The sequence below is a fragment of the Tamandua tetradactyla genome, chromosome 6, assembly GCF_023851605.1.
Source record: "Tamandua tetradactyla isolate mTamTet1 chromosome 6, mTamTet1.pri, whole genome shotgun sequence".
NCBI lineage: Eukaryota > Metazoa > Chordata > Mammalia > Pilosa > Myrmecophagidae > Tamandua > Tamandua tetradactyla.
The window spans coordinates 84,293,323-84,437,501 of record NC_135332.1 but is presented as its reverse complement, the minus strand read 5'-3'; the positions used below and the strand labels follow the sequence as shown (position 1 = coordinate 84,437,501).

Genomic DNA, 144,179 nt, shown 5'->3' with positions numbered 1-144,179 from the left:
GGAAGTGAGGCCTGAGGTTGGGTGAGTTCAGATGTGGCAGATGACTGTCTTCCATGCGTCAGGGATGGCTCTGAGACCCCATCTGCCTGCCACTCCCACACCCCCTCCTGGGACCACTAGGACTCCTTCTGGAATGTTCCCCAGGCCACCCCACCCAGCAGCCTGTCTGTGTCAGAGAAGATGGGGGCTGGCAAGGGCAGAAGGGGCAGGTGGGAGAGGAGGGTGAGTGGAGGAAGCTGCATCCTGCCCCGATGCTGACTAAATCCCACGGAGAGGAGTGTGACTTGTGCAGAACTCTCTGTCTGCCCTTTCAGCTCTATTTGGCGAACTGCACTTGGATGGAGAAATGAAACCACTGACCCTGCTACCATCCACACGGCCTATGTTCCAGAGATGCTGAGAAAATGAGAGGGGAATGACGACCACCACAGTGAGCTGAGTTGCAAGGCTGTATTTCAGAGGCACTTTTTAACAGACTCTCCACCAGGAGGACCTGGGAGCTGCTTCCAGTGCCATCGCAGCAGCAACTGGGGACAAGCCCCAGCTGGTGTGGGCTCCCACCCTGCCTATGGGCAGACCCCCAGAAGTGAGACTGGGAGCTCATCAAGAAACAACACCCTTAATGTGTGTGTGGGGTGGGGTGGGGGTTGCGCCCGCAGAAGCTCACAGCAGGCTCAGGCCGAGCACCGCGGAGGCGAGCACCAAGACAAAGGCCAGCCACGGGTGGCTGCCTCTCCTGTCTTCTGCCCGCCCGACGAAATCTCTGAACACTGTTGCATTCATATTCGGTCCGTGTTCGTTGCATAAGGCGCTGTTGCAGCACATCCCATACAGGAAGGGCATGGGCTTTTCTATTAGAAAGTTCTTGGAATCCTGGGCAGGCACTACAATTATTGAGCAGTACTGTGAACATTGTTTTGAAACATAGTAGAAACGTGGATAAAACCCTAATAGAAAGGAGAGAGAGAGAGAGAGAGAGAGAGAGAGGAATCATAAGAAGTTAACCCCAATCAAATTTAACCCTCATTCCACTGTGTCCCCTTGGAGAATCCCACACTCACAAAGGGCAGCCAGGGCCGAGTTAGGAGCCAGCGACCCAGAGGTGGTGGTCAGGCCTCGGTGCCCCCAAGCTGCTTCGTGGGCCCTGGTGGCTTGTGTGCAGGGTGGGGCAGGGGGCCCAGGGCCTGGCCTGGCCATGCAGACACACACAGAGACACAGAGTCGTTAGGCAGCCAGAAAGTTCTCTGCAGAGCAGGAGATGCCCAGCCGGCCTGGGCCTCGGCTCTTAGGGCACTGCTCCCCAGTGCTGGGTGTCCAGCCTTTGAGAGTGTGGCTGCGTACCTGGGGTGAGACCCTTGTGGTAGTGTTTACCCTTATCTTGGACCTGTTTGTGTAAATCATTTTTGCACATTAAATTATGAAGTCCACATTGACTAAATTGAGACTTCCTTATTGCCCAGCATTCCACAAGCTTCCTGGAACCTAGAAGGCCCCAGAAATGACTGACAGATTGAACCTGAATTCTCAAGCCCTGAAAACAGCAGGATGCACCTAACGCTATGAATCTGCAGATGGAGGCACCCCCTTTTGTAAGTGTGTGCTCTGCAGTGGTTTAAGAACGTGCCCCTGGCCACGTACCTCTCTTGTCAGGTATTCAGACACCATTCTCAGTGGGGGATCTAACATCTTTAAAGCTTAAATTCTCAGGGAAAAACAAATGAAAATGAATCTCCACTCTTCTGACTGCACCCCAGCATTTCGTTCATTGCTCCCCCCCCCGCCCCCACCATGGACATGGCCCAGTCTGGCCTCACGGGAGTCAGGAACCAACAGTCTCCTGCTGTCACACCTACAACTTCAGGAAAAGGCCATCCTGCCTCAGTTATTCTCAGGGAGGGCAAATGGGAGGGCACACTGGAGGGGTCCCGCGGAGTGGCCTGCAGGGCCCCGGGTAGGACAGGAGGCACTTACTTACGGCAGCGATGGTGCAATGTCGTTCTCTGTCTTGACACTCGGCTGGGGCAGTGCATCGAAATCCATTCTCTTCCTCACAGACATGACAACGCAGTCGTGCCCCTGAAATGAGGAAGAGAAACAGAGAGGAAGTGACAGTTCTCCACTGCGGACAGGTGAGCATGTCCCCTTCCCTGTTCCTCCCTTCCCCTTCCCCTTCCCTCCCCCACTCACTCCCCAGCACATGCACCTGCCCTCTGAGAAAGAGTACAGGCCTGCACATAGAAACAGGCACATGCAAACACACACTGACACAGCCACACACCTCCCACCCCCCCAACCCACATGTGCACTTGGACACATACACACAGGCATATACATGAACACACCTACCCACATACACTGACACACTCACACTCATACAAAGACCCACAAGTACAGACACACACCTATACTGCACATGGACACAGCCTTACACACTCATACCTACAACAGTACACAGACACACCCACACTTACCACACAGCAGATACACCCATGGGACACACAGACTCCTATGCACATATACAACTCCTACACAATCACAGACACACGTTCTCACACATAGATACACATAAGCACAGACCCACAAATACACACAAACAGGCATATCCTCAGACGCATGCGTACACCGACACACACACCAGGACATATCCCCATCCACATGCAACCCTGCTACTGCAGGTTCAGCCTCCCCAGGAAGGGAGAAAGCAGGTGTTTGGCATCTGCTCCAATAGGTGCTTGTCCCGCTAGGTTCCCAGACCCCTGAGCCTCTGCAGCAGCTGGCTCCACGTGTCTCATCCTCTCAGAGCCCTGCATACCCGCCTCTTAGCCGTTCCGGAATCCTTTGCAGGGAATCCGCTGGGTCTGTGTTCGAGTGGTACTGACTTTGCCTGTTCCTGGACAGAGTCCTGGAGGGCTGGCCAGCCAGGCTTACAGCCTCTACAGGTTGAGGATCCCACCAGGGGACAGCAGGCGGCAGGGGACAAATCCAGCTTCAGGCCACCCCCCTCTGCCCTTGGCAGGAAGCCCCAAATCAAGAAGCTCCCCCATTAGGCATCCTGACACCCTGCTCACTGCTTCCTGAGCCCATGGGCACCCTAGATCTGCCAGGGCCACTGGAACGGGTAGCTACAGGGCACGCAGGCAGTCTGCGCTGAGCTCACCTGGGACCTTGCGAATGCCATTCACCCCCGGGAGGCTGAGAGCCTGGCTCACCTTGTCTTTCAGATATGGAGACATTGGTCTCCCCCAGCGGCAGGCCGACGGCCAGGAGCAAGGCGAGGAGGAGCATACTGGCCAGTGGGTGCTGGACCTGGACGAAGGTGGGGCCACGCAGTCAGTCTGGCAGATCTCCATGGCTCCAGGACTGATCCCAGTCCCACCTCAAGGCCCCTTTCCACCCTGAGAGTTCCCACAATGGGTATGCTCCCCCACCAGCGGCGGTGTTGAGTTGGTGCTGGGGACATTTCACCATTACTAAGTTCTCCTCCCCATCCTGCCATCAACACCTTCTCCTCTCCAGAGCTCAGCTCTCCTGCTGTGCCCTCTCTCCACCCACCCTTCCACTCTACTCTGAACTTTGTTCAGACCAGCATCCACTCCCTGAACAAAGGTGCTGGCTACCTTCTCCTCCAGCCGCCCCATAAACTGGTCAGCCAGAGTCTCCTCTGAAGGCCCCCCAGGCAGCCCCCACTGTGCAGAGCTACTGGTCTGCCCACCTTCCACCCAGGGCCCCCTCTCCTGCCCCCCTCCAGCCCCCTGCACCAGGCCATCCTCTCCACCAACCCCCCCCCTTCCCCCACCAGCTTGACCACCTTCAGCCATTTCTGCACCCATCTCAGGGGCTACAGACACAGAAAGTATCACCCACAAGAAGGGGTCAGTGACCCCGGCTGAGGAAGCAGGAGAGAAACTGCAGTCCCGGGTCGGGGGCGCTGTCTGCAAACCGAGTCCCGGGAGGGGTGGGGGACCGGGGCCAGGGGGTTTGCAGAGGTGGGCCCTGGAAAGGCCAGGCCCCCTGGAACCCGGGCCTGCCCGCGGTCGCCGCGCCCACCAGAGCACCGCACCCTGCTGCGCGGCCCCTGCCCGGCCTGCCAGCCCTCATGGCCTGGGGTGGCCGCACGGTGCCCAGCTCACGGCCCCTGGCCCGGCGAGTCCTGGAGGCCCAAGCTGAAGCCAGGCGACCCGAGTCCGGAGGTTCGTCCCCGCGGGAGCGGCGGAGCCCGGTGAGGCACCGGGGGGGGGGGGGGGGGGGGGGGGGGGGGGGAGGGCCGGGGCACCTCAGCTGTGCGGGGAGAGGCGGGCCCGTAGACGCGCCCTCAAAGCGTGCTCGGCGTTGGGCGGGACGCACCCCGGGGCAGCCGCGGACGCCGACCCCCACCCCCCTGCGCCCCCTGCACCCCAGGGCAGCCGCGGACGCGAACCCTCACCCCCCTGCGCCCCCTGACCGACCTCGGGCCGGGGCTGGGCAAAGCCGGTGTTTCGGTCCACGCGCCTGGGCAGGCCTCTCCCTTCACGGCTGCGCGCGCTCTGGGCTCCTTCTAGAATGTTCTGAGCCGGCGTCAGCAGCTAGTGGCCTCCCTGCTGTCTGGCCAGCTGGGGGCGGGCGAGGGCTGAGGGGGGCGGGGGCTGCGACGAGAGGCGACAGCCATGGGCCTAGGGGCGCAGGCCCCCGCCCGTGTGTCCCCTGCTGCCCCTCCCCTCGACTGCCCGCCGTGGAGGGGTGGTCTCCGCTGCAGCCCCCCGCGTGGCACTGCAGCTCCCGGCGCTCACCAGCCCTAGAGCACCTCACTCCCCCCCCCGCCCCCCCCCCCCCGGCCTGGGCCGCCCCCTTTTCTGGGCACCGTGTGGGCGAAAGACTCTGACTGCTGCAGCCCGACTGCCCCCCCCCCCCCTCCCAGCAGCCGAGGCGCCGCGAGCCTTGCGGGTCCCCAGCCCAACCCGGAGCAGCCGGGGTGTGGGGTGTGGGGTGCACGGGGACCCGAAGGGCTGGAAGGTCGGGGGTACCTGCACGTGGGAGACCACTGTTCTCCGCTGCCGGTGTGTCCTCTTGTAGGTTTTGTTGGTCGACGCAAGCTTATCTGAATGAATCTCATTTCTCCTCTTTCGTATCCCACCAGCGCATACCATATCCGCCACTCTCCATCTGGAGAGACTCCTCCCCAGGAGCACATGGAGAGCTGCTTCCTCCTGCAACGCCTCCTTCTTTAAGTTTTTTTTTTTTTTTAATTGTGATGACCTGTACACAACACAAAACCTCCCATTTTAGCCGCTTATGTGTGGTTAAATTGATCATTAATTTCACAATATTGTGCCGCTGTCATCATTGTCCATCCCCAAAATGTCTTTGTCACTGCAAACAAAAACTGCACCATTTCTTCCCCTTCCCTCAATCCCCCCCCCCCAGGTTACCTGGAATCTATTTTCTGTCTCTGTAAATTAGCTTAGTCTACTTATTTCATATCATTGAGATCATACAAATTTGTATTTTTGTGCCTGGCTTATTTGGTTCTGCATAATTTCAAGGTTGCAGCATGTGTCAGAACCTCATCCCTTTTTAGGGTTGAATAATATGCTGTTGCTTATATAAAGCATATTTTATTTATCTTTTCTCCTACTGATGGACACTTGGGCTACTCCCACATTTTGGCCATTGCAGATGATGCTGAGATAAACATTGGTGTACAAATAAATATCTGTTCAAGTCTTTGTTTTCGATTCCTTTGGGTATATAACTAGGAGTGGAATTTCTGGGTCATATGGTAATTCTATAGTTAACTTTCTGAGGAACCACCAAACTGTCCCCCACAGCAGCAGCACTATTTGACATTCCCACCAGTAGTGAAAGAATGTCCCTATTTCTCCACATCCTCTTCAACACTTATTTTCCATTTTTAAAATAATAACCATTCTAGTGGATGGGAGGTGGTATCTCATTGTGGTGTTGATTTGCATTTCCCCAGTGACCAACGATGTTAAATATATTTTCATGTATTTATTCATTTGTCTATCTGTCTTGGAAAAATGTCTCTTCTTATTTTTTAAATTGGGTTGTCATTTTGTTTTTGAGTTGTAGCAGTTCTTTATTCTGGATTTTAAACCCTTGTCAGATACATGATTTGCAACTATTTATCCCCATTCTTAGGTTTTCTTTTCACGTTCTTGATGTCTTTTGATGCACAAAAATGTTTACTCTTCACAAAGCCCACTTTATCAAGTTTTTTCTTTTCTTGCTTGTGCTTTTGATTTTATATCTAAGAAGCCTACTGATAATGCCTAATCTGGGCCCTGAAGATCCCCCATTTTCTTCTAAGAATTTTATGGTTTGAGCGCTTATATTTACGTCACTGATCCATTTTGAGTTACTTTTTGTATATGATGCGAGGTAGGGGTCCATTTTCATTATTTTGCATGTGGATATGCAGTTTTCCTAGTACCAACTGTTGAAAAGATTATTTTTTTCCCAAGAATGGATTTGGCTGCCTTGTCAAAAATCAGTTGTCCATAGATGTGTGGATTGATTTCTGAGCTCCCAATTTTGTTTTATTGATCTATTGTCTATCCATATTCCAGTATCACACTGTTTGATTCTTGCAACTCTGTAGTCAGTTTTAAAATCAGGAAATGTGAATCCTCCAACTTTGTTCTTTTTCAAGATGGTTTGGCCCTCTCAGGCCCTTTGCCATTCCATATGCATTTGATTCATGGCTTTTCCATTCCTGCAAAAAACAGGCTGCTGTGGGAATAAGTTAAGCCTTTAAATTGCTTTGCATAGTATTGACATCTTAACAATATTAAGTCGTCCGATTCATGAACACAGGATGTCTTTCCATTTATTTAGGTCTTTAAGAAATGTTTTTTAAAGCAATTTCGTTGAGATAAACTAACATACCATACAATCCATCTCAAATGTACAATCACTATCTTCTGGTATATTCACAGAGTTGTGTGTACCTCACCACAATCAATTCTAGAACATTTTCACACTGAAGAGGGTTTATTATGTTCTACAGACCCATGTTTCATCCTCTGACTTTCCTTCTCGTGGCATACATGGCCCTAAGATCTCCCTTTCGACCATAATTGCACTCTCATATCATTGCCGTGATTTGCATTCACTATAGTGTTCTTCCATCAAATGATCCATTTCCAAACATTTATATTCAACTTTATTACATATTCAGCACAAATTAAACTTCAGCTCCCCATCCTCTGCCCTCAGTCCATCTCCCTGTGACCTAAGTTTTAGATAGTAACACATGAGTTTACTAGTCATATTTAGTTCATATTAGTGATGTCATACAATATTTGTCCTTTTGTGTCCGCTTCTGACTTATTTCACACAACAGAATGTCCTCAAGTTTCATCCATGCGGTCGCATGCATCACGATTTAATTTCTTATGGCTGCATAATATTCTATCATATGAATAGACCACATTTGGTTTATGCATTCATCAGTTGATGGGGCACCTGTGTTGCTTCCATCTTTTGGCAGTTGTAAATAATGCTGCTAGGAACACTGGTGTGCAAATGTCTGTTTGCGTCACTTCTTTCAGTGCTTCTGGGTATGTATCTAGTCGTGGGATTGCCAGATCATATGATAGTTCTGTACTTAACTTCCTGAGGACCTGCCAAACTGTCTCCTACAGCCACTGCACCAGTCTTTTATTCCACCAACAGTGAATAAGTGTTTCTCCACATCCTCTCCAACTCTTGCAGTTTTCTGTTTTTTAATAGTGGCCATTCTAGAGGGTATGAAATGATATTTCATTGTATTTTGATTTGCATTTCCCTAATAACTAGTGATATTGAACTTTTTTCATGTGCTTTTTAGCCATTTGTATATCCTCTTTGGAAAAATGTCTATTTCTGTCTTTTGCCCATTTTAAAAATTGGGTTCTTTGTCTTTTTATCATTGATTTGTAGGATCTCTTTATATATCCTGGATATTAAACTTGATTGGATATGTGCTTTCCAAATATTTAATCCTGTTGAGTAGGCTGCTTTTTCACCCTCTTGACAAAGTCATTGGAAGCACCAAAGTATTCAGTTTTGAGGAAGTCCCATTTATCTGTTTTTTCTTTCTGTGCTTGTGCTTTGGGTTTAAGGTCTAAGAAATCACTTCCTACTACAAGATCTTGAAGATTCTTCCCTACATTTTCTTCTAAGAATTTTATGGTTTTGCCTTTTGTATTTAGGTCTTTGATCCATTTTGAGTTAATTTTTATATAAGGTGTAAGATAAGGGTCCTCCTTTCATTCTTTTGGAAATGGATATCCAGTTCTCCCAGCACTATTTGTTGAAAAGACTGCTCTGTCCCAGTTGAATGGACCTTGTCAAAAATCAGTTGACGGTATCTGAGGGTCTATTCCTGAACTCTCAATTCAATTCTATTGGTCAATATGTGTATCTTTATGCCAATACAATGCTGTTTTGACCACTTAGCTTTTTTTTTTTTTAACTTTTTTATTGTATAATATAACATATAAACAAAGCAAAGAAATATAAAAGCAATAGTTTTCACAGCTCTCCTCAACACGAAGTTATAAGACAGATCCCAGAATTTGTCATGGACCACCATACAATCTTCTCAGATTTTTCCTTCTAGCTACTTCAGAATATAGGAGGCTAGAAGGCTTAAATATATATATTTTTATCACTACAATAAACTTTTTATATTTTTTTTGAAAAATAACATATATTCAAAAAAGCAATACATTTCAAAGCACAGCACAACAATTAGTTGTAGAACATATTTGATTGTTGATATGGGTTATAGTTGCACAATTTTAGGTTTTTACTTCTAACTGCTCTAAGATACTGGAGACTAAAAGAGATATCAATGAAATGCTTCAGCAATCATATTCATTTGTTAAATCATATCTTCTCTGTATAAGTCCACCCTCACCTTTGATCTTTCTATTCTTTTTATGGGTATTTGAACTATGGCTATTTTAACTTCTTTTATGTTGGAAGGGTCTTTCACTAATATGGGGTATGGAGAGGGAACTATTTGATATTCTGGAGAGGCTGGGCCCTTTAGGTTTCAGGACTTACCTATTCCAGGGACCCATCTGGAGGCTGTAGGTTTCTGGAAGGTTATACTAGTGCATGGAACCCTTGTGGAATTTTATATATTGCCCTAGGTGTTCTTTAGAATTGGCTGGAATGGTTCTGGCTGGGGTTTGGGAGGTTATGATAGGTAGCAATGTCTAACTGAAGCTTGCAAAAGAGAAATCTCCAGAGTAGCCTCTCGACTCTATTTGAACTCTCTCAGCCACTGATACTTAGTTAGTTACACTTCCTTTCCCCCTTTTGGTGACCACTTAGTTTTGTAATATGTTTTAAAATAATGAGTCCTCCAACCTCATTTTTCTTTTTTCTCAATGTTTTTGGCCATTCGAGCCTGTAATCCTTCCAAATAAATTTGGTAATTGTTTTCCAATTCTGCAGAGTAGGCTATTGGAAACATGATTGGGATTGCTTTGAATCTGTGGATCAATAATATTATTATTAGCCTTCCAATCCATGAACATGGAATGTCCTTCTATTTATTTAGGTCCTTGATTTTTTTAGCAATGTTGTATAGTTTTCTGAATGTAAGTCCTTTACATCCTTGGTTAATTTTATTCCTAGATATTTGATTCTTTTTGTTGCTATTGTAAGTAGAATTTAATTCCTGATTTCCTCTTCAGATTACTAATTAGTAGTGAATAGAAACCCTGCTGATTTTTGCATGTTGAACTTATTATCCTGCCATTTTGCTAAACTTATTTACTAGGTATAGTAGCTTTGTTGGTAGATTTTGGGGGGGACTTTTTAGGTATAGGATCATACTATCTGCAGATAGTGAAAAATTTACTTCTTCCTTTCTGATTTGGATGACTTTTATTTTTTTTTCTAGCCTAATTGCTCTGCTAGAACTTCTAGTACAATGTTGAATATCAGTGGTGACAGTGGGCATCCTTGTCTTGTTCCTGATCTCAGCAGGAAAGCTTCCAGTCTTTTACCATTGAGTACAAGGTTAGTTTTTCATATATGCCCTTTATCATATTGAGAAAGTTTCCTTCTATTCTTATCCTTTGAAGTGTTTTTGTCAAAAAAGGATGCTGGATTTTGTCGGATGCCTTTTCTGTATCAATCAAAATGGTCATGTGATTTTTCCCTGTCAATTTGTTAATGTGGTGTACTACATTAATTATTTTCGTTGAACCACCCTTGCATACCTGGTTTAATAAAACCCATTTATCATGGTATATAATTCTTTTAATGTGAAATTGGATTTGATATGCAAATCCAATTTTGTTTTGCATCTGTATTCATTAGAGAGATTGCTCTGTAGTTTTCTTTTCCAGTAGTATCATTATCCGGTTTTGGTATTGGGATGATGTTGGCTTCATAGAATGAGTTAGGTAGTATTCCCTCCTCTCCAACTTTTTGGAAGTGTTTGAACTGGATTGGTATTAATTCTTCTTGGAATTATTTGTAGACTTCACCTGTGAAGCCATCTGGTCTTTACTTGTGATTGGTTTGTTGGAACCTTTTATTTCTTCTCAAGTCAATGTAGGTTGTTCCTGCATCTAGGAAATTGTCCATTTCATCTAAGGTGTCTAATTTGTTGGTGCACAGTTCATAGAATCATCTTATGATCTTTAAAATTTCTTTGTGGCCCTTGGTAATGATGCTCTCTCATTTCTGATTTTATTTATTTTCATCTACTCTTTGTCTTTGTCAATCTAGCTAAAAGTTCATCAGTTTTATTGATCTTTTCAAGGAATCAACTTTTGGTTTTATTGATTCTCTGTATTGTTTTATTGTTCTCAATTTCATTCATTTCCCCTCTAATCTCTATTATTTTCTTTTCTTCTGCTTGCTTTGAGATTAGTTTGCTGTTCTTTTTCTAGTTTATCCAGGTATTGCTAGTTCTTCAATTTTATCTGTCTTCTTTTTATTGTAGGTATTTAGGGCTATAAATTTCCCTTTCTGCATTGCCTTCCCTGCATCACATAAGTTTTGACATGTTCTGTACTTGTGTTCCTTCATCTAGAGATATTTACTGATTTTTCTGACTGTTTGAGTGTGCTTTTTAACCCCCATATATTTGTGAATTTTCCAGTTCTCCTGCTGTTATTGATTTCCAATATATTCAGTTATGATCAGAGAAAGTTATTTGTACAATTTCAATTTTTTATGTATTTTAAGGCCTGTTTCATGCCCCAGTATGTGGTCTATCTTGGAGAATGTTCCAGAAGCACTTGAGAAGACTGTATATCCTGGTTTTGGGGTGAAATGTTCTATATATGTCTTTTCTATGTGTGTCTAGTTCATCTATTATAGTTTTTAGGTTCTCTGTTTCCTTTTTCTCCATTTAGATGCTCTATCTATTGAAGAGAGTGGTGTATTGTTATCACCCCCTATTATTGTAGAGATATATTATTCCCTTCATTTTCGTTAGTGTTTGCCTCATGTACTTTGGGGCACTTTGATTAGGTGCATATATATTTATAATTGTTATTTATTCTTGGTGGTTTGCTCCTTTTATTAATATATAATTTCCTTCTTTGTTTCCTATAAAAGCTTTGCACTTAAAGTCTATTTTGTCTGAAATTAGTATAACTAACCAAGCTTTTTTTGTTGTTTTTTTACTGATTGTGTAGACTATCTTCTTCCATCCTTTCACTTTCAACGTATTTGTATCTTTGGGCCTTAAAATGAATCTCTTGTAAACAGCATAAGTGGATCATATACATATATATATTTACCCATTCTGCCAATCTGTGTCTTTTTATTGGGTTCTTAATCCATTAACATTCAATGTTATTACTGTAAAAGTGGTACTTCAATTATTTTATTCTTTGGCTTTTATTTGTCAGATCTATTTTTTTCTCCTTTTTGTTCTTTTAGTTACCCTTATCGATAATCTTCATTTCTAGACTCTCTTCCAACCTTGCTCTCCTTTCTTTTCTTTTCAGCTAGCAGAACTCTCTTTAGTGTTTCTTTTAGGACAGGACTTTTGTTAAGAAACTCTCTCAACTTTTGTTTATCTGTGAATATTTTATACTCTCCATCATTTATGATGGACAGCTTTTCTGGATAAAGAATTCTTGGTTGGAAGCTTTTCTCTTTCAGGATATGAAATATATTACACCACTGCCTCACCTCAATAATTCCTTCTTAGTCTTAGTCAGCTTCCCTTATATGTGGTGAACCACTTTTCTTTTGCTGCTGTCAGAATTCTCTTTCTCTTTGCCATTTGAAAGTCTGATTAATATGTGTTTTGGGGTGGGTGCATTCAGCTTTATGTTTGGAGTATACTAGACTTCTTGGATTTATGTATTTATGTCTTCTATAAGGATTTGGAATTTTCAGCCATTATTTCCTCAAATATTATTCCTGGCCCCTTTCCCTTCCCTTCTCCTTCTGGGACACCTATGATGTGTGTTTGTGCTCTTCGTGCTGCCAATCATTCCCTCAGACCCTGCTCAATCTTTTTCATTTTTTTCTCCATTTGTTTCTTTGTTCAAATTCAGATGCCCTGTCTTCTGGCTCACTTATCCTTTCTTCTACCTCTTCACATCTGCTGTTGTGTGTCTCTAGTATATGTTTAATATCATCTACAGTGTCGTTCATTCCCACAGATCAGTTATTTTTCTATATATTCTTTAAAATTCTCCTTTATGCTCATCCAGTATCTCCTTTATCTATTTATCTCTTTTGCCATCTCGTTAAATTTGTTTAGGACATTTGCTTGGATATCTTTAATCAGTTGTTCCAAATTCTATGTCTCCTCTGACTTTTAAATGTGTTCCTTTGACTGGACCATATCTGCTTGCATTTATTATGCTTTGTGATTTTTTGCTGATATCTGATTATCTTGATGGATTTATTCTGAGGGTTGGTTTCTCTCCCTTGTCTAGGATTTTGTTGATGATTGAGTTTGTTTTTGACAGTTGGTTTGTCAGTATTTCTCAGCCAAAACAAGGACAAGTTCCCAAGCAGGGAGTGTAGATCAGATCCAGTGGGCCCTGGGAGAAGGGTCTGGAAGGACTCCAAAAAGCCCCCTTTTTTCACTGCGCTTTCTGGCCTGCCAAACAGATGGCACTCTGGTTACCTATTTTCCTCAGCTTTTTGCCAAAATCACCTCTGAAGCAGTTGAAACAGTGGTACCTGTTTTTGTCTGGCTGGAAGGGGCTGAAGCTGCAGGGATCCTGTGTTCTCATCTTACCGGCAATCACTGGCTCGGTGTGGAAGTGTCCCCCTCTGTTCTTAGGGTGGAGGACTCCCACAGCATTACAGTTCATAGTTGCCTGAAGGCAAGGATGGGGCCACCTGCTTTTGCTTCTATCAAGGGTGGTGAATGTACCCCAGGAGCTGTGGATGGAGGTACTCACAGTCTCTGACCACTGTTTCTCAGTCTCTTTGTCTCACACTCCCTTGGGTATCGTATTGATCTCCCTTGGCCCCAAGATTACCAAACCATTGCCTGGACAGTTTCTTCCTGGCCACTCCCTGCTTTAGGGGAGAGAAGTAGTTTCTGCCACTCCCTCCCTAATCCTCCATTTTCCATGCCCCTCCTTGGGGCCCTTTTGTATTAGCACTCCTCAGCGGCTTGTGTCCTGCCCTGGGTCTTGGTGGACTTGGGTCTCTGTCTGGATATGGATGGGAATCTAACTCACTGCTGTGAGTGGCTCTATAGTCTGTGTCCCCTGTGGGAGGTGGGAGGGGTTCCGGCTGCTGCCTCTGGGCACTTCCCGAGCTCTGTGAGACTGACTGAGGGGGAGGGAAGAGGATCAGTGGGTCCAGGATAGAAGTTTCCTACCTGATACTTTTCTCTTTTTCCAGTTCAGCCTTTGTGGGATCCTTCTCCAGTCTCTACTTTCCTCCAGAGTTCTGAACAAGTGAGATTTGTTCTTTTCTTCACTGAAGCTCCGGGGAGGTTTTTTCAGGGGATGTCTCACATTGCCATGTTAATAACATCGCTTACTTGCTTGCTTTTGATGCAGCAAAACCACTCAGGCTAACAGTTGCCTGAAGATCTGAAGGTATGGAATTGTGGAAAAAAAGAACTTCTCAGAGCAAGAAAAGCAGTTGGCCTAGCAGTCAGGCAAGAATCCAAGATGCTTCTTGCCCATTTTTATTTTTTAAATTGGGTTATTAGTTGTTGGTTAGGAGCTTTACTATATTCTTGCCTAAACCCTTAGATAAAGATATGTGATTTTAAACTATGTTCTCTCATTCTGTTCATTCTCTTTCACTTTATGGAAAGACTTGGATGCACAAAATATTTTACTTTTGATCAACTTACTGTTTTAATTTGTTGCTTGAGCTTTTGGTGTGTTACTACAAAATCCATTTCCAAAGCCAAGGTTATGAAGATTTACCCCTATATTTTCTTCTAATTCTTATAGTTTTGGCTCTTACATTTAGGTCTTTGATCCATTTTTAGTAAATTTCTGTACATGGTGTAATTTAAGATCCAATTTCATTCATTGGAATATGGGTACACAGTTGTCCCAGTCCTTTTTAGTCATGAGACAATTCTTCACTATTCCCCATTGAATGGCCTGGTACTCCTGTTGAAAATCAATCAACAATCAATATATGAGCTTATGCTGGACAATCAATTCTATTCATTGGTCTATTAGTCCCTGCTTATGTCAATACCACACTGTAGAATAACTGGTTTTGTAGTAAGTATTGAAATTGGGATGTGTGAGTCCTCTAAATGTGTTCTTCTTATTCAAGATAGCTAAGGTTATTCAGGGTCCTTGCAATTTCCTATGACTTTAGGATTGTTTGTTCCATTTCTAAAAAATAAATGTTATTTGAACATTTATAGAGACTGCATTGAATCTGTAGCTATTGCCTTGGGGACTATTGCCTTATATCAAAGCTGTTGGTCCAGGAATACAGGACGTGTTTCCATTTATTTGGATCTTTTTAAATTTCTTTCAATACTGTTTTGAGGTTTCCAGCATACAAGTCTTGCACATCCTTGGTTAAATTTACTCCCAGGTATTGTTCTTATTCATGCTATTGTAAATAGAAGTGTTTTCTTCATTTCCTTTTTGGCTTGTTTATTGCTTGAGTATAGAAATACAAGTGGTTTTGTTGCTCTTGTATCCTGTAACTCTGCTGAATTCATTTGTTAGTTCTAATCACTTTCTTTGGGATTATTCATGATTTTCTCCATATAAAATCATGTTATCTGTGAATAGAGATAGTTTTACTTCTTTCTTTTCAAGTTAGATGTCTTTTATTTATTTTTCTTGCCTCATTGCTCTGGCTAAAACTTCTGGTACAGTGTTCAAATAGCAATAGTGAAGGCAGCCACTGTATTTTATTCTTGACCTTAGACGGAACACTTTCAGTCTTTCACCACTGAGTATGATGTTAAGTGTGGATTTCTCGCAATGCCCTTTGTCATGTTGTAGAAGTACTCTTCTGATCTTAATTTGTTAGAAGTTTTTTAATCATCGAAGGATGTGGGTTTTGCCAAGTGCTTTTTATATGTCTTGATATGATCCTGTTTTTCTCTCCTTTACTCTGTCATTGTGTTTCATTACATTAGTTGATTTTCATATGTTGAAAAACACTTGCAATCCTGGGATGAATCCCATGTAGTCATGGTGCATAATCTTAATACATTGCTGGGTTTGGTTTGGTAGCATTTTGTGGAGCATTTTTGTACCTAGATTCATATGGAATATTGCTTTTTGTAGTTTTCTTGTGATGTCTTTGGTGTGAGATTAATGCTGGCCTCATGCGATGAATTATGACGTATTCTCTGTTCTTACAGTTTTTGAAAGGTGGAGAAGGATGATAATTTTTCTTTAAACATTGGTAGAAATCACCAGTAGAATTTCAGTCATGAGATTTCCTTTCTTTTTTTTTTTTTTTTTAACTGTTCATTCCATTTCTTTACTTGCTATGGGTTTGTTCATATTTCCACTTCATGTTCAGTCAGTTTTTACAGTTGATGTGTTTCTAGGAATTTGTCCATTTCTTCAAGGTTATTTACTTGGTGTACAACTATTCATAGTATTATCTTATAATCCTTTTTGTTTATGCAGGGGTGATAGTAATGTCCCTGCTTTCATTCCTGATTTCTGTAATTGAGTCTACTTTACTTTTTTCATCATCTGTCTAGTTAAAGGTTTGCCAATTTTGTTCATCTTTCAAAGAAACAATTATGATTCTGTTGATTCTCTCTATTGTTTTTCTATTCTCTGTTTCGTTTATAGCTGCTTAATCTTTATTTCTTCCTTTCTACTAGCTTTGGTTTTAGTTTGTTCTTTTTCTATATCCTTAAGATGTATAGTTAGGTTATTGATTTGCGATCTTTCTCCTTCTCTTTTTTATTAGAGAAGTTGCAGGCTTTAGATACAGAATATACAGAGTTCTCATATAACTACCTATTATTAATACCTTGTATTAGTTTTTGAGTAATTGGTGAAAAATTTTATTACAATTGTAATATTAATTATAGACCATAGTTTACAACAGGGTTCACTGTTTGTGTTGCACAGACATAGGTAATTTTTAAATGTTTATTTTGCCATGTATATATATTATTATCCTTATAATATATATGTGCAACTTAAAATTTTCCCTACTAGCCAAATTCAAACATATAATTCAGTATTGTTAATTACATTCATAATGTGTGATATCACCATCACAATTCATTATCAAAACGTTTCCAGGGGTGACATCATCAACTTGGCAATGAAAGACAACTCCTGGAAAAGTCTCCCCAGAAACAACTAATAAAAGGACAAATCCCATTTGCTTGAACTCTTGAGGATGATAAAGACTGGAAAAGGACTCCACAAATGCTGAATTGAAATAAAAGAAAAAATATACCATAAAAAGTATGGACCCTTCTCCCTTACCCAGTGTCACAGCTCAAGAGGCCCTCAGAGGGAGTGTGGCCTGGGTCCCTTCTGCTGCGGACACATGCCACAGAGACACTAACAGCAGTGAGTTAGAAACCCACACATACCCAGGCCCAGGGACCCAAGGCCTCGGAGATCCAGGGCAGAGCACAGGTACTGGTGAGCATATGCGTACAAAAAATCCCCCGGGAAATGAGGGGAACCATGGTAGAATGTTTGGCAAGAAGTGCACACACCCAAACTGGCCTCTGATTGCTGGGCCACCTAAATGAGAAAAAAAATGGGGCCTTTGAACACTGACCCCATATGGCTCCCTGGAGCAAGATACTCTAAAGGAGAAATTACTGGGGACAGAAAATCCAAATGAAAGAAAAAGGGAAAACTGAACTGCTGTAAGACAGTGTGGTCCCAAGTTTTAAAAGTATAATGAAAAGGGGGCACTGAGTAACGGAGAGCAGTTAAACAAATCATAGGAGCTGGGGAGAGAATTCTACACTAAAGCAAACAGAAAACATCAGGATTCCCTTAGAAAGAACAAAGCAAAACAATCCTTCCCCTGGAGGTGAAATAATTGCATACAAAAAGGCAAGCTTAAAAGTTGTATCACATGTCCAGGGCAAGATGCAGATTCAAAAAGACCTGAGAAAATCTTAACAGTTAAACACAGACTGCTCTAAAGTTTCAGTGTAAGCTAGATAAGTGTCAAAGAAGCACTTTAACATATGAAAAATATCTGCAAAAAAAATCCCAAGCAAGAGAGAAAAACTGGCCTTTAGAATTAGTACATTAAAACAATGAGATGTCCAAAGAGCAGCAAAAAATTACAATCCATACTCAGAAACAGGAAGATATGGGTCAACAAAGGGAAAAAATTAAAACCTCAGGGGAGACACACTTTGGAACAACTAATCAAAGAAGTTCAAACAAATCTCTTAAATCAATTTAAGGAGATGAAGTTTCCTTCAAGGAAATAAACAAGGATAGAAATAAACATGGCTATAAAGCTAAAGGATATTAAGAAGACAATGTGTGAGCAAAAAGAAGAATTAGAAAGCATAAAAAGAAACAGCAGAAATTTGGATGAAAAGCACAATAGTGGAAATCTAGTATACTTAGAGGCATGCCATAGCAGATTTGAACAGGAAGAAGAAAGAATAATTAAACTAGAAGAAAACACAATTGAAATCATACAGTCAGGAGAAAAGCATAGAAAAAAATTAGGATGAAGTGTTCCAACATATGTAACATGGGAGTACCAAAAGGAGAATAGAAGGGAAAAGAAGCAGAAAGAATATGTGAGGAAATAATAGCTGAAAATTCCCCAACTCTTATGAAGAACATAAATATACAAGTCCAATAAGCTCAACATACTCCAAACAGGATAAACCTGAATAGATTAATTCCAAGACACATACCAATCAGAATGTCAAATGCCAAAGACAGACAGAGTTCTGAAAGCAGCAGGAAAAAAGCAATTCATCACATACAAGCAAACCTCAATAAGACTGAGTTCTGATTTCTCATTGGAAACCATGGAAGCAAGAAGGCAGAGGTATGGTGTGATTTACATCCTGAAAGAGAAAAAGTGCCAGTCAAAAATCCTTTATCTGGATAAACTGTCCTTCAGAAATGGGGAATAGTTTAAAATATTCACAGATAAAGAGGAATTGAGAGAGTTCATATCAAAAGACCTGCCCTACAAGAATTGTTTAAGGGAATTTTTCAGGTTGAAAGGAAAAGACAGGAAAGGGTGGCTTGGAGCAGTCTGAAGAAGTGAGGTTCTTCAGTAAAGGTAACTAAATGGGTAAATGCAAACCCATTTTCTGTACTGTATTCTCAATATATAACTGTGCTCTTTAATTCCTCTTAGAGAATACAATTGAAGAAGAAATAGTCATATTTCATGATAATAGCATACAAAATATAAAGAGGTGATGTAGAACAAAAACAACAAAAAGAAGAGAAATGGCGGGATATGAGGGCAGAGAACATGTATGCTATTGAAGTTAAGTTGGTATATTTCATATTACTAGTTGGGCTGATTTGAAAGGATCTATGCACCCTAGAAAAGCCATAATTTAATCGTAAGAAATCCTGTGGGAGCAACCATTTCTCTCAATCCCTATTCAGTACTATAGGTTGGAAACTTGATTGGGTTTTCCCCATGGTGATGGGGCTCAATCAATGTGGGTATCAAACTTGATTAGATTAAGATGTGTCTCCACCTGTGTGGGTCTTGATTAGTTTACTGGGATCCTATAAAAGAGGAAACATTTTGGAGAAAGTTGGAGATCCTGAGAGAGCAGAGAATGACATAGCCACAAGAATCAGAGAGTCCACCAGCCAGTGACTTTTGAAGCTGAAGAAGGAAAATGCCTCCCGAGGAGTTTCATGGAGCAGGAGGCCTGGAGAGGAAGCTAGCAGATGATGGTGTGCTCGCCATGTGCCTTTCCACTTGAGAGAGAAACCCTGAACTTCATCAGCCTTCTTGAATCAAGGTATCCTTCCCTGGATGCCTGAGATTGAACATTTTTATAGACTTGCTTTAATTGGGACATTTTCATGGCCTTAGAACTATAAACTTGTAACTTAGGAAATTCCCCTTTTTAAAAGCCATTCTGTTTCTGGTATCTTGCATTCCAGCAGCTAGCAAACCGGAACACTAGGTTATAGACTTAGATTGTGTAATAAAACCCCCAGGGTAACCACAAAAAGTATTTTAAAAATGTATACAGAAAGAGAAATGAGAAAGAGATCACTCAGAAACATCACAAAATCTCAAATCAAGAGAAAAGGAGGATGCAATAAAGGATATGTGAGACAAAAAAAAAAGAAGATAAAAAGCATAGAAAACAATTGACAAAATGGCTGACATAAGTACTTTCTTTACAATAATAACACTGAATTTTAATGGATTAAATTCCCAAATGAAAAGACACAGATTGGAAGAATGGATAGAAAAGCACTATCCAACTATATGTCATTTATAAGAGACTCATCTTAGACCCAAAGACACAAATAGGTTGAAAGTGAAAGGATGGAAAAAGATAACCCATGCAATTAGCAGCAAAAGTAAGCTGGCTTAGCTATACCAAACAATATTGCACAAAAAAATAGACTGTAAGTCAAAAGCTGTTACAAGAAACAAATAAGGACACCATATATTAACTAAAAAGTCAATCCATCAAGTAGAAAAAAAACTCATAAACATTTATGTAGCAACCCACAGTGTCCAAAATATAGAAGACAAACACTGGCAAAACTGAAGGGAGAAAAATCATGCATAAAATATAGACTTCTCACAAATCACCCTATTATTAACCCCTGGCATTTGTGTGGTATATTTGTCACAATTCATGAAAGAACATTTTTCTAATTATACTATTAACTATTGTCCACTGTTTACTGTGTTGTACAGTCCTGTGTTTGTTTTTATTTTGTTACTATTTTATGTATTTATCTGTTCTAATTGGTGTTCTAATTGGCTCAGTGTGCTTTTTCCCCTCAATTTTAGTGAGATGTATTTCCACACCACACAAATCATCAAAGTATACAATCACAGGCTTACAGTATTGTCACACAGTTGTGCCTACATCCCCATGATCAATTTTAGAACATTTTCGTTACTCCAGAACATGAATAAGAATAAAAAATAAAACCCAAATCCTCCCATACCTTGTCCTCACCCCCCCATAGTTGACCCATGGTATTGAGTAGTAAATCTGTTGTGTTGATGAAAGAATATTAAACTATTGCTATTAACTACAGTCCATAGTTTGTAGTAGCTATGTTTTCCCCATATTTTCCTCTATTATTACTTTTACACTTGTAGTTGCTCATGCGAGAACTTTATTTATGTATATGACTTTAAACAACCACCTTCAATCAAATTCACCTACAATGCGTCACTATTACTTATAATCCAATAACAAGCTACCAACACCTCTATCCATTCCCAAACATTTAAGCTCAACCTCATCAATAATTCGGTATATATTAGGTAACCACTACTCCTTCGCTAGCTTCCGTCTATCTCATAATACCCTATATTCTGCAGTTTAAGGCCCTGAGGTTACATGTTCTAGTTAGTTAATATTAGTGAATCATACAATATCTGTCCTTTTGTGTTTGGCTTATTTCTCTTATGTCCTCAAGGCTTAGCCACTATCAAATGCTTCAGAACCTCGTTCCTTCTGACCACTGCATAACATTCCATTGTATGTACATGCCACATTTTGTTTATCCACTCATCTATTGATGGACTCTTGGATTGTTTCCATCTTTTGGCAGTCATGAATAATGCCGCTAGGGTCATCAGTGTGCAAATGTTTGTTCATGTCCCTGCTTTCAGCTCTTCTGGTAGTGGAATTGCTGGGTCATAGGGCAACTCAATATTTATTTTTCTGAGGAACCAGCAAACTGTCTTCCACAGTGGCTATACCATTTTACACCCCCACTAGGAGTGAATAAGTGTTCCTATTTCTCCATATCCTCCCCAATATTTGTAGTTTCCTGTTTGTTTAAAAGTGGCCATTCTTATAGGTGTGAAATGATATCTCATTATGGTTTTGATTTGCATTTCCCTAATAATTAATGAAGATGAGTATCTTTTCATGTGCTTTTCAGCCATTTGTGTTTCCTCCTTGGAGAAATGTCTAGTCACGTCTTTTGCCCATTATACAATTGGGTTGTTTGTCCTTTAATTGTTGAGCTGTAGGATTTCTTTATATATTCTGGATATCGAACCCTCATCAGATATGTCAAATACTCTTTCCCATTGAATTTGCTGCCTCTTCACCTTTTTGACAAAGTCTTTTGATGTATTCTATCTTGAGGAGTTCCCATTTATCTATTTGTTTCTTTCTTTTCCTATTTTTTGGGTATAAGGTCTAAGAAGCTACCTCCTATCACCAAGCCTTGAAAATGTTTCCCTATACTTTCTTCTAGGAGTTTTATAGTACTGGCTCTTATATTTAGGTTTGTGGTCCACTTTGAGTTAATTTTTTAATAGGGTGTGAGGCAGGGGCCCTCATTTATTCTTTTGGATATGGATACCCAGTTGTCCCAGCCCCATTCATTGAAGAGTCTATTCTGTCCTATTTTAGTAGATTTGGGAGCCTTTTCAAAAATCAATTGACCATAGATCTGAGGGTCTGTTTATGAACTCTCCATTTGAATACAGTTCCATTGATCAATATGCCTATCTTTGTGCCATGCTATTCTGACATGGTATTGTCAAACACCGTGGCTTTATGATATGCTTTAAAATCAGGAAGTGTAAGTTCTTCTACTTTGTTCATATATTTAGGATGATTTGGGCTATTTGAGGCCCCTTTCCCTTCGAAATAAATTTAATAACTTTTCCAACTCTGCAAATAGGTTGTTGAAATTTTTATAGGGATTGAATTGAATCTACATCAATTTGGGTAGAATTGATATTGTAACAATGGTTAGCCTGACTATGCATGAACATGAAATGTCTTTCCACCTATTTAGGTCTTTGATTTCTTTTATCAATGTTTTATAGTTTTCTGTGTATAGGTCCTTTACATCCTGGGTTAAGTTTATTCCAAGATACTTGATTCTTTTAGCTGTTATTGTGAATGTTTTTTTTTTTAATTGCCTCCTCAGTTAGGTCTTTACTAGTGTATAGAAACACTATTATTGCTGTGCATTAATCTTGTATCCTGCCTCTTTGTTGAATTTGTTTATTAGCTCAAGTAGCTTTGTTATATATTTCTTGGGATTTTCCAAATATGGGATTATGTCATCTGCAAATAATAAGAGTTTTACTTCTTCTTTTCTGATTTGGATTGTTTATTTTTTTTTCTTGCCAAACTACTCTAGGTAGAACTTCTCGCACAATGTTGAATCACAGTGGTGGCAGAGGGCATCCTTGTCTTGTTCCCAGGCTTAGGGAAAATTTTCAGTCTCTCATCATTGATATGATGCTAGTTATGGATTTTCATATATGCCCTTTATTATATTGAGGAAGTTTCATCCTATTCCTGCCTTTTGGGCTGTTTTATCAAGAAAGGATGCTGAATTTTGTCAAATGCCTTTTCTGCTTTAACTGAAATGATCATGTGATTTTTCCTTCTTCAATTTGTTAATGTCTTGATTGATTTTTTTATGCTTTACCACCATTGCATATCTGGAATAAACCCCACTTGGTTGTGGCATAGAATTCATTTAATGTGTCGCTGGATTTGATTTGCAAGTATTTTGTTAGAATTTAAAAATCTATATTTATTAACAAGATTGGGCTGTAGTTTTCCTTTCTTATAGTATTCTTGATCAGGTTTTGGTATTAGAGTGATGTTTGCTTCATAGAATGAGTAGCTAGTGCTCTCTTTTCTTCGATTTTTTGGAAGAGTGCGAGTAAGGATGGTATTAGTTCTCCTTGGAACGTTCGGTAAAACTCCCCTGTGAAGCCATCTGGCCCTGAACTTTTTTTTGGCGCGAAGTTTATCATGACAGATGGAATCTCTTTAACTGTGATTGGTTTGTCAAAGTCTTCTAGTTCTTCACAAATTGGTGTAGGTTGTTTATGTGTTTCTAGAAATTGTCCATTTTACCAAAGTTATCTAGTTTGTTGGCATACATTCATAGTATCCTCTTATGATGTTTTTATTTCTTTGGGGTCCATGGTAATGTCTCCCCTCTCATTTCTGATTTTATTTATTTTCATCTTCTCTTTTTAGCTTTGTCAGACTAGCAAAGGGTTTGTTAATCTTGTTGATCTTCTTAAAGAACCAACTTTTGGTTTCATTGATTCTATTGTTTTTTTCCCCCTATTTCATTTATTTCTGCTTCAATCATTATGATTCTTTTCTTCTATGTGCTTTAGGGTTAGTTTTCCACTTTTTCTCTAGTTTCTTCCATTGTTCAGTGAAGTCTTTGGTTTCAGTTCTTTTTTGGCTTTTTAATGCAGGCATTTAGAGCTATAAATTTTCCTCTCAGTACAACCTTCACTGTTTTCAACCATCTTATTCCTTGGTTTTCATTTGCAAGATCTATTTCTCTTTCTCTCTTTTTATCCTTTAAGTTACCCTTACTAATATCTTCAATTATGTGCCCTCCTCCAGACCTCTCTCTCCTGCTTTTTTTTCCAGAAGACAGAACTCCCTCTTGTATTTCTTGAAGAGCAGGTCTCTTGTTTGTCTGTTTTTTTAACATTTTTATTTAAGAAAACAAACACTACATTTAGAACCACCAAACATCTTGGTTAGCTTAACCATAGGCATATTTAAATAAAATATCCAAATAACCATTGTAAAACCTGCGCTTGCACAGCAAGTTACATAAGCCAGTTTAATATTAAGGCAACAAGGAAAAAGTCTATAAATTCAGGTAGCAGAGTTTCTTAAATTCTACATATTAAACACTAATTTAAATACCGTTTGATCAGCTATCAAGACTGTGAATGTTCTCAAAATATCAAGTAGAAAGTTATTACAAATATATACATTGCTATAGTAATGACCTATGCTACTAAACAATGTTCCTGATTTCAGGAAAATATAAAGTTACAAATGTTTTTACAATTAACATATGAAAATCTTTACCACCTAAAATGGATATCTTAGTTTATCCATAGGCATATTTAAATAAAATATCTAAATAATCATTGTAAAGCCTGTTTGTACAATATGTTTCATAAACCAGTTTAAAATTAAAGTAAGGAAGGAAAAAAAATCTATATATACAGATGAGAGAAATAGGGGAAATGGCTTCTTCTCAGGAGACAAAATGGCTCAGATCTGCTTGCCCAACCTCCCCACAGTCCTGTTTACTAAACCTCCCACATCCTGGTTCCTTGTTTGACTTCCGTTAAACACAATTAAGATTCACGCCCACAAGGAGGCTGTAACTGTAACCTCAGACCTTCAAGGGAGGGTCATGTCTCCTCCTAATTGGATTAGCTTTCATACTCAAACTGTAAACCCACAATTCCCAGCCAATGAGGGACGGTGAGCAGGGAGAGGAGGCAATTGCATCAGGGGACCTATATAATCTTTGCCACTGTGCAGAGCTGGTGTACTCACCCTTTTTCATGGGAAAGAAATAAAACAATGTCCGTCTCTGATTTAACCTCCTGTCTTCAGAAGTCTTCTTTTAGGTAGGCGACTGTCATCCCACTTAAAAATATCAGAGTTTCTTAGATTCAAAATATTAAGTACTATCTTAAATACCATTTGATTAGCTATCAAAATGTATATGTATATGTTTTCAAAATATCAACTTGAAAGTTATTAAAGCATCAGCTTTACTATAATAGTGAGCTATGTTACTGAACATTTTCAATTTTTTTATTTCAGAAATTTATCTAATATTATTATTGCTACCAGTAGTTTTATTTTTACAATTTTTTGTTGTAAAATATAGCATATATATATACAAAGCAAATAAAGAGAAAAAGCAATAATTTTCAAAGCACACTTCAATAAGCAGCCACAGAACAGGTCCCAGAGTTTGTCATGGTGAGCATTCCTTCATCTCAGATTTTCTCTTCCAGCTGCTCCCAAAGGAGGCTTTACCAGAGTCACACAAGTGAAATCCTACAGTATCTAACCTTTTTTATCTGACTTATTTCTCTCAGCGTTATGTCCTCAAGGTTCATCCATGCTTTCATATATTTCAAGGCATCATTTTGTCTAAATGCTGCATAATATTCCATTGTATGATCACCACATTTTGTTTATCCACTTGTCTGTTGATGGGCACCTGGATTGTTCCCATCTCTTGGCACTTGTGAATAATGCCACTATAAACATTGGTGTGCAAATGTCTGTTCGTGTCACTGCCCTCAACTTTTCTGGGTATATAACAAGTATTGGTATTGCTGAATACCAATAAATTACTGAATACCAAAATATTGCTGAATATAGGGCAACTCAATATTGAGTTTTCTGAGGAGCTGCCAAACTGACTTCCACAGAAGCTGTACCAGTGTACATTCCCAACAGCAGTGAATAAGTGTTCCAATTTCTCCACATCCTCGCCAACATTTATAGCTTCCTGTTTTTTTTAATAGCAGTCATTATTACAAGTGTTAGATGATATCTCATTGTTATCCTAATTTGCATTTCCCTTATAACCAATGAAAGTGAGCCTCTCTCCATGAGCTTTTTAGCCATTTGTATTTGCTCTTCAGAAAAGTTCTTATTCATATCCTCTGCCCATTTTATAATTGGGTTTTTGTTCTTTTGTTATTGAGCTGTATAATTTCGTTATGTCTACAAGATGTCAAGTCTTTATCCAATATGTGGTTTCCACATATTTTCTCCTGTTGAGTTGGATGCCTCTTCACCTTTTTAACAAAGTCCTTTGAGTTACAGAAGCTCTTGATCTAAGGAGTTCCCATTTGCCTATTTTTATCTTTTGTAGCTTGTGTTTTAGGTGTAAAGTTTAAGAAGCTACCTCCTATTTGTAGATCTTGAAGATATTTACCTACATTTTTGTCTAGAAGTTTTATGATACTGGCTGTTATGTTTAGGTCTTTAATCCATTTTGAATTATTTTTGTATAGTGTATAAAGTAGGGGTCCTCTTTCATTCTTTTGGCTGCTGAAATCCAGTTCTCCCATGCCCATTTATTGAAAAGACTATTCTGTCCCAATTCAGTAGATTTGGGGGCTTTATCAAAGATCAACTGTCCATAAATTTGGTGCTCTATCTCTGCATGCTCAATATAATTCCACTGGCCAATTCTACTATCTTTGTGCCAGTACTATTCTGTTTTGACCACTGTGGCGTTATAGTAAGTTTTGAAGTCAGGAAGTGATAGTCTTCCCACTTCCCACTTCTTTTTCAGGATATTTTTAGCTGTTCAGGGTCTCTTTCCCTTCCATATAAATTTGATAACTAGCTTTTCCAAGTCTTCAAAGTAAGTTGTTGGGATTTTGATTGCAATTGCACTGAATTTGTAGATCAGTTTGGGTAGAATTGACATTTTAATGACATTCAACCTCCTTATCCATAAGCATGGAATGTCTGTCCAGCTATTAAGGTCATTTTTTATTCTTTTAGAAATGTTTTGTAATTTTCTGTATAGAAGTCCTTGAAATCCATGGTTAGGCTTATTTCTAGATACCTGATTCTTCTGGTTGCAATTTTGAATAGAATTTTTTCCTTCATTGTCACCCCAGATAGGTCATTGCTTATGTATAGAAACATTATTGATTTTTGTACATTAATCTTGTATCCTGCCACTTTGCTGAATTTGTCTATTAACTCAAGTAGCTTTGCTGTAGTTTCTCAGGGTTTTCTAAGTATATGATCGTATCATCTGCAATGAAAATTTTACATCTTCCTTTCCTATTTGGATGCCTTTTATTTATTTCTCCTGTCTAATAGCTCCAGTTAGGACCTCTAATACAGTGTTGAATAGTAGTGGTGACAATGGGTGTCCTTGTCTCACTCCTGACCTTAAGGGGAATGCTTTCAATTTCTCTAAGTATGATGCTGGCAATGGGTTTTTCATAAATGCCGTTTATAATATTGAGAAAGCTTCCTCCCATTCCTAACTTTTTAACTTTATCAAAAAAGGATGCTGGATTTTGTTGAATGTTTTTTCAGCCTCAGTCAATATGGTCATGTAATTTTTTCCCTTTAGATTTGTTAATGTGCTTTATTACAGTGATTGATTTTCTTATGTTGAACCACCCTTGCATTCCTCATATGAATCCCACTTTGCCATGATAAATAATTTTTTTAATGTAGCATTGGATTTGATTTGCTAGTATTTTGTTAAGAATTTTCACGTCTGTGTTCATTAGGGAAATTGGTCTATAGTTTTCTTCTCGTGTATCATCTTTATTTGATTTTGGCATTAAAGTGATGGTAGTTTCATACAGTGAGGTAGCATTCCTTTTTCCTCAGCTTTTTTTTGCAAGCGTTTGAGCAGGATTGGCACTAGTTTTTTGTTTTGTTTTGTTTTTTAATGTTTGATAAAATTCTCCTGTGAAGCCACCTGTTCTAGGCTTTTCTTTTCTTTTTTTTTTTTAAACTTTAACAGATGAGGAGTTGCATCTTATGACTGAGCAAGGAAAGTGCTTATTTGTTTGTTTTTGTTTTTGTTTTGCAGTTGTTTTTTTTATTTTTTTATTTTTTTTATTAATTAACGGAAAAGAAAAGAAATTAACCCAACATTTAGAAATCATACCATTCTACATATGCAATCAGTAATTCTTAACATCATCACATAGATGCATGATCATCATTTTAGTACATTTGCATCGGTTTAGAAGAACTAGCGACACACCAGACAAAGATATAGAATGTTAATATAGAGAAAAGAAATAAAAGTAATAATAATAGTAAAAAAAAAAACAAATAAATACAAAAACAAACAAACAAACAAAACCTTTAGCTCAGATGCAGCTTCATTTAGTGTTTTAACATGATTACTTTACAATTAGGTATTATTGTGCTGTCCATTTTTGAGTTTTTGTATCTAGTCCTGTTGCACAGTCTGTATCTCTTCAGCTCCAATTACCCATTATCTTAGCCTGTTTCTACCTCCTGCTGGACTCTGTTACCAATGACATATTCCAAGTTTATTCTCGAATGTCCGTTCACATCAGTGGAACCATACAGTATTTGTCCTTTAGTTTTTGGCTGGACTCACTCAGTATAATGTTCTCTAAGTCCATCCATGTTATTACATGCTTCATAAGTTTATCCTGTCTTAAAGCTGCATAATATTCCATCGTATGTATATACCACAGTTTGTTTAGCCACTCTTCTGTTGATGGAGATTTTGGCTGTTTCCATCTCTTTGCAATTGTAAATAACGCTGCTATAAACATTGGTGTGCAAATGTCCGTTTGTGTCTTTGCCCTTAAGTCCTTTGAGTAGATACCCAGCAATGGTATTTCTGGGTCATATGGCAATTCTATATTCAGCTTTTTGAGGAACCGCCAAACTGCCTTCCACAGTGGTTGCACCATTTGACATTCCCACCAACAGTGGATAAGTGTGCCTCTTTCTCCGCATCCTCTCCAGCACTTGTCATTTTCTGTTTTGTTGATAATGGCTATTCTGGTGGGTGTGAGATGATATCTCATTGTGGTTTTGATTTGCATTTCTCTAATGGCCAGGGACATTGAGCATCTCTTCATGTGCCTTTTGGCCATTTGTATTTCCTCTTCTGGTAGGTGTCTGTTCAAGTCTTTTTCCCATTTTGTAATTGGGTTGGCTGTCTTTTTGTTGTTGAGTTGAACAATCTCTTTATAAATTCTGGATACTAGACCTTTATCTGATATGTCATTTCCAAATATTATCTCCCATTGTGTAGGCTGTCTTTCTACTTTCTTGATGAAGTTCTTTGATGCACAAAAGTGTTTAATTTTGAGGAGCTCCCATTTATTTATTTCCTTCTTCAGTGCTCTTGCTTTAGGTTTAAGGTCCATAAAACTGCCTCCAATTGTAAGTTTCGTAAGATATCTCCCTACATTTTCCTCTAACTGTTTTATGGTCTTAGACCTAATGTTTAGATTTTTGATCCATTTTGAGTTAACTTTTGTATAGGGTGTGAGATATGGGTCTTCTTTCATTCTTTTGCATATGGATATCCAGTTCTCTAGGCACCCTAGGCTTTTCTTTTGTAGAAGGATTTTGAATGACTGATTGAATCTCTTTACTTGTAATTGGTTTGTTGAGATCTTCTGTTTCTTCTGGAGTCAGTATAGGTAATTTGTGTTCTTCTGGAAATTTGTCTACTTCATACTAGTTGCCTAGTATGTGTTGTCAGTTGTTCATAATATTCTCTTATGATTTAAAAAATTTCTTCATGATCGTGGTAATGACCATCCTCTCATTTCTGATTTTGTTTATTTGTGACCTTTCTCTTTTTTCTTCATTAGTCTAGCTAAGGCACCATTGATTTTATTGATTTTGTCAAACAACTTTTAGCTTTGTTGGTTCTTTTTATTGTTGTATTGGTCTCCAGGTTGTTTATTTCTGCTTTAATCTTTATGATTTATTCTTTTATTAGCTTTCGGGTTAGTTTGCTGTTTTTTCCCTAAATTCTGTAAGTGAGCAGTTAAATCCTCAAGTTTTGCTCATTCTTGCTTTTTAATATAGGCATTGAGTCCAATAAATTTCCCTCTCAGCACTGCTTTGCTGTATCTCATAAGTTTTGATATGTTGTATTCTCATTATCATTCATCTCCAAATATTTACCAACTCCTGTAGCAATTTATTTCCTAACCCATTGATTGCTTAAGAGTGTATTGTTTAATCTTCATATATTTGTGAAATCTCTGGTTCTTTGGGGATTATTAATTTCTAATGTTATTCCATTGTGATCAGAGAAAGTGCTCTGGGTAATTTCAATCTTATTAAATATATAAAGACTCACTTTGTGCCTCAGCATATGATCTATACTAGAGAACATTCCATGTGCACTGGAGAAGAATATATCTTGGTTCTTTGGGTTGTAATGATCTATATATGTCTATTAGATCTAATTCATTTATCCCATTGTTTAGTTTCTGTTTCCTTGTTGATCCTCTATCTGGTTGTACTGTCCATAGTGGCGAGTGGTGTGTCAAAGTCTCCCACTATTACTGTTGATGTGTCTATACCTCCCTTTGGTTTTTCCAATGTGTGCCTCATACTTTGGAGCTCCTTGATTGGGAGCATACACATTTAGGATTGCTATTTCTTCTTGGTGAATTGTCCCTTTTATTAATATGTAGTGTGTCCTTCTTTGTATCTTCTGACATCTTTATGTTTAAAGTCTATTTAGTCTGATATTAGTATTTCTACTCATGCTTTCTTTTGGTTACAGCTTGCATAGAAAGTATTTTTCCATCCTTTCACTTTCAATCTAACTGTATCCTTGCATCTAAGATGTGTCTCTTGTAAACAGCATATAGCTGGATATGTTTTTTAAATCCATTCTGCTAGTCTATTCTTCTAATTGGTAAGCTTAGTCCATTAATGTTCAAAGTAATTACTGTAAATCAGTCTTTGACTTTACCACCTTTTTATTTGTCAGATCTTTATATTATTTTCCATCTTGCTCTCTTTTCCTTTAAATTGCCATTACTCATAGTCTTCAGTTTTGTGCCCTCCTTCAGACCTCCCTCTCCTGTCCTCTTTTTCAGGTGACAGGATGGCCTTTACTACTTCTTGTAGGGCAAGTCTCTTGTTGATTAGTTCTCGCAATCTTTCTTAGTCTTAAAAGATTTTAGTCTCTCCCTCAGTTTTGATGGATAACTTCTGGATAAGAATTATTGGCTGGAAACCTTTCTCCTTCAGGATCTTAAATATGTTAAACCACTGCCTTCTTGCTTCCATCGTGTCTGTTGAGTAGTCTGAAGTCAGCCCTATGTGTTTTCCCTTCTATGTAGTAGATTGCTTTTCTTGTGCTACTTTCAGGAGCTTCTGTTTTCTTCCACGCCTGACAATTTGATTAGTATGTGTCTCGGTGTAGTCCTGTTCAACTTTGTTCTATTTGGAGTTCATTGGGCCTCTTTGATTTGCATATTTATGCCTTTTACAAGGATTGGGAAGCTTTCCCCGATTAAATCTTTCACTAACTTCTCAACCCTTTACTCTTCTCTCCTCTGGGACACCAACGACTCTATTATCTGTGCACCTCTTATCTTCATTTCCCTAAGATCCAGTTACATTTTTTCCACCTTTCTTGCCATTTGTTCTTTTGCATTCTAGTTCAGTTGTTCTAACATCTAGCTTACTTATTCTTCCTTCTCCTTCTTCAAATCTGCTATCATGTTTCTCTAGTATATTTCTAGCATGGTTTACTGTATCTTTCATTTCTGTGAGATCTGCCATTTTCCTATTTAACTTTCTGAATTCTTCTTTATGCTCTTCTGTTGTCTTCCTGATATCCTTTCTAACTATCCTTGAGTAGTCATTCCATATTCTGTGTCCCTTCTGGAATTCTGATTTCATCACTTGGCTGGGCCATTTGTAGTCGGATCTTCACTTGCTTTGTGATTTTATGTTGTTTTCTGGACATTTGACTATCTTTATATGGTTATTTTGCAAGTTGATTTTCTTTACTCTTCCAAAGTTTTATATTTACTTGGTTTTCGCTGAAGGTTTCCTTTTTCACTTGGTTTGTTGGTTATTCTCTGCCAAGTCAAGGCCCAGACCTCTTGTAGGGGATACAATTGAATTTGAGGGGCTACTAGAAGCTAGGCTGGATGCATGGGTACTTTAGTGGCAGGATGACTGCCCACTACACAGAGACCCAGGCTCGATACCCAGGCCATGCACCCCTAAATAAATAAATAAATAATAACATAAAATAAGGATATAATAAAAATATGAAGCACTGTAAGACGAACAACAACAAAACACACCTCAACAGTGGTAGACCCCAGAATCAAAAGGAGACATCCCTCCCAAGATATACTGGCAGTGAAGTCAGACTGGTGCCCACCAAAGAGAGAGAAAATTTAAGAGAAAGAAATAATAAAAATAAATGAAATGGGATACTAGAAAATAATGTGAAATAAATAGAAAATCATGAATAAAAATAAAAATATATGAAATATCTATAAAAATAAAATAATGAAGAACAATTATGCTACTAATAAAAATGTATAGGAAGAATATATTTTTTTAAATGGGAAAAAGGAAAAACAGAATATTAAGAAAAAATAAATTAAAAATAAAGAATAACAGACTCAGGAGATTGTCCTGGAGGTTATTCTTATGCATTAAGTAGATATCATCTTGTTATTCAAGATGTAAAAGAGAGGCTGGAGGGAACTGCCTGAAAATGTAGAGCTGTGTTCCAGTAGCCATGTTTCTTGATGATGATTGTATAATGATATAGCTTTCACAGTGTGACTGTGTGATTGTGAAAACCTTGTGTCTGATGCTCCTTTTATCTACCTTGTCAACAGATGAGTAGAACATATGGAATAAAAATAAATAATAGTGGGGAACAAATGTTAAAGTAAATTTAGTTTGAAATGCTAGTGATCAATGAAAGGGAGGGTTAAAGGGTATGTATGGTATGTGTAATTTTCTTTTTCTGTTTTCATTTTATTTCTTTTTCTGAATAGATGCAAATGTTCCAAGAAATGCTCATGGTAATGAATATGCAACTATGTGATGATATTGTGAATTACTGATTATATATGTAGAACAGAATGATCAAAATAGGAATTTTGCATTTATTTGGGGTTTTTTGGTATTAAAAAAATAAAATTAAAAATTTAAGAAAAGAAAGAATAAAAACTTAGGCAGATAGAGTTAGCCTCCCTGCATTTACACCTTCTGGCCAGCAGGTGGCGTGTCTGAGCCTCCTTCTCCCTCAGCCCCGCCCCTCCCGGCCACAGCACTTGAGGATGGTGCGCTGGGCTGGAGGTTTGGGAGCGGAGTGCTGCTCCAGGCACGGCGGTACAGGGTTCTGCTGGTGGGACCAGGGAGCCGACCAGTGCCTGGGGGTCAGCTGACCCTCAGCACTGGTCTGCTTCCGCCCTCCCACCGTGGTGGATGACTGGGTCTGCCTCCAGCCACGTGCTTGACCAAATTGATGTATCTTGAGTTAAGGTCTCTTTCACCAGATGCCTTAGTTTTGGATGTTTTATGACCTTTGAACTATAAACTTGTAACTTAATAAAGTCCCTTCATAAAAGTCTACTCATTCCTGGTATATTGCATCCAGCAGCATTTATAAACCAAAACAGATTTTGGTACCAGGGAAGTTGGGTGCTGCAGTTTGCAAATACTAAACATGTTAGACTGGCTTTTTAAGTGGAGAAGAGGAAGATTCTGGAAGAGCTGTAAGGCACTTGATAGAGAAGGCCTAGAATGCTTTGAAGAGACTGTTGTTAGAAATGTGGACTCTAAAGATACCTCTGATGCGGCTTTAGACAGAAATGATGAATGTACTGTTGCAAACTGGAAGAAAGGTGATCCTTGTTTTAAAGTGGCAGAGAATTTGGCCAAATAGTGTCCTGGTTTTACATGGAAAGTAGAATTTAGAAGTTGTGAGCCATGGTCCTTAGCTGAAGAGATTTCCAAACTAAATGTGGGAAATGCAGTCTGACTTCTCCTTGCTGCTTATAGTAAAATGCAACAGGAAAGAGATAAGCTGAGAGCTGAACTCTTGGGTACAAAGAAACCAGAAATTGATAGTCTGGAAAATTCTGTGCTTCCAGAAAGAGAGACCCCAGAGAATAGTGCCCCATGTGAGGATTTAACCACACGTGGAACCAGTTGGCCATTTCAGAAGGAAACAGGATTGGGGATGGAGTTACCCAGAAAGGATTTGTGGAAAGTCCTATTGTCTGGTGGGTATAATCCTAGTATTCCGCATATAAAACCAATAAGAGTTTTGTGGGACTTGTATAAACAGAACCACTGCCAGTCTGGACTAAAAGGGACAGAAAAGGGGCAAAGTGAAGGAAAAATAACTTCAAAGGCAGAGCCATGGAAGCTAAGGTCTGAAGCCAAGATACCTCGGGCTAGGAGAGTGGACCCACCCATGCACTTGGAGAGGGTGAGTTTGCCCTGAAGGCAGAGGGTGGGCCTTCCACCTTGATGTTCAGGAAGAGGTTTGGTGCCCCAGGCCTCAGAGAGGATAGACACATAAACTGGGGATTGGGGGCGGCCTTGTTGCTGCCCGTGTTTTCTGAGGAAGTTGAGCATATTCCTCAGAGATGGCAGAGAGCCGGGGTGATGCCCTGATGCTTGGACAGTGTGGAGTTGAGAAAAAGGCAATCTCTCCAATGTCCCCCAATGTTGCGCCCTCACCCCAGCATTTGGAGAGAACAGGGCCACTGCATAGACCTTTGAAAAGGGTGGGACCACTGTTTTTTTATGCCACAAGGATGAAAGAATCTTAGACTTTGAAATCTAATGGAGTTTCCCTTGCAGTTTTTGGAACTGTTTGGGTCCAGTGATTCCAGTGTTCCTTCTAATCTCCCCCTATGGAAATGGGATCATGTGCTGGTGTGAAAGGATGGATGGACCCTAGAAAAGCCATGTTTTAATCCTAATCCCATTTTGCGAAGGCAGACATTTCTTCTAATCCCTATTCAGTACTGTATGCTTGAAACTGTAATTAGATCATCCCCCCAGAGATGTGATTTAATCAAGAGTGGTTGTTAACTGGACTAGCAAAGAGGCGTGTCTCTACCCATTTGGGTGGGTCTTGATTAGTTTCTGGAATCCTATAAAAGAGGAAACATTTTGGAGAATGAGAGAGATTCTCGGAGAGCAGAATGACGTAGCCACAAGAAGCAGAGCCCATCAGCCAGCATCCTTTGGAAATGAAGAAAGAAAACACCTCCCGGGGAGCTTCATGAAACAGGAAGCCAGGAGAAGAAGCTAGCAGATGATGCCGTGTTCACCATGTGCCCTTCCAGATGAGAGAGAAACCCTAGCCCTGTTCGCCATGTGCCTTCTCACTTGAAAGAGAGACCCTGAACTTCATCAGCCTTCTTGAACCAAGGTATCTTTGCCTTAGATTGGATATTTCTATAGACTTGTTTTAATTGGGACATTTTCTTGGCCTTAGAACTGTAAACTAGCAACTTATTAAATTCCCCTTTTAAAAAGCCATTCCGTTTCTGGTATATTGCATTCTAGCAGCTAGCAAACTAGTACAGATCATTTATCCAGTGACTGTTCCTCCTTTGAATATTGGCAGCAGAAAACTTGTTCTGAGTTTTACAGGTCCAGAGCCAGAGAAGAAGTTTTTCCTTAGGACAGATCATGGCTGTAGCTGACCTTGATGAGATTTTGTACTGCTTTTATCTGTGTATTGTATTTGTATTGTTACTGAAATGGTTGAAGGTTTTGTGATAGTGTAATGGAATACATATTTTGTATATGGAAAGGACATGTCCTTTTGGGATCCAGAGGGAGAATGTGCCAGTTTGAAAATGTTGTGTGCTCCAGAAAAGCCATTTTCTTAAATCCTGAATCAATAATTTTTTTTTTTTTTGCATGGGCAGGCCCCGGGAATTGAACCCGGGTCTCTGGCATGGCAAGTGAGAATTCTGCCATTGAGCCACTGTCCTGATTCACTATCTTTTTAAAAAAAATTTTATTAATAAAACCAATTAACATACAAAATGAACATTCTTAATGTATGAATATTCCATCCTTGGTGTGCAATTAATGGCTCACAATATCATCACATAGTTGTATATTCAACAAATGACCATTTCTCAGAACATTTACATCACTCCAGAAAAAGAAATAAAAAGAAAAAAACTCATACATACCATACCCCTTGCCCCTCCCTCTCATTGACCACTAGTATTTCCCTCTACTCAATTTATTTTAACATTTGTTCCGCCATTATTTATTTATTTTTAATCCATATGCTTTTTTGGGGGGGGAGTGCATGGTCCGGGAATTGAACCCGGGTCTCCCACATGAAAAGTGGGCATTCTAACCATTGAACTACCTGTGTACTCTCATAGTCCATATGTTTTACTCATCTGTCCACACCTAGATAAAAGGAGCATCAGACACAAGGTTTTCACAATCACACAATCACACTGCGAAAGCTATATCATTGTACAATCATCTTTAGGAGACATGGCTACTGGAACACAGCTCTACATTTTCAGGCAGTTCCCTCCATGTAGAGAGCCGCTTTCCGGGTTTGGCCTAGTGGACACGCTGCAGCCTGCTCTAGAGTTCCCCCCGCCCATCGAGTGAGCTAAGATGGCGCTCACATCCTGCTTTTGCAAATGACGCACACGCCCACCAACCCTATCTTCCAATCACCTCTGTATACGTGGCACTAACCTATTGGGTTTGGGCACAGTATATAAGAGGTTACCCGGACGGGGTGGGCGGAGACGACCCACAGGGAGCCGTGCCTGACGGCCGCATAGAGGTTGCTCCCCCGCGGGGCATCTTGTCCCGCGCGGAACCTGTAACAGAGAATGCAAGCTTAACTCCAGTAAAGGTCTGTGCTTACAACTGCTACGTGTCTTGGATCTGTGTTTCTCACCAGCGCGGATTTGTCTGCGTCTGTCTCTCCTCATTGTCTCACCCGCCGGCCGGGGACCAGAGGCTGAGCGAGAAGTCGCGGACAAGTGGTGGCCCGTACGGGGACCCTTCTGCTGCCTTTCCCCGAGCTGGTGAGGACGCGCATCCTGAGTTCGCGGCGGACTTTCCACGCCTGATCACCGTGGGAAGGTGAGTGCTTCTTATTACGTGAGAGTTAAGGGCTGTGGGCGTTCAGGTAGCCCCAGTGACTCGGGAGAGCTCCCCGAGTGGTTAAGGTACAGTGCCGACTGCAAGCATGGGGCAGTCAGGAAGTTCACCTTTATTACCCCCTTTAAAAACCCTTTTGAAGCAGCGGGGCATCTCAGTTAAGAAGAGTTCCCTCCTGCGGTTCCTTGACGATGTTGTTACCTTTGCCCTTTGGTTCGCCCATTCCGGTAGCCTCAGTCTGCCCTCTTGGTTAAAACTTGGTAATGACATAGAACGGGCGCGCCGGACGGGCCTTTGTATGGACCCGATCCTGGTCCCTATCTGGGAAACCGTCCGTGCTTGCCCTGAGGCAGAGTCTACTTCAGGCTTCAGTCCGTCTACTGCCCTGCTACAGGCACGGCATGCGCTCCAAGAAACTCAGTCAGCTTCGTCTGCGGATGGCTCCTGTAAGGGCAAGCCGCCGGAGTCAAACGCCAGTTCAGACAGCTCTGACTCGGAGTCAGATAGTAATGAGACCGAGGGTGCAGACGCGCCTCCGCTGATCGATTGGGGGAGGCCCCCTGTCTCACCCACGCAGCCTTCCGCTCCGCCAGCGCCTGCTGCAGGGGCGCGGTGGCTTCCGGTGAATGGTTTTGGTGATCTCGCCAAAAACCCTCACCACGGGCTCCCTCTGGTGGCCGAATTAGGTAATTACAGTGGCTGTTCTCCAACTTCTAAGCGCTTGTTAAAAAGAATGGGATATGTCCCCGGCAAAGGCTTAGGAGCCTCATTGCACGGGCGCGCAAGGCCTATACAAGCTGTCTCCAATTCTGACAGACGAGGCCTGGGTTTTTCCTAGGGGCCACTGAGGGGAGATTCCCACCCACACCTATAAAACTAAAATGGAAGACCAGTACCCCGGTGTGGGTGCCTCAGTGGCCATTATCACAGGAAAAACTCTCAGCATTACACACTCTAGTGTCAGATCAGTTAAAAAAGGGCCACATCATTCCCTCTACATCACCTTGGAACACACCCGTATTCGTCATAAAAAAGAAATCAGGCAGATGGAGATTGTTACATGATTTAAGAACCATCAATAACTGTATGGAGCCTTTAGGACCTGTTCAAATGGGGTTACCCCTCCTCTCAGCTTTGCCAGAACACTGGCCCATTATCATCCTAGATCTTAAGGATTGCTTCTTTTCCATCCCACTTCACCCTGAAGATACTCCAAAATTTGCTTTTATTGTGCCCTCTCTTAACCAAGAGGAGCCCTGTCAACGCTTCGAGTGGACGGTCCTGCCCCAGGGCATGACTAATAGTCCTACCATGTGCCAGCTGTATGTTGCTACAAAGCTAGCTAGCACTCGGCAGCAGTTCCCCCAAGTGAAAATCATCCATTATATGGATGACATTCTCTTAGCCCATAAAGACACAGATCTTCTTAAAACAGCTTTATCACATTTAGTCCTTAGTCTTAGAGAAGCCAACCTGGAAGTGGCCCCTGAAAAAATCCAGATGACAGAAATTACCACCTTCCTGGGGGCAAAAATCATGCCTCAGCATGTTTCCCCCCAAAAAGTGTCTCTCAGAGTAGATGACATACATACCCTTAATGATCTGCAAAAGCTTATGGGAGATATCAATTGGGTTCGTCCGTACTTAAAGATCACCAATGCCAAATTAACACCTTTGTTTGATTTGCTAAAAGGAGATTCAGACCTACACTCTCCCCGGTGTCTCACCCCAGAGGCGAGGCAAGCACTACGTCAGGTAGAACAGGCGCTCAGTAGTGCTGCTTTAAAAAGAATAGACCCCCAAAAGCCATTCGAAGCCTGCTTACTGCCAACAAAACTACAGCCCACGGCAGTGCTATGGCAACAGGGACCATTACTCTGGGTCCACCCTGGAATTTCCCCTAAGAAAAGTTTAGAGCATTTTCCTACAGCAATTGCAGAGTTGGCATTGGAGGCCATCAAGAAGGCCATACAGCATTTTGGCCAACAGCCTAAGTACCTCAGAGTACCTTACTCTTCTCAGCAACTTGAGATACTTACTGGATGTATAGATCAGTGGGCCATCCTCCGATGTACCTTTTCGGGAGAAATTGATAACCAATACCCAAAAGATCCCCTCTTACAATTCGTCACCCGTCACCCAGTAATCTTTCCTAAGGTAACTTCATCTAAGCCACTAGTGAACGCCCTCACCGTGTACACGGACGGTTCCAGCTCCGGTTCAGGAGCATATTGCGTAGAAGGAGGTTCTCCTAAAACTGTGTTCTTCCAACCACAGAGACCTCAATGGGTAGAATTACAGGTCATTATTACAGTCCTGAAAGAAATTACCGATCCCCTAAATATTATATCTGATTCGATTTATGTCGTAAATTCTGTAAATATTTTAGAGACGGTGGGCATTATAAAATATTCCTCCTCAGTAAGACCATTCTTTATCAAACTTCAAGAGACAATATGTGCCAGACAACATCCTTTCTACATAACTCACATTAGAGCGCACACAGGCCTGCCAGGCCCCATGGCACAGGGAAATCACGTAGTGGATGTGGCCACTCGACAGCCACATATCTTCCCTGCGCTGACACCGTGTCAACAGGCCCAAGAGTTTCATACTAAATTTCATGTCAATGCAAGCACCTTAGTCAGACAGTTTCACATACCGCGTGCAGCTGCCAGAGATATAGTCAGAGCCTGCAATAATTGTGCAGAACAGAGGGTAGTCCCTTCAGTTGGAGTTAACCCTAAAGGTCTCATCCCGGGAGACATTTGGCAAATGGATGTCACCCATCACTCAGAGTATGGTAAAGTTAAATACCTGCATGTGTCAGTGGATACTTGTTCTCAAGTTTTATTTGCCTCTGCCGAATCAGGAGAAAGAGTCCACCAAGTAATTGCACACTGCCTTGCCGCTTGGGCAGCTTGGGGTAAGCCGAAAATATTAAAAACAGATAACGGACCTGCTTACACCAGCAAAGCCTTCCAAAGATTTTGTGCAAATATGGAAGTGCAATTAAAACATGGTATCCCTTACAACCCTCAAGGGCAAGGAATCATTGAAAGAGCACACAGGTCTCTTAAAGACTTGCTCAAAAAACAGAAAGGGGGAATAGGCCACGGCCTGTCCCCGAAGGCTCAACTGTCTATAGCCTTGTTTACGTACAATTTTTTAAATGAAAATTCACTAGGAATGACACCTGCTCTTCAGCACACCACTCCGAGTCCTCCACATAGAGGTCTAGTCCGTTGGAAGGATGTCCTGTCAGGACAATGGCAAGGCCCTGACCCAGTGCTCAGCTGGGCCAGAGGCTCTGTTTGTGTTTTTCCCCAGGAGCCAGGACGTCAACCAGTGTGGGTTCCGGAAAGACTGGTGAGAACCGTGACATCGCCCGAGGAGGCCACGGAGCTGTTGCCTAAAAAACCAACAAGCCTTCAACCTGAACCATCAGATCAGGCCTCCAACTCTGCTGATGACGGCGGCGACTGACGAGATAGCAACGAAAGCGCCGGTCACCCTTCGATTGTTTAGAAGGGGGACCAGTTTTAATAACCCCCGTTGCCTTCGACCTTTCCAAACTGGGCGAGACTGTACAAAGTCTGTGGAACCGAGTCACCTCATGGTTCTCTTGGCCCAATTTGACTACTTGGATTCTCGTGGCAGTGGGACTATTAGTGGGCTTAGTCACTGTTAAATGTTTGTTAGAACGCTTGTTCCAGACACAGCAGCAACTACGTGTTTCTACCATGTTAGCTATGTCTTCCCAGTCAAATGTGGGTGTGCGTCCCTCCTCGATAGATAGCCCGTCTGAATCACCTGGGGCAAAGCTCTTGTCAGCAAGGTTTGTTGCAGGCTCCCTGGCCACTACCCGTGTTTAGCTAGGCACCAGAGGCTGTTAATTTTGCGCGCCTAGCCGCCTCGACGGTGGAGCTGCGGCCGCAGTCCTGGCCAGACTGGGCTTGGCTCTAGCCATTGCACCGAGGCCTCCGCAGCGTTTCCTATGCCCTGGCTGTCGCTCTCATAATCCCCGCTTGACCCAGTTGCGAGGCGAAGCACTGCAGGGAGAGTCACGTGGTATCCAGTTCACGGACTCTCCGGTCTCTATATGAGGTGAGCATTCTGGTCGGTGCCAGAGGCTCCGTCGTGTGATGACGCGAGCCTAGTCCAGACTCCCCAAAGCACCAAACTATGTTGTGAGCCACTCAGGCCCACGGGAGCACCATCATCAATAGAGACACTGGGTACAAGAATACGGTCTACGGACCATGCCTCTTATAAAAACAAAAAGGGGGAGATGTAGAGAGCCGCTTTCCGGGTTTGGCCTAGTGGACACGCTGCAGCCTGCTCTAGAGTTCCCCCCGCCCATCGAGTGAGCTAAGATGGCGCTCACATCCTGCTTTTGCAAATGACGCACACGCCCACCAACCCTATCTTCCAATCACCTCTGTATACGTGGCACTAACCTATTGGGTTTGGGCACAGTATATAAGAGGTTACCCGGACGGGGTGGGCGGAGACGACCCACAGGGAGCCGTGCCTGACGGCCGCATAGAGGTTGCTCCCCCGCGGGGCATCTTGTCCCGCGCGGAACCTGTAACAGAGAATGCAAGCTTAACTCCAGTAAAGGTCTGTGCTTACAACTGCTACGTGTCTTGGATCTGTGTTTCTCACCAGCGCGGATTTGTCTGCGTCTGTCTCTCCTCATTGTCTCACCCGCCGGCCGGGGACCAGAGGCTGAGCGAGAAGTCGCGGACACCTCCAGCCTCTCTAATACACCTTAAACTAAAAAGAGGTTATCTATATGTGTAAGAATAACCTCCAGGATAACTTCTCGACTCTATTTGAAATCTCTCAGCCACAGACACTTCATTTTGCCTCATTTCTCGCTTCCTCCTTTTAGCCAAGAAGGTTTTCTCAGTCCCTTGATGCTGAGTCCCAGCTCATTTTAGGATTTCTGTCCCACACTGCCAGGAAGGTCCACACCCTTGGGAGTCATGTCCTACATAGAGAGGGGGAGGGCAGTGAGTTTGCTTTTTGTGTTGGCTGGAGAGAGAGGCCATATCTGAGCAATAAAAGAGGTTCTCTGGGGGTGGATCTTAGGCCTAATTTTAAGTAGACTTAGCCTGTCCTTTATGGGGCTAAGTTACATATGAACAACCCCCAAGATTGAGGGTTTGGCCTATTGATTTTGTTGTCCTCACTGCTTGTGAGAATATCAGGCCTTCTCCAAATGGGGATTCTCTTTCTCACCATTCCCCCAAGGGGACTTTGCAAATACTTTTTTATTCACTGTTCAAATCACTCTGGGATTTATCGAGGCATCACTCTGGACAAACCTACAAAATCTCATGCCCCACTCAAGGTTCCATGTACTATGGTGTTCAATTAAGCTGTCCATATAAGTTATATTAGGAGATGCAGCAGTCAAAATAAAAATTTTGTACCAAATATGCATTTTTTTGCTTTAGTCTCACACATAATTTAAAGTTTTAAAATATGAATTATCATCTATTTTTAACACCCTGCAATTTTGACATTCCTTTGTTCTTCCTCATGCAAAAACATTTAAAAACTTGTACATTTAGTTATGCTACTAGAATAGCATAAAGAAGAATCTGAAAGAATAAATTTAACATAGCAGATCTTACAGAAATGAAAGATACTGTAAATCAAATTTAATTTTTTTAATCAAATTTAAATTTTATTTTTAATTTTTGTGTGTCAAACATCACACACAACAGCAGACTTGAAGAAGCAGAAGAAAGAATAAGTGAACTAGAGGACAGAACAACTGAATTTTAACACACAAAAGAACAAATGGTGAGAAAGATGGAAACTTTTGAATTGGATCTCAGAGAGGTGACTGACAACACAAAGTGCACAAATATAAGACTAATTGGTGTCCCAGAAGGAGAAGAGAAGAGTAAAGGGCTAGGAAGATGTTTTGGTTTGTCAATGCTGCTGGAATGTAATATAACAGAAATTGAACAGATTTTAAAAATGGAATTTATTAAGTTACAAGTTTACAGTTCTAAGGCCATAAAAATGTCCAAACTAAGGCATCTAGGGAAAGATACCTTGACTCAAGAAAGGTTGATCTGGTAAAGCAGCTTCCCTGGGAGTATTTTCTCTCTACATCTCCAAAGTTCTCTGTCTTGTGTAAAGATCTCTGTCTGTGTAAAGATCTCTGTCTGTGTGTAGCTTTTTCCAAATGGTTTCCTCTTAAAGAACTCTAAACTAAAGTGACCCATCTTGAATGGGTGGAGACACATCTCCATGGAAACCACCTAATCAAAAGGTTATTCTCTTTAGCCACCTCACTGAAGTTATTTAGAAGATTTGTGTGAATATCTTTGATTAGTTGTTCCAAATTCTTTGTCTCTTCTGGCTCTTTAATTTGGTCATTTGGCTTGGCCGTGTCTTCTTGCTACTTCATGTGCTTTGTGAGATTTTACTGGTTTCTTGGAATTTGATTATCCTAATAAGGTTATTTTGAAAATTGATTTCCCTCAGTTGTCTAAGATTTCACATTTGTTTGGGTTTGCATTAAATGATTCCTTTGGCACTTGGTTTGTCAGTCATTCCAGCCAAACCAGGGTGGGGACACACCAGACATACCCCCTTTTCAGAAGTCTGTAGGGGCTGGGTAGAAAAGCAGTTTGCCAGTCTACACTTTCCCTGTCTTTCCAGCAGATGGCGCTCCTGGGCCACCTCTTCCCGCCTCTCCCAGACTGCAGGAGCTACTGGGCTGGACCCGACCAGGCCACAGTCCAGTCAGGGCTGCAGATCTCCGTGTGCACTGAAGTCGCCAACCCCGGGGTTGGGGTGGGCTCTGTGCACCTTGGCTGAAACCCCGCCAGTGGACACTGCATCTAGTGATACCTAGGCCCCTGTGTGGAAAGACTAGGGCTGCAGGGCTGAGAGGTTCAGCTTCCCCAGCCAGCAGCTGGCCCCAGAGTGCTCAGCCTTCTGCCAACCAGCAAGACCTGGGCTTGTTTTAGGGGTCATCCATGTTTCTCACCCAAAAGAGGGTTGGGTTCCTGAGCAGGGGAAGTAGACCAGCTCCGATGGGCCTGGGGACCGGGCCTGGGGAGGCTGTGAAAGGCCCTGCAGTTTCCATGCACTTTCCAGCCCGCCCAGCAGATGGTGCTGTTCAGTGACGGACTCGTCCTCAGAGCTGAGTTCTGTCCTGGAGCCCCGGCTGCGTCTGACCAGGCGAGGCTGAAACTGGGGGTTCCTGTGCCCTCCCTTCACCAGCCAAAATCTGACTCAATGTGTCCCCCACTTTACTTAGGGCAGAGGACTGCCCCAGCCGCCCCAGTCTGCAGCTGTTCCAGGCAAGGTTGGGCCTCCCACTGGTGTTTCCTCAGAGGTGGAGAGTGGGCGCTGGGACCCAGGGCTGGAAACAGTCTCTGTCCACGTTTTTTCACTCTCCATCCCTCACTGCCCTGGGATGAAATGTCCTCCCTGTCCCCTGGGTCCCCAAACAGTTGATTTGGGTGTTCTCTGCCCGGCTTCTGCTGCTTTTAGGGAGTCTTCTGAGGTTCCCTCCCTGACCCTCCGTTTCGGAAGCTCTTCCTTGCTGCCCGTTTGTATTCCACCCTCCCCCACTGCTGAAGTCCTGCCGTGGTCCCTGTGGGCTCGGGTCTCTGGGTCTGGATATCGGGGGCATCTGTCTCACTGCTGCGAGAGAGTTTATAGCTGTGTCCCTGGTTGGAGGTGGGAGGGGTCCCGGCTGCTGCCTCTGGGCACTTCTTGAGGGGTGTGGGACCGAGTTGGGGGGAGGGGGAGGGCCAGAAGATTCCTACTTGATATTTTTTTTTCTTCCATCAATTCAGCATTTGTGGGCTCCTTCTCCAGTATACTTGCTCCAGTCCTGAACAAATGAGAATAGTCCTTTTTTGTTGTTGTTGGCTCTTTGGGGACAGGTTTTCAGTAGCTGTTTATAGCCATTTGATTTTTTTTTAATTTTATTTTCATAACATACATACAGCCTAAAATTTCCCTTTAACCATGTTCATACACATATTTAATGCTGTTAATTAAGTTCACAATATTGTGCTCCCACCATCACCATCCATTCTCAAAACATGAGAATCAACCCAAATAGAAACCCTGAACAATTTGAGCATTAACTCCCCATTTCTTCCCCCTACTCCAGCCCATGTGAAATTCTAATTATTAATTATAATTAATTGTAATTATTAATTATCAGTGAGATCATACAGTATTTGTCCTTGGTGTCTGGCTTATTTCACCCAACGTGATGTCTTCACATTCATTCGTGCTGTTGCATGTATCAGGGCTTCATTCCTTTTTACAACTGAATATTCCGTTGCTTGTGTGTATGTATCACCTTTTGTTGAGCCATTCATTGGTTGATGAGCTCTTGGGTTGCCTTCATCTTTAAGCCATTGTGAATAATGCCTCTATGAATGTCAGCATGCAAATATCTGTTCAAGTTCTTGCTTTCAATTCTTTGGGACAAATACCTAGAAATGGGATTTCTGGGTCGTATAGTGATTTTATACTTAACTTTCTGAGGAACCATTAAACTGTCCTCCACACTGGCGTCACTATTTTATATTGCCACCAACAGTGAACAAGTGTTCCCAGTTTTCCAATGCTCTCCAACATTTGTTATTTTTCATTTTTTTAAAATAGTAGCCATTCTAGTGAGTATGAAATGGTATCTCATTATGGTTTTGATTTACATTTCCCTAATGGCCAGTGATGTTGAGCATCTTTTTGTGATATTTTTGACCATTTGTATATCGCCTATGAAAAAATTTCTATTCAACTCTTTTACCCGTGTTTAAATGGAGTTGTTTGTCTTTTTGTTGTTGAGTTGTAGGATTTCCTTATATATCCTGGATATTAAACCCTTATCAGATATGTGGTTTACAAACAGTCTCTCATTTTGTAGATTGTCTTTTTACCTTTTTAAATGATGTGTTTTGATGGGTTAAGGTTTTTAATTTTGATGAGGTACGAATTATCAATTTTTTTTCATTGCTCGAGCTTTTTGTGTAAAGTCTAAGAAACCACTAGCTAGCACAAAGTTTTGAAGATGCTTCTCTACATTTTATTCTAGGAGTTTTGTAATTCTAAATATGAGCCTTTGTCCTATTTTGTGTTAATTTTCATATACAGTGGAGGTAAGGTATCAACCTTCATTCTTTTGCATATGGATATTTAGTTTTCCCAGCACCTCTGGTTCCCAATTTGAATGGACTTGACATCCTATTGAAACCTGCTGGCCATAGATGTGGGGTATACTTCTGAATTCTTAATTAAATTCCATTGGCTTATATGTCTGTCCTTGTGCCAGTACTATTTTGATTCTTTTGGCTTTGTAAAAAGCCTTGAAATGGATTCATTCTCCTTTGTCAAGTTGTTTTTGGCTCTTCGGGGCTTCTTATCCTCCCATATAAATTTGGTGGCTGGCTTTGCCATATCTGCCAAGAAGGTTGTTGGAATTTTGATTGGGATTACATTTAATTTGTAAATTGCTTTGCATAGACTTGACATCTTAACAATACTTAGTCTTCCAATCCATGAACATGGAACATCCTTACATTTATTTAGATATTCTTTGATTTCTTTTGGCAGCTTATTGTAGTTTTCAATGCATGTCCTTTACACCCTTGGTTAATTTATTCCTAGATATTTGATTCTTTTAGTTGCAATTGTAAATGGATTTTTTTCTTGACTTACTCTTTAGACTGCTCATTACTAGTGTATAGAAACACTACTGATTTTTGATTTTTGATCCTTTACCCTGCCATTTTACTGAATTATTATATTAGCTCTAGTAGCTTTGCTGTGAATTTTACCGAATTTCCTATGTAGAGGATCCATGTCATCTGCACATAGGGAAAGTTTATTTCTTCCTTTTCATTTTGGATGCCTTTTCTTTCTCCTTCTTCTTTTTTTTTTTCTGATTTACTCTGGCTAGAACTTCCAGTACTTCATTTAATAACAGTGGTGAAAGTGGTCATCCACAAGATTGGATCAGGATGAAAACATGGCTTTTCTAGGGCACATAATCCTTTCAAACTGGCACAGTTACTTTTACCAGATGTCATTATTTCTTTGTTTTGATCCCCTATTTAGTACCCTTTCCTTTCAGCCTGAGGAACTCTCTTAACCATTGCTTATAGGTAGGTCTATTGGTGATAAACGCCCTCAGATTTTGTTTTTCTGGGTATGTCTCAATCTCTCCCTCGTTTTTGAAAGATTCTCTTTCCAGATGTAAAACTCTTGGTTGGTAATTATTTTCTTTCTGTACTTGAAATATTTTGCCCCACTGCTTTCTTGCTTCCGTGGTTTCTGATGAGAAATTGGCACTTAATCATATTGAGATGCGCTTGCATAGAACATGTTGCTTTTCTTTTGCAGCCTTCAGAACTCTCTCCTTGTCTTGGCATTTGACAGTTTGACTCCTATGTGTCTGGATATGGTTGTCTCTGAGTTTATCTGGTTTGGGATTCACTGCTGTTTTAGTTTCCTATGCTGCTAAAACAAATGCCATGCAAAGGAATGACTTAAACAATGGGGACTTAATGAGTCAGTTTTGAGGCAAGGAAAAAGTCTAATTCAAGGTGTCATCAAAACTATCTTTCTCCCCAAAGACTAGCATTCTGGGGCTGGCTGCTGGTAATCCTTGGTCCTTAGCTTTTTCATCACATGGTGATGCACACAGTGGTCTCCCCTGGCCTCCCCCTTCCCTGCTGGGCTCCACTGATTTCAGGTTCTTGCTCCTGTCTTTGTGGCGTTCTCTCTGTCTGAATTTCATTCTGCCTTAAAGGACTCCAGTAATAGCACAGAGACCCATCCTGACTGAGGCGGGCCACCCTTAACTTCCTCAAACGGTCCTACGTACGGTGGTTCACGCCCACAGGAAGGGATGGAGTTTAAGAACGTGTTCTTCGGGGTCACACAGAGCTCCAAACCACCACACTGGCCTTCCTGAGTGTGGATATTCATGCCTTCCATTACATTCATGAAGTATTCTGCCATCAGTTCTATGAATATTCCTTCTGTCCCTGTCTGTTTCTTCTCCTGCTGGCACTCCTCTAGTGTGTGGTGGTTGATGGCGCCCCACATGTCTCTGAGGCTTTGTTTGCCTTTTAAAAATGATTTCTTCTTTCTACTTCTCAACCTGAATCATTTCAATCGTCATGTCTTTGAGATTATTGAGTCTTTCTTCTGCCAGCTTCAATCTTCTGTTGAACCCCCCTAGGGAATTTTTCAGTTTAGATACTGAATAATTCTGTTTTGTTCCTTTAAAATGTATCTATGTATTGAGATTCTCCTGTTGTTCATCATTGTTTTCCTGCTATCCTTTAGTTCTTTCTCCACGTTTTTTTAAATCTCATTGAACATAATGAGGGTCATTTTTCAGTATATCCCAAGTCTCTTCCTTGATGGTTTCTGAGTTTTTATCTTGTTCCTTTTATGGGACATCATTTCCTGTTTCTTTGCTTGACTTGCAATCTTTTCGTTCACACGATACATTTTTTAATTTAATGTGCTAACTCTGTAATTTGGTCTGTGCTGATTTGAAAGGATGTATGTCCCCCTAGAAAAGCCATGTTTTAATCTAAATCCCATTTCATAAAGGTAGAATAATCCCTATTCAATACTGTATGTTTGAATCTGTAATCAGATCATCTCCCTGGAGATGTAATCCAATCAAGAGTAGTTGTTAAACTGGATTAGGTGGAGACATGTCTCCACCCATTAGGGTGGGTCTTGATTAGTTACTGGAGTCCTGTAAAAGAGGAAACATTTTGGAGAATGAAGGAGATTTAGAGAGAGCAGAAAATGCTGCAGCACCATGAAGCAGAGAGTCCATCAGCCAGTGGTTTGGAGATTGAGAAGAAAAACAACTGCCAGGGAGCCTCGTGAAACAGGAAGCCAGGAGAGAAAGCTAGCAGATGATGCCGTGCTCACCATGTGCCCTTCCAGCTGAGAGAGAAACTGTGACTGTCTTAGCCACGTGCTTTCTCGGATGAGAGACCCTGAACTTCATCAGCCTTCTTGAACAAAGGTATCTTTCCCTGGATACCTTTGATTGGATATTTCTATAGACTTGCTTTCATTGGGACATTTTCTCAGCCTTAGAACTGTGAACTAGCAACTTATTAAATTTCCCTTTTTAAAAGCCAGTCTGTTTCTGATATATTGCATTCCAGCAGCTAGCAAACTAGTACATGGTCCCTCTGCTCTCTTTTCCTTAAATTTGTATCCAGCTAGTAATTTTACAGAGATTTTCTTGAGTGCCTGGAGCCAACAAAAACAAACAACACAAAAAGCACCATTTACATCTTTGAAAATTGGCTCTGCCTTGGCTGGTGGTCTCCTGGAGGTTAACCTTTCTATCAAGTAGATCAACTGATGGTGGATTTGAAGAGCAGAGTCCTTTCTGTCTTTTCTATGTGGAGCCTCCTTTTTCTGGGTGTGTGCTCGCTGGTGATCTTAGCAATTTCCCTGTTTATAGGAATTTGGATGCCCTCTATTTCCTATGAGACATACTTTTACCCCCTCCTGGGTGCTCCACTGTGTGACTTAATGGAAGTAATCCTTTGCCCCAGGTCATTTTGATTTAGTTGTTTCTTACATTGTTTTAGCTTTCTGAAAGCACTTCTGCCTGCAGGACAAGTTCTGGGAGGGGGAGCCCCAGACAAGTTTCCAAGTGCAGTCATTCAGGCTTCCACCTGTAAGCAGGCATCCAGTAGGTGCATAGGGGTTACACTGTGCCCTCCTAATAGGGCCAGGGACCCACAGTGGGAGTGCAGGCTGTCTCCATACTGCACTGGGAAGAGGTTGGAGGAGGGGCCACAAAGGGCACCGTGGATGTCATCTATCACTTTACAAGCTGTGTTTTCTTGAGTCAGCACTTGCCTCATTACTACAACCCTTTAACTGTTTTCCAGAGTTTTGAGAAAGTTGACTCTGTCAGTTTCTGCTAGTTGTTCTAAGATTCTATGGGAGAATGACACTCTGGAGTTTCTCTCACTGTCATCTTGGTCAATGGAATCTTCTTTTTGAGTGTGCATTTGCAGCTATGAATTTCCATGTGAGACCTGCTTTCATTGCATCCCATAAGTTTTTCTATGTTGTGTTTTGATTTTTATTCATCTCAAATTATTTTCTAATTTCCTTCAGTGTTCTATTTTGCTAGCTGCCGGAATGCAATATACCAGAAACAGAAGGACTTTTAAAAAGGGGAATTTAATAAGGCTGAGAATATGTCCCAATTAAAACAAGTCTATAAAAATGTCCGGATTAAGGAACCAACAAGAGGTTATCTTCACTCAAGAAAGGCCAGTGAAGTTCAGGGTTTCTCTCTCAACTGGAAAGGCACATGGTGAACATGGTGATATCTTCCAGCTTTCTCTCCAGGCCTCTTGCTTTGTGAAGCAACCCCAGGGGCCGTTCTCCTTCTTCATCTCCAAAGGTCGCTTGCTGGTGAACTCTGTAGTTCTCCTGTCTCAGCTGCACTCATCATTCTCAAGTTTTCTCCAAAATGCTTCTTCTTTTAAAGGATTCCAGTAAAGTAATCAAGACCTACCTGGAATGGGTGGAGTCAAATATCCCTGTATTCAAAAGTTAATGCCCACAATTGGGTGAGTCACATCTCTGGGAGATAAATTAATCAGGTTTCCAACCTGTAGTACTAAATAGGGATTAGAAGAAAACATTCCTCCCACAAGATTTATTAGGATTAAAACATGGCTTTTCTAGGGTACATAAATCCTTTCAAACCAGCACATTCATGATATTTTTTGACCCATAGTTGTTGAAGAGTGCCTTGTTTAGTTTTCACACATTTGTGAATTTTATGAGATATCCTTGTGTTATTACTTTCTATCTTCTTTCTGTGATATCAATCTTTTAAAATTTACTGAGACTTGTTTTATGTTCTAGCATTTGTGGTCCACAGAGTGTTCCATGTACTCTTGATAAGAATGCGTATTCTGTACTCCTTGGGTGATGTGTGTTATATATGTCAGTTGTCTGGTTGATTTATAGTGGTTTTCAAGTCTCCTATTTCCCTTTCAATCTTTTGTCTAGTTATTCTATTCAATATTGAAAGTAGGATGTGGAAGTCTTTAAATATGATAGTTGAAATGCCTTTTTTTACTTTCAATAATGTTATTTTTATTTCATAAACTTGGGGCTCTGTTTTTAAGTGCATATGTGCTTATAATTGTTATATTTAATTGATGTGTTGGGGTCTTTTGTTATTATATAACACCCTTTTTTGTCTTTTGTTACATTTCTGTTGAAATCTTTTTTTCCTTGACTAGGATGTGCTTTACCATCCTCCTGTGTATTTGGTCATTTTTGTTGATCACTGACCTTCTGCGTGTTTTGTTGAGATGACTTGCAACATCTAGTTCTCTTCCTCCTCAAAAGAAATAAAACAACCTGCCTTCCTTCCCAGGGTGAACGGTTTCTTTATGTCCCAGTGGAAGTTGCTGGGAGGCCAGAAGCTGCTGCTCCTGAGAAGGTTGAAACGAAGGTGATCATCCTTGCTGGGTCCTTTGGGATTTGCCAAGCCAAGAAATACCTACACACATTAAAAAAAAAAAAAAAAAGAAAACCGACCAAAGGTGCAATAGCCTTTTACTTTCTGGTGGATGCTGGTGAAAGGCTGGAAGCCATTGTTGCCCAGACAGCTGAAACAGAAGCTAGTGTCTATGCTGGTCCCCTCAGAAGCCCCCATATTCACCTGACCTCCAGCTCCAATCTTTGGCTGCTCTGGCCCCAGACATCTGCTTTCACAATCTGGACCGTATCTCTACAGCTGCAGCACTGCTGTGGGATTAGGAATGGGTGCTGTTCCTTTGTGTTCACCCTTGCTTACAAAAGCTGGATTCTTGACAGCCTCTCCCTTCCTTTGACATTCCCATGGCTGTCCTAATGGCCAATCTGGTGCCAGGGTTACCACCTCGTTAATACGGTGTCTTTTGTTTCTAGCTTATTCATTTTCCTGGTGGAGGGAGCACTCCATAAAAACTTCCTTTTCAATCATTTTGCATCCTCTGTCCTTATCTCCTTTAATTTGGAATAGCTCCTCGGACTTTCTCTGTTCTTCATGACATTGATGATTTTGAAAAATAGACTGGTTATTTTGTAAGCTATTTCACAGCTGAGTTTTATTTCCTATTTCCTCATCATTAGATTTAGATTGTGTCCTTTAGCCAGAATGTTACAGGAGAGGCAATGTGTGCTTCCAATCACATCATACAGGAGGGCTGTGATGTCCCATTACTGGTGATGCTAACTTTGATCAATTTGTTAAGATGAAGCCTACCAGGTTTCTCCACCATAAAGTTGTATTTTTACTTTTATAATTGGTAAGTATCTTGAGACCATGCAAATATTCTGCTATTCAGCAAACTCCTGTCCGTTAATTTTAGCATTCATTGATGACTCTTGTTGAAATCAGTTACTACCATGTGTATTAATTTTCCATTGCTGTGTAACACACAATTACAAACTTAGAGGCTTAGTACGAGGCCCTTCTGTTAGCATCCAGTGCTGAGGGTCTGGAGACCAGCAAAGCTGGGATGGGTTCTCTGTGCCAGGCCTCACAAGGCAGAAATCAAGGTGCAGCCTCACCCTAGTCTCAGTTCTGTCTCAGGAAGCTCTGGAAGCACACTGGTTGTGGGCAGAGCTCACCTCCTGTTGTTTGTAGGACTGAGGTCACTGTTTGCTTGCAGTTGTCAGAGGTGGCCTACTGCAGGTGGCCCTCAGATCCCACCCCTGTGACTTTCTCACATCAAAGCTTACTCATCCATTACCAGTTCAGCAGCATTTCTCTAACTTCTTCCATATTCAACCTCTGACCCTCTTTTATTGTTGTCTTGTGTTTCTATGTATGTTGTATGGTGGGGTCACATTTTGTTATTTTTCCATGTGAGTATCCCATTATTGCAGCACCATTTGTTAAATTTTTATTTGGTTTTTTATTTGTTTGTTTTGCTTATTTGTTTTTTGGGGACATGCATGGACCAGGAATCACACCCAGGTCTCTCACATGGTACGTGAGAATTCTACCACCAAACCACCCTCGCACCCCCTAGATATTCTTTTTATGCTTGCCATGAGGATTAAAATTAACATCCTAGATTTAGAATAATCTAGTTTGAATCGATACCTACTTATATTCAATAACCTATAAATACTGCTTCTGTATGGCTCCATTTCCCCACTATATGTCCTTTTACAAATTGCACCTTTATGCATTCTGTGCATAACATAGGTTTATAATGATCTTAATGCATGTAGGAAATAAAAAGTAGAGTTAGAATCCCAAAATACAATAATGCTGGCTATTGTGCTTGAACACCAGAAATATTTTTAAGTTTCCTTTTTTTTGGTTCAGCATTCACTTGCTTTCTATGAATCTTGACTATTTCCCAGAGTTCTGACAAAAATTGGTTCCGACAGTTTCTCCTTGTTTTCCAGTGTTTCTGTGGAGGGACAGGAAGAGTTCCCTAGTCCATCATTTTGGTGACATCGTCCTAGACCCTCTTTTAAAAGGTTTATCTGATGAGGTCTGGACTACTCAGGATATTCCGTTTTGTTTATGTTAAAGTCAACTGGTTGGGGCCTTAATTATATCTGTGAAACCACTTAAGTTTTGCTATGCAAGGAATCTGATCACAGGAGTGATATTTCATCATAGCCACAAATTCCACCCACATTCAAGCGGAAGGGATCATACGGGTCATGTCTACCAGTGGGTGCTGTCTCCCCAGTGGATACGGATCCTGGGCAGGGATCTTAGAATTCTAACTTCCACATCCAGGTGACAAAAGACCATGAAGGCCTTATGGTCTCTGTGCAACTACTCAGCTCTGCAAATTGTAGCACAAAAGTGGCCATAGAAAATGAATAGCATGGCTATTTTCCAATAAAATTGTATTTACCAAGACAGCAGGTAGGTTTTGGCCACTGGGGTGTGGTTTGCAAGCCTGTTTTCTAGAGATTTCCAAGTGTACTATCATGCCATCTGCAAACAGAAACTCTGCTAAATTTTTAGATGTTGAATGATTTTTCTCTTGCCTATTAGCACTGGCTAACACTTTCAGTAAAATGTTAACTAGTAGTAGAAATAGAGGAGATTTTGCATTTTTCTTGATTATAGTGGAAATCCCTCTAATATTTCCACAATAAGTGTAATGTTAGTTTTAAGATGGGTATATGACATATATACATATAGATACACGTATCTATATAGATTAAAAATATGTATCATATTAGAAAGGTATACATCTATTTCTGTTGCCCAGGGAGTGTTTTGTTTGTAAAGATCAGCAATCTGTGTTGAATTTCATCAAATGCCTTTTTGTCACTTGTGAACACAATCACATAAGCCTATTAATATAGTATATTATATAATAGATTCCCAATTGTTGAACCAATTTCTTTCCTGGAAAGAATTCCATGTGTATTAATTTTTAGATGAGATGTTAAATTGTGTTCACAAATATTTTTATGAGTTTTCCATCAAATCCCCAAGTTATATTTGTCTGTAACTTTCTCCTTTTTCTTCTGCTATCTTTATGAGATTGTATTATTTCATTAAAATATTCAGCAAATTTTCCTTCATTTTCAATTCATGGAGCATTGGAATTACCTGGCCTTTAAACATTTGGTAGAATCCCCTTGTGGAATAAAATGGGCTTGGTGCTTTTTGTTTAGCTGCTGTCCATAGAATGTGGTTTATAATAGATTGATAATACATTATGGAGTTTACTGATAGTTTCTCTAGAAGATGAATGCTCCATGTTTGGTTTAGAAGTTGTATTCAATATTACTATGGTGTAAAGTTCAATATATGTATGATCTACTTGATTATGATATTTAGTTCTTTACCCTTCCTAATTTTTGGTCCACATCATCTGTCTTAGAAGGAAAGTGGTGTATTCAAGTCTGCTTTTTATTATTGTGGTTCTCTCTGTATCTCATGTCTTATGTACTTTTTACCTCAGCTATTGTATTATTTTTGTGCATAAATATTCATATCTGTAATATCTTTATTATGAATACTTTTTAGCAATAAAAAGTGTTCTTCATCTACATTTCATGTATTTTAGTTCATATTCTGCTTGGTTCGGTACCAGGATTTTCCAGCCCCACCTTCTTATTGTTTCTCTTCACCTGGAATAACTTTGTTCCTGCTTTTATTTTAGGCTTTCAGTGTCATTGTGCTCAAGGTGTGTTCTTTGCACGCTTTATGTACATAGATCTTGCAGGCGAGGCCACCTGAGTCTTTTTCTCTAATAGGTAAATTAAGCCATTCAATTTGGTGGCGCGGAGCCTGCAACAGGCTGTCGAAATGAGCTGCAGCCAGCCAGCCGCCGTTAGCCCTAAGTGAGGCTCTCAAGCACACCAGCTAGAAAGTCCCTTGCACATGCGCGGTATAAATATCAAGAAGTCAGTATCAACACATCTGCAGCTAGCCCCAATTACGGTTATCGTTTCTAACTTGCCTGGTGATTGGTCCACGATGCCTTCGCCGAACGTTTCCACATCCTGCTATGTATAAAACCTGCAGTGCTTTGTCCCAACTTGCAACAGCGCCCACCAAGCTTTGTGCCCTGCTGTGCTGCACAATAAAATGATTTGAGCCTGACCTCTGGTGTCACGTCCGGTTTCAGAAGCCACTTGGCTGAAGGCCAGGGGTGCAACATCTTTCCTGGCACCCAAACAGGAACTTGACTGAACTGGTAACAATCTCCGACACCGGATCAGATGCCCCTGGTTCCATGTCTTCTTCATGGGATCCGCCAGACCCTCGGATTGCTGGCACCTGTCTGCCTGTTGAGTGGACCCGAGTCGACTCGGGCCGGTTAGACAATGGAGACACACAGGGATCGTCGGGCCTTTGCCTTCTCGAACCATTCCTGTGAGGACCACCAGCCTCAGCCATCTGTCCGATTGTGGATCTACCTGACTGGGTGAGTAGATCCATTTTGGGGGATGCCCTAGGATCTCTCCTGGACCCTCCAAATTAAACCGCGTTGGGTCCTCTGTTAAACTGTTTTGCCTATATAAAAACTGTTTTGTAATTAACCTGTGTCTAAAATGGGAAATAGCCGGTCCTCTCCAGGAGAGGGGGAACCCATTGAACCCCTGGAACGTGTGTTACAAAACTGGTCAAAAGTAGGAAAGGGAAGGTCTAAGAAAAAATGATTAAAGACTTACTGTAATATGGCCAAAATATGATATTGCTGGTCTGCCAAAATGGTCGCCAAAAGGGTCTTTTGATATGTTTGCTAAATGCCTAGATAATGTGGCTAGATGAGACCGGTAAGGTTGAGGGAGAATCTTACTGTATGGTTTTCAGGAATGCCTCCTGTGGCTTCTAGTTCAATTCCCTCCCATGCAGCCCTCCTGAGTCTTTGTTAGAATCTCAGGCCCCATGCTAAAAACTGCTATCCCTTGATGGTGCCAGTTGCTCAACCCTCAGCTCCCTTGGAGACTTCCAGTTCCCCACCACATTACCTGTCGGCTCCAACCTCCAAACACCCCAGTCCGGGCCCAACTGGACTATACCCCTTAGTCCCTGTAACCAGGGTAATTCCTTCTGCCAGGATGGAGGGGCTCCAGCCTCGGTTCAGCTATATTCGCATCAGGCCTGGGGACCGTCAGAGGTAGGCACGCTAGCCAAATTGAAGGAGAAGCTCTACCCAGCCCCGACTGGTGGTAGAAACTATCTGAACTCTCATCACCATTCATAAGTCAACCTGAGAGGATCTAACAGCCTTGGCTAGTCTGGTATTTTCGGAACTAGAAATCTCCCAGACTGTTTCAAATACCCTCCAACTAGTGAGCTCCCAAACCAACATTGCCCTCTATGGGCCAGTAGATGACCAACTGGAGGTCAGTCCGGACTGGGACTTTAATCACTCCCATCCTGGCCATCCAAACCTCTGAACTGGGAAATCCTCAGGGTGCATGACCTAAGAGCAGTCAACGTCTGGACAGGAGATCTTCCACAGCTGGTTCCAGAACACTACGCTCTGCTGAGCATCCCGAGCCCCCAACTTCACTACTGCACGGTGTTAGATCTGAAGGATGCCTTTTTCTGCATTCCAGTGGACCCTGATAGCCATCCCATCTTCACATTCAGCTACTTCTCTCATCCTTACCACCCTCTCTGAGCCACCTGGGCCAGATTGCCCCAGGGATTCAAAAACTCTTGTGTTTTGTTCGGCCAAGCTCTGGCTGCCAATCTCTGAGGATGGGACTGTCCACTGGAACTCAAACTTCTCCAGTATGCAGAGGATCTGCTCCTGGCTTCTCCTACCACTTCTGCCTGTGCTCAGTCCACCATCTCTCTGCTAAATGTCTATGTGAATGAGGATACCAGGTGTCCCAGAAAAAAGGCTCAAATTGCTCAGACCAAAGTCCAATTCCTTGGGCACAAACTTGACCAAGGAAAATGCCTAGTAGCCCCCGAACAGGTAAAGGCCGCCTGCATCATTCCTATCCCATCCATAACAAAAGAACCCAAGTCCTTTCTTGGCCTAACCAGCTATTGTTGGCTCTGGATCTGGGACTGTGGAACTCTGGTCAAGCCCCATTACAACATCCTAACTGAGGCAGAAAGCCTCCGATGGCCAACGCTACTGGCCCCCACTGAAGTTGCTCGTTGGGTTTACCAGCGTAAGGAACATTTCTCCTCAGCTCTGGCTCTATATTTGCCGGACCCATTACAACCATTTCTACTCTTTGTGGTGGAAGGAGGAGGGCTGGTGCAAGGAATCCTCTGTCAAGACTCATCCTATAGCCCCAAGGTAATTGCTTACTTCAGTAAACAACTGGACTCCACTGCCAATGGATGGCTGTACTGCCTACAGGCCATCGCTTCAGCTGCCCTGCTTGTCTGGGGAGCTCAAAAATTCACCTTTGGAGAACCTCTAACCATTCTGTTCCCCCCATGCAGTTTGGACTATTATTGAAACTCAAGGACCTACCTGGATGACCAGCAGTTGTCTCCTCAGATGTCAAGCCATTCTCCTTGAACACCCTGAGGTTATTCTACAAGTCTCCGGCCGACTAAACCCTGCCACCCTCTTGCCTCTAGATCCAGAAACTCTCAGTCATGTCTGTACCCACAGCATTGACCTGCAAACCAAGCCTCGAGAAGGTGTTTCTGAACACCCCACTCCTAATCCTAATCTTCAGCTAATCACTGATGGCTCCAGTTTTGCTGAAAATGCCACCAATACACCAGATGGCCAGTTGTTAATGACTCACTAAAACCTATGGCCAGTGGTGCCTTCTGCCCGAATGCTTCTGCCCAAAGGGCAGAACTTGCTGGTCATCCAGGCCCTACATCTAGAATAAGGACCTCCGAATAAACCTGTACACCAAAAGCGAGTATGTCTGGGGAGTCCTGCATGCCTTTGCCCAGTTATGGAAAGAAAAGGGACTGCTTGATCAATGACCATCTTGAATTAAACATGCCGAGGCCATGTCTCACCTCCTCACTGCAGTTCTCCTGCTTGAAATCGGACTTTTTCATCTCTCTGGCCACCAAAAAGTTGATACCCCGGAGTCCAGAGGCAACAATGCAGCCGATCACACAGCACTGGCTGCCACCAAACTTCGAAGGGCCTTAGCCTATCCTATCGTCTCTGAATACTCAGCTGAAGATTTAAAGCAGGCGGCTTATGAAGGTTTCAAAGTGACAGACTCACGGCTAATCCACCCTAACATCAAACATTCTTGGATTCCCAAACTCCTTCTCTGGGCTCTCTGTTCCTGAATGCACAATTTACACCACCTGGGAGAAGAAAAACTCCTACAAATGTGGCTCCACTACTTTGGGTCATTGGTACTGGTACAAACCATTCTGCAGCAATTTGTTGCCCACTGTACAGTCTGCCAAAGAACCAACCCGCTGGCCTGACTAGATCCCTGAGAAGCCAGAAAGCACCTGCTCAACCCATCCCTACACTCAGGTCAGCAATGGCAAGCAGACGTCACCAAACTGCCTCATGCTCTCAGCTACCACTACCACCTGGTATTTGTCTGCCACTTTTCTGGCTGGCCTGAAGCATTCCCCTGCCAAACTGCAAAAGCCCACGAGGTATGCCTCCATCTGCTAGAAGACATCTGCCCCACATGGGGACTTCCCGAGCACCTAAACTCTGACCGAGGACCCCACTTTTCTGCCTCCATCATTCAGCAAACTGCCAAGGCCCTGCACATCAACTGGAAGCTACACTCTCTCTACCACCAACAGGCCAGCACCAGGGTTGAAGAATGAACCAGACTCTAAAAACCCTCCTATCAAAAAACCTATCAGTTTCAGGCGTCAAATGTCCCAAAGCGCTGGGCCTAGCCCTGACGGCAGCCTACCTATCCCACAAAGGCAAACTCAAGTGCTCCCCTTTTGAGCAAGTGTTCAGCAGACCTTGTCCTTTCTGTAATCACCTGAGGGGGAGGAAATAATAGTAGGTGATAAACTTCTACCTAAATATATACAGTCTCTTTCCTGTGTACTGTCTGTAGTCCATTCTGCCTTCTTAAAGGAAAAACCCTTCAGCCTTAACGGCCCAGTCCCCTCTCTCCAGCCTGGTGATCGGGGCGTCATCAGAAAATGGGACAAACATCCACTGCAGCCCTAGTGGTCGGAACCCCACCAAGTCCTGCTAACTGCAGACTCTGCCATCAAGGTAGTCAGACACAGCTCCTGGCTTCACCACTCCAAAGTCAAAAAGGTTCCGAGCCTGAGCATAGGTTGGCCCAGCCCTTGGAAACCAATGCCACCAACAGCCTCCAGTTCCTGCTTTGTCAAGAAAACCCGACTCAAAAACCCAAGCCATCCTGTCACCAACGTGAATCTGTGGTACTGATCCACTTAGAGGCTTTGCTTGAGATCATAACCAATGAAACCTCCGTTGCCCTCAACTTGCTAGCCAAACAAAATATTCAGCTGTGTACTGCTATTTACCAGAACCGCCTCATCTTAGATGATCTGTTAGCTGAAGAAGGCAGCGTCTGTGGCAGATTTAACCTAAGCAACTGCTGCCTACAAATTGATGACCAGGGCACAGCCATGGAAAAAATCACCGCCCTAATGAAAAAGCTTGCCCACGTTCCTGTCCAAACCTGGAAAGAGTCCTGAACTTAGATGATAGCTCCCTGGGTCCTATGTTCTCCTCCAAATGGTAGAAACCTGTTGACCTCATTTGCCTTGTGCACCTTCACTGCCCTATCAGTGCGACCCTGCCTCATTTGCTTTTGGCAACTCATTATGCACACTGTAGAAGGGATGCACATTGACCCTTGTTGATTCCACTTCACGTCAAGTTATGGTATTATGTACAGGACCAGCCAAGCCATTCGCATACATGTCCTTGCTAATGGCTACCCGAGCAAAATATAAGCTGCCTATGCCTCATGAGCGGGTGCTGTGGAGCCTGCAACAGGCTATCAAAACGAGCCATAGTCAGCTGGCAGTCATTAACACTAAGTGAGGCAGTCAGGTACACCAGCTGGAAAGTCCTTCCCACATGCACTATATAAAGGTCAATAAAGCAGTAACAACATGTGTGCAGCTAGCCCCAATTATGGTTATCATTTCTAACTTGTCTTAGGATTGGTCCAGATGCTTTAAGTGAACACTTCCGCTATGTATAAACCCTGTAGCTCCTTTGTCCCAACTTGCAAGGGCACCTGCAAAGCTGTGTGCCTGCTGTGCAGCACAATAAAATGATTCAACCTCTGGTGTGTCACGTCCTGTTTCAGAAGCCACTCGGCTGAAGGCTGTGCCTCAGCACCAGGGATGCAACAGCGATAGGACTGATATCTTTGGTTTTAGCTCTCTCATAGAAACCTTCCATGTTACGATATTATGTATATTATGTCAGTTGTGTAACTGGAGCTCTGCTGACACCAGAGTCAGCTGAGCCCCATTTCAGGTTTGGGACTTATTGGGAAGAATTCAGGAACAAAAATAGGTTAATAATTGTAAGCAGTGAAACTTATTAAAGGGGGCTAAAATACACGTTAAAGAAATTAACACAGACATGCTCAAGGTAGAGCTGTGCCTCAGGTGGAGTGGGTTAGGTTGTCAGATAGGGAGGTCTTTTCAGTGACTTTCCATCTTGACCTTCAAACACCAGGTGTCTTCTTTGTTCCAGGAGAAGATAGTTATCGGTGCTTGTGGAGTTCTGTCATGCAGTCAACATTTGTTTCTGGGCAGATGTTTGACAAGCCTATGACCCTATGCTTTCTGCCATTAACTAAGAGCTTGCTTTGGGCCCATGATTTTACAAGCTTTTATGGTTTGGGGAGGTTTCAGGGCTTTAGGGAAAACTTTTGTTCCAAGGAGTATGCAGCTGTGCGTGAACTCTTTTGGAGGCGGTGGAAGATCAAGGACTTCAGCCTTGATGATGCCTTCTAGCCTGCCTCAGTTGGATACTACTTCATGGGATATGTTGTCCTTGCTCCTTTTTAAAATTCCTCTTGGTATTTATGAAAGGTTTAATTTTTTTCTTAATTTTCACCTCACACTTATATCTTTTAAAATGACATTCTTTCCCTGAGTTTCCCCACTGAACCTTTTACTCCCTGATTTTTTCAGTCTTTAATAGTATACTTTCAATGCCTTTTAATTGCCTACTTTAACATAAGATATTATGTTTTCTTTTTATTACCCTCCTGTTTTTTTCCTCATTATTTCTGTCTCATCAGAACGGATAATGGAAAACTTTCTATTTCAGCCATGATATATAAAGATCTTGGAAGTCATCATTGCCTGCTTTACAACAACAACAAAAAAGACTGACAGGCCAAAACCCAACAACTTTTCTTGGACCCATCAGAAAGTGGAGGTCACAGGGTAAACTCTGAAATCCAGTGGATGAGTGCATCCAGAGAGACAGAGCAGAGATCCCCTCGCCTGGAGCAGAAACTTCTGTAGCCACACACTGGCTGGAACAAGGAAGTGGTAACTGAAATGAAGTGGTTGAGGCAGGAATGGACTAAGATGAGAGAAACTCCTAGGGGAGTTCAGAGTCCTAGAGGGCTCCCTACTTTTTCATGGAATTTCCTTCCAAGCACACCCACAGTTTCTCACAGGATGAGCAGCCAAGTAAAATATCCTTCTCTTGTGTGCCTCGGGGTGGGGGTGGGGGTGGGGGCAAGAAGAGTAGCCATTGTGAAATAAGCCCAGATCCTCCTCCATAACAAAATAGTATTGTCTATGAGACAGGACTATATTAGAACATTTATCCCAGTTGGAGAAAGGGAATTCCTTCCATTACAACTATGCAGCTTTCCTGTCTCAGTTAAGTAGCGTGAAACACAAAAAAATCAACAGTGGTTAGGCTTCAAGGGAATAGGCCCCTTAATCAATTTGCAGACTTGAGACAGTTTACAGACCCAGAGCCCCGTGAATGACGGTGAGGCCAGGTCCCTTTGGGGGAGAGCCCTGTTACACTGTCACAAATTTATACTATTAATCTTCCTCCAAGCCTTTCCCAAGGAGACTGACAGCCTTTTACCAGGGTAACTGTGCATTGGGGAAAAGGAAATGATCAGATATTTTGGGGGTTGTTAGACACTGGTTCAGAAGTGACATTAATTCCAGGGGACCCAAAACGTCACTCTGGTCCACCAGTCAGAGTGGGGACTTATGGAGGCCAGGTGATCAATGGAGTTTTAGGTCAGGTCCATCTCACAGTGAGTCCAGTGGGCCTCCAGACCCATTCTGTAGTTATTTTCCCAGTTCCAGAATGTATACTTGATATAGACTTACTGAGCAACTGGCAGAATGCCCACATTGACTAACTCGTGCAGTGAGGGCTATTATGGTGGGAAAGGTCAAGCGGAAGCCACTAGAACTGACCCCTCCCTAGCAAAATAGTAAATCAGAAGCAATACTGGATTCCTGGAGAGATTATAGAGATTACTGCCACTCTTAAGGACTTGAAGGATGCACCACCACATCTGCATTCAACTCTCCTATTTGGCCTGTCCAGAAAACAGATGGGTCTTGGAGGATGACAGTGGATTATCGTAAGCTCAACCAGGTGGTAACTCCAATTGCAGCTGCTGTTCCAGATGTGGTATCATTTACTGAGAAAATCAATACATCCCCTGGTACCTGATATGCTTTTTTCTCAATAGCTGTTAGTAAGGACCGCCAGAAACAGTTTGCTTTCAGCTGGCAAGGTCAGCAATATACTTTCACTGTCCTACCTCAGGGATATATCAACTCTCCAGCCCTATGTCATCATTTTGTCTGCAGGGACCTTGATCTTTTCTCCCTCCCACAAGACATCACACTGGTCCATTATATTGATGATATAATGTTGATTGGACCTAGTGAGCAAGAAGTAGAAACTTCTCTAGACTTACTGGTAAGGCATTTGCATGTCAGAGGATGGGAGATGAATCCAACAAAAATACAGGGGCCTTCTACCTCAGTGAAATTTCTAGGGGTCCAGTGGTATGGGGCATGTCGAGATATCCCTTCTAAGGTGAAGAATAAGTTGCTGCATCTGGCCCCTCCTATGACCAAAAAAGAGGCACAATGCCTAGTTGGTTTCTTTGGATTTTGGTAACAACATGTTACTCATTTGGGTGTGCTACTCCAGCCCATTTATTCAGTGACCAGAAAAGCTGCTAATTTTTAGTGGGGACCTGAACAAGAGGAGGCTCTGTGACAGGTCCAGGCTGCTGTACAAGGTGCTTTGCCACTTGGGCCGTATGATCCAGCAGATCCAATGGTGCTGGAAGTGTCAGTGGCAAATAGAGATGCTGTCTGGAGCCTTTGGCAGGCCCCTATAGGAGAATCACAACGCGGACCCTTAGGATTTTGGAACAAAGCCTTACCATGTGCTGTAGATAACTCCTTTTGAGAAACAGCTTTTGGCCTGCTACTGGGCCTTAGTAGAGACTGAATGCTTAACCATGGGCCACCAAGTTACCATGAGACCTGAGTTGCCTATCAAGAGCTGAGTATTGTCTGACCCACCAAGCCATAAAGTTGGGCATGCACAGCAGCACTCTATTGTAAAATGGAAATGGTATGGATGAGATAGGGCCAGAGCAGGTCCTGAAGGCACAAGTAAGTTACATGAAGAAGTGGCCCAAATGCCTATGATCTCCACTCCTGCCACAGTACCTTCTCTTTCCTAGACCAGAGTGATGGCCTTTTGGGGAATTCCTTACAGTGAATTGGCTGAGGAAGAGAAAACTCGGGCCTGGTTTACAGATGGTTCAGCGCGATATCCAGGTACCATATGAAAGTGGACAGCTGCAGCACTTCAACCCCTTTCTGGGGTGTCCTTGAAGGACAGTGGTGAGGGGAAATCCTCCCAGTGGGCAGAACTTTGAGCAGTGCACCTGGTTGTTCATTTTGCTTGGGAGGAAAACTGCCAGAGATGCATTTGTATACTGAATCATGGGCTGTTGCTAATGGTTTGGCTGGATGGTCAAGGACTTGAAAAGACCATAATTGGAAAATTGGTGACAAAGAGGTCTATGGAAGAACTATGTGGATAGACTTTTCTGAGTGGGCTAAAAACATGAACATATACACACCAGAGTGTGCCTTCAGCAGAGGTAGGTTTAATAATCAAGTGGATAAGATGACCTATTCTGTGGATACCAGTCAGCCTCTTTCCCCAGCAACTCCTGTCATTGTCCAATGGGCTCATGAACAACGTGGTCATGTTGGTAGGGATGAAGGTTATGTATGGGCTCAGCAACATGGACTTCCACTCACCAAAGCTGACTTGGCTACAACCACTGCTGAGTGCCCAATCTGCCAGCAGCAGAGACCCACACTCAGCCCCCGATATGGCACCACTCCCTGAGGTGACCAGCCAGCTACATGGTGGCAGGTTGATTACATTGGACCACTCTCTTCATGGAAGGGGCAGTGATTTGTTTTAACTGGAATAGACACATACTACAGATATGGATTTGCTTTCCCTGCACACAATGCTTCTGCCAAAACTACCATCCGTGGGCTTACAGAATGCCTTTTCCATCGTCATGGTATTCCACATAGCATTGCTTCTGATCAAGGAATACACTTCACAGCAAATGAAGTGCGGGAATGGGCACATGCTCACGGAATTCTCTGGTTTTACCATGTTCTTCATCATCCAGAAGCAGCTGGATTGATAGAACGGTGGAATGGCCTTTTGAAAACTCAATTATGGTGCCAACTAGGTGGCAATACCTTGAAGGGCTGGGGTAATGTTCTCCAGGAAGCTGTATATGCTCTGAATCAGCGTCCGCTGTAAAGTGCTGTTTCTCCCATAGCCAGGATCCATGGGTCCAGGAAGCAAGGGGTGGAAATGGGTATGGTACCACCCCTAGTGATCCACTAGGAAAATTTTTGCTTCCTGTCCCTACGACCCTAAGCTCTGCTGGTCTACAAGTTTTAGTTCCAAAAGGAGGAGTGCTTCCACCAGGAGAAACAGCAATGATTCCATTAAACTGGAATCTAAAACTGCCACTTTGGTCTACTCATGCCCCTGGATCAACAAGCCAAGAAGGGGATCACATTATTGTCTGGGTGATTGACCCTGACTATCAGGGGGAAATAGGACTGCAACTACACAATGGAGGTAAAGAACAGTTTTCTTGGAATATAGGAGATTCCCTAGGGCATCTTTTAATACTACCATGCCCTGTGATTAAAATCAATGGAAAACTGCAACAGCCCAATCCAGGCAGGACTACCAATAGGTCTAAAACTTCAGGAATGAAGGTTTGGGTCACCCCACCAAGCAAAGAACCATGGCCAGCTGAAGTGCTTACTGACAGTAAAGGGAACATGGAATGGGTAGTGGAAGAAGGTAGTGATAAATATGAACTACGACCACATGATCAGTTACAGAAATGAGGAATGCAACGCTGTTTTGTTCCTGCTATACTATTTAAGTTGTAAGATATCAAGTTTAAGGATGAATATTACCCAAGGACTTGCACCCTATTCTGGAGAGAGTTAATGTGTTTCCAGTTATATGCAGGACAGTTGAGTATTGTTAGATGAAAGAAAAAAGGTGTGTTGTAATGTTTTTTATTTAGAAATTAGCTATGGTTAAGGTGATGTGTATGGCTGCCACGTTGACAAGGGTGGACTGTCATGGTCAGGCTCATGTGTCAACTTGGCCAAGTGGTGGTACCTGTTTGTCTGGTTGGGCAAGTGCTGGCCTGTCTGTTGCAATGAGGACATTTCATAGAATTAAATCATGATCACGTCAGCTGCATCCACAGCTGATTCCATTTGTAATCAGCCAAGGGGAGTGTCTTCTGCAATGAGTGATGCTCAATCTAATCACTGGAAGCCTTTTAAGGAGGATTCAGAAGAGACAGCCTCTCTTCCCTGCTTCGACTGGCGAACCTCTCCTGTGAAGTTAGTCAAGAACCTCCATCGTAATCATCAGCCTTCACAGCCTTCCCTGCAGATTTTGGACTCTGCATTCCCATGGTCACATGAGACACATGTGTAAATTTTATATTTGCAAGTGTTCCCTGTTGATTTTGTTTCTTTAGAGAACCCTAACTAATACAACATGCAATGTCTTTATACTAAAGTGGCAGGGTTTTGCTGGCATTCTTGGAAGATAAACATTTAACCCAGGATCTCTAAAGATACTAAAACCACAAAGTTATCAATCTGAGTCAGCAGGATGGCTTAGAAGAGCAGAGTCCTCCATAGGTGCCAGAGGTTGTGCAGAGTACTCATGACAATTTCCCCAAACAATGATTTTATTTACTTTTCTCTTAAAATAAACTATAGATGGGCAACTTTCCAAGGCAGGGGGGCTGGGGATCATTGTCTCTGGTTCACAAGATAGCAACAGAGAATGAACTTTCTCTGGGGATGGGGGAAGATTACCAGACCCTACAAGGGCAGGTTCTCATGTCAGTGTATTGCTGACTATGATAGAGGCAAAAGTCAGGAAAAATGCTGCCTCTCCACGCACAGTTCCTTCTTGTAGCTCCTCTTCAATTGGAGAATCAAGTATGATGTCTCTCTCAATATTAGTAGGTCCTCCAGCATTGCAACGCATGCCTGAACAACAGCGAACAAAATAGAAAGCATTTGGTTCAGGGGCTTGTTTTGGTGTTGGAGGTGGCTGTTCAGCTTGATATACAAACGTGCAGTTGAATGTGCAATTCTTGTAAATGAGTAGTTCACGAGAGTTCAAACCTATAAAAGATTTAGAGATGAAAATCATTGATTTCTGGGTTTCTGCTTGTAAATATCAAAGCACCTAAACCTCATATTCAAGCATACCTAGTTCCATGCTCACATTTTACATCCCCAAATGTTATAAAGTCACCTAGAATTCTTTCCTGAGAGTAAATGTCGAAGCCCAGTAGAGGGTGTGATTGCTCCAAGAACAAGTTATTGCAGAGAGTTTTCTATCCATGCTGCCATCCTTATCTCCTTATCTTCAAGGGGGAAGGGGTTCTGCTTAACATACACTGGACACATTTTCATGAAGTATACAAATGCATGTAACCAGCAACCAGCTCAAGGAACAGAATAGGATGAAAGCCCCCCAATATTCATTTCCTTCCTCTTCAGATATTGTTAGGCCCGGAGAGCAGGACCCCTTCCCCCAGAATGTAATCTACCCCTCGCAAATTACTTCCGAAAGCCTTTCTAACCTGTGCCAGCCCAGTGTTTCCTTCACCCTCCATCACCCTCTTGTGATAACCTCCCATCACTCATCCTCCATTCTGGCAAATTCATTCTTGTGTAAACTCCCCTTAAATACTGTCCTCCCTCTGACATTTAAAACCCTGCATGCCTAAGGCAGCATTTAAATTTTAAACTTTGCCAATAGAAAGCTGCCAACTACTAACTTAGCCCCCTATTTCTGAAAACTAGCCAATAGAGACCTGCCTAACCCTTGTCCCCCAACTCCCTAACCCTAAGCCTTAAAAATTCTATCCCCTGCCACCTAGGGGCAGCCATTTCTCTCTCTCTCATGAAACGCTGCCCAGGTAGCTCTGTTTCTCCCTGAAATAAAGCCTTTGCCTGAACACCTTTGTCCTGCCTCGTTCCTGGTGAGTTTGCTGCTTGCTTTTCAGATATAGCACATAGCAAAAGGTAACAACTGTGTGGATTTTTAAGGTCATGAATTAATTTTACCATTAATCATCTATTAAGTATGATTTTACTTTTTTGCTCTACTTTGTATTTTTGATACACACTCAAATGTTTACATATTGTTATAAATTATTTATTCTCATAGTTGTACACTATTCCATTGATGAATATAGTACAATTTATTGTTGATGAAGATTAGGATTGCTTCTGGCTTTTATCAGCTACAAATAGTGCTTCTATGAATGTTGTACTTTTCCTGAGGTGAGTTTTTAAATTAGCTATATGCCTAGGATCTAAATGCTGAGTGACTGACATCCATCAGTTCAGCTTTAGGCACATGTAGCAAGTCAATTTTCTAAACTGGTTGTACCTCTTTATACTCACAATCTTTATGTATAAGGTTCTAAATGTTTTGCAATTTGGCCAACAGGTAGTATTTTCTTCATTCCATGATTAGCATTCTTTGTTGTGGTATCATATTATGGTTTTAAATTGCATTTTTCCTAAGAAAAATTACATTGAACAACACTTCATATTTGTATTAGCTTTTTGGAAGTCCTTTTCTGACACATGCCTTCAAGATGTGTGACCACTGTTGTACAAGGTGATTTGCTTGATTTCATTGATTTGTAGGAAGAATTTCATTTTATGTTCAGAATACGGGTCCTTAGCAGATATAGGTTTGAAAGATTTCTGCCGCATCTGTGGCTTATCTGTGTCACCTTAGAATCAGAAATTGTCAATTTTAATGTAATCCACTGTAACCTTTTATTTCTTTTCTGAATAGCATGATTTTGTTAAATTTTAAAAAATCTTTCTTTAACCAAAGGACAAAGACATTTCTGTCTACATTTTCCTCTGAAAACATTACTGGTTTAGTACATAAATTCAGATTCACAAACAAGTTGATACAATGTCCTATGTAGTGTAGTATAATCATTTTGCATGACATTCTAACATATATACCAATAGTTAATGCAACAAGCGTTTTCCCACTGCGCTGCAGGGTTTTTGTTAGAAACCAAGTAACTGGATATAAGTGATTCTTTCTGAACTCTTCTATTCACTTCTTGTTCTCTCCTGATACCAACACCACGCTCTCACTTGAAACTATTGTAAATGGCCTGAAGACTTCACAGCACAGGTTCTCCAGCTCTTGCATATTCTTTCCTAAGATTGCCTTGGCTCACCCTGGGCCTTTATATTCCATAAACATTTGGAACCAACTTGTCAATATACATACACATATGGGACACACACATGCATACTGCTAAGATTCTGACGGGAATGTTTTGAATCATTCATTAATGTCACAAGAACAGATGTCTCTAGTGCATCTCACATTCCATAAGAATAGTGGAATCCTTCCATTTGTCTAGTGTTTAATTTCAATGCCAGTTTTCCATTGTCAGTGTTGTAAACTTTCACAGGTTTAGATTTATTCTCAGCTATTAATCATTGTAGTGCTTTTAAAATGGCATTGTTTTGTAAATTTCACTTTCAGTTTTTTGTTGTTGCTGATGCATACATATACAATTGACTTTCTCTTTTACCACTGATTTTTTTGGTGGGTAGGGGGAGGGTGCATGATCTGGGAATCAAACCCGGGTCTTCCACATGGAAGGGGAGCATTCTGCCACTGAACTACCCATGCACCTCCATTAATTTTGCATACTGATCTTCTATGCAGGACCCTTACTAAATTCACTTATTAATTCTGAATGTTTGTTAATCTTTAGTGAATAGTGGCTGTTAGTTTTTTCCCTTCCAAATACATGCATTTGACATCTCCCTCATGTTTTATCTAAGACCTGCTAGCCACGGTACCCCAAGGACTGTGGCCACCAGGGCCAAAACACTACAGACTGCTGTAAACATTGATGTGCAAATGTCCTGTTTGGAGAAAGCATGGCCTTGAGGATGCTTTAATTTTGAAATTTCTAGCCTCTGAGACCCTGAAACAACAGATGTTGTTGTTTCAGTCAACCCATTGTGTCATTTTTATTCATAGCAGTCCTGGCAAGAAAAAAAGACAGGTGGTATTAACATCTTAACAATATCACATCTCTGAATCCATGAACAGGAGATTTCCCTCCATTTATTTAGGTCTTCTTTCATTTCTTTCAGCAATATTTTGTATTTTTTGGTTTATAGATCTTTAACCTCTTTAGTTAAAATTACTCCTGGAAAATGACAAGTGCTGGAGAGAATATGGAGAAAGAGGCACACATCCACTGCTGATAGGAATGTAAAATGATTCAACCACTCTGGAAGGCAGTTTGGTGGTTCCCCAGGAAGCTAAGTAAAGAACTGCCATATGATTCAGTAATACCATTGCTAGGTATCTATTCAGAGGACATGAAGGCAAGGACACAAATGGACATTTGCATATCAATGTTTATAGCAGTATTATTTATGATTGCCAAGAGATGGAAACAGCCCAAATGTCCATCAACAGATGACTGGCTAAACAAGCAGTGGTATATACATGCAATGGAATATTACACAGCTGTAAGACAGAATAAAGTCATGAGACATGTAACAATGTGGATGGACCTTGAGGACATTATGCTGGGTGACATTAGCCAGAAACAAAAGGACAAATACTGTATGGTCTCACTGATATGAACTAACATTAATGAATGAAATTAAAAAATGTTTTTACATGAAGAACAAAGGAATGTCAATACTGCAGGATGTTGAAAACAGATGGTCATTCATATTTTAAAACTTCAACTTCTGCATGAGACTAAAACAAGAAATGTTTATTTGGTACAGAATTTATATTTTGACTTGTGCATTTCCTAATTTAACTTATATGGACAATTTAATTGAACACCATAAATACATGGAACGTTGACTAGGGCATGAGATTTTGTAAGTTTGTCCAGGTTAGAGTGATGCCCTGATAAATCCCAGAGTGATTTGAACAGTGAATAAAGAAGTATTTGTAAGGTCCCCTTGGGGGAATGGGGAGAAAGAGGGAAAATTCAACTTCCCCATTGGGAGAATTCCTGATATTCTCACAAGGAGTGCGGACAACCAAATCAATAGGCCGAGCCCTCGATCTTGGGGTTTGTTCTTATGAAGCTTATCCCCACAAAGGATAGGCCAAGCTTACTTAAAATTAGGCCTAAGAGTCACCCTCAGAGAACCTCTTTTGTTGCTCAGAGGTGGCTGGTAGGTCTCAGAAAGAAAATTGTAAGAGCAAAAGAAACTCTAGATGCAGAGCTCCCTCGGCCCCTTCCTCAACATCCTTGGCCAGTCCAAGGATCCAGATATAAACCTATTAGAAGCTCCCATCCAATCAGGAAACAACACACCACCTAGTGGGGAGCCTCCCCTCCTGGTATCACTGTCCCTTTGAAACATGGCTCCCAGAACAAGGAGCCCAGGCCATTTTCTCTTTTTTCTTGCTGGCTCCCCAGGCAGGAGCCAATTTCAGACTCCTACCTGCTTTCTCCCCTTCGCTCTCCCACCTACTTCCTCCCTGCTTTATCCTTTCAATAAATCTGTTAATCTTTGACTCACTATCTTGTGTGGAATCCTTAACGACTCTGTGCCTGACATTTGGTGCCAAAACCTGGGGATGGAGATTAGACCGAGATTTGAGCTTTCCAGCCTCTCAGGGCTATGGGAACAGCCTCCCAGTCACTTGGTTCCCTGAACCGCATGACTGCTATGATTTCCATGTGATTGAGTTCACAGGCTCAGACCATCTTAACACAACACCAGCTCACATCCATGGCAATCAAACACAACTAATTCAGCCCTAGGTAAGTGACGTCTTTCTGCCCAGATCCTCCCCTTGAGAGTTTTGTGTCCCATGGATGGCCACTCCATGGTGTTTTGGCCTGCTTTAACACGGCACCCCAGCCAGCTCCCAAAGTGTTTTTATTGCCCTGAAAAATCTGAGTGCTAAGTCAAAACCCTCCAACTCAAGGGTGTTTTCCTATGCAGCAATTCAAGCTTGGGGTGTGCCCTGAGTGAAAGACTGCACGCACTTCCCTGGTCCTCAATGACAAACCAGGGATGCCTGCTTTGTTGTTGTGACAGAATCATGGACAGAACCATAACCTCCAAGGGAGGTGGTAACCATAAGCCTCCAAGGGAGCAATAACTCATAAGCCTCCCACAAGCAAACCTCTGTAAGCCTTCCCCAATACCCTTTAAAACAACAAAAACACTGGCTGGAAAACTGTACTTTTAATTGGCAAATCTTCACTGAACTTAAAAATTTTATGCTGCATAATGGTAAATGGTCTGAAATTCCCTATACCCTAGCCCTCTGGGCCCTTAAATCCCACCCTTCTCTGTGTCACTTTGTTATGTCAGACCAAAATACTCCTTCTCCACAAAAAGCTTTCTCCCCTGCAGAGGCTATTAACCCCCTCAACAATTCTCTTTAACCCCGAGAAGTCTTTCATAAAACACCTTCTAAGCCTTCTACCCCGCCCCCTATGGAGATGTATCTCAGTCACTTCCCCTTCTTCAATCCTGCTAACCATCCCCCTGAAGAAGCCTAACAAATTATTGGCTAATTATTAAATTAATGTGATAAGTATTTTATGTCTATTAATTGTTAATGTATTCAGTGTGTGTTCTATACAGGATTTGAAGCCCTGACCTAAATTTGTCTGTTAACTATACTCCTAAAAGATAAGTAATCTAGCAATAATTAATATTTAATAAAGTTAAGTAAACTTGTTTTAATGCTAGCCGGTGCGTTACCTGGATATAGTGAAAATTAATGTCTGTTTTAAGCCATTAATGCCTATTTATTTGCTAGTGAGTTCAGTCTAATTATTAATTGGTTTGTTCCTGTGTTTGTGTTAATCAAATATTCATAACTGGTTACTAATTACAAAAATTCATTTAAAGGGAAAACTTTAAACTGCATATAAAATTATAAACAATTTGGTTATAAGTCTATAAAAGATTTTATTTCTGCAACATAATCTGGCCTCACTATGATTTAAAATAAAAATACTACTATTATAGTTACAGTGAAAAATATTACAGTTAAGAGCGTTCTGCAAAAAGTAAAAATGGAATAAAATAACATTTACTCTTTTATTTGTTCCTTTCAAGAATATTTCTTTTTAAAGTAATTTTATATTTATGTCTGTATGCATTTTCAATATATAGTCTCATACCTCTGGATAATAAAAGCAAATTAATAATAAAATAAAATAAAAAATTCTTGGTTCCATGGCCCTTACCTAAAACTTTCAAACCCAAGAGGCCTGGTGTCTTTCTGTCTGTGCAACCAATTAAAAAGTTTTCCTAAATTTAAAGTTGGAACAAATTTAATAAGCTCAGTATAGTTCCCAAAACTTAATAGTCAATATGCTTTAAAAATTCTTCATAATTTTAAATATTATAAAAATAATAAGAGGAATTAAATAATAAATCTTTAAATTAAACAAATGTAGTTTTGTTCTGTTTAAATGTGTTCTTAAGTTTAAATCAGCTTACTAATAAATAAACTAGTGTTGTGGGTATATTCTCAGAATTCCTCTTGGAGTAACCTAACAGATGGCATGGACTGCGCAGTGTGCCTGGTAATGATAAAACTTGTATAAAATATAATAAAATTTAAAATATGCCAATACTTCAAGGCATTGCATTTTAATATTTCAAGTGTACATTAACTAAAGCATTTTAAATATTTGGCATTGTTCTTACAAATTTAATTTTAATGGTAATTGTATGTGGTGAAATATTTTCTTAAAGTAGCTTGAGTGTGCAGAATATAAAGGATGTGTTTTTATTCAAAGAAAAAATAGAGAAGTTTTGTCCTAGGATAAAATGAATGGTTGTTGCAGAGTAAGGAGAATGTAGGACAAAGCCTGAATGGCTGTAGTCAGTTGCAGAAGGTTGGTGGAAAAGAAGGCTATGGTCAGGGCCAAGGAAGATTTAATGGGTCCATATGCTGATACAAGACTAACATTTAGTTTTTTCTCTTTTAAACTAACAGTTTTCTTGGACTGTTGGCCTGTTTTAATAAAAAGTTATAAAAGTCTTTTCTAAGTAATCAGTATAAAAAGCAGAGAGTCTGTGTCTTATCAAAATTTATCAAAAATTTTTCTTGTACTTTATGTTAACTTTATCATGTCCTTGGCTGTGTAAAGAAATGAATCATCTCATTGTTTACAAAGGCTCAAGGGTGGGTCACGATGGCTTAGCAGGCCGAGTTCTTTTCTACCATGCCATAGACCCAGGTTCGATTCTTGGTGCCTGACCATGCATAAAATAAAAATAAATAAATACATAAAAAGTTTATTAAAAAGGCTGTTTTTTTCCTCAGCTTTAGTTAAGGTAAAAAACCAAATATTGTTTCAAATCTAATAGCTTTTAACCTTTTGCTTTCTAAAAGTCAAAATCTAAAAAGTATCTTTTTATTCCAAACAATTGCACACAATTTATTGTTTAATTTTATAAAAATAAAATATTAAAAATCAAATTAATTTAATAGGTTTTAGGTTGCATAAAAATGTTTTAAAAATGTTATAGAAATTAAGACATTTTCTAATCTTCTGTCAGTAATTAATCTTTTTACATAATATTAAACAACAGTATAATAATTTGTTTAACCAAATCTTCTCAGTTTTGCTTACAAAAATAAAATAACAAAACAGCATCAAAAACACCCTGTAGCCCAGTGAATCAATAATTTCCTTCTCCAAAAACAAAAGGCAATAATCAACTAGCAAAATTAAAAGCAGTGCCAACACTGGTGCACAAAAAGGAAGAGAATATCATCTATTCACTAATTCATGGGCAATAAGTTAACTATTTAAATGCCTATCTGAAAACAGAATAATTTAAAAAGACATAAAACTGAATTATTAAAAAAGTTATAAAAAATAAACACGGGAAATTGTTCCAATATACTAATGTATCTGTTACTGCTATTAAAAAATATACAGGTTCAAAAGTTTTATAAATTTACTATCAAATTTATTTCTAATTTTATACAGTCTAAATAAATAATAACTATAAGTAAAATAAATATAGAAAGTAACCCACAGCTAATATCATCCTCAATGGGGAAAAATTGAAAACTTTCCCCCTAAGATCAGGAACAAGACAAGGATGTCCACTATCACCACTATTATACAACATTGTGTTGGAGGTTCTAGCCAGAACAATTAGACAAGAAAAAGAAATACAAGGCATCAAAATTGGAAAGGAAGAAGTAAAACTATCACTGTTTGCAGACAATATGATACTATACGTCGAAAACCCAGAAAAATCCACAACAAAACTACTAGAGCTAATAAATGAGTACAGCAAAGTAGCAGGTTACAAGATCAACATTCAAAAATCTGTATCATTTCTATACACTAGTAATGAACAAGCTGAGGGGGAAATCAAGAAACGAATCCCATTTACAATCGCAACTAAAAGAATAAAATACCTAGGAATAAATTTAACCAAAGAGACAAAAAACCTATATAAAGAAAACTACAAAAAACTGTTAAAAGAAATCACAGAAGACCTAAATAGATGGAAGGGCATACCGTGTTCATGGATTGGAAGACTAAATATAGTTAAGATGTCAATCCTACCTAAATTGATCTACAGATTCAATGCAATACCAATCAAAATCCCAACAACTTATTTTTCAGAATTAGAAAAACCAATAAGCAAATTTATCTGGAAGGGCAGGGTGCCCCGAATTGCTAAAAACATCTTGAGGGAAAAAAACGAAGATGGAGGTCTCGTGCTGCCAGACTTTAAGGCATATTATGACGCCACAGTGGTCAAAACAGCATGGTATTGGCATAAAGATAGATATATCGACCAATGGAATCGAATAGAGTGCTCAGATATAGACCCTCTCATCTACGGACATTTGATCTTTGATAAGGCAGTCAAGCCAACTCACCTTGGACAGAATAGTCTCTTCAATAAATGGTGCCTAAAGAATTGGATATCCATATGCAAAAGAATGAAAGAAGACCCATATCTCACACCCTATACAAAAGTTAACTCAAAATGGATCAAAGATCTAAAGATTAGGTCTAAGACCATAAAACAGTTAGAGGAAAATGTAGGGAGATATCTTATGAAACTTACAATTGGAGGCGGTTTTATGGACCTTAACCTAAAGCAAGAGCACTGAAGAAGGAAATAAATAAATGGGAGCTCCTCAAAATTAAACACTTTTGTGTATCAAAGAACTTCATCAAGAAAGTAGAAAGACAGCCTACACAATGGGAGATAATATTTGGAAATGACATATCAGATAAAGGTCTAGTATCCAGAATTTATAAAGAGATTGTTCAACTCAACAACAAAAAGACAGCCAACCCAATTACAAAATGGGAAAAAGACTTGAACAGACACCTACCAGAAGAGGAAATACAAATGGCCAAAAGGCACATGAAGAGATGCTCAATGTCCCTGGCCATTAGAGAAATGCAAATCAAAACCACAATGAGATATCATCTCACACCCACCAGAATAGCCATTATCAACAAAACAGAAAATGACAAGTGCTGGAGAGGATGCGGAGAAAGAGGCACACTTATCCACTGTTGGTGGGAATGTCAAATGGTGCAACCACTGTGGAAGGCAGTTTGGCGGTTCCTCAAAAAGCTGAATATAGAATTGCCATACGACCCAGAAATACCATTGCTGGGTATCTACTCAAAGGACTTAAGGGCAAAGACACAAACGGACATTTGCACACCAATGTTTATAGCAGCGTTATTTACAATTGCAAAGAGATGGAAACAGCCAAAATCTCCATCAACAGAAGAATGGCTAAACAAACTGTTGTATATACATACGATGGAATATTATGCAGCTTTAAGACAGGATAAACTTATTAAGCATGTAATAACATGGATGGACGTAGAGAACATTATGCTGAGTGAGTCCAGCCAAAAACTAAAGGACAAATACTGTATGGTCCCACTGATGTGAACGGACATTCGAGAATAAACTTGGAATATGTCATTGGTAACAGAGTCCAGCAGGAGTTAGAAACAGGGTAAGATAATGGGTAATTGGAGCTGAAGGGACACAGACTGTGCAACAGGACTAGATACAAAAACTCAAAAATGGACAGCACAATAATACCTAATTGTAAAGTAATCATGTTAAAACACTGAATGAAGCTGCATCTGAGCTATAGGTTTTTTGTTTGTTTGTTTGTTTGTTTGTTTTTTACTATTATTATTACTTTTATTTCTTTTCTCTATATTAACATTCTATATCTTTTTCTGTTGTGTTGCTAGTCCTTCTAAACCGATGCAAATGTACTAAGAAACGATGATCATGCATCTATGTGATGATGTTAAGAATTACTGATTGCATATGTAGAATGGTATGATTTCTAAATGTTGGGTTAATTTCTTTTTTTCCGTTAATTAATTTAAAAAAATAAATAATAAATAAATAAATATAGAAAGTAATAAAAAAATTGAAAAAATAAAAATAAATTGTTTGTTATAATCATTGTAAACTACAAGCCCTAAATAAATAAAAGAGGTAAATTTTATTTTTTATAGTATAAGTTCTAAATAATTGTAAAAAATTAAATTAAAAAGTTTATAAAAAAATTTATCTGTCATAATCAATGCTAACCACAATTTAATAGGTCTGTTTATCATATATTTCAGAAAAAAGGAAAACTTTTGTGTTAAACTGAATATTCATACAAACTAAAGTTAAGTTTTCTTTCTGTTCTGTTAGCATAAATTGTTAGTATGCTCTTAAATGTAAAATATTTTAAAAAAGCAATTTTTCTTAATCATCCAAATACTATGTCTAAAATATTTTACATCAGAGTAATATCCTTAGTAATGTTTATGTTGGCATTATCCTTTATTTCAAAAGACAAGTCTTCTCACTGTTGGGAAAAACTGTTACAAATAATTTGTTCTTTCACCTTTTATAAGTAAGGTGCTAAAATACATCAATCTATTGCATAAAAAATGTTTGGGAAGTATTACAACATTTAAAGGGATTCTCTATATTGTTAATAATTAAATTTAAATAAAATATTCATATATTTGAATATTGTATAAATTCCTAAAAATTTAACAGTATTCTCACTTTGGTATTATATCCTGTACTAATCTATATAATGTTAAGCAATAGTATAATGTTGTTAGTCATAGTTTTAATTATTCTAAAAAGGCTACAAATAAAAAAAACAGCCAAATTGTCAGTTGCACTCCTCTGTTCTAATACAGCTAGTGGAGCACAGCAGGGCCTCTGCTATAATTTATTAACATGAAACAGATGTCTAGTAATTTGTTTCTAAAAATAACTTCATTATAAAGATTAAAGCTTATATTATAAACTTTGTTATCTTTAAATTATAAGGTGCTTTTCCTCTTTATATAGCCTAATAGCTCCCTGAAACTTTGTGTCTCTATAACACCTAAAACTCAAATTTAATTCTGCAGCTCTAAAAATTAACAAAATCCACACAGCAATAGTTAAAAAACTACAACAAATCAAACTCCAATTGAAATGTAATCAAACTGATCTAGTTAAAACTAAAGTAAATAAAAATACAAGGTAAAAAAATAACATTATCTGTATTTTAAAGCATTAACTTTTGTATAAAATAAAAGAAAAATGTTTATTTTCTCCAAAATTTACACTAATTTAATTAGTCTAGTTAGTTAAACAAACTAATTCAGCTTTATTTAATATAAATCCTAAAACAAGAAACAAAATCTTAATGTTGTGTACATGTTAATATTATGCAATAATGCATTTCAGAGTACTTTGGGCAAAAAATTTTTTAAATGTTTGCAAAGTCTCCTGAAGAACTAGGGAAGCTAAAAGTATTAAGCTTCCCCACCTGGAAAATTCCTAACATTTTTCTTAAGCAAAAGGGGCTCCCAATTTAACAACCCAAGGCCTCAATTTTGAGGCTTGCCTGTATTAAAATTATTTTTATTATAGTAAACTGCATCTACTTAAAATTAGTGCTTGAGAGTCATCTCCAGAAAATCTCTCTGTTGCTCAAATGTGGTCTCTCTCTAAGCCAAAATCTAAGCTTCCCCCAACGTAGGACATAATTTCCAAGGCTGTAAGCCTGGCACTGGCAGCATAAAGCAACCACTGGCTGGGGCATCTCAGGACACAACTGGCCCTGACACTGTGAGACAAGAATAAACCTGGCCCTGACATGGATGAGCTAACCAAAAGGGGGAAAAATAGTTTCAATGGTGGAGAAATTTCAAATAGAGTTGAGAGATTATTCTGGAAGTTACTCTTATGGAAGCTTCAGCCAAATATTACAAACTACCACAATATGGCAACCCCCAACCAAAAGTGTTCCTAAAACCTATCCTATACACTATAAAACTTACTTATTAAATTTATTTTTCAAAAACTTAAAACCTCCAGATTGTTCCAATGCCAAAAAAACCCTCTGAAACCTAAAGATGCTAAACTCTCCAAAATAACAACTAGTTACATCTTTCATCTCTTTACCTTTCTCTCAAATTTTCTTTCATTCTTCTCCATCCCTTTACAAGCTACTCTGCTCCCCCTCATTGGACCCTTAATTATCCTCCTATTAATTTTCCTCCTAGACCCCTGCCTCTTAAAATATCTGTCTAGTTTATTCACAGGTTAATAGCAGCTGTAATCAACCAGCAAAATGCTGAAAACCTACTTCTGCTACAGTTCCTTTCGCAGCAAAAACATCACTATCAGTCAGTTCCAACAGAGACTACCCAAAAAAACACAACTACACCCTGCTTGGCTCAAAGCAATTTTTCCCCCAACTACACCCTTTTGTCCACAGGAAGTAGCCAATGAAAGGACACAATGCACCTATTCCTTAAAACATTGCTCCGAGCTAAGCTAAGGCACTAACCCAACACCAGCTTCATTCAAAAAAAAAAAAAAGAAAAAAAGCAAGAATGTTAGGTCTCAGAAAGAAAATTCTAAGAGCAAAAGGAACTCTTGATGCAGAGCACCCCTCAGCCTCCTCCTCAGAGTCCTTGGCAGGTCCAAGCATCCAGATTATCAATCTGTTACAAGCCCCCATTCAATCAGGAAACAACACACCACCTAGTGGGCAGCCTCCCCTTCTGGTGTCACTGTCCCTTTAAACACAGCTCCCAGAACAAGATGCCCAAGCCATTTTTTCTTTCTTCCTGTTGGCTCTCCAGGTGGGAGCCAATTTCAGGCTCTTACATGCTTTCTCCCTTTCACTCTCCCACCTGCTTCCTTCCTGCTTTATCCCTTCCATAAATCTGTTAATCTTTGATTTGCTGTCTTGTGTGGAATCTTTAATGACCCTGTCCCTGACAGTGGCCTCTCTCTCTCTCATCCAACATGGCATGTGAACTCACTGCCCTCCCCCTCTCTACATGGGACATGACCCCCAGGGGTGTAAACCTCCCTGGCAATGTGGGACAGAAATCCTAGATTGAGCTGGGACTCAGCATCAAGGGATGCAGAAAACCTTCTCTACTGAAAGGGGGAAGAGAGAAATGAGGCAAAATTAAGTGTCAGTGGCTGAGAAATTTCAAACAGAGTCAAGAGGTTATCCTGGAAGTTATTCGTATGCATTACATAGATATCCCTTTTCAGTTTATGGTGTATTTGAGTGGCTAAAGCAAAGTACCTGGAACTGTAGAGATGTTCTCCAGTGGCCTTGTTTCTTGAAGATAATTGTATAAAGATATAACATTAAAATGTGACTATGTGATTGTGAAACCCTTGTGTCTGATGTTCCCTTTATCTAGGGTATGGACAGATGCATAAAAAATATGAATATAAATAAACAAATAATGGGGGAACAAAGGTTAAAATACATTGGGTAGATGGAAATACTAGTGGTCAATGAGAGGGAGGGGTAAGGGGTATGATATGAATGAGCATTTTCTTTTTTCTTTTTCTTTCTTTTTCTGGAGTGATGCAAATGTTCTAAAAAATGATCATGGTGATGAATATACTACTATGTGATGATCTTGTGAACCAGTGATTGTACACCATGTATGGAATGTTTGTAGGTTAAGAATGTTTGTAGTTTGTATGTTGTTTTGTCAAAAAAATATTTTAAAATATAATTTAAAAATTTTTAAATATTAAAAAATTACTCCTGAATTTTTGGTCTTTTAAAAGCTGTGATGGTCAGGTTCATGTTCAACTTAGCCAAGTGATGGTGCCCAGTTGTCTGGTCAGGCGAGCGCTCATCTCTCTGTTGCTGTAAGGACATTTCATGGACTTAAATCATGACCATGTTGGCTGCATCCACAGCTGACTGCTCAGCTAAGGGGAATGTCTTCTGCAATGAGCAAAGCTTTCAAGGACGGTTCAAAAGAGACAATCACTCTTCTTGCTTCAGCCAGCCAGCCTCTCTTGAGAGTTCATTGAGGACCTTCATTGGAGCTGCCAGCTCGCGGCTGGCCCTGCAGATCTTAGATGTTACATCCCCACAGTTGCATGAGACACTTTTATAAATTTTATATTTACAGATATCTCCTGCTGCTCCTGTTTCTCTAGCGAACCCTAGTGTATATGGATGCCTCCGTAAACAGAACTGTTTTCTTGATTTCCCTTTCAGATTGTTCATTGTAGAGAAACACAACTGAATTTTCCATGGTGATAATGTACCCTGCCACTGAACAGACATCACTGATTAATTCTAAGACATTTCCTGTGGAGTCTTTGGGATTTTCTATATACAGGATCATGTCAACTGTGACTATAGTAGATGAACCTCTATGCAGAAATTGGATAACAAGAGTGCATGGGTCCGCTGACTTTCTTTGTAAATAAAATTTTGGTGGACCAAATCCCTACTCTATGTTTACTTCTTGTCCAAGATAGCTTTTGACATACAATATCAAAGTTAAGTCATATCTGGACTTCACAGAAAAGTTTGCCAACAACCGCTGTATAGCTGTAAATAGTTTTGTCTGATTGCCTTAGTATCCTACAGCTATGAGAAGTGTGTTGACTCCTATTATGATTGTGGCTTTGACTACATTTCCTAAGTCCTGTCAATTTTTGTCTTGATAGATAATCATCCTATGTACTTGGTGTCTAGGGTTTAGATTTTTAACATTATTTTTACACATAGTGGTTTTACCCCTTTATTAGCATAAAATGTTGTCCTTCATATCTGTAATGATTGTGCTTTAATGTCTACTTTCCCTGACTATGGCCATAAGAGCTTGTCTTTGCATTATTCAAACAGCATAGAATTTTCCATACATTATTGTCAAGATGTCTGTGTTCTTCTTTTAAGACATATCTCTAGGAAAAAGCATATATAATTTGTTTATCCTACTGTAAAGTCCTAGGCTCCTCTTGTTGTCCTTTTTTATATTAATGTTATTAATGCTATACTAATCTTTTTTCACTTCTTTTTAATTAATCATTATATTTTGATATTTTGAGAGCATTGTGTATGGAAATATATTTGTGAAAAATAATACAGAGAGATCCTATATATCCTTAATCCAGTTTCTCCTGATGGTAACATCTCACAAAACTGTAGTAAATAGCACAACCACGATACTGAAAACTGAAAACAATGAAAACGATACTAAAACTGAAAACAATGAAAATTCACAATTGGTCACCACATGTTTCCCTCCAATTACTACCCTCACCTCTTTCACACCCTTTGCACCCTCCCTGACCCACAGCATAACTACTTTATTCTCCATTTCTATAAGCTCATCATTTGTGGAATGCTATAAATATGGAATCACATAGTATGTAACCTTTTGGGATTGGCTTTTTTCATTCAGCATAATTTCAAGGAACTTCCTGCAAGTTGTTAAGTGTATCAGCAATGTTTTCCTTTTTTATTGATGAGTAGAATTTCATTGTATGGAGGCTATGGTATTTAACCTTTCACTTACTGAGGGCATCTGTGTTGAGACCAGTATTGGGGTATTACAAATAGAGCTGCTATAAATATCCATAAAAAGGTTTTTGCATGAACATATATTTTCTTCCCCTTGGGAAAAATATTCAAATATGCAAATTCAGGGTTGGAGGGTAGTTGGATGTATAGTTTTACAAGAAATGGCCACTTGGTTTTCCAAAGTGTCTCAACCATCCCATTCCCAGCAGCATGGATAAGTGATCCAGGTTCTCTGCATCTTGCCAAATTTGATATTGTCACCACGCTTTTATTTTAGCCACTTGAGTATGTGTGTGGTGGTATCTCACTGTGCTTTTAATTTTCATTTCCCTAATGGCTACTGTTGGGGATTGAGTCTTATCCCCCCAAAAAGGGCATGTTTGCATCCCAACCACTAGTTGTGTGGATATGAACCTATTTGTAAATAGGACCTTTGAAGATCTTGAAGGTGGGCCTTAGCAAATATGGCTGAACATCTTATAAGCAAAGGAAATTTGAATCAGAAGAGGAAACCACAGGGAGCAGCCAAAAGGTGGAAGTCTATAGAACCCAGAAGAGAAAGTAGAAGATAATGCCAGGTGCAATGCCATGTGATGAAAAAGTCAGGAACCCAAGGACCACATGCACCCAGCCCCAGAGCACCACAGTCTTTGGGAAGAAAGCACTGCCTTACTGACACTGATTTTGGACTTCTAACCTGAAAGCTATGAGCCAATAAACTCTCCTTGTTTAGGCAACCCATTGTATAGTTGTTGTTTTAGCAGCTGGGAAACTAAGATAGCTACAAATGCTGAAAAATTTTCATATGCTTATAGGCCATCTGTATGTCCTCTTCAGTGAAATTTCTCTTCATATCCTTTATCCATTTTCTACAGTGATTAGGTGATACTGTGTTTACTGTGGAAATGGGAGTTTTTTTGCATTTGATGTATTAGTCCTTTGTCAGATGTGTGGTTTTCTTCTAATTTCTCACAGTATCTAACATGCTTTTTTTGTCCTTTTAACAGACTCTTTTTTTGTTGTTGTTGGGCTGATATATATTTGGGGGTCCCACCTCCCCATCTCACCCACACACCACCAGGGTGAACAGGAGGAGGAGAAGGAAGGGCAGGGCCCACAGCAAAGTTTCATAATCTTGAAGGCATGGGGTAGTGGGGAAGAGGAGGAAGAGGAAAGGAAGGAGAAAAAAAAAAAGGAAAAAATACAAATCCTATAATACATACAACAGGGTGGGGATGGTATGGGAATGGGACAGACATGAAGCTGAGGCATGGGGAGCTCCGCTGGGGGGTGGGGGGCAGCAGAATCCCCCAACATTCCTTTTTCTCTTTGATGCTGTTTCCATAGTTGCCAGGCTGAGAAGCCCTCTCAGAAGATGGGGCCAGGAGAAGAGGGCCAGGGCCTCAGTTGGCCCCCCAGCTGTAGCTGTTGTAGGCAGACTTGTTGGTCTGGGGCTTCTGCGGGATGGAGCTGGTCTGGCTACGTTGCCCGCTGCCCGTCTGCTCCTCCTGCTGGCGCTGGCAACAGAGAATCATCTGCAAATATGGTAGCTGGCCATTCTGCTGCAGGTGATGGTGAAGGATCTGGGAGTGTGGCTGCTGATGGGGGGTCAGAATGTGCATAAAGGGGGCAGGTGGGTAGGCAGCAGCTGTGGCCGGGTTGATGGGCCCCCCACTTCCTAGGGCTGAAGGCAAGTTGAAGGAGGCAGCAGGAGTACCGGAATGAAAACCTTGTTTCTCAAAGGACTGCTGGGTTTTGGAGTACACAGAACCCGAGATATCTGGCACGCCCGTGTTACATGGATACACCAGTGTTGTATCCATGAGACCCATATTCACCTGGCTGTTGGAAAGGGGTGGCCGATGCATTCACACTGATATTCACACCATGCTGCTTGGAAGAGGTAGGAGCCACAGGGAACACAACAGGCCCATACTGGAAGGTGCTAGGGAGGCCCGGGACCCCTGTGTAGTATGGCAGGCTGGTGTAACTGTAGCCAAGAGGCAGCACCGGGTTCAGGAATGTCTGCTGCGTGGTGTGGTGAGTCTGCGTCTGATTCTGTTGGGGTTGGGCCAAGGTTGTGGCCGGGGCTGGGGAAGAGGCATCCCCACGGCCAAACTTTGTGAGGTCACCAGAGTAAGGGTTGCTGGCCAGGCTACCATCCCTCCCAGTCAGCGGAGTAGTAGGTGTGGGGAATGGGATGCTGTAGTAATCCAAAGGAAATCTTGTCTGAAGCATCTGCAAGTCATCATAACCATATACCTGTGGCGGGTAGGCATGTAACAGCCCTGGAGCCATAATATACGGATTAGGCAACAATGGCGGGACCCCAGGAGGGAGGTTGGGAGGAGCTTTTCCTGAAGTCGTAGCAACTGAGCTTCGAGTCGAGGCTGTGACGGTGGAGTTGCTGCCTAGGCTAAGTCCCAGGCTACTGCCACTATTGAGACTGGAGGAGACATTGACCACTGGGGGAGGTGCAGAGACTGTGCTAGATGAGGTGGAGAAAGTGCTGGAGGAGGAATGGAGATTCGCCTCACTCTCCACGCTTGTGTGCAAAAGAGTAGATGTTGAAGTGCGCCCAGAAGATGTTGACGATGAAAGGGTATTCTGCTGAGTAGATAACGTGCTGCTGTGTGGTGTGGTGGTAGTATTTGGAATCTCCTCACTATGGCTCAAGCCACCCAAGGAGGATGAGTGCTGATTGGTTGTTGTCAGTAAAGAAGCTGCAGATACTGTTTCATTGAGAGGGGGGATGCTAGAAGTGGAAGGTGAGTCAGATTTCACTGCAGAGCCCGTAGCACCTTCAACAGATTGTGTGGTCTGTAACGGCGTGGCCTGCACAGAACCAAAGCCATTCTTTGCCTGAGTCAGGTCCTTTTGGGGTGACGAAGAGATGGAACTGGGGTACCGCCGAGTCTATGTGGATCTCTGTTCATACAGTGGACCCTGAGCACTATTTTGGGAGGTATAGGTTGTTGACTGAATTGGGCCACTCTGATAACCGGACTCCTGACTCTGGTTAGATGAAATTGTGGATGAAGATTCACTGGCCGTGCTGGTATACAGGCTACTTGGAGCCTGGCTTGAAGAGGCGCTCGTGGTGGGGGTGGACTCATAATCAGAAAGGACAGGCTCTGACCCAAACTGCAATGCCCCAAACTGCAGATTTAGCCCTGAGATATCTGCTGAGCCAGGCATCTCCACAGCCAAAGCAGGAATCTTTGAAGTCAAGGAAGTTTTTTTCTTCTGTTGTTTCAGTTTTTGCTGAGCCGGCTGGAGGACTGGTTGTCTGAAGATCCAGGAGACATCTGTGGAGCCGAGGTGGATTTGCTTGGAAGAGGAGAAGAGGGGGGTGGAGGGGCAGCTGTGAGTGTCGCCACTGCAGGTGGCTTCTCCTGAAGGAATACCTCCATCATGGTGGAAGATGGGGTAAAAGCTTGGCGTTTTGTAAAGGAGCTGTGTGCCGTTGAATCATTTGGGTTCTTCAAATCATACTGCACCAGCGATGGGGATTGTGTGGTCGAACCCATGTCCCAAGAGGAGGCAGTGGTGCTTCCAGATTGAGAATGCTGAGCTGCCAACTGAGCCAGGGCCTGAGCAGTCTTGAATTGCTCCAAGAACTGGGAACCTGTGGTGCTGCTGCCTTTAGCTTCACCAACATCACCAAATCCTTTCCCTAACATGCTCACCATACTGTGATGAGAAAACGTGTTCCCTGAAGCAGGCTGTGATATGGCACTCTGCTTCGAGTTACTGAACACCAGAGGCTGGGCAAGAGAAGGAGCCTGAGATGGATCCAGGTTAGATGAATCATTCTCAATCGAAGATGGTGTCTTTCCCAACAGAACAGCAAGGTCAATTCTCTGACCAGCGGTGAATGTCACATTCTCTGCAGGCAGAGGCACTGAAGACACATTAGAGGCAGTGAAGATCTTGGTCTCAGAAAGATCTTCGTTCCAATCTTCAGTTCCCCACTCCTCTGTTGCAGTCCTCCATGCACCAGGAGCAGTCTCAAATTTTCGGGGATAATTTGACCCCTCAACCCCAATGAAATCAAGTCTTGTCCCATCATCTGGTTCAAAGTGGCCAGTGTTGTTCCACGTATTGCCGCTACTACTGCCATAGTTATCATCAGTATTGGTTGGCTCTGCATAATCAGCTGGGTTAAAAGTTCCCATTCCTTGAGCAGAAAACCTTCCTCCCCTCCTACCAGAGCCACCTCTGCCTCGGCCACGGCCCCTTCTTCCTCTTTCTGTGCCTCTTCCAGAAGGCCCTCCACTCTTGGTGCCATCTAATCCATTTTCTTGTCCCCGAAACTCTCGTCCACGGCTGGCACCTCTCCCCCGTCTTGGTGGACCACCACGTCGCCGACTATAGTCTCTGTCCCGGTCTCGATTTTCTTTGCCTTCCTCGTTGGGTTCCATCTGACCACCATCCTTCTGTCCTGAGACTCCCTTCTTCTTCCCGACCATCTCCCAGGAATGCGTGTCTGGGTTTCCTTCCAGCAGTACATTGATGGCTCTGTTGACATCTCCATTGCAATCATGTAAAGCAATCACACACTCATCCTGGTTCTTGCCGGTGATATCAATCAATTGTTTTACCTTCTCCTCAAAGTCAGCATCATTATGGTCCGAAATCATCTGCACAAGTCGAATTTGTTCTGCAGTGGCCTGTGGCCGCTGCTTGTGCTGTGTCTGGTTTTGGTTTTGAGGTTGTTCCCAGTTTCCCCGGGCTCAGTTAGTGCCCACTGATGTCATCATTTACAGTATATACAAATAACAGTATTTACAAGGTAGAATACTCAGTCTCCTCCACACTGACCTTAACAGAATCTTTTATAGGGCAAATGTTTTCATTCCGATAAGGTACAATTTATCAATTCTTCCTCTTAGGCTTAGGTGTCAAGCCTAAGAACTCTTTGCTTAGATTTAGATACTGGAGATTTCTCCTGTTTTCCCCCCCAAATATTTCAGTTACATATAAACCTGTGTAACATTTTTAGTTAATTGTTGTATAAGGTTACAGGTTTAGAGCTAGGTCATTTTTCTGATTATGGATATCCAGATGACATAGTACCATTTATTCAAAAGGTTATCCTTTCCCCATTGAATTGTTTGTGTACTTTTGTCAGAAAGCAATTGGGCATATCATGAGTTTAGATAAGCATTTCATTTTCTTTGCAGTGACTGCACATATTATTGTCTTTCTGTAAGTTCATTATTAGTGTATATAGAAATGTCATTGATGTCACTGTGTTGTAAGTATCTTGAGAAGAGTAGCTTCTTCTACATTATCCCCTAATGCAGTAACATGTATCTTCTGAAGAGAAACAGTAAGGAGAGGTGACACACAGAGAGGACAAGGGGATATGAATATGGAGGAAGAGATTGGAGTGATGTGGCTACAAGCCAATAAAACACCAAGAATTGCAGGCTGTCTTACTCGGTGAGGTGGCATTGACAGATACCACACAATGGTTTAAGCCACAATGGGCTTGGTTAAACAATGCAAATGTATTGGCTCATGGTTCTAGGGATACAGGAATTTCCATGTCAGGATATTGGCAAGGCTCACTTTCTCCCAAGCCTGTAGACATGGATGCTGGCTTCCAGCTGTCCTTGGGGTTCCCTGACCTGCATCTCAACCCTGGACACATGGTGATACCATATACTTTTTGACTTTTATGACTTCTGAGTTCCCCTTAGAAGGCCTCCAGTAATATGGATTAGGTCCTACACTCATTCAGTTGGGCCACACCATAACTAAAAATAACACCTTAAAGAGATCCTATTTACCAGGGGTCATGTCCATACAATGAGGAATAAGATTAAGAACATCTGTTTGTTGGGATACAAAATCCACCCTACCACAACAGCAGTCATCAGAAGCTACAAGAGAAGCTGAGAATGGATTTTGCTCTAGTGTCTCCACAGGAGCGCTGTCCAACCTATAATTTAAGTTTTGATTTCTAAACTGTGAAAGAACAAATTTCTGTTGTTTTAAAACAGTGTTTGGCAGTTTGTTATGGCAGCCCTAGGGAATTAATACACTGTATTAGGAAATTTACATTTTGTTAATTATTGATTATGTTGGAACTTAAGGCTGATATTTTATTATTTGTTTTCTTTGTTTCTTGTTCCTCCATTTCCCTTTTGCTACCTCCTGTGGGTTATGTGAATACTCTTGAGGATTCCATTTTGACTTATTTAGAGTATTTTTCAGTAAATCTTTTTTCTATAGTTTTCTTATTGTATATACACGAGTAATTTGCACAAGTCTGCTGCTTCACTTTGGGTGAAATATAGAAACCTTGCTTCCATTTAGGACCCTTTAGTCTCCCCATGTTTTAAATGTTATTTTCATAAGTATTTGCTCTACATATATATTGAGCACCACCTCACAAGATATTAAAACTTTTGTTTCAACCATCACATATATATGATTTGAGAATCTTATTTCAAGTAAGACGGTCTGTTCTATTTATACCTATTTTTACCCCATTTTGATGGCTTTCTTTCATTCCTGAAGTTTCAAGTCTTCTTCAATTGCTATTTTTTTCCTGTTGAGAGAATTTCTATTAGCTATATTTTTAAGAGCAAGTTTATAAGGCACAAATTCTTTAGTTTTCCTTCTGAGAATGTCTTGACTTTTCCTTTATTCCTTAAAGTAAGTTTCGCTGGATATAGTATTCATGGTTTGACAGTTCTTGTCTCTTAGTACCTGAAAAATGTATTGTTTTTGTCTGTCTTCATTGGTTGAGGAAGAGAAATTCCCTGTCATTCAAATTGTTTTCCTCAATTAGATAATACATTGCTTTATCAAGATGTATTTTTTCCCTTTAGTTTTCAAAAGTATAATTATAATGTGTCTTGGCTTGTTATTTGTTCAAGTTAATTCTATTCGGGGTTTCCTCAACTCCTTGAAACTGTTGGTGTTTGACTTCCAAAAGTTTGAGAAATTTTCAACTTTTATTTCCTTGAGTACTATTTGGTTCCCTCCCCAGAACCACTTGATATGAACGTTAGCTACTTGTTACTGTACCAGAGGTCCCTGAAATCCTTTTCTGATTTTCCTTTTGAAATCAGTCCATTTTATCAACTTTTTTTAAGTTAGGAAATTCAAGTTGGATCTTCATTTTCACTGTTTTTATCTTCTCTCATCACCACTCTACTATTAAATCCTTCTAGTGAGTTTATATTTTGGTTATTGTTTCTTTCAGTTCCATAATTTCCATTTGATTATTTTTTTTAATAATTTGCATTTATTTACTATGATTTTCTATTTAAAAATTATTTCAAGAAAATTTCTAATTGCTTATAGAAACATTTCTGATGGCTAAATCAAAGTACTTATCAGATGACTCTAATGTATGATTCAACTTGGTCTTAACTTTTGTCACTCAGATTGTGATTTTTCTGGGTACTCCTACAATGACTGTCTTATCGTACCCTGGACATTTTAGATACTATATATTTCAGACTCTGGATCCTATGTCATCCTTTTTTTTTTTTTTTAACTAGTAGTCACCTTGTTAAGGTATAGCATGAGGGAGAGGTGTGTATGCATGCCCAGCTTCTTTATGTTTCACAATGATACTACTCTGCAAAAACTGAGACACGATTCACACTAGGACACAGAAGCTTACTTAGCTGCAGATTCCCTCTATACCCCTCTGGTAATTCCCTCTGACTCACAAAGCCTTCTTGTCTTTGAGCAAATGTGTAAGATTAGCTATAAGACCAGCTTTCTAATGAGCTCTATTCATGCAAGGGAAAGGAAGGTGGAGAGAAGGGTGCCAACTAGCTCCACGTTCTACTACCTCATTCTATCTTATTTTGATGATGGGCAGAGTAAAAACTTGGTCTCTGATTTTTAAACCCTTTCTATAGAGGTCTTTTCACTTACCATCCTGCACATCCCCAGAAATCAACACATTTCTTGAAGCAGAAATATATAAAGTTTTTTTCTTATTGTGAAAATAACATATATGCAAAAAAGCAATACATTTCAAAGCACACCAAAACAATTAGCTGTAGAACACATTTCAGAGTTTGCTATGGATTACAATTCCACAAATTTAGGTTTTTACTTCTAGCTGCTCCAAGACTAAAAGAAATATCAACATAATGATTCAGTAATCATACTCATTTGTTAAATCCTCTCTTCTCTGTTATAACTCCACCTTCTCCTGTGATCTTCTTCCCCATCTTTAGGGGTATTTGGGCTATGTATACAAGGGTTTTGGGACTCTCAAGTTTCTGCTGAAGGCTCTTAAGGTTTCATAGTCCCTGTGTTCATGAGAGTTCATTTAGAAAAACTGAGCCCCTACAGCTTATGGGAATAAGATATTCAATACAGGAATTCTGACTTATGGGAACATGGACGGAGCTGAGGAAATGACAGTCTCTAACAAGGGATTCTGAAAATCAGAAAAATAGTCCAGAACCATGTCCACTAGGAGGAGTACCTAGGTGTAAATGTGAAACTTTTCAGGAAACAACCAAAGGTCCATAAACACAACAGGTAAAATGGAAGGGAGTAATCAGAGGAATTTTTACTCAGGCCCTTAAGGTGAGCAACTTATAATCCAACACTGAACACAGGCTGACTAATGAATGTGTAACCCAAATCACACAAGTAGGGCTCATGGGGACTCAAGTACAGGCCATCTCTCTGCAGGCTGGGGGCCATGGGAGAGGAACAGTTTTTCAGAGGTTGAAAGGCCACTAAGTATGATGCAAGACTATCTTAGAAGCTCAGGCTCTGTTCTGACTCTGCACTGAACTTTGCATCCTTGTGTGGTCAGGCATTGCCTCTGAGGAGTTCATGGTGCCCTCCCAGCTCTAGGCCCTCTGCGAAGGACCAGAAATCAATGACCTACTACCCCCAGTGGCAGGGAAGTGTTGCAGGTATTGAGGTCTAGCTATATTCCCACCCAGAAAAGATATCTCAGGAGACAGGTAGAGCTGACTTCCCCAGTGTGTAGTTGCTGGTTCTATACACATGCTGCCCTATGACTAGGCTGTGCCTATTACTTGGGAACTCGCTTCCAGGATAGGCAAACCACATGGGAGGGGCACTGGGGCTGTGTGCAGAGAGGAAACCAGGTTGGCTCTGACACCTCAAACTGCTCAGCTAGGATCACTAATTCTCAAGTGTAAGAAAGATGTAATGGTACTTACGAATAGCGATTGTCATACAGCGCCTAGTTTCATACGGACATACGTAAGTTTCGGGGCAACTGAACTCGTTGATGTAAGAACAGCTATGGCATATCAAACTGAATGTCCCTGAGAAAAGAGATATGGGGAGCAGATGTCATTTCCAACATGTACTTTCCACTGATTCTGCCCTCCTCCCATGACTGGCTCCTCCTCCAAGCCTCCCAGGACTTCTTTAAATCCCATACAGCAGAGCCCTCTGTGGTGGTCTGTGTCAGGACAGAACTAGCTTCCAGGTTAGAAGTCAGTTATACCAAGTACCTTTCCCTGTTCTCAGTGACAGTGCTTGAGGGAATATTCCTGATCAGCCTGGACCAGGTGAACGGTGCTTTAAAGACTGGGCTCATGACTCCAGAGAAGGCCAGACTTCTCCTAAGAGTCCTGTGCCCTCCTGGATTTCTCTGGACTCAGGCCACCCCTGCCTGCCTCAGGTGGAGAAGTGCATCATGTAGAGACTGCCCCAAAGGTCCTCTTGTCTGATGCCCCTTTGGGGAAGCCCCCTTTTCTCCTGACACTCTCTTGGCTCATGATGCCTTTGCTTGGCAGCACTCTTCCAATAGACCTGATACCCTAACTACACTGAAAATGGAGACCAAAATAGGCTAAGGTGACTCATATTTCACTCTGCTCCTCCAATTACCACAGGTAATTAGCTGAATTTCTATGCTCTCAAAGAAAGTGAGAGTGGCTGATACTTACAACCAGGAGGACGTTGTGTTCCCACCAGGGGAAACCCCATAGCCAGTAGCAAGGCAAAGAGGATCATCATTTCCTAAAGAAGCTTGGACCTATGGGTAAGAAGATGAAGGCATGAGTGACATCATGTCTCCTTGGTGCCCAGCTTCATCACCTTCCAGGCACCAACTACCATATGAAACATGGCTGTGAGCGCCTCTGGCTCAGGAAATGCAGTCAGGTAGGTACTTAACCACATACAAAGTCTATTCCATAATTAAGCCATCATTTTGAATGAAGCCATCATTACTTTTCTTAATAAACGAATGTCTACAAGTTGTGACAATCTAGAGCTGCCTTCAGATGGTAGCACACCCAATGGCCCTGCATCCCCAGAGATTTATTTGTGTCTACTGCTTGACTCCAGACCTAACAATCAACTTAGGAAAAGTCTATGAAAACTGTCCACAGGTTTTTCCACACTCCTAACTTGGGGTTGGGCATACAGTAGGACAATAAAGGCAGAAGATGCTAGAAGCCAAATTTGAAAGCTGTCTTGCAATGTTCCTAGTGAAGGAAGTCTTCTACAGGGCTTGGACATTATTTAACCATGAGATATTGTATAAGAGGAAGTTGTAGGGAAAACTCCAACCAGAGGCATGTATTAACAGTTTGCTCTTGGGAATGCTTTTTCAACCTCTGCAGTTAGTCTTTTCTCCTGCTCATAAGCAAGTATGGTTTGCTAGATGGATGAAAACAGAACATTAGTTTACAGTATGTAGCATCCAACCTCCCACAATCATTGCCAAATACATACCAATCTTTATATTTAACTTGTTCTTAGAGACTATTTTACTTACTTTTGCAGCTTCTGACCAGCTGTCCTGACCAAAGAAATGAAAGCTGCAAGAGGAACTAAACCATCTTCCTCCTTATGTGCAAATGCTTTCTCAATGCGCTCCTGATAGCTGGATAGTTGGAAAAAATACTTAATATAATCTTTTAGCTGGAAAATGCTTATTATAGTTTTTAGTAGCTAAAAATATTTATTATAACCATGTCACACAGCAGTTTTGGTCCATTTTAAGTCTAAAAGCCCTTGCTAGCATAGCTTGTTGTGACCTAACCTTAAAAGTTTACTCTCTGTTCATGGTTACATTTAATGAACTTTCCCAGCTTTGTCTGCAGAGGTAAGATTATAATCCAAAGCATGATGGGACAAAGCCAGAAAGCACCATACGGACTAATAAACAGGCAAAAAAAAAAAAAAAAAAAGGACAAAAAGTAAAATATGCTGACCAAAGAATAAGCAAGTGAACGTTACTCAATTTAATGAATCTTGTAGCTTTGTTTGTTTTTTTTTCCTTATTTTTTTCTGCTTTCTTCAGGACTCTTGCCATTCCTTTGTCTGTTTGGTTATAAAAGCCCAATTCACTTTTCTCACTTTGAATTGATCTTGGAAAAATTTTCCTCCAGTTCCTTGTGAATGCATTCTCAGTAAACTCACTTTCTCACTAAAGCAAAGAGACTTGTTTCTCTGCTTGAGAAACAAACAGAAAGAAAGACAAAACCACAATATATAATAATCACACTATCAAATGACAAAGATAAAGAGAGAATTCTGAAAGCTATAAGAGAAATGCATCATAAGATTAAGGGTAGATTTCTCATCTGAAACCATGGAGGCAAAAACACAGTGGGATGTCATATTTAAGGTGCTAAAAGGAAGAAATTGCCAACAAATAATACTATATACAGCAAAAATGTCTTTCAAAAATGAGGGAGAAATTAAGACATTGCCAAATAACAAAAGCTGAGGTTTTTCATTACCATTTGTGCTGGTTTGAAAGGATGTATGTCCCCTAGAAAAGCCATGTTTTAATCAAAATCCCATTTTGTAAAGGCAGAATAATCCCTATTCAACACTGTATGTTTGAATCTGTAAATAGATCATCTGCCTGGAGATATGATTTAATCAAGAATGGTTGTTAAGCTGGATTAGGTGATGACATATCCCCACCCATTTGGGTGGGTACTGATTAGTTTCTGAAGTCCTATAAAAGAGGAAACATTGTGGAGAATGAGAGCGATTCCGAGAGAGCAGAGAATGGTGCAGCACCATGAAGCAGAGAGTCCATGAGCCAGCGACTTTTCGAGATGAAGAAGGAAAACGCCTCCCGGGGAGCTTCATGAAACAGGAAACCAGGAGAGAAAGCTAGCAGATGATGCTGTGTTCACCATGTGCCTTTCCAGCTGAGAGAGAAGCCCTGACTATGTTCGCCATGTGCCTTCTCACTTGAGAGAGAAATCTTGAACTTCATCAGCCTTCTTGAACCAAGGTATATTTCCCTGGATGGATACCTTTGATTGGACATTTCTATAGACTTGTTTTAACTGGGACATTTTCTCGGGCTTAGAACTTTAAACTAGCAACTTATTAAATTCTTCTTTTTAAAAAGCCATTTCGTTTCTGGTATATTACATTCAAGCAGCAAGAAAATTAGAACACCACTAGACTGGCCCTACAAGAAATGCTAAAGGAAGTTCTGAATATTGAAAGAAAAGAACCCTAGACAATACATTGAATTCACATGAAGAAATAATGATTCACTAGTAAAAGGAAGGACAAGGGTAAATATAAACACCACAGCTACTGTATTTCTGTTTTGTAATTCCATTTTTTACTTCTTACAGAATCTTAAATACAAATCCATAAAAAATAATGACATCTATGGTTTAGGACACATGAATTATAAGAATAATTTGTGACAAGAACAATATGAAAGTGGAGGGACAGAAAGGTATAGGAACATAGTATGCATATTCAATTGAAGTTTGATTTATGATGAAAAATTCAAGCCCAAGGATAACCACAAAGAAAATAACTGAAGTATATACAGAAGAAAATGAGGAGGCATTCAAAATGGTTCAGTATAAAATATCAAATAAATATTAAAGTAGGAAGTAATGGAAGATTTGAAGGACAACCACACACACACACACACACACACACACACACACACACACACACACACACCAAGGGAAAATGGCAGAAAATGCACTGCATTATCAGTATACACTTTAAATACAAATGGATTAAACTCTCTAGTAAAAAAAACAGAGATTGGCAGAATGGATTAAAACCCTAACCCAATTATATACTGTTTACAAGAGAGTCACCTGATATTCAAAGACACAGTTGGTTGAAATTGAAAGATAGAAAAAGTAATGCAGATAGTAACCAAAAGAGAGCTGGAGTTACAATACTAATGTGATTTAAAAAAAAAAAAAACTCCCCTTAATACAAAAACCATTACAAAAGAGAAGGGAGAACACTATATACTGGACAGAGGGGGAAATTCACAAAAAGACAGAAGAATTATAAACATATATGCACCAATAGCAGAGCCCCAAAAGTAAGTAGAAGGAAATAAATAAAAGTTAGGGCAGGGTGCATGGATGGTTCAGTGGTAGAATGCTCGCCTTGCATGCAGGAGACCCAGGTTCGATTCCTAGACCATGCACTGCTCCTGCAAAAAAAAAAAGTTAGGGCAGTATCATGGTCAGGTTCAACTTGGCCAGGTGGTAGTGCCTCTGTCTAGTTGGACGCATCTGTTGGTATGAGGACATTTCATAGAATTAAGTCATGACCATGTTGGCTGCATCCACAGCTGATTGCATTTGTAATCACCCAAGGGGAGTGTCTTCTGCAATAAGTGACATTTAATCTAATCACTAGAAGGCTCTTAATGAGGATTCAGAAGAGACAGTCTCTCTTCCGACTTTGGCCAGTGAGCCTCTCCTATGGAGTTCATCCAGACCCTTCATTGGAGTCATTAACTTAAAGCCTGCCCTACAGATTTTAGACTCTATGGTCCCACAGTTACATGAGACACTTTTATAAATTTTATATCTACATATATTTCCTCCTGATTCTGTTTCTCTAGAGAACACTAGCTAATACAGCTTGGTACCAGAAGTGGGGTCTTAAGAAGCAGAATCATAAAAATAGGTTTTTACAATTGATTTTCTGCTCCGACTGGACTTAAAGGCACTAAGGACTCTGATTCTCATAATCAGAATGATACTGCCAATCCATGGGGTGAGCTGGCAAAAGAGATAGTCAAGATATCACCTTTGGATTCTGCTAATGCTTCACTTGTATGAAACGAGGCTCTGGGGGAAAATGTTTTTGACACCTTTACAGAGTTTTCTGGAAATAGAAGGTATAGAGATGTTGGCTGGTTGTCAGATACACTGTATACATTAATGACTGAAAGGGATGGGCTTAAGGCTTCAAATGAGAAGCTTACACGTAATCTGACAGATGTCATCTGACAGATGTAAATATTTTGATGAGTGTCCAGAAGGAAAATCTTATTTCCTGTAGCTGTAGATTTGAGATCTCTGAAACTCAGACACAGAAAATTATTGTTAGAGTAGTAACTTTACAATGTAAACTGAAATCTCAATCTTCCATAGTGTCTGCCATTAAAGTGAGGGCATTGATTGGAAAGGAATGGGACCCTGAAAAATGGGATGGTGACATATGGATTGATAATGATGTCAGGGGAAAGGCTGAAACCCTAGGTCATGCTAAGTCTTCTCTAGATAACCCTGTAACAGTCTTCCCTGAGGACACAGCCACCTCACCTCCAGCCTGGCCTTTGATTAGCCCTAGAGTGATTAATCCTGTTTCACCAGATGAAGCTGTAAATGAATGCCCTGAAGCAAATGGCTTGGAAGATACTTCTAATTCTTTTCATGACCCACCACCACCACCCCTCATTTCTTTCAGACCTATAACTAAAGTCCCAAAAGGCCCCAAAAAGTGAGGTACAAAGTATCACTCATGAGGAGGTATGTTATACTCCAAAAGAACTGTGTGAGTTTTCCAATTTATATAGACAGAAATCAGGGGGAATTTGTGTGGCAATGGATTTTAAAGGTGTGGGATAATGCTGGGAGAAATATAAAGCTAGATCAGGCTGAATTTATTGATAAGGGCCCAATAAGCAAAGATTCTGTACTGTTATAGCTCAAGGGGTTAGAAAAGGCATTAAGAGTTTGTTTGGATGGTTGGCTGAAATATGGATTAAAAGGTGGCCAACATTACCTGAGGTTGAAATGCCAGAATTGCCCTAGTATAATGTAGATGAGGGGGTCCAGACGCTTAGAGAGATTGGAATGTTAGACTGGACTTATCATGGTAAGCCTGCTCTTACATCCCAGGAATGCCCGAATGATGCACCTTTTACCAGAACAGTGAGAAATAAATTTGTGAGACTAGCACCATCATCCCTGAAGAGCTCTGTAGTTGCACTTCTCTGTAGGTCACTGAGCTGGAATCCTTAAACACAATGGAGATGATCGGATCTTGAGTTAGCAGAAGCTACGTTGCAGCACTTAATCACCAAAGACAAGGTGGACTGGCAATCATAATAGACAGCAGACTCAAAGCAGGAGTCAAAATAAATTGACTTACAGAGACATGTTGCATTGGCTAGTAGATCATGGGGTACTTAGAAGTATAATAGATGGGCAGCCTACTAAATTCTTGTTTGAGCTGTAAAAACAAAAGAGTCCTAGGTCAAGTGACAGAAGTCTAACTTGAATTACAAAACTACAGTGTCATGGCCCTTTAATCAATTTACAGACTTGAGACAGTTTACAGACCCAGAGCCCCATGAATGAGTGGGAGGCCAGGCTAGGTCCCTTTAGAGGATAACCCTGTTATACTGCCACAAATTTATACTGTTAATCTTACTCCAAGCCTTTCCCAAGGAAATCAATGGCCTTTTACCAGGGTAACTGTGCACTGGGGAAAAGGAAATGATCATATATTTGGGGGATTATTAGATACTGGTTCAGGAAGGACATTATACCAAGGAACCCAAAATGTCACTCTGGTCCACCAGTCAGAGTGGGGGCTTATGGAGATCAGGTGATCGATGGAGTTTTAGCTCAGGTCCAGCTCACAGTGGGTCCAGTGGGCCCCTGGACCCATTCTGTACTTATTTCCCCAGTTCCAGAATGTATAATTGGAATAGACATTCTGAGCAACTGGCAAATCCCCACATTTGCTTTCTAACTCATGGAGTGAGGGTTATTATGGTAGGAAAGGCCAAGTAGATGCCACTAGAACTGCCCCTACCTAGAAAAATAGTAAATCAGGAGCAATACCAGATTCCTGGAGGAATTGCAGAGATTACTGCTACTTTTAAGGACTTGAAGTATACAGGGGTGGTGATTCCCACCACATCCCCATTCAGCTCTCCTACTTGGCTTGTGCAGAAGGGTCTTGGAGAATGACAGTGGATTGTGATAAGCTCAACCAGGTGGTAACTCCAATTGCAACTGCTGTTCTGGATGTGGTATCATTTACTGAGCAAATCAATACATCCCCTGGTACCTAGTATGTAGCTATTGATCTGGCAAATGATTTTTTCTCAAAAGCTATTAGTAAGGACCACCAGAAACAGTTTGCTTTCAGCTGACAAGGTCAGCAATATACTTTCACTGTCCTACCTCAGGGGTATATCAACTCTCCAGCTCTATGTCAAAATCGTGTCACGGGGACCTTGATTGATTCTCCCTCCCACAAGAAATCACACTGGTCCATGATATTGATGATATCATGTTGATTGGACCTAGTGAGCAAGAAGTAGAAACTTCTCTAGACTTACTGGTAAGGCATTTGCATGTCAGAGGTTGGGAGACAAATCCAACAAAAATACAGGGGCCTTCCACCTCAGTGAAATTTCTAGGTGTCCAGTGGTGTGGGGCATGTCGAGATATCCCTTCTAAGGTGAAGAATAAGTTGCTGCATCTGGCCCCTCCTATGACTTAAAAAGAGGCACAGTGCCTAGTTGGTTTGTTTGGATCTTGGAAACAACATATTACTCGTTTGGGTGTGCTACTCCAGCCCATTTATTCAGTGACCAGAAAAGCTGCTAATTTTGAGTGGGGACCTGAACAAGAGGAGGCTCTGTGATAGGTCCAGGCTGCTGTACAAGCTTCTCTGCCACTTGGACCATATGATCCAGCAGATCCAATGGTGCTGGAAGTGTCAGTGGCAAATAGAGATGCTGTCTGGTGCCTTTGGCAGGCCCCTATAGGAGAATCACAATGCAGACCCCTAGGATTTTGGAGCAAAGTCTTACCATCTGCTGCAGATAATTATTCTCCTTTTGAGAAACAGCTTTTGGCCTGCTACTGGGCCTTAGTAGAGACTGAATGCTTAACCATGGGCCACCAAGTTACCATGAGACCTGAGTTGCCTATCAAGAGCTGGGTGTTGTCTAACCCACCAAGCCATAAAGTTGGGCGTATGCAGCAGCACTCCGTCATAGAATGGAAATGGTATATATGAGCTAGGGCCAGAGCAGGTCCTGTAGGCACAAGTAAGTTACATGAGGAAGTGGCCCAAATGCCCATGGTCTTCACTCCTGCCTACATTAACTTTTCCTTCCCAGACCAAAGCTATGGCCTCTGGGGAGTTCCTTCAGTGAACTGACTGAGGAAGGGAAAACTTGGGCCTGGTTTACATATGTTTCTGCACAATATACAGGTACCATCTGAAAGTGAACAGCTGCAGCACTACAACCCCTTTCTGGCATGTCCCTGAAGGACAATGGTGAGAAGAAATCCTCCCAGTGGGCAGAACTTTGAGCAGTGCACCTGGTTGTTCATTTTGCTTGGAAGGAGAACTGGCCAGAGGTGCATTTGTATATGACTCATGGGCTGTTGTTAATGGTTTGGCTGGATAGTCAGGGACTTGGAAATGCTATAATTGGAAAATTGGTGACAAAGAGGTCTGGGGAAGATGTATGTGAATAGACCTTTCTGAGTGGGCTAAAAACATGAACATATTTGTGTCCCATGTCAATGCACACCAGAAGGTGACTTCAGCAGAAGAAGGTTTTAATAATCAAGTGGATAAGATGACTCATTCTGTGGATACCAGTCAGCCTCTTTCCCCAGCAACTCCTGTTATTGCCCAATGGGCTCATGAACAAAGTGGTCATGGTGGTAGGGATGTAGGTTATGCATGGGCTTAGCAACATAGACTTCCCCTCACCAAGGGGACCTTGGTGACCTGGCTACAGCCACTGCTGAGTGCCAAATCTGCCAGCAGCAGAGACCCACATTCAGCCCCTGATATGGTACCATTCCCCAAGATGATCAACCAGTTTCATGGTGGCAGGTTGATTACATTGGACCATTCCCTTCAAGGAAGGGGCAGTGATTTGTTCTAACTGGAATAGACACATACTCTGGATATGGGTTTGCTTTCCATGCACACAATGCAAAAACTTTTTTTTTTTAGTTTCTGCCAAACTACTATCTATGGACTTACAGAATGCCTTATCCATCATCATGGTATTCCACAGAGCATTGCTTCTGATCAAGAAACACACTTCACAGCAAATGAAGTATGGGAATGGGCACATGCTCATGGAATTCTTTGGTCTTACCATGTTCTTCATCATCCAAAAGCAGCTGGATTGATAGAATGGTGGAATGGCCTTTAGAAAACTCAATTATGGGCCAACTAGGTGGAAATACTTCAGGGCTGGGTAATGTTCTCTAGGAAGCTGTATATGCTCTGAATCTGCGTCCACAGTATGGTGCTGTTTCTTCCATAGCCAGGATCCATGGGTCCAGGAACCAAGCGGTGGAAATAGGAGTGGCACTACTCACCATTTCCCTAGTAATTCACTAGGAAAATTTTTGCTTCCGTTCCCTGCGACCTTGAGCTCTGCTGGTCTACAGGTTTTAGCTCCAGAAGAGGGAGTGCTTCCACCAGGAGAAACAGCAATGAGTCCATTGAACTGGAATCTGAGGCTGCCACCTGGTCACTTTGGACTACTCATTCTCCTGGGTCAACAAGCTAAGAGGGGGATTATTTTACTGGCTTGGGTGACTGACCTGACTAACAGGGGAAAATAGAACTGCAAATACACAGTGGAGGTAAAGAAGAGTTTTCATGGAATATAGGGGATCCCTAGGGCATCTTCTAGTACTACCATGCCCTGTGTTTAAAATCAATGGAAAACTGCACCAACCCAATCCAGGCAGGACTACGAATAGCTCTGAAAATTCAGAAATGAAGGTTTGGGTCACCCCATCAGACAAAGAACCATGGACAGCTGAAGTGCTTGTTGAGGGTAAAGGCAACATGAAATGGGTAGTGGAAGAAGGTAGTGATAAATATGAACTATGACCATGTGATCAGTTACAGAAATGAGGACTGTACTGCTATTTTGTTCATGTTATAGTATTTAAGTTGTAAGATATCAAGGTTAAGAATATGTATTACTTCAATTCAACAACAAAAAGACAGCCAATCCAATTACAAAATGGGAAAAAGACTTGAACAGACACCTACCAGAAGAGGAAATACAAATGGCCAAAAGGCGCATGAAGAGAGGCTCAGTGTCCCTGGCCATTAGACAAATGCAAATTAAAACCACAATGAGATATCATCTCACACCCACCAGAATGGCCATTATCAATAAAACAGAAAATGACAAGTGCTGGAGAGGATGTGGAGAAAGAGGCACACTTATTCACTATTGGTGGGAACGTCAAATGGTGCAACTGCTGTGGAAGGCAGTTTGGCGGTTCCTCAAAAAGCTGAACATAGAATTGCCATATGACCCAGCAATACCATTGCTAGGTATCTACTCAGAGGACATAAGGGCAAAGACACAAATGGACATTTGCACACCAGTGTTTATAGCAGCATTATTTACAATTGCAAAGAGATGGAAACAGCCAAAATGTCCATCAACAGAAGAGTGGCTAAACAAACTGTGGTATATACATATGATGGAATATTATGCAGCTTTAAGACAGAATAAACTTATGAAGTATGTAACAACATGGATGGACCTTGAGAACATTATGCTGAGTGAGACTAGCCAAAAATTAAAGGACAAATACTGTACAGTCTCACTGATATGAAATGACATTAGTGAATAAACTTGGAATATTTCGTTGGTAACAGAGACCATCAAGAGATAGAAATAAGGTAAGATATTGGGTAATTGGAGCTGAAGGGATACAGACTATGCAACAGGACTGGATACAAAAACTCAGAAATGGACAGCACAATACTACCTAACTGTAATATAATTATGTTAAAACACTGAATGAAGCTGCATGTGAGAATGATAGAGGGAGGAGGGCTGGGGACATAAATGAAATCAGAAAGAAAGATAGATGTTAAAGATTGAGATGGTATAATCTAGGAATGCCTAGAATGCATAATAATAGTGAAATGTACAATGTACAAATTTTTAAAATGTTTCTGCATGAGGAAGAAAAAAGGAATGTCATTATTGCAGGGTACTGAAAATAGATGGTAATTAATATTTTAAAATGTCACCTTATGTGTGAGACTAAAGCAAAAAATGTTTGTTACAAAATTTATATTTTGACTAGTGAATTTCCTAATATAACTTATGTAGATAGTTTGATTGAATGCCATAAGTACTTGGAATCTCAGGTAGGACATGAGATTTTGTTGGTTTGTCCAGAGTGATGCCCCGAAGAATTCCAGAGTGATTCGATCAGTGAGTGGAAAAGTATTTGCAAAGCCCCCTTCAGGGAATGGTGAGAACGGGGAGAAATTCAACTTCCCCAAGTTGAATTATTGATATTCTCACAAGCAGTGTGGACAACCAAAGCTATAGACTGAGCCCCCAGTCTTGGGGTTTGTGCATATGAAACTTAACCCCACAAAAGATAGGTCAAGTCTACTTAAAATTTAGGCCTAAGAGTCACCCCCAAGAGAGCCTCTTTTGTTGCTCAGATGTGGCCTCTCTCTCCAGCCAACATGATGAGCAGTCTCACCACCCTCCCCCTCTCTACGTGGAACATGACTCCCAGGGGTGTGGACCTTCCTGGCAACGTAGGGAAGAGATCTTGGAATGAGCTGAGACTCAGCCTCAAGGGATTGAGAAAAACCCTAGAATGAGCTGAGACTTAGCATCAAGGGATTGAGAAAACCTTCTCGACCAAAAGAGGGAAGAGTGAAATGAGACAAAGAGTCAATGGCTGAGAGATTCCGAACAGAGTTGAGAGGTTATCCTGGAGGTTATTCTTATGCATCAAGTAGATATCATCTTGTTATTCAAGATGTAATGGAGAGGCTGGAGGGAACTGCATGAAAATGTAGAGTTGTGTTCCAGTAGCCATGTTTCTTGAGGATGATTGAATAATAATACAGCTGTCACAATGTTACTGTGTGATTGTGGAAACCTTGTGTCTGATGCTCCTTTTATCTACCTTGTCAACAAAGGAGTAGAACATATATGGAATAAAAATAGATAGTAGGGGGAACAAATGTTAAAATAAATTTAGTTTGAAATGTTACTGATCAATGAAAGCAATGGGTAAGGGGTATGGTAGGTATAATCTTTTTTTTTTTTCCTGTGTTCATTTTATTTCTTTTTCTATTGTCTTTTTATTTCTTTTTCTGAATTAATGTAAATGTTCTAAGAAATGATGAATATGCAACTAAGTGATGATATGTGAATTACTGATTATATATGTTGATGTTTTATTTGGTTTCTTAATTTTTTAATTAATAAATAAATTTAAAAAAAAAGAATGTATATTACCCAAGAGCTTGCACCCTATTCTGGGGAGATTTAATGGGTTTCCAGTTGTACGTGGGACAATTGTGTATTGTTAGTGAGGAAAAAAATGTTTTTTTATTGTTTTCTATTTAGAGATTAAGTATAGGTAAAGGTGATTTGTGTAACTGCCAAATTGACAAGGGGTGGACTGTCATGGTCAGCTTCATGTGTTAACTTGGCCAGGTACTAGTGCCCATTTGCTTGGTTGGGCAAGTGCTGGCCTGTCTGTTTCTATGAGGACATTTCATAGAATTAAATCATGATCACTTCAGCTACATCCATAGCTGATTGCATCTGTAATCAGCCAAGGGGAATGTTTTCTGTAATGAGCGATGTTTAATCACTAGAAGACTCTTCAGATTCAGAAGAGACAGTATCTCTTCCTGCTTTGGCCGGTGAGCCTGTCCTGTGGAGTTGGTCCAGACCGTTCATCAGAGTCATCAGCTTCACACCCTGCCCTATGGACTTTGGACTCTATGTTCCCATGGTTACATGAGACACTTTTATAAATTTTATATCTATGGATATTTCCTGCTGATTCTGTTTTTCTAGAGAACCCTAGCTAATACAGGCAGAGATAAATGAAACAGCAAATTTTAAACAAACAAAGAAAATCCACAAAGCAAAATTTGGCTCTTTGAAAAAAACAATAAAATTGACAAATCTTTAGACTATGCTGACAAAGAAAAAATGGTAAGAATGCAAATGACTAAAATCAGAAATGAAGGGGGGGGAGATATTACAACTGACTCCACCAAAATAAAAAGGATTATAAGAGGATAATATGAACAATGATATGCCAGCAAATCAGATAAACTAGATGCAATGGATAAATTCCCTAAAACCTGGTAAAAAGGAAATTCCAGGACCAGATGGAGTTATTGGTAAATATAACCACATTAACAGAATGAAGAAAAAATAAATTCCTTATGGTGTATTCTAAGATGTTTTTAATTTTAGCACTTATATTTAGGTCTTTAATCCATTTTGAGTTAATTTTTGCCCATGGTGTGAGGTAAGGATCTAAATTCTTTCACTAGCCTCATTCCAAATTGCACTTAGCACCCTTTTAAAAAACAATTGGCCATAGATGTATGGGTCTATTTCTGGATCTACAATTCTGATCCATTGATCTTTATGTCAGTACCACAGTGTTTCTTAAATTATTGTAACTTTGTATTACAATTTGAATTTGACTAAGTATGAATCCTCCAACTTTGCTCTTTTTCAAAATTGTTTTGGTGATTTGCACTTCCGTATGAATTTGAGGGCTGTTTCTCCCAATTCTTAAAAAAAAAATGGCTGTTGAAATGTCAATAGGGATTGCACTGAATCTACAGATTACTTAAGGTAATAATAACAGAGAAGCAACATTAACTTTTAAGCTCCAAGAACAAGGGATGACTCGCCATTTAAGTCTTAAATTTCCTTCAGCCATGTCTGGTAGTTTTCAGTGTACGAGTATTTTATATCCCGGGTTAAAGTTATTCCTAAATATTTTATTATTTTTGTGCTATTATAAATGGAGTTATTCTCTTAATTTCCTTTTCAGATTGTTCCCTCCTAGTATATAGGGATACCACTGATTTTTGCATTTTGATATTGTAAACCGATTCTTTGCTGAACTCATTAATAGCTCTAATTGTTTTCTTGTGAATTCTTTCGGATTGTCTGTAGGTAAGATCATGTCATCTACAGAGAGAGTACTTCCTTTCAAATTTGGATACCTTTTGTTTTTATTGACTGATTTTTTTTAATTAAAAAATTATTTTGAACAAACCAATCACAAGTAAAGAGATTGAATTAGTTATTCAAAAGCTCCCTAAAAAGAAAAGTCCAGGACCAGACGGCTTCACATGTGAATTCTATCAAACATTCCAGAAAGAATTAGTACCTACTCTCCTCAAACTCTTCAACATAATCGAAGTGGAGGGAAAACTACCTAATTCATTCTATGAAGCCAACATCACCCTCATACCAAAACCAGGCAAAGATATTACAAAAAAAGAAAACTACAGACCAATCTCTCTAATGAATACAGATGCAAAAATCCTCAATAAAATTCTAGCAAATCGTATCCAACAACACATTAAAAGAATTATACATCATGACCAAGTAGGATTCGTCCCAGGTATGCAAGGATGGTTCAACATAAGAAAATCAATTAATGTAATACACCATATCAACAAATCAAAGCAGAAAAATCACATGATCATCTCAATTGATGCAGAGAAGACATTTGACAAGATTCAACATCCTTTCCTGCTGAAAACACTTCAAAAGATAGGAATACAAGGGAACTTCCTTAAAATGATAGAGGGAATATATGAAAAACCCACAGCTAATATCATCCTCAATGGGGAAAAATTGAAAACTTTCCCCCTAAGATCAGGAACAAGACAAGGATGTCCACTATCACCACTATTATTCAACATTGTGTTGGAACTTCTAGCCAGAGCAATTAGACAAGAAAAAGAAATACAAGGCATCAAAATTGGAAAGGAAGAAGTAAAACTATCACTGTTTGCAGACGATATGATACTATATGTAGAAAACCCAGAAAAATCCACAACAAAATTACTAGAGCTAATAAATGAGTACAGCAAAGTAGCAGGCTACAAGATCAACATTCAAAAATCTGTAGCTTTTCTATACACTAGTAATGAACAAGCTGAGGCGGAAATCAAGAAACGAATCCCATTTACAATCGCAACTAAAAGAATAAAATACCTAGGAATAAATTTAACCAAAGAGACAAAAAACCTATATAAAGAAAACTACAAAAAACTGTTAAAAGAAATCACAGAAGACCTAAATAGATGGAAGGGCATACCGTGTTCATGGATTGGAAGACTAAATATAGTTAAGATGTCAATCCTACCTAAATTGATTTACAGATTCAATGCAATACCAATCAAAATCCCAACAACTTATTTTTCAGAAATAGAAAAACCAATAAGCAAATTTATCTGGAAGGGCAGGGTACCCCGAATTGCTAAAAACATCTTGAGGAAAAAAAACGAAGCTGGAGGTCTCGCGCTGCCTGACTTTAAGGCATATTATGAAGCCACAGTGGTCAAAACAGCATGGTATTGGCATAAAGATAGATATATCGACCAATGGAATCGAATAGAGTGCTCAGATATAGACCCTCTCATCTATGGACATTTGATCTTTGATAAGGCAGTCAAGCCAACTCACCTGGGACAGAACAGTCTCTTCAATAAATGGTGCCTAGAGAACTGGATATCCATATGCAAAAGAATGAAAGAGGACCCGTCTCTCACACCCTATAAAAAGTTAACTCAAAATGGATCAAAGATCTAAACATTAGGTCTAAGACCATAAAACAGTTAGAGGAAAATGTTGGGAGATATCTTATGGATCTTACAACTGGAGGTGGTTTTATGGACCTTAAACCTAAAGCAAGAACACTGAAGAAGGAAATAAATAAATGGGAGCTCCTCAAAATTAAACACTTTTGTGCATCAGAGAACTTCATCAAGAAAGTAGAAAGACAGCCTACACAATGGGAGACAATATTTGGAAACGACATATCAGATAAAGGTCTAGTATCCAGAATTTATAAAGAGATTATTCAACTCAACAACAAAAAGACAGCCAACCCAATTACAAAATGGGAAAAAGACTTAAACAGACACCTACCAGAAGAAGAAATACGGATGGCCAAGAGGCACATGAAGAGATGCTCAATGTCCCTGGCCATTAGAGAAATGCAAATCAAAACCACAATGAGATATCATCTCACACCCACCAGAATGGCCATTATCAACAAAACAGAAAATGACAAGTGCTGGAGAGGATGCGGAGAAAGAGGCACACTTATCCACTGTTGGTGGGAATGTCAAAGGGTGCAACCACTGTGGAAGGCAGTTTGGCGGTTCCTCAAAAAGCTGAATATAGAATTGTCATATGACCCAGCAATACCATTGCTAGGTATCTACTCAAAGGACTTAAGGGCAAAGACACAAACGGACATTTGCACACCAATGTTTATAGCAGCGTTATTTACAATTGCAAAGAGATGGAAACAGCCAAAATCTCCATCAACAGAAGAGTGGCTAAACAAACTGTGGTATATACATACGATGGAATATTATGCAGCTTTAAGACAAGATAAACTTATGAACCATGTAATAACATGGATGGACCTAGAGAATATTATGCTGAGTGAATCCAGCCAAAAACTAAAGGACAAATACTGTATGGTCCCACTGATGTGAACGGACATTCGAGAATAAACTTGAAATATGTCATTGGTAACAGAGTTCAGCAGGAGTTAGAAACAGGGTAAGACAATGGGTAATTGAAGCTGAAGGGATACAGACTGTGCAACAGGACTAGATACAAAAACTCAAAAACGGACAGCACAATAATACCTAATTGTAAAGTAATCATGTTAAAATACTGAATGAAGCTGCATCTGAGCTATAGGGTTTTTTTTGTTTTTGTTTGCTTGTTGGTTTGTTTGTTGTTGTTGTTTTTTACTATTACTACTACTTTTATTTCTTTTCTTTATATTAACATTTTATATCTTTTTCTGTTGTGTTGCTAGTTCCTCTAAACCGATGCAAATGTACTAAGAAACAATGATCATGCATCTATGTGATGATGTTAAGAATTACTGAGTGCATATGTAGAATGGTATGATTTCTAAATGTTGTGTTAATTTCTTTTTTTTTTTCGTTCCGTTAATAAAAAAATAAAAAAATAGAAAAAAAAATTATTTTGACTGATTTTTTTGGCTAGAACTTTTAGTGCAATATTGAATAGCATCATGCAAACAGGAGTCCATGTCTTGTTCCTCATCTTAAAGGAAAGATTTAAGTTTTCCACCATCGGTATGATGTTAGCTGCAGGATTTTAATAAATGTCCTTTATTATTTTGTGAAAATTCCCTTTGAATCCTGGATTTCTTAGGACCTTTATTTAAAAAAAAATGTGCTGGATTTTGTTATATGCCTTTTCTGTGTCTATTCAGATCATCACGTGTTTTTTTCTTTTGTTCTATTTATAGGTGTATTACATTGGTTGATTTTCATTTGTTGAATCACCCTTGCATTCCTGGAATAAAATAAACTTTTATTTAAATCCTTTTCTTTGGTCATGATATATAATCATTTTAATGTGACACTGGTATCAGTTTGCTAGTATTTTGTTAAGGATTTATACCACTGTTCATAACGGAAATTGGTCTGTAATTTTTAAATTTTATCTTTAGCAGCTTCAGTACAAGGGTAATGCTCTCTTCATAGAATGAATTATGAAATATTCCCTCCTCTTAAATTCTTTAGAAGATTTTGAGAATGATTTCTTTTTTTTTTTTTTTTTTTTTTTTTTTTAAAGAGAGAGGGAGGAAGGGAAGGAAAGACAGAGAGAAGGAAGGAAGGATGGAAGGAAGGAAGGGAGGAAGAAAGGGAAACATCTTTAAACATTTTCTTGTTTTATTGTATTTTGTTTGTTTGTTTGTTTTTTACATGGGCTGGGGCCGGGAATCGAACCGAGGTCCTCCGGCATGGCAGGCAAGCACTTTGCCCGCTGAGCCACCGCGGCCCGCCCTTGAGAATGATTTCTTTAAGTGTGTGGTAGAACTCATCATAAAGACATCTGGTCATGGACTTTGGTGGATGGTTTGTCATTATCAGTTCAATCTCTATACTTGATAGAGGCTTGTCAAGGCTTTCTATTTCTTCTTGAGGTAATTTAGGTAATTTGTGTATTTCTAGGAATTTCTCCATTTCTTCTAGATTATCTAATTGGCATATAATTAGTTAGTATTCTCTTATAACACTTTTCATTTCTTTAAGGTCTGTCATAATATCAACATTCTCATTTCTGATTTTAATGATTTACATATTTTACCTTTTTTCTTTGACAGACTTGTGAGAAGTTTGTCAATTTAATTAATTTTTTTCAAAGAAAGAAATTTTTGTTTTGTGTATTCTATGAACTGTTTTCCTGTTCTCTATTTTTTTAAAAAAATTTGCTCTAGTTGTGGAGATCCAGGGCCAGGCTCCCCCTCCATATTGAGTTATTGCACGTAGCTGCCTACATGACTGGGACAGAAGCTAAATGTCAACAGATCTTCTCAAGGAAGAAAGAATGAACAGACAGTATCATAAGCCACTTATCTTATAAAGCATTAAAACTCCTTCCCTCTGATCACTCTTGATAACAAATCTCAAACTACTGCATCATGAGACCCTGATGAAATTCTGTTCTCATACACTATGAAATGTTCTTGTCCTAAGCCCTCATAAGTTGTCCCTTGCACTCCCTACCTTTGTGGGGCACCGACTCCCATTTTCCAGATTGTTGCCACTGAGATATCTTCTCCTGTTCGTAGGTCCTAATAAAAGTCATATCTGACTATACCTAGTGTGTTCTTTGGTCCTGGGGGTGCCCCGACCCCAGCCCTGCAAGAGCTGTGTTGGAACTTGTCTTAATTCTTTCTTTCCCTCTGCTATCTTTGGTTTTACTTTTTCTTTTTCTAGTTCCTTAACATATGAAGTTACTTTATTTCCTTTCCAATTCTTTTCTTTTTTTTCTTCCTTATAATACTTCCCAAGACAGACAGTACAATGTTAAATAGAACTTGTAACAGTGGACACCTTGTATTATTCCTAATCTGAAAAGGAATTTTCAAAAATTTCACTAGTAAGTACATGTTGCTAAATTATTTTGAAGATACCCATTATCACATTGAGGAAATTCCCTTCTGTGTTAGTTTTCAAGCTGTTGGAATGCAATATACCCAAACTGGAATGCCTTTTAAAAAGGTGAATTTAATAAGTTGCAAGTTTACAGTTCTAAGGCCATGAAAATATCCAGACTAAGGCAGCCAGGGAAAGATAGCTTAATTCAAAGAAGGCTGATGAGTCAGGAACACCTCTGTCAGCTGGGCAGTTACGTGGCTGGCATGTGCTGGTTCCTTGCTCCTGAGCTCCGTTGCTTTCAGCCTCTGTTTCATGGGGGTTCCTCACTTTGCTTCTCCGGGGCTGATTTTCATCTCTTAGCTTCTCTTAGCTCTCTTCAGGGGTTCCGGTTTCCTTAACATTTCATGGTGATGCCTTCTAGGCTCCAAGCATCTACAAACATCCGTGTCTCTGTTCTCCATGTGTCGGCATCTGTGTTAGATCTTAAGTTTCTGTAAGCTCTGTTGTGTTTGTTGCTTCTGGCTCTCTCCAAAATGTTTCCTCTTTTAAAGGATTCCAGTAAGCTAAGATCCATCTGGAATGGGTGGAGTCACACATCATCTATGCAAAGATCACACCCACAGTTGGGCATATCACATATACATGGAGATAATCTAATCAAAAGTTTCCACTTAAAATATTGGATCAGGATTCAAAGAAACCACTACCTCCACAAGATTAAATCAGGATTAAAATACGGCTCGTTCTGGGGTGCATAATAACTTTAAACCAGCACACCTTCTATTCCTAGGTTGCTGAGAGTTTTGATGATACTTGGATATTAAACTTCATCAAGTGCCTTTTCTTCATCTACTGAGACTATTCTCTCTCCTCTTTTCTGCTAATCTGGTAAATTTGCATTGATTTTTAATGTCATTCCAACTCTGAATTGTTTTGATAGTTACAGGACTATTAGGTTTTGTATTTCTTCTTTGGCCAGATATTTTTTAGGAATTTTGTCATTTCCTTTAAAATTTATTGGCACAAATTGTCCATAATATTCTCTTATGTTTCCTGACCCAGGACAATTTACCTAGTACAAATTAATTGAGGTGCCCCAAACTCCTGCATGGCACTGAAAGAGATGTAATGGTACTTGAAGATGCCATGGCTTTCTGTCAAATACCACTTGATTCAGCTTCCTCAGGCTTCCAAATGACACTTAACATGTCATATCCATAAAATATCATGTCTTTGTGTTTGTCCATTATTCCCTCTCACCCTTGGTTTAGTCAACTTCCTGATGACTACCCACAATTTGAAATAGGATTCCTCCTTATTACTTGGGTCTAGGTTATATCTCTGACAGAACACTGAGTTGAGGTTATTGCTCTATCATACCTGGCCTCAATGTAAAAAGAATTTTTTTTCCCCAAAAATTGGAATTGTTAAGAAAATCAGTTAAAAAAAACCTCCGAAATTTATAAAACATTTTACTAAAGTATATCTATGTTTTCTAAAGCAGACGTGTTATTGCTTCTATTATCTTCATTCAAAATAAGCTTAAATTATTTTTAGATATTTAAAATATTATTATGAATAATTTCCAAAAAAGTTTACATAATGTCATTTCCAAAATGAATTAACTTATTAAAATATTTTAATCCCATGTTAAGAGCACATTTCTAGAAAACTGATTTTTCCTATTATATTGTTTTTCCCCTCCTGATTCTAAAAATAACCACAATGAAAGCAGTGATTTAAAAATGAAGAAAGGACTGAACAAAGATAAAACTATGTAATTCAAAAAAGTTATAGGTTTAAAGGGAAAAAATTACTTAAAAGCATGATTCTAAAACAGGGGTTAATGGCCTAAGAAATGTCAGTCTATTGAAGATGGATTTTGATTTGGAGAGTGAAAAGGGAGAAAATAATTTGATTTAAAGACATAAAAAAATATGTAACAGTTCAGTAAACATATTTAAGTCCTCTGAGAATTATTAGTTATTATTTTAAAATAAAGTATGGTGGGTCAGTGGTAGAATGATCACCTTATATGCAGGAGACCCAGGTTCAATTTCTGGACCATGCACCCAAAAATAAAGAAAAAAAAATTAAAAATAAAGTATGCCTTTGCTTTACATGATTACTATTATTCTCTAGCTAGCATTGAAGCTTTCAGATATTCCAAGGAAATGGTGACAAAAGTGAAGGAGACAGATGGCAAAATTTTGTACCAATAATTTATAATTATGGCTATAAAAATGCTCAAAGAAGGAAAAAAACCACACCAACATCTGAAATTAAAGAACAGAAATGAGGACATTCCTAATCTTGCAGGATTTTCTACAAAATCCTACATGGCTGTTGTTGCAGCAGGAGCAGCTACTCTTATTCTATTATTATTAATGCTATTAGTAGTCATATTGGTAACACTACTACTAGTAATACAAATTTTACTGGATTTCACTAAGGATTAAGTGGAATAAGTTAATATTTAACACAGTGAATGGCATTTAGTATTTACTGTATAATTATTGTAAGGCCTGGCCCGGTAGCCTCTGGCTGGAAGGCCCCCACTAGAACTAAAACCCGTGAACATCCAGGCATACAGCTGTTCAAACTCAACCAATCAGGACCTGCCCTGACAAACAAAGGACCCCCACTGCACACGGCCCGTAGCTATGCCCACTGCACACGGCCCGTAGTTATGCCCCCCGGCCAAGACCCATAGCTATGCCCCCGGCCCTAAAGCATGCGAAACTCCTAACCTACCACAGGAGGCCCCGTAGGCATCATCAGCACCCTCACTAGCTAGCCTATATCTAGTCCTGCTGCTCCTAGGGGGGCGCGACTTCCCCAGCCCATACCCTGAGCACCCGGACCCAGGAACCTCGCCCCAGGACAATAAACTTTTAAAACTCGGACTCAGTTTCTCTGATTTCTCAGTTGGCTACCGTCTAAAACCTGACATTTATGTTGATAATTTATAATTATTTTAGGTATGATTATTATTGTTCCAGAACATTAACAAATAAAAGGAAGGAGGGCCATTATAGGGCAATCCACCAAAGAAGAAAAACAAATGGCCAATAAACAAATGAAAATATGTTTTAATACAACTAGTAAGCACAGAAATGTAAATAAACAATTAACCTTTTACTTCCCTTCCAGATTGTTAAAATATTTTTAAAGTTATAATATGAAGGGTTGGCAATGGATTTGGAAAAGAGGCACTTTCAAATACTTATTGCTAGCTAAAGTGTAAATTATCTTTGTTGAGGATTATATGTAACATATGCCTTAAAAACATGCATATCATTAGAGCCAGCAATAATAACTCTGGAAGTTCATCTTAACCAAATAATCAAAACTGTGTCTATATTTGAGCATGAATTGAACAGACTAGGGATTTATACACCCAAATGGTAATTATCTGTGCATGGTGACTGAGTGATTCTTTGTATTCTTCTGTATTTTCCTAAATGCTGTGATAAACATACTATGCTGGTTTGAAATTGTTACATATCCTAGAAAAGCCATGTTTTCATTCCTAATCCAATCTTATAGGGGCAGACCTATTGTTTAGGGTGACTGGATTGTTTCCATGGATCTGACACACCCAGTTGTGGATGTGACCTTTTTGATTGGGCTGTTCCCATGGAGATGTGACATACCTAATTATGGGTGTGACCTCTTGATTAGATGGAGATATGACTCCACCCATTCAAAGTGGGTCTTGATTAGTTTACTGGAGTCCTCTAAAAGGGGCAACATTTTGGAGGAATCAGGCACTTAGAGAACAGTAGCTTCAGAGATGACAGAGATGCAAACATTTGAAGATGCCTGGAGTGCCAACAGAGAGAGTAGGCACCTAGACATGGACATTTGGAAATGCAGAGCCCAGCTCACAGTGCCATGGACCTTTTCACGAGATGCTAAGCAAGCCAGAACCCAGAGTTGTGTCCTGAAGGAGCTAAGTGAAGGCCCACTGATGCTTAGAGAGGAAATCACTGGGATCAGAAGCTGGAAGCAATGGAACCAGCTACAAGGACCAGCAGATGCCAGCCACGTGCCGTCTCATGTGACAAACATCAGCCTTCCTTGAGTCAAGGTATGTTTATCGAGATGCCTTAGTTTAGACATTTTTTATGGCTTTAGAACTGTAAACTTGTAATTAATAAATTCCTTTTATAAGAGTTGTTTCATTTCTGTGTGATGCTTGCTTCTCTCATGTTGTTTTTAAGATTTTTTATCTTTCGTATTCATGAAAAAAAATTCATGTATTTAGTATAAGAGTACAGGGGGAGCTATTTTAATGTCAGATAAAGTATTCATTAAGTGAAAAACTGTTACAAGATACAAAGAAGGATGCTATGCACTGATAAAGGGGATAATTCAACAAGAAGACATAACAATTATAAAAATAAATTCACCTAATGGCAGAGCCCCAAAATACATGAAATAAATACAGTAGGATCCCATTTTATGTGACCAATATGTTCCAAGACCCTTTGCCTAAGTTGAAACTCGCACATAAATTTTTTTAATTAATTAATTTATTTTTGCATGGGCAGGTACCAGGAATCGAACCTGGGTCTCTGGCATGGCAGGTGAGAACTCTGCCTGCTGAGCCACCGTGGCCAGCCCAAATACACTGTGGCCCACCCTAAACTCACACACAATAGTGAACCCCATTATTTAATAAGTATTTCTTATACAGACATATCTATCACAGTTTTTTTTTTTTTTTTTTTTTTTTTTAAGGAAAGACAGAGAGAAGGAAGGAAGGATAGAAGGAAGGAAGAGAGGAAGAAAGGGAAACATCTTTTAAACATTTTCTTGTTTTATTGTATTTTGTTTCTCCGTTTTCGTTACATGGGCTGGGGCCGGGAATCGAACCGAGGTCCTCCGGCATAGCAGGCAAGCACTTTGCCCGCTGAGCCACCGCGGCCCGCCCTATCACAGTTTTTAAATAAATAAGGCATATAAACACTCTAGTAACAGTAAGTAAACAAATAAATCACAGAAATAGTTTTTTTTTTTTTTTTCATTTTAATTCTTACCGGTGTGCCCCAGCAACCTGTATCACCCAAGGTCTCTCCACCAGAGGAAAGAAAATCCTGGTGGTCAATGGGAGGCCAGGAAGGTAACTGACACCAGTAAGGTGGGTGTGTATGTTTCCTGGAGACCTTGGCTGGTCCCCTTACCTGGACTGTGCCTCACCACTGCTGCACTCCCATGCTCTACATATGGTGTACATAATAGTGAACCCCATTATTTAACAAGTATTTCTTAATCAAATATATCTATGCCAAGTTCTTTTATAAGTAAGGCAAAAAACACTCTAGAAACAAGTAAACAAAATTAAACATAGAAATAATTTTTGAATCTTAATTCTCTGTCTTTATTTTTATTTTTTCGAGTGCTAATCACACAATTTAGTTCACATGTGTTGAGCTTCTGTAAAACAAGATCCTACCATATTGACATATTTAAAGGGATAATTAGATAGTTCTACACTAGTAGTAGAAAACTTAAACTCACCACTTCCAATAATGGATAAAACATCTAAATAGAAAATCAGTAAGGAAGGAGAAGAGTCAAGACTATACACCAACTAGACCTAACAGAGCATTTCACTCAACAGCAACACAAACACAATATTTTCTAGTACCCACAGTTTATTCTGCAGGGTAGAAAATGTTAGATCACAAATTAAGTTTACATAAATTTTTAAATATAGAAACCGTAAATGAGTCTTCTCCAACTATAATAGTATGAAGCTGGAAATCAATAACATTAGGAGACCTAGAAAACTCACAGAGATGTTCAAATTAAATATCACACTCTTAAACCACCAATTGGTCAAAGAAGAAACCACATAGGAAATTAGGAAGTATATTCAGGCATATGACAATGAAAACACAGAATACCAAAACTTATGCAGCAAAGGTAGTGCTTAAAGGGAAATGTATAGCTCTGAATGCTTACATTAAAGAAAAAAAAAAGATCTTCAGTCACAGACCAAATCTCACAACTGCAGGGCCTGGAAATAGTAAAACAAACTAAATCCAAAATAAGCAGAGAGAAGGAAATAAAAATATTAGAGTGGAGATAATTAAAATAGGAAATAAAAGCACAATATAGAGAATCAACTAAACCAAAAGATGTCTCTTTGAAAAGATTTTTAAAAGGCAAACCTTTAGCTATACTGACAAAGTAAAAAGAAAGTGGATGCAAAAAAACCAGTATCAGAAATGAAAGGGCAGACATTACTACCTACCCTGCAGAAATAAAAATGATACTATGGGAGAAAGACACAGAAGATGAAAAAGAAAGCCACAAAAAACTAAGAGGAAGCCACTGAAGCCAAAAACTGGAAGCAACAAAATCTAGAAGAGAAGGGAGGAACCAGCAGACACCAATGTACCTTCCCATGTGATAGAGGAGGCCCTGACTGCCAGCAGCTTGTCTTCAGGAAGAGGTATCATCTTGATGCTGCCTAGATATGGGCATGTTCATTGCTTCAGAACTGGTACAATTCCTGACCTCAGGCCACCAGAAGGACTTCTTTCTCTGCCTGATTTGCATCTCTGCTGTTCCCAAGGTGTCAGGTAACTGCACACCAATGGGACAGAAAGATACAGTGGAAGGGCAAGACCCAAAATGGAGATGGATCAAGGAGTTGGATCAAAGAGTGGGCTGGTCCAGTGGGCTCATCTGGAGGCCATGTCAACTGTGCTCTCCTGTAGTGAAATGTCATGTGGAAAGGAACCCATCTGAGCCCAAGGTGCCCAGCCCAGACTCTAGCCCCTCTCCCTCCAGAGACGTCCTTTCACTGCACAGATACCCTGAAGGACACATAAGCCACATGGTCCATCCTTCAGCAATGCCTTTGGCAAACAGGTCAGCTCAAGGAACTTCCACTGACCCCATGCTCCCATACCTTGTCAACTCAGCATGCAGACAGCATTAAAGCCCAGGGGAGGTGCTCTGGGCCTGTCTGTAGTTGTGTCTTCCTTACATCAACAATGTGGGTTGAAAAATTAAAACTAATTTGAAAAGGGGAAATATTAGTTAAGCTCATGTGAATAAAACTTTCAGTAGCTTGATAAATTTTCATTTTTCTTTTGACTTTTTAGTATTATTTAAGTGTATTCTTGTGTTAGAATGTGTCTGTTAGGGCTGAAGCATGTCATCCAAGAAAGAGAAATCAGAAGTCTTGGGTTCCAGCTCTCTGGCTTTTATTAGTAAAGAGAAACTTTGGGCAAATCTTGTTGAGCCTCAGTTTTCCCATATGCAAAATGGAGAAACAGTGCCTCTCTCACAGAATGGTGATTAGGATCAAATAAAACAATGAATGCAATGAACCTCAATGAACTAGAAGAAAAAAAGTGATACAAGTGGGAACAACTGTTTTTATGCAAAGAGTTCCTTGATCATCTTCTTAAAGCATTTATTATAACCAGGTTGATTTCTTAGGCCACCTAGTTGATTTCTTGGCAGAGATCTGAGCCTCCCTTTCTCATTCAATCCTTATCACAGTCTCACCTAGGTCACAAACACTGAGAAACTGCCTGCTCCATTGTGTCTCAGATGGGTCAGATACCCTGAAGGGCCGTTAAAGACTCTTAGGAACAGAAGTGATGATTATGAATTGCTGGTGTGAGCAGCCTTTCTGTCAGAAAGTGCATATACTCAAAGAGCTCATGTTGTCCCAGAAAAACACTCTTTATCTCTTCCCTAACTTCTTTGACAAGCATTATTTTAGTGTAACAACAAGAAAAGATTCCCAGGATATGGGGAATGTGATACTGACCACCACAGCCTCCAAATTGCCCCACCCCACAAACTTGCCATAAACACTTTAATAAGTCAAATAAGATATATAGACTCACTCTCTTGCTCTCTCTCTCTCTCTTTGCTTTTCATCCCCTGCATGTATCCCTTAAAGAACTCAGAGGCTGTAGAGAACAAGGCTACGACTGTCACACAGCCTGAAAGGCAAATCTAGGTACAATTCCCAGCCATTCTGCTTGAATTTGAGTTTACTGTCACTTGTTCATATCACTTTGAGCATAAACTACCTTGTCCTAACTGTAAAATAATACATATCTAGAAAATACAGAAAATGATAAGGGATAAAAAGGAATTACCCATAATTTCCTGGCTGTTAACACTTTGGTTGTATTTCGTTCCACTGTTTTCCTGTACACAAAATGTGGGTGATGCATATGTTCTGTTTTGTGTATTTTTTTCACTTAATATTATTACACAAAAATTTTCCCATATTGCTAAAATTCTTAGAAAACATGGATTTTAAATGGCAAAAAAGTTCTTTATAGAGAGGAATCATAAATTATTCAAGCAATTTCCTATTGTTCAACATTTAGGTTTTTTAATATTTTCCCATTAAAATAACAGTTATTAATATCCTTATAAAAAGAGCACTTTGTACAACTGTATGTGTAAGAATAGAATTAAGTTTAGCTTTCACACAAAATAGGAAACGAGAGAAACAAAACTTACTAAACAGAGGACTGCAAAACTCGTACAGACTGGTCTCACAGGCAGAAGGAGAGGGCCTCTAACATGAGCCTAGAATTGGCACCACATCCTTATATGGGAAAAACAAGTTTAAATAAGTAACAACCAGGGTCACTGGGATATAAAGAATAATCAAAAGCAGGAACTTTGGATGGGAGATTTGAACTAGATAGACTACTTGGATAGGCTGTAACCTCTAGAGTAGCCAATCAACAGAGAAACACGGGAGGGACCTGCATGCTAGGTTTAGGGAATAAATGTTGCTGCTTTCTGTCACTTGGTGCACCAGCCACCACATTTTACTTGTGCACTGTTCTTGCAAGATGGTGATTAAATTCTTTTCTTCTCCACAATCAAGTAAGCATTTATTCTCTTTCAGGTACAACTTTCTTTCTAACAATTTTGGGGCTTGTCCAGGATCTGAGACTTCAGAGGAAGACCCCTGGGAAGGATGAAGGGAAGGTAGGCCCCGCTGATTGAGCAGTCTTAGACTCTGATGCTGGGGGCCCACTTCGGACAGCCAGAAAGACTAGAGAGCAGATACTTGGATCTGCTGATTGTGAATAAGAAAAGGGGGGAGGGAAAATCTGCCTCACAGTAACCAGGCAACTCTGTGCATGGTTTGAAAAAGGGCTATTAAGTATTGCCTTGGTGGTCAGGAAAATTCTGATGAGCCTAAATCTGAATAAGCAAGTGTGGAATCCCAATCCAAAGTTCCCTTCTCCTGTGAGGGAAAGAACAAAAGATGGATGAAGCAAAACAGTGCTGAGAGAAAGAAACCCAGGCAAGACAGTATGGGTAATGGAGGCAGTCAGCTGGCTAGGGAAAAGGGGAAGTGGATACCTATAGAGTCCCCTGGAAACATTCCTCTGTATAGTCCATTAGGTATAATGTTAGAACATTAGACTGATAGTGACGGGACCAAAAGAAAGGACAAAAAGAAAATGATTAAATAATGTTTTGTTACATTTGGACAAAAAAAAGCATTGTGCTGCCCAATGTATTCTGGCCCAAATATGGGGCAGATGAAGACTGGCTCTGTGTCGACCTTGTACTTTATGTTAATGGGAAGAAACCCTTCTCCAAAAAAGAGTCTGATTATGCTATGTGTTGGCTAGAAGTGGGGGGAAGGGGGGACCACTCTTTATCCCATAAAAGTTAAAGCCCCAGACCCAGAGACTAAATCTTTAGAAACTAAAGCTTGGGATCTTTTGTTGAGCTTTCCCCCACCCTATGCCCTCTACCCCAGGGCAGGGATTGTTGGACTCTGAAGGGCCAGTGGAACTAACCCACATCCCCCCCACCCAGTGAACTAGAGGGCCAACTGCAGCCAAATGTTCCACCTGTTACAACCCACCAACAATCTCTGAAGAAGCTGGAACACTGTCAGAAAGACACAAAATTTTCCATTTCCGAGGGCTTCTGAGGAAAAAAGGATAAAAGAACACAGATCCGCTGAGTCCCTATACCCTCTGAGAGAAGTACCTATTGGGCCAGGGAAAATCGGTTACATAAACGATCCACTGATGAGTACAGAAATAAACTTTAAGAAAAAGATGAAATCATTAATGGATGATCCGGCAGGGCTAGCAGAACAACTGGATCAATTCTTAGGCCCTAGTTGATACACCTGGTCCAAACTTATGTCCATCCTGAACATTCTCTTTATGTGAGAAGAAAGGGGGATGATGAGGGTGGTGGCTAGGAAAGAATGAGAGAGGCAGCACCCACCTGGACAAGGGGTAATGGCACCAGAACAAAAATTCCCCAATGTAGACCCCAATTAGGATAATAATGATCAGGACTGCAGAGCACAAATGAAGGATCTTAGAGACCTCATTATACAAGGGTTAAAACTGGCTGTACCCAACTCTCAGAACTTAAATAGGTGCTTTAAGGTGACTCAAGGAAAAGATGAGACTCCCTCTGCTTACCTGCAAAGGTTGAGGGGCCAGGTGAAGAAATACTCAGGAATGGACCCTGATAGTCCTGTGGCCCAAGAAATGCTAAAGGTCAGCTACGTAAAGGGGTCTTGGCCTGACATTCAGAAAAAGATCTCTAAAACGGATGGGTAGATGGATGAACCACTAGAAGAGTTATTAAGAGAGTCTCAGAAAGTGTTTGTGAGAAGGGAAGAGAAAAAGCAGAAGCAAAAAGCTAAAATCATGATGAGCATAGCCGACCACATGGTCAGGAAGAGATGAGAAATAGAGCAGGGAAGAGACAGGCAGAGGCAAGATAAGAGAAGCAGTCTAGGCCAGATGAGATGTAGGAGTGAGGAGGGTACAGGACTCCACAGGGTGTTATCACTGTGAGAAACCTGGTCATTTCAAAAGGGAGTGCCTGAAGTTAGAAAAAGAAGGTTGGATAATACCCTTGATGAATTTTGAGGACTTGGGGTGTGTGTGTGTGTGTGTGTGTGTGTGTCAAGTCTTCTTGTCTCAAGAGTCCACCTGGAGCCTTTAATATATCTGAAGGTGGGCCCATGTCAGGAAAAAAGTTACATATTTGGTAGACACTGGGGCAGCTCAATCTTCTATGAACCACATCCCAAAGGGGATCAAATTCTCCAGTAGCTCCCTCACAGTTTTGAGGGTAAAAGGGGAAGGATTTAAAGTACCCATTTTCAAACCTGCTAACATCTGTTAGGAAGATAACCAAATTATAAGCCCCGTCAGGTACATTCCAGAAACTGGGAGTAACTTGTTGGGATGGGACCTGATAGTACCCATGGGACTGTACCTGGAGGTAAGGGGTTGTCAAATAGAAGTGGTCTCAGCCTTGGTTACCAAAGAAAATGAGAAAGACATCCAAGAAAGAATATGGGTGAGGGAGGGAAACAGGTGGGTGGGGGTGGGTTGCAGGTTCCCGCCATCAAAATTAAAATGAAAAAGGATATGTATCCTATCCATATATATGCATATGTAGAATGGAATGATTTCTAAATGTCGTGTTAGTTAATTTAAAAAAAAAAATGAAAAAGGAAGGGAACCAGGTCTCAAGCCATTTCAGAGCATTCAAATTAATTACACTGAGATGCCTCCTGTAGGATGACTAAAATATATTCTGGTTCTTGTAAACCATCTAACAGAGTAGGTGGAGGCATATCCTCTAGCCTTGGCTACAGTATCAGGAACTTCCAAGATCATCCTTGAACAAATTGTTCCTCACTATGGGTTAATAAAAAATATCTATTTCAATAAATGTAGACCCTTAACCTCTCATGTGCTGCCAGATGTCATGCAAAGCTTAAGTATTGCATGGGATTTTTCACACACCCTGACATCCACCATCTTCAAGAAGGGTGGAAAGAATGAATCAGACCTTAAAGATTCATCTTTACTATGTGTCTTAGCTCTGCTAAGAATTAAAACTGCCCCTTAAAAAGAATTAAGGCTCTCTCTCTATGAAATTGCTCTTTGGCTTGCTTTTCCCTGGGAAAACTAGAGATCGCCCTTTCTTAGATTTAAAGGACCTCTTCCTTAAGAATTATGTAGTGGCTTTGTCCTCTACTCTGCCATCCCTCAAGCACCGTGGTTTGCTAGCCTGGACCCTGCCTCTTGAATTTGCTATCAACACCAACCTGGCAGTTAGGTCCTCATAAATAATGAAAAGAGTCCAAACTCTAACTGGCCTGGGACTCTATCAAATTCTGTTGACAAACAAGATGGCAGTCTGGACAGCAGAGACAGGCTGGATTCACTACACCCAAACAAAAGGACCAGTACCTTAGCCAGACGGTAAGTACCCAACAATGCAGTCTGACTCCACATGCTTTTCTGGTGGCACAACAACAGCCTCAAACCAGCACAACATACACACAGAGTAATGGAATATAATATATATAAAAGTGAGTTCAGAAATAAACCATCACATCTTATACCAATTGATTTTTTAAAATTTTTTACTTTTAAATATGTTCAAACCTACAAAAATAAAGCAAACACCAGAGAATTCCAATATACTGCTACATCCCCAGATACCCAGATCCACCAATTTCAACATTTTACCACATTTGATACATTATTTTCTCCATCTAGCGATTTATCTAACAATCCACCAATCTATCCATTTATCTATAATGCCATTTTCTGAACACTCGCATGTAGGTGGTATACATATGCTTCCTTGAAAACTTAAGGCTGCCATGTACATTTCCTAAGAACACGGATATTCACTTATGTATGAACTTATGTATAGTTGTCAAGTCCAAGAAATTTGACATTGATAGAAAACTTACATTCCATATTCCAATTTTTTCACATGTCCCCCATAGTGACCTTTCAGGGTGTTTTACCTCTTTATAGATACTGTCTAAAATCACATGTTGCATTTAATTATCATTGTGTCTTTCATTCTTCCTTTTTTAAAATTGTGGGGAAATATATTTAAGAACATAAATATATTTAAGAACATAAATTTCTCATCTAACCACTCCCAAGCATATCATTCAATGGGATTAATCACATTCACAATGTTGCGATACCATCACCACCCTCTGTTACCAAAACTTCCCCATCTCCCCAAACAGAAATCCCATACCCACAAGCTTTAACTCCCCATTTTCCCTGCCCCTTGCCTCTGGAACCTGTACTCTACTTTCTGTCTCTACAAGCTTGTACACGTGCTACACTATTTCTTTGTAGTTACCAAAAGGACTTAAATTTAATGTCCTAAATTTATTTTAAAAATCATTCACTGTGGTACCAATTTAACTTGAGTAATAAACATGAACCTTGCTCCTATGCCCCATGTCTCCCCACCTTCATGTGCTACTTGTCACGTATTGCTTATATGTAATGCGTCCCAAATAAGTGATTTATGAATATATTTTGTGCACTTGCCTTTTAAATCCCGAAGGAACTAAAGAGCAAAGTTACAAACCAAAACATTCAATAGTACTGACCTTTCTATTTCTCCATGTTATTACCTTTACCTGAATCTTTATTTCTTAATTGGCTCCAATCTGTTTTATATTGTCCATTCCTTTCAAACTGCAGAACTCTCTTTCACATATCTTATAGAACAGGAACACTGGGTTAATTCCGTCAGCTTTTGTTTACCTAGTGATTTCCCTCCCTTGTGAAAGATGGTGTTGCCAGATACACAAATCTCAGTTGGCAATTTCTTGCTTTCAACATTTTAAACATGTCATCCCCCTGCTTTCTTATGTGACCACTGATTTTTGACAAGGTGCTAAGTTCACTAAACAGGGATGAATAGTTTCTTCAATAACAAATGGGACCAAGAACATTGGACATCCACATGCAAAAGAGTGAAAACTGACCTAACGTCACACTCCAAAAAAATTAACTCTAAATGTTTCAAGAACCTCCAAATAAAAACTAAAACTGAAACTCATAGAAGAAAACAAATGGAAAATCTTCAGGACCTTGTACTAGGCATGGCATGCTTAGATTTTACACTGAAAGCAAGAGGAACAAAAGAAAAATGCATAAATTGGTTACTTTTTAAACTAAAAACATTTGCACATCAAAGGACATTATCAATATAGTAAAAGACAACCTATAGAAAGGGAGAAAATATTGGGAAACCATATATCTGATAAGGGCTTAACATCCAAAATATATAAAGAGCTCCTACACTCAATAAGAAAAGATAAAGAACTAAATTTAAAAAGCCAAGAAACTTGAACAGACGCTTCTCCAAACAAGAGATACAAATTGTCAGAAAGCACAAGAAGATACATCCCTTTCTCCATCTCTCCATACGGCTCTCTCTCTATCCATTCACCCACCCACCCGTCTACCCACCCACCTACTTACATCTTATTGGTTCTTTTTCCCTGGAGAACCCTGACTACCACGTGCATATGTGGACATATAGGTGGATGGATGGATTGATAGATGGACCGACTGATAAGGCAAATATAAAATGTAGCAAAATGTTAAAATTGGTGAACTGGGCTAAAGAGAGGGGTATATTGCAGTTTTCCATATAGACTTTGAATTAGTTTTCCCACTGTCCAATATGTTTGATATCAATTTAAAGTAAAAAGTTTAAAGGAATAAAACAGATGCTGCTGGATATTTCATATTCAAAAGAGATTTTTGAAACTTAACTGACCACATTGACCAACTATTGTGAAATTACTCAAGTAACAGGCCACGGGTTTTTCTTAACAAGAAAACCTTAATTTTCACGTTTGGAAATTAAGAACACACTTCCAAATTATAAACGGGCCCTGGAATAATCATTCCCAACAGAAATTTTTAAAATATTCTTCAGACAGAATCACACACAAAAAATATGACAGATTGAAACCCGACAGATGTACCCCAATAGCTTTGGAAGGAAAACTGCCATCCTAAAAGCATACAATAGAAAAGGCAGGAAGTTTGGAAATCACTGATCTAAGCATCTGTCCCAAAACAGGAAGGGGATTTCGGCAAATCATCTCCCTCCAAAGCAGAAGGAAAAGAAGACACGGGCGTGGGCAGGGGAGGCACGGAGACCCCCCGATGGGGGCAGAGGGGCCGGACGGACCCGACGTTGCTGAGACCTGGAGGGGAGCGGAGTCGGGGGGCTCAGGTAGGCGCTGGGACCCCCGAGAGAAGTGGAGTCAGGGGGGGGCGCGGGGGCGCCGGTGGGACCCCAGGGGAGCCAAGGCGCGGGCCGTGGTCCCGACATCTCAGCCGTCCGTCCGCAGGGGCGCTGCGAAGCCCGAGGGGAGCGGGGTCCCTCCCTGGCCGTCCCTGGTCCCCAAGGCTGTGGGCAGCGCCCCCGGGACCCCCACCCCGAAGCCGGGCCGCCCCGACACTGACCTGGCCCAGCCCGCAGTGCCGCCCGCCGCCCGCGCGCTCCTGGCCCGACCTGCCGCCGCCCGCCTTCTGGAACCTTCCACGGCCGCCCACTCCCTCCGTGCCCTCCGGGCCGAGCTGCGCCGACACCACAGCACCTGAGCCGCCGCCTTCGCCCCGGCCTCCCGCCTCACCGTGGGGAACCTTCCGGAAAGGCCCTGGCGCCGAGCTGCCCGCAGCACCCTGGTCGCCGCGCTCTGCTCCTCAGGAGAGCGTGGAAGGTTCTAGAAGCACCGGAGCCTGCCGGGACGCCCAGCGTGTGTGGAGGGGAAGGTGCGGCCTCACCTCGCCTTGGGGACACCAGAGGTGCTTTTCTTAAAAACTGCTATTTTGGTGACCATGTGTCAGGGCCCACGCTCCTCTTCTGAAAGGAACCAAGGAGGGAGTTTGTCTTTCATTTGTGCCTTACCGTCCACCATGGTAAAGGCTGTGGTGGATGCTGATGCGTGGAGCCTGCACAGACACGCTCCTTGGGGTCCCGGCCCCGAGACCGAAGCCGCCTGGAGCAGCTTAGATGTCCGCCCCGTCAGCCGACGCTCCAGCCGTTGGGGCGCCTCGCAGCCTCTGCCCGCTCCAGTGTGGGGGAGAAGGGTGCTGAGGAAGGGCCCCCGCCTGGGGTCTGCTGCTGGGGCTCCGTGGCCTGGCGTGACCGCAGGAGCCCCCTCCTGTGCGCCTGTGGAGAAGGGGTCTCCGGCCACCCGGGGGGCAGCGAGGCACACGCCAGCTGTCTGGTGGCTACTGCCCGTGCTCGGAACGTCTGTGCGGGAGGTTTCAACCCGCGGCCTGTGGCTGAGCTCCCGCCCGGTCCCCAGGCTGCAGCTGCGCGCGCGGCTGTGCCCGACCGGAGCCATCCTCGTTGCTTTGCTGATTGTCTGGGCGCCTCTTGGCCCACAAGGGTGGAGTGCAGTCGTTGTGGAAGAGTCGGTGTGGCCCACAGAGGAGGAAATGGGTACCGAAGAAAGGGTGTCCATCCCTAGTCCATAGATGGAATCACTTTTTTCTCCCTGTGCTAGACTACAGCGGCTCTGGAAGAAATGTGTTCATAACCCTGTGATAGGAGGGTTGGACTCACCTACATTTGCTAAGGGCAGTCAACCTTTCTTCTGTTTTTTCATCCTGTGTTGTTACCGCTGAAGGTAGTGGGTTCTTTTGCCCAGATGCTCAATAACGAATTCCTGAGACACAGGCATTTCAAAGAGAGAAAGAGTTCATAACTAGGCACATGTTGGAGAGCAGATGGCCTAGCAGCTCAACATCTGTCTTGCTAAACTGCAGTTTTCTGACAGTTTTATTAGAGAGGAAAATGGGCAGGGTTTAGGGTAATGAGCACAGTAATCCCAGATGATGTAGTTGGAGTTGGTATAATTATTGAGCATGCATAGATTGATTACATGCTTATTCATAGGTAATAAAATGGCAGAATGAGGTATAGGTGACTAGTATGTTCAAGTATAAGCCACTGCACATGTCAGGTGAGCCATCTTTGGTTAGATCCGGTCTCAGTCATCAAGATAAACTTGAACTTGGGATGGGTTAGTTCTGGGCTGACCCAAGACTCTTTATTGATAAACATTAGGGGCTGCCTTTAGTGATTACAAGACTCTAAAGTTGAGACTGGGAAAATGGGCACAGATAAAGATTAGTCACAAGGTTTTTACAATCACAGGTGCAGAAGATAAGGACTATACAATCATTATCAGAAATCAAGGCTGCTGGATTTTTTTTTTATTACATGGCAGGCATTGGCAAACGCTCTCACATGGCAGGTGAGAATTCTGCCTGCTAAGCCACCCTCGGGCTGCCAGGCAGCTGGATTTTAATTTAGGTACTTTGCTCTGCCTACTCCTGTGTACCAGAAAGCAGGAAGGACTATCTTTATAATGATTCAAGTGATCAAAATCATCCCTTAAATCTTGATTTCTTGGTTACAATTCCTTCCTCTCATTTGATAATTATCTTAACCATGAGGAATATTTGTGCAGCGCCTCTTTTAACTGCATCAAGGCTGAGAAGGGGTACCATTAAGGGGCAAAGGGAAACTGATGAAAACTAATTGTTCTTGGAGAGTCTGGTATTTCTGGGTTTTGGAGTGTCTCTGGTATTGGTACACTCTGGAGGTTTTAAGTGTTTGAAAAACAATGACTAAAATTTTATAGAACCCAGGATATCTTTCAGGGTTTTCAGGAATATTGTTGGTTGGAGTTTGCCATGTAGTTTGCAATATCTGGGTGAAACTCGCATAACAGTAACCTCCAGAATGACCTCTTGGCTTGATTTGAAATTTCTTAGCCATTGAAATTCTGTTTCTTTCCCACCTTTTGGTCAGTTAATCCACCATGACAGGGTCAGGCTCATCCTTGGGATTTTTATCAAGGATGTGTTACCAAGGCCAGTTAGGTCTGACGATGTCAGGGCCAGTTATTTTTCATGATGCCAGGGCCAGGCTTACATCTCTGGAAATTATGTCCCATATAGTGGGAAAGTCAGAGTTTGGCTTAGAGAGAGACCACATTTGAGTAACAGCAGAGGTTTTCTAGAGATGACTCTTAGGTACTAATCATAAGCAGGTTCAGTTTGCGATTACAGAAACAAGTTTCATAAGGGCAAGCCTCAAAATTAAGGCCTTGGTTTATTAAATTGGAAGCCCTTCTTTCTTAAGAAAATGTCAGGGATTCCCCAGGTGGGAAACTTAATAGTTCCATTTTTCCCAGTCCCTCAAGGGACTTTGCAAACACTTTTTCATTTTCTGCCCTAAATACTCTGAAATATATCATGTAATATTAATGATGTTGAAATACATCATATAGCATTAACTTGTACAGAGTATTTAGATCTTATTTCTTATTCTAGGTTTTATATCAAATAAACTCAAACTAGGGTGTTTAAATAAACTGACTAGACAGATTAACTTAGTGTGCTACAGAAAATTTAAATTTTGGACAAAACATTTTTCTTTTTAGCTCCCACAAAAGTTAAACCTTTAAAATCTTGTATATTTATTTACCTTAGTTTTAGCCAGATCAGTCTCATCACATATTTAATCAGAGTTTGATGTTTGTCAGTTTTGTTTTTTTATTTCTAAAAGTTGCTGTATAGACTTAGGCTGAGTCTTAGGGCTGTAAAACTAAATCTGAGTCTCAGTTGTCACACAGATACATAAAGTTCCAGGAAACTTCTAGGTTATACAAAGAGCAAAGGATTTCAGAATTTAAAGGTAACAGTTAAAGCTTATAATCTAAGCTCTAATTTTTATGAGTATTTTTAAATGAAGCTACTTTCAGAAATAAAACATTAGTTATTTTATATTAGCAAACCACAGCAGAGGCCTTGTTCTGTTTCACTTTCACACATTTACCAGAGTTATGTTAACTACTAGATAAAAATATAATTTATGTATTTGCCCTGCCTTTAAAAAAGGTTCTTCCTTGTTACAGATTAAGCTCTGATCTATAGCTGACCACATATACTTTTAGAGATGTTAGAGAAAAGCAGTGCAACTGATAATTTGGCTGTCTGTTTGATCTGTAGTTTTTAAAGAAAAACTAAAACCATGGCTAACTGTTGCTTTCTGTTGAAACAGAGCTCGAAGGATATTAAGGAATGATGAGAAGGAGAGAGAAAAAGGAAGAAAAGAAAGACAGACACAAATGGGTTCAGGGGGTCTGAAGTTTAACTCTACATCAGACATCAGACATCAGACAACTTTATTCTCAACCAGATCCTAGTTATATACCACAGGATGTCAATAGATATGCAGGCATTTCCTGAGGGAGCAAAGTTCTTATCTTACAGTGTTCTTCATATTTAACATAACCATTTGGGGTAAATATTCTCTTCCTCCCAGACTGCTCTACATAACAATCTCCACAGTTTACTGCTGCCATCCTGAGGCCAGCTGCTTGCAACAAATTCTGTAGGTCTTGCTTTAAACCTTTGGCTCCTACAGCTAACAATGTCATACCATTGCTTAACATCATACAGATTAGTATCAGGATATAACATGGATAGTGAGAACACTGTCGATTTTTAAGGAATTGTATACAGTTTAAGATTAATATGATTTTACCTACACAGATCTAACCAGCAACAAAATCTCTTTTAACCACTGTAATACTTCCCAAACACCTCTTGGTAAATGAGATTCAGGTGTCAACCTGGCTAGGCAAAGGTGCCTAGTTCCATTGCTGTGGACATGAGCCAGTGGCATGTGAACGTCATCTGTTGCTGATTACATCTGCAGTCAGCTAGGAGATGTGCTTGCTGCAATGAATGATGTTTGATGTAATTGGCTGATGCTTAAATGAGAGAGCTCAATGTAGCACAGCTAAAGCAGCTCAGCGTAACTCATCTAAGCACTTGCAGCTCAGCCCAGGCCTTTGGAATACAGAAAGCAATCACCCTGGGGAAAGTTGTTGGAACCCAGAGGCCTAGAGAGAAGGCCAGCAGAGATCACCCTGTGCCTTCCCACGTAAGAAAGAACCTCAGTGGAAAGTCAGCTGCCTTTCCTCTGAAGAACTAATAAATAAATCCTCTTTTATTAAAGTCCAATCCATTTCTGGTGTGTTGCATTCCAGCAGCTAGCAAACCAGAACATCCTCCTATACGGTAGGTTAAACTATTTTAGCATCTTAATTATGCAAGGTTAAAGAACATATTATTTGTAAAAACTTTTCTCTTAACAGAGACAAGACTTGTTTTCTGAAATAAAGGATGATAATGCCAACACAAACATTAATAAGGATATGATTCTGATGTAAAAGCCGTGTTTTCCAGACAGAATACTCAGATAATTAAGAAATTTTTTTTAAAAACTTCACATTTAAAGCAAACCAACAATCCATGTTATTTTAACAAGGGGAAAACTAAACTTTGGTTTTGTATGAATACCTGGTTTGACACAAATGCTTTCTTTTTTTTTGAAATGTAAGATAAATAGGCTTATTAAAATTTGGTCAGCACTATGACAGACAGAATTCACTTTCATAAACTCCTTTTTGCAACTCTCTACGTTTGTTTAGGACTTTTATAGCAAACGATGACTGTAGTAAACAAAATTTACTTCCTTCAACTCACTACTACTTTCTGTATCCATTCAGGGCTTGTAGTCACCAATGACTATAACAAAGTAAATTCATTTCTTTAAACTTTCTATCACCTTCCATATTCATTCCACCTATAGGTTTTATTTTTCCAGATTGCACATAATCAAAAGTAAATCTGATAATAAATTCACAAAGCTTTTGAACCTGCACACTTCCTTCCAACATCAGTATTCATGAAGGGAAGAAGAGTCAGAGATACTACAAAATAATGAAAAAAGGAAGAAATTTATGCCTGGATTTGGGACACAGTGAGGCATCTATATACTTTATACCCAGAACACACAAATGATTACTTTATAATATGACCAAAATCTCTGTCAAATTCAGCACCACCTTCAAAGGTCAGAAAATCCCCATGTCTGAAATATAATCAGTTTTCTTTTATATATATATATATTTAAGGGAACTACAATCAGAAAAATACTCAAATTTTTCTCAACATTATTTCCAAATGCTAAATAATACCAGGAATATGTTAGTTCACAAAGTTAAGCAATGGCATCTTAAAAAACTAGTTCAGAGCTCTATTTATTTAAATGCTGCTTCCTTTTTTTAAGGTATTACAAGTGTCATCTCTTCTATGAGGTCTTCTTAGGTCACTCTTTATCTATCTGCTTTTTAAATTCTTTAGCACTTTTATTCCCTCATTATTACTGCCTTACACTATGTCCTTGTATATTTTAACTAGAATTTAAACTCTTTGTAACTAAGAACTAGGTTTTCTCTATTTATGACAACATTTACTAACAGAAATATTCTGACTGACATTAACAAAGCCACTACAAATTCAAATTCTTTCACATACTGAGGTAACAAATGGCCAAGTAACCAAAAGCCAGATTCTTTGAAATCCAGGTAATCAAGGTTATAAAATAATACATTTATGTTCCTTATTAAGCTTAACTGATTTCTTAAATAGAATATGTTTGAAGCATTAGCATAGTTTAAATTTTATTATACTTTATATAAGTAGTATTACCAGGTACATTGCTCAGTTTATGTAACTTAACTTTTGTGTTAGTTAGGAAGCTGCCAGAATGCAATATAACAGAACTGGAACAGCTTTTATAAAGGGGAATTTATTAAGTTACAAGTTTACAGTTCTAAGGAAGTGAAAATTTCTAAAATATGGCACCAACTAGAGGTTACCTTCACTCAAGAAAGATGATGGTTCAGGAACACCTATGTCAGCTGAGTAGTCACAAGGCTGGGATCTGCTGGTCCCTTGCTCCTAGGCTCTGTTGCTTTCAGCCTCTGTTCCTGTGGTGGTTCCTCACCTTACTTCTCCAGGGATGAATTTCATCTCTTGGCTTCCCTTGGCTGTCTCCAGGTTCTGGCTTGCTTAACATTTCATGACAATATCTGCTGGGCTCCAAGCATCTCTAAACATCCATGTCTCTGTTGTCCAAGTGTTGGCTTCTGTGTCAACTCTACTGTGAAGTTTCTGTCAGCTCTGAGGCTTCTGTCATTTCTCTAGGTTCTGTTGTTTCTGGCTCTCTCTCCAAAATGTTTCATTTTAAAGGATTCCAGTAAACTAATCAAGGCCTACCTGGAATAAGTGGAGTCACATCTCCATCTAATCAAAATTTAATATGTACAATATTAAATTATCCATTAAATTATCCATGGAGATAATTTAATCAAAATGTTCTAACCTACATTATTGAATCAGGATTAAAAGAAATGGCTGCTCTCACAAGATCGAATCAGGATTAAAACTTGGCTTTTCTATCCTAGAATGAGCTGAGACTCAGCATCAAGGGATTGAGAAAACCTTCTCAACCAAAAGGGGGAAGAGTGAAACGAGACAAAGAGTCAATGGCTGAGAGATTCCAAACAGAGTCTAGAGGTTGTCCTGGAGGTTATTCTTATGCATTAAGTAGATATCATCTTGTTATTCAAGATGTAATGGAGAGGCTGGAGGGAACTGCCTGAAAATGTAGAGCTGTGTTCCAGTAGCCATATTTCTTGAGGATGATTGAATAATGATATAGCTGTCACAATGTGACTTTATGATTATGAAAACCTTGTGTCTGATGCTCCTTTTATCTACCTTGTCAAGAAATGAGTAGAGCGTATGGAATAAAAATAAATAATAGGGGGAACAAATGTTAAAATAAATTTAGTTTGAAATGCTAGTGATAAATGAAAGTGAGGGGTAAGGGTATGTTGTGTATAATCTTTTTTTTCTATTATTGTTTTATTTCTTTTTCTATTGTCTTTTTTTTTCTAAATTGATACAAATGTTCTAAGAAATGATGAATATGCAACTATGTGATTTGAGAATTACTGAATATATATGTAGAACGGAATTATATATTAATGTTTTTGTTCTTAATTTTTTTAATTAATAAATTTTTAAAAAACTTGGCTTTTGTTGGGTATGTAATACTTTCAAACTGGCATTACTTATATAGTTAGGTTAGTTCTTTTTATCAGTAAGCTTGTATACATTTAGGGAAGACATATCTAAGCAGAATAAAGCCACATTTGTTCAGTTCAAATTTTATCATAAAATTCCTTGATTCAGAAGTTAAAAAAAATCTCTGTCTTTATAATGTCTGAACATTGCAAACAATTTTAAAAGTACATTGACAAGCTCTGGACGACGACTAGAAGAAGGAGGGGGGCAGCCCAGGCCCCAGGTCCCTCCCAGGCTCTGAGTCTCCCTGGCTGCAAACAGATGGATGGGGCTTCTTCAGGTCGTGGCAGCAGCAGAGGCAGCAGTGGCAGCGGCAGTGGCAGCGACTATGGTATGGTGGCTCGATTCTCCCAGTGCTTGGTTGAGTTTTGGACGTGGTTAAGGGCCTACTGGTAGAGGTTCAATGCAGAAAAGATGGATGTGGATGTTGTAGAAAATGTGCATCAGATGTTTATGTTTAATTGATTTACACACTGTCTGTAGACTCTTTTCCTGTCAAACTACAAGCCATCTATTGAGTCTTCAAGTCCAGGGTGTTCAGCAACATCAGATGACCATGAATTTGATCCATCAGCTGACATGCTGGTTCATGATTTTGATGATGAACAGACATTAGAAGAGGAAGAAATGATGGAAGGAGAAACAAACTTCAGTTCTGAAAAAGAAGATATGGTAGTACTGTTTGACTACCTGAAGAAGATAAAGAGAAGAAAGAAGAGGAAGAAGAAGGTGAAGATGATGAAGATATTGATAATGATAAAAACAGTGGCTGTAGTGGGGAAAATAAAGAAGAGAATATAAAGGATTCATCCTGTCAAGAGGATGAAACTCAGTCTTCCAATGACGATCCATCACAATCTGCTGCATCTCAAGATGCCCAGGAAATAACTCACCCATGTCGATGTAAATATTTTGATACAAATAGTGAAATAGAAGAAGAATCTGAGGAAGATGAAGATTATATTCCATCAGAAGATTGGAGAAAGGAGATTATGTGGGCTCCATTTTTCAAGCAGAGATTCTAGTTGGCATTTGTAGATACAAAGAAAATGGAAAAGTATGTGAAAATGATGGTCAGCTCTTGTGGGTCCCTGAGTATTTACCAGAACATAAAGTGATTGCATTTCTTAAGGATGCCTGTAGAAGAACAGGTGATGAGAAAAGTGTAGAAGCAATCCCTGAAGGATCTCACATAATAGACAATGAACAGGCTTTATATGAGTTGGTTAAATGCAATTTTGATACAGAAGAGGCATTAAGAAGATAAAGATTTCATGTAAAAGCAGCTAGAGAAGAATTATCTGTTTGGACAGACAAAGAGTGTAGAAATTTTGAACAAGGACTGAAGGCCTATGGGAAGGATTTTCATTTGATTCAGGCTAATAAAGTCCAAACAGGGGATTACATGGATCACCTTCTAGATGAAAGTGAAAGTGCTGCTTCTAGTCACGTACCATCCCCTCTTCCAACTGCTCAAATAGTAGTAACAGCCAGTCTGAGAAAGAAGATGGCATGCTAAGCAATAGTAATCAAAGTGGGGTGTCATCTAATGGACCAGGTGAAATATCAAGCAAAGAATAAATTAAAATTGAAGGGTTACACATTAATGAACCAACAAGTAGGAATAAGAAACCACTTCACACAGGTATGGATACTAATGGCTATGAAACAGAAACCCTTACCACTGACCCAAAACTTTCCCATATGACTGCGAGAAATGAAAATGACTTTGATGAACAAAGTGAGAGACCTGCCAAAAGGTGAAGGATGAACAGCAATGGAAAAGAAAGTCCAGGTTCTTCCGAGTTTTTCCAAGAAGGAGTTTCATGTGGAAAATTTGAAGAACTTGAAAACATAGATGATTTTAGACCTATTTTACTTTCTTTGGAGTAAATTCTGGTGTGACTAAAATTTTCCGGGTTGATGAGTTACCTTGGAAGTTGATTTCCTTGAAGCAGTTGGTGAAAATTTGACAATTTGAATTGAATCTTAATATTAGGACACAAGATTTCATAATTCTGAATTTTGCACATTTTTTTTTTACTTTAAAACTTGAAAGATACTTTTAAGGCTGTAACAAATAGGTTAGTAAATTTGAACTAAAGATGTATCAGTACCTTCATATATGATGTATTAAACATTGTAAAATAAGTGCCTACAGGGAACTTATTGCTTAGTTTGATGGCAGAGGAGGAAAAAAGTTCAAATTTCTGCTAAATGCCTATTATTCTGAGTTTCCTAAAATGACTTATCTTAATTTTTAATGGACATTTTTCTCTCCATACAAATTGAGTATCATTATTAAGTAAACCCTTATGAATCCTGAAATTATGCTAGCATGATTTTTATATAGAGAAGTTTAAAAATAAACCAAGACAGATTTGTATATGTAAAATTGTTGACATCAATGATTTCTTTCCATCATTCTTATTAAGAATTAATAAGCTCATTCTCATTAAGCCCGCTCTTATCTGGGCTTAAGAAATACATTCTGTATTTTTCCAGATTCTTTGTAGCCTTTGAAAGATTTTACAGTACATAGTCTTGACTGAGCTGTCTTTTCTCAATACAAAACCGTGTATAATTTTCTTAATTTGTACAGTTGGTAAACTTTTATGAGAGGACTTGATATTCTGAGTCTGTCAGCTTTCATTTTATTTTGGTAAGGTTTTTCTAATGAATTTTTAAGTGTGTGGTAACTAAATCATGTTTCTTATCCAGGTGGTAAAAGCATTCTTAAAGGATTCTGAAAATTTGTTTTTTCAAATTTCTACTTAAGGACAAATAGTTTGAAAATTCTGAAATTAAGTATGATGCTTAGATTGAGTTTGTCTTGCATTTGCTGTTATGTTTGAAGCAGAAGTTTCATGTCAGTTCAAGTGCTTAACTGCATCATACTGACCAGAATTCTGTTGTTATTGTTATATGTATTTAAAAATTTCCCAATTTTGCATTAAATAAACATAGGGGATAAGGTTAAATGATATTTAGATACTGGCACACACAAGGAGTTACTGTTGACAGGCAAAAACATTGATTTTATTTGAAGAAAGTGATGAAGTTAGAAACTTCAGACTTTTCCCATTACAATCCTTTTCTTCAGATTTGATTGTGTATTTCCAAGATGAAAATCTAGAATCTGTAAGTACAAATTTAAAATAATAAATATAGTTAACATTTGCTCTGTGTGCTTACAAACAGAATTATCCATTTTTGTAGACTTGCAAGAGTGCCATTTTATTTTTAGTGCAAAATTCTTGTTTAAAATGTAGTTTTATATAGCTGATAGACCAATCTATATCCAAACCTTTGTAAAAGATTAACTGTTCTTTTTTCTTATCACAGGCATACTCCAAATGTTTCTATTGATTTTCAGCCATCAGTTCAAGAGCCAATGATTTTTAAAATAAGCCTTCTGGAGTCTGCTCTTAATGGCTCAACTGTTTAATGGAATTTAGTAGAGGCACGCACTGAGAAATTATGGTTTAGGCCTTATCCCCATGAAGTATTACTGTTAACATATGTTCAAACTATTTTCCTTCTCCAGTGTGAATTTTTTTCCCTAAACAGTGTTGCAAGCCACTTTAAAATCCTTGACTTCATGTAACATACATTCATTGTTCTTATATACATATCCAAGTCAATCAAAACTTTGGGTGGTAGTGGGGCTAAGCCTGAGTTTCTTGTTATTTTGTTAAATATTATTATGTAAAACATTAATTTATCCAGGATAGCAGTAGCCTTAGCAAAGGGTCACAATCCTTTTTTTTTTCTTATAAGTCCTTCATCTTTAAAAAATATTTTTTATTGAGAAATCTTCACACACACATAGTCCAGACATGGTGTACAATCAGTGGCTCACAATATCATCACATAGTTGTGCATTCATCACCATGATCATTTTAGAACATGTGCATCACTCCAGAAAAAGAAATAAGAAGGAAAAAGAAAGAAACTCATACATCCCATACCCCATACCCCATACCCCTCTCCCTCTCATTGACTACTAGCATTTCAATCTACTCAATTTATTTTACCCCTTAGCCCCCCTATTATTTATTTTTAACCATATTTTTTTATTCATCTTTCCATACCTTGCAAAGGGAGCATCAAACAAAAGGTTTTCACAATTACACAGTCACATTATAAAAGCTGTATAGTTATACAATCATCTTCAAGACTCAAGGCTACTGGAATACAGCTCAACAGTTACAGGTATTTTCCTCCAAAGACTCCAATACACCATAAACTAAAAAGGGATATCTATATAATGCATAAGACTAACCTCCAGGATAACCTCTCCACTCTGTTTGAAATCTCTCAGCCACTGACACTTTATTTTGTCTCATTTATCTCTTCCTCCTTTTGGTTAAGAAGACTTTCTCAATCCCTTGATGCCAGGTTCCTGCTCATCTCAGGGGTTCTGTCCCATGTTGCCAGGGAGATTTACATCCCTGGGAGTCATGTCCCATGTAGGGGACAGGGCAGTGAGCTCATCTGTGAGTTGGCTTAGAGAAAGAGAGAGGCCACATCTGAGCAATAAAAGAGGTTCTCTGGGGTGACTTAGACATACTTATAAGTAGGCTTAGCTGATCCTTTGCAGAAATAAATTTCGTAGGGATGAACCCTAAGATCAAGGGCTCAGCCTATTGATTTGGTTTTCCCTACTGCTTGGGAGAAAAAACAGTGTTTATCAGTCTCAAGGGATAAGAAGACAGCCTGTACTTGGTGAGCCCTCAAACAGAGACTTGAGTCTCAAAAAGAAAGGAATCTGATCAGATAGGGCCCTAGTCTCTCTCTCTCTCTTTTTTTTTTTTTTAGATTATCTATTTCTCCTTTTAATTTTGGTAGTTTTTTTCTACATGTCTGTATGTGTTGTGTTTTCTTTAACTTTTTTTATTAATTAAAAAAATTAACAAACAAAACATTTAGAAATCATTCCATTCTACATATATAATCAGTAATTCTTAATATCATCACATAGTTGCATATTCATCATTTCTTAGTACATTTGCATCGATTTAGAAAAAGAAAAAGACAACAGAAAAAGAAATAAAATGATAATAGAGAAAAAAAACCTATACGTACCATACCCCTTACCCCTCGCTTTCATTTACCACTATTTCAAACTGAATTTATTTTAACATTTGTTCCCCCTATTATTTATTTTTATTCCATATGTTCTACTCTTCTGTTGATATAGTAGCTAAAAGGAGCATCAGACATAAGATTTTCACATTCACAGAGTCTCATTGTGAAAGCTATATCATTGTTCAATCATTATCAAGAATCATGGCTACTGGAACACAGCTCTACATTCACAATCCATTTTTTATATCATATTTTATTAAATGAAGTCCAAAGCATCCTAGCTCTTTATCAAAGATGATCAACAGAAATGTTTCAAAAGAATGGTTGTGCTGTACTTTTAAATTGTTCCAAAAAGAAAAAATAAAACAAACAAAAAATAATAATGAAAACAAAATTGTTCCAAAAAGAGTAGAGATGCCATTTTCACCTTTTGAACAAGATGCATTTTGTTTGCAGATTTGTGAAGTTCTTGCAAACTAATATTACAGGAGTGTTTTAAGTAAATTTCTCAAGCATGTTTGCAAATATGGCACATTTGTAAATGTTTGGGAATTTTACTTTTTGTAATCTTTGTCAGGTTTTAAACAGTAGCTGACTGAGAAATCAGAGAAACTGAGTTCGAGTTTAAAATTTTATTGTCCCAGGGTGAGGTTCCCGGGTCCAGGTGCTCAGGGTGCGGGCCGGGGAAGTCGCACCCCCCTAGGAGTGGCTGAGTTAGATATAGGCTAGCTTGTGGGGGTGCTGACAATGACTACGGGGCCTCCTGTGGTAGGTTAGGAGTTTCACACACTTTAGGGCCCGGGGGCATAACTACAGGCCGTGTGCAGTGAGGGTCCTTTTTTTGGCCAGGGCAGGTCCTGATTGACTGAGTTTGAACAGCTGTATGCCCGGGTGTTCACGGGGTTTAGTTTGGGTGGAGGTCTTCCAGCCAGAGGCTACCGGGCCAGGCCTTACATTCCAGCCTTTTTGATATAATAGGGTGTCGTAGTCTTTCTGGCTACTTCCTGCGGAGTGGGGGCGTCGTTGGGTAGGGGGTTTTAGTTGGCCAGTGCTTCGACTGGAAGGGGGGCATAGGGGTGTAGCAGCATCTGACTGACTGTCATCCGAGAGAGCTCCTTGAGACGTAGGAACCTTAAAACAAGAGGAGTGAGCATTAACAGTAGGCAGATAACTAAAAATGGGGTGAGTATTGGGGTTAGACACGTCAGGACAGGGGAGTTCCACTAGGAGGATGATTGGACAACAGCCTGCTTTTCTTTAAGGTCTTTTTGCAGTTTCATCAGGACGTTGAAATTCAGGATCATCAGGATTCTCCTCTACTAAGCCACTTTCGTTGATGTAGTAACAGCATTGTTCCTGCAGAAATAAACAAGTGCCACCTTTTTCGGCTGTTAAAAGGTCAAGTGCTCTTCGGTTTTGTAGGGTTACCTGTGCCAAGGAGGTGATTTGCCTTTGAAGGGAGGCGAGGGATGCCTTTGAGGCACTGATGGCTGCATTCAGTTTGTCCTCAAGGTCTGCGATGGCCATCAAGCTATGGCCTAACGCGCCCCCTCCTACACCTGCGGTAGCAGCAGAAGCAAGAGACAATCCTGCAAGTACAGGTAGAAAAGCTGCCCACCTGCTACGAGGATCAGGGAGAAGAGACAACAACTCAGCTTCCCCATAGAGGTTTAGCTGGGGAACTAGAGTTGCTGGGATGCAGGGTAGGGGAGAGGAGGAGTTTATGGTTTTTGTAAGGGTCCCGTTGCACCAGAAGAAGTGTGTTTCCGCATGGAGTGTCTTTTCCACCGTGATAGTTGTGTTACATGTGAAGTTTGATTGTGCTGCAATATAACAAATGCTGAAGCTAGAAAAGTGGGTTTTGAGCAGAGGGACTTGAAAGGAGTGAAATTGCTGGTTGTGCCCATTCTGCGTGCTGGTATTAAGGGCGGCTGGTAACGGGGCAGCTGCCCAGAGAGGCTTTTCAAGGGAGGCACAAATGAAGCAGGTAGAGGCATTAAAAATGTGAGTGGTATTGAGTGTACTTGTAATTAAGTGCAAAAAATTTTTCCAGGTGAAGGGGTTTTGGGGTTTTGCAGATTGCAAGATTTGTTGGACCTGGGTTTTACCTTGCTGGATTACATCTTTAATTTCCAGCAGTGTCTACTGGCTCGGCGGTTATAGGTCAATAGCTTCAGACTATGAGCCATTTTCCCTGTGGGCGGGACCACCTGAGATCTTTATAGACCACTGCCGCTTTGCCCTTTTCCCATCTGGGATTCCATGGGTCTGCTATTCTTAATTCCAGGGATTGGCTGGGGTGGCAGGTTAGTGAGCAATCCAGGTTTGGCAGCAGTACGGGTCCCCTGTACTGGCTACCCCGGTAGCATCTGTTACCTGTCCAGGGTATGGTTATTCTGCAGGAATAGTAAGGACACCCTCCATATGTTTCCAGCCACCTGCAGCAGTAGCCATGTTGCTGCTTATAAAGGAAGCATAGCGCAGGTGCGTTTTTTGTTCCCGGATCGAGGTGGCTTTTACACTGATCAATGATAATGGAAATAGGCTTTTGACACCCTTCTACTGGACAAGTAGCTTGGGCAATAATTTGAGAGTGTTCTGCGGATCCTGCAACCCAAATTCTTTTATGGTGAATTTCCAGGCATACACCTGCGTGTCGGGTCGGTGGGGCTTAGGGATGGTGAAGAGGAGAAGAGTGAGGAGAAGAATTGTGTGGGAGCCCATCATGGTGTGTGAGGCGAATTCAGGTGGGGGATAGCGCGGTGGCCTTCCACTGGTCTGATGAGGTCGGTGGGCAAAGCTTAAGATGAGACAGATGGATCCATGTGCTATTTCCCAAGAGTTTTGCTGCCGTAGGGGTGGTTAGTAAGACTATATATGGGCCTGACCACCTAGGTTATGAAGATTATGGCTTTAATTCATGGAGTAGGATGCTGTCATCTGGCCGTAAAGTTTTGCTGGACAGATGTGTAGAATTACCTGTTATAACCGGTAGAGCTCAGTCCGCTTGCTCCCGGAGCAATTCCCTTAGTAGGGAGAGATAAGGTAGGTATGTAGCTAGGGGAGGTGGATTAGTAGGGAGGTTGGGGAGAAGAAACGGCCTACCATACAGGAGTTCAAATGGGCGGAGGCCTGTGGGCTCCCACGGGGCAGCACAAATGCCAGTTAGCTCCAAGGAAAAAAGTTTGGGCCAGGAAAGTTTTATCTCAATCACTAGTTTGGTTAGGTGGATTTTTATGATCCCATGTGTCTGCTCTACCTTTCCCAAAGATTGTGGGTTGTAGGGGATGTGGAGCTTCCACACGATTCCCAGTGACCGTGTTACATGCTGAACGATGCAAGAGATGAAAGCCGGCCCATTGTCGGACTGGATGGTGTTGGGTAGACCGAACCATGGAATAATTTCCTGGAGTAGAAGGGAAGCAGCTGTTTCCACAGTCTCCTTGGTGGTGGGGAAGGCTTCAATCCAACCTGAGAAGGTATCCACAAAGGTTAAGAGGTAGCAGAAATTTTTGTGAGTGGGCATGTGGGTGAAGTCTAGCTGCCAGTCTTGTCCAGGGAGGTGGCCCCGTAACTGGTGCATGGGTAGCCCTGGTCAGAGGGCACCTTGGGATGTTAGAGCAGGTAAGACAGGTCTTGTGTGCCCTCCTAATAGCCTGTAGTAAAAGAGGGGAGGAAAAGAGCGGATAGAGAAAGCGGTGAAGTGCCTTTGGCCCGATGTGCAGGGACTGGTAGATTTCAGTGATGAGAGGTAGTATCTTTCTCCGCCAGCCCACCGCGCGGCGCCCACGCCCCGCAGCAGCCGACCCGCCCGCCCTCCTTCTCCCCTCTCTTCCCCCTCCTGCTCCGGCGGCTCTGCAACCAGCACGGTGCCCTCTTCCCCCGCCTTCACCTGCTCCTCCGCCACCAGCCTCGACAGCCTTGCCGCCCTCACCTTTCCTCCTCCAGAACAGCTACTGGGGGAGTGGAGATCATACAGAGCAGCTCCCGGAGCCACGAGGGAGATCAAAGGGACGGCGTACCCCATCCTGGAACGGCTGACTATCTGGGAGAACCAGCTCCGGTGAGATCACCAAGGGGCATGGGCTTTCCTGGGTGGGACGGCAAGCGACCGGAGTCCCTCCCTTCCACCTTCCCAGGCCAGCTGGTAGAATTGGACAGGCGGTCCCCTTAGGCCGCGGCGGCTGTTGCCCCCACCACACGAGGCCCCCCGGACCAACTGAGATAGTTGGGTCGGAAATCCCCAGACTGCAGAGAACAGTGACCGGGGGATCCCTTCCAAACACGTGACTCCCCCGTCCGGCTGGGAACAGTGCACTCTCCCGGGCTGCGACAGCTGGCGCCCTCCCGCCACGCTTGGCACCCCGGGCCGACTAGCTAATTCGGCCGGACGCTCTCCCGTGCTGCGGCGGCCGGCGACCCTCCCCGCATTCGGAACCCCAGGCCGGCTGGCATTCTTCCAAGACGCTTCGGCTGCCGAACCTCCTCTACAGCGAGAATTTTCCAGAGTTAAAGGACCCACAGCAACTTTCACTGGTGGAACCCGTAGACAAACGTGTGCCACGAGCGCCACCTACTGGGCAGGATAAGAAAAACAGAACCCAGAGATTGCACAGAAAAATCTTTCAACCTGTGGGGTCGAACACCCAGGGAAATCTGACTAAATGCCCAGACGCCAGCAGAAGATAACGGATCACGCTCAGAAAATTGAACATATGGCCCAGTCAAACAAAGAAACCAATAGTTCAAATGAGATACAGGAGCTGAAACAACTAATGCTGAATATACGAACAAAAAAGAGAGGTAGTAGTTGGAGCTGAGGGACAGCAATCTTTCCCTGGAGGAGGATCCACCTTTCCTGTGATATAGTGCCTCCCTTTTCTAATAGGTTTCTAATAGGTTCAGTGTAGTGCGGTTGTGTTTTATTTGTAG

At 40.6% G+C, this 144,179-nt stretch overlaps 2 protein-coding genes, 2 long non-coding RNA genes, 1 other non-coding gene and 2 pseudogenes across 7 annotated transcripts in view; 4 read left to right on the top strand and 3 right to left on the bottom strand.

The window, feature by feature from the left end:
* LOC143686190 (uncharacterized) overlaps positions 1-1,492 on the top strand; it is a 12,481-nt gene extending 10,989 nt beyond the window's left edge. Inside the window, exons 2-3 of the long non-coding RNA XR_013176957.1 lie at positions 1-21; positions 1,461-1,492. The exon at positions 1-21 is cut by the window's left edge and continues 206 nt beyond it. This is a non-coding gene — a long non-coding RNA (uncharacterized LOC143686190). The remainder of the gene's footprint in view (positions 22-1,460) is intronic.
* LY6K (lymphocyte antigen 6 family member K) lies at positions 439-5,136 on the bottom strand. Its single transcript, XM_077163177.1, has 4 exons — positions 5,001-5,136; positions 3,210-3,306; positions 1,972-2,076; positions 439-947 (listed from the first exon to the last, which is right to left on the bottom strand). Exons 1-4 carry the CDS (start codon positions 5,121-5,123, stop codon positions 664-666), a joined length of 609 nt encoding a protein of 202 aa, XP_077019292.1. The 5' UTR covers positions 5,124-5,136; the 3' UTR covers positions 439-663.
* Positions 5,137-66,826: 61,690 nt separating this feature from the next.
* GML (glycosylphosphatidylinositol anchored molecule like) lies at positions 66,827-126,877 on the bottom strand. Of its 3 annotated transcripts, none has more exons than XM_077166634.1 (4): positions 126,767-126,877; positions 92,982-93,070; positions 92,244-92,351; positions 66,827-67,280 (listed from the first exon to the last, which is right to left on the bottom strand). In XM_077166634.1, the coding sequence occupies exons 2-4, from the start codon at positions 93,049-93,051 to the stop codon at positions 66,988-66,990; spliced, it is 471 nt and encodes a 156-aa protein (XP_077022749.1). In that variant the 5' UTR covers positions 93,052-93,070; positions 126,767-126,877; the 3' UTR covers positions 66,827-66,987. The 3 variants fall into 3 exon arrangements, with proteins under 3 accessions (XP_077022749.1, XP_077022750.1, XP_077022751.1); XM_077166635.1 differs by having other exon boundaries at positions 126,731-126,819; XM_077166636.1 differs by lacking the exon at positions 126,767-126,877 and adding an exon at positions 126,597-126,619.
* On the bottom strand, positions 84,296-87,821 carry LOC143688559 (ubiquitin-associated protein 2-like pseudogene; annotated as a pseudogene).
* LOC143688561 (uncharacterized) lies at positions 88,581-93,981 on the top strand. Its single transcript, XR_013178128.1, has 3 exons — positions 88,581-88,718; positions 92,928-93,198; positions 93,826-93,981. It is a non-coding gene; the product is annotated as an uncharacterized LOC143688561 (long non-coding RNA).
* On the top strand, positions 96,411-96,481 carry TRNAA-UGC (transfer RNA alanine (anticodon UGC)). The gene has a single exon. It is a non-coding gene; the product is annotated as a tRNA-Ala (tRNA).
* Positions 126,878-134,417: 7,540 nt separating the features above from the next.
* LOC143686743 (mesoderm induction early response protein 1-like) lies at positions 134,418-137,561 on the top strand (annotated as a pseudogene).
* The last annotated feature ends 6,618 nt before the right edge of the window (positions 137,562-144,179 follow it).

Coding starts and splice junctions, on each gene's coding strand:
- LY6K (XM_077163177.1), bottom strand. CDS start 5,123: ATGGTATGCGCTGGTGGGATACGAAAGAGGAGAAATGAGATTCATTCA. Junction 3,307..5,000: donor CAGTGGTCTCCCACGTGCAG/GTACCCCCGACC, acceptor ACCTTCGTCCAG/GTCCAGCACCCACTGGCCAG. Junction 948..1,971: donor TTGCACCATCGCTGCCGTAA/GTAAGTGCCTCC, acceptor CCTTTCTATTAG/GGTTTTATCCACGTTTCTAC.
- GML (XM_077166634.1), bottom strand. CDS start 93,051: ATGATGATCCTCTTTGCCTTGCTACTGGCTATGGGGTTTCCCCTGGTG. Junction 92,352..92,981: donor AACACAACGTCCTCCTGGTT/GTAAGTATCAGC, acceptor CTCTTTTCTCAG/GGACATTCAGTTTGATATGC. Junction 67,281..92,243: donor CTGTATGACAATCGCTATTC/GTAAGTACCATT, acceptor AATCTTTTATAG/GTTTGAACTCTCGTGAACTA.